General features: G+C 44.9%; 2 protein-coding genes, 1 long non-coding RNA gene and 1 other non-coding gene across 10 annotated transcripts; 3 read left to right on the top strand and 1 right to left on the bottom strand.

Annotated features, from left to right (window-relative positions):
• Nucleotides 1-24618: 24618 nt before the first annotated feature.
• FHL2 (four and a half LIM domains 2) lies at nucleotides 24619-93064 on the top strand. Of its 6 annotated transcripts, none has more exons than XM_055327875.1 (7): nucleotides 24734-24761; nucleotides 53630-53715; nucleotides 70933-71112; nucleotides 78613-78787; nucleotides 85538-85707; nucleotides 88551-88737; nucleotides 92445-93064. In XM_055327875.1, the coding sequence occupies exons 3-7, from the start codon at nucleotides 70957-70959 to the stop codon at nucleotides 92594-92596; spliced, it is 840 nt and encodes a 279-aa protein (XP_055183850.1). In that variant the 5' UTR covers nucleotides 24734-24761; nucleotides 53630-53715; nucleotides 70933-70956; the 3' UTR covers nucleotides 92597-93064. The 6 variants fall into 6 exon arrangements, with proteins under 6 accessions (XP_055183852.1, XP_055183854.1, XP_055183850.1 ...); XM_055327876.1 differs by lacking the exon at nucleotides 24734-24761 and adding an exon at nucleotides 53459-53476; XM_055327877.1 differs by lacking the exon at nucleotides 53630-53715 and having other exon boundaries at nucleotides 24619-24761.
• Nucleotides 87232-87339, top strand: LOC129512265 (U6 spliceosomal RNA). The gene has a single exon (XR_008665002.1). It is a non-coding gene; the product is annotated as a U6 spliceosomal RNA (small nuclear RNA).
• Nucleotides 93065-104736: 11672 nt separating the features above from the next.
• Nucleotides 104737-116379, bottom strand: CUNH2orf49 (chromosome unknown C2orf49 homolog). Of its 2 annotated transcripts, XM_055329237.1 has the most exons (5): nucleotides 116124-116377; nucleotides 113741-113907; nucleotides 110440-110566; nucleotides 110191-110313; nucleotides 104737-107858 (listed from the first exon to the last, which is right to left on the bottom strand). In XM_055329237.1, exons 1-5 carry the CDS (start codon nucleotides 116220-116222, stop codon nucleotides 107802-107804), a joined length of 573 nt encoding a protein of 190 aa, XP_055185212.1. In that variant the 5' UTR covers nucleotides 116223-116377; the 3' UTR covers nucleotides 104737-107801. The 2 variants fall into 2 exon arrangements, with proteins under 2 accessions (XP_055185212.1, XP_055185211.1); XM_055329236.1 differs by having other exon boundaries at nucleotides 110191-110566; nucleotides 116124-116379.
• A 214-nt stretch (nucleotides 116380-116593) lies between these two features.
• On the top strand, nucleotides 116594-119104 carry LOC129512014 (uncharacterized). The gene is made up of 2 exons (XR_008664957.1): nucleotides 116594-116834; nucleotides 118431-119104. It is a non-coding gene; the product is annotated as an uncharacterized LOC129512014 (long non-coding RNA).
• Nucleotides 119105-122202: the final 3098 nt, after the last annotated feature.

Raw genomic sequence — 122202 nt, forward strand, 5'->3', positions numbered from 1 at the left:
AATCATGCCAGGACTGGAGGCATTGGCTCCAGCAATGCTGGTCAAGATTTCCAGACAAAACTTTAGGCAGCATATTGCTTCACCAAATCAGATTACATCCACCAGCCTTTTGCTCAATTGTTTGCTCAATTCTTTTCCCCTTTTTCCCTCCCTCTTACATTTTTCCTTTCAGTTTAAGCAAAACAGACCTTGAGTTTCTTGTTTCTGGAATGTTACAGAAAACAGCTTACTCAGAAAAGCTTACTTTCCATAAATACACTGCTTTCCAAATGAGAGAAGATAACTGGAAAGCTGCAGACATTCCTAATTTGTTTTTCTTTGCTTGCTTGACTTTCTTGGGGACATGATCATCTAATGCACACATTCTTTTCATATCTGAACATTAGTTATACAGAAATGAGCAGAATTCCTTAAGCCAAAGGAGCTTGCAATCCACAATCCTTCCAGAGGCTAATGACAAAGGAAAGAAGAAAGATTATTATTCACATAAAGAACATGGAGTCAATGACACTCAGGATTAAAATTCCTCTTTTTGGTTATGTCTAAATAGGACAGAACAAGAGATTAAAGCAAGAAGAATGACTTATCTTGATACCTCACCTAACCATCTAAAATGTGCTAGCATGGTTGGAGAATAGAAAATTTCTAGAATAAAAAACTAATTGATAGAATTCACCAGTGAAAGCATATAGTCCTGGGGTTTTCTTGGTTGGGAAGTTTTTGATTATTGATTCAATCAATAATTGATTTTTTTTTAAATTCAATCATCAATCCCCACACTAGTTACAGATCTGTTCTGACTTTGTACTTCTTTTATGATTCAGTCTTGGTAGATTGTGTATTTCTGGGAATTTATCCATTTCTTCTAGCTTTCTAATTTGTTGGCATATACTTGTCTATAGTAGTCTTTTATGATCCTCTTTATCACTAACACTACTCTTCCAAAAAATTGAAGAGAAGGAAACATTTCCAAACTCATCTTACAAGGCCATCATTACCCTGACACCAAAGTCAGAGAAAAATATGCCACAAAAAAATCTAAAGGCCAATATCTCTGATGAATTTAAGTGCAAAAATTCTCAACAAAATATTAGCAAATCTAATTCAAGAGCATATTAAAAGGATCATACACCATGACAAAGTAGGATTTATCCCTGGAATGCAAGAATGGCTCAATAGATGAAAATCCATTAATGTGATACACCGCATTAAGTGAATAAGGATAAAAAACATATGATCATTTTAAAACATGCAAAAAGGCCACTTGACAAAATTCAATACATTTTTATGATTAAAAACTCTCAACAAATTAGAAATAAAAGGGAATATCTCAATAAAATGAAGGACATATTTAAAAGACTACTAACATCATACTTATTAGTGAAAACTGAGAGTTTGTCCTCTAAAATTAGGAATAAGGCAAGGATACCCCCTCTCACCATGTCTATTTGACATAGTACTGGAAGTCCTAGCCAGAGCAATTAGGCAAGAAAAAGGATCAAAAGGCATTTAAATCAGAAAAAAGAAATTAAAATTCTCCCTGTTTGCAGACAACATGATTTTATATATAGAAAATCCTAAAGATTCGATTTTAAAAAGCTGTCAGAAGTAATAAAAAAAATTTAGTAAGATTGCAGGATGCAAAATCAACATACAAAAACCAGTTGTTTTTCTATGGAGGTGGCCCCCAACAATCCTTCAATTTATGATTTTAAATTTTGTGATGATGTGAAAGTGATATGCATTCAGTAGAAACTGTACTTTGAATTTTGATATTTTCCCAAACTAGTGATACATGGTATGATTCTTTCTCATGCAGCTGGGCAGCAGCAGTGGCCAGCCACAACTCCCAGTCAGCCACACCATCACAGGGGTAAGTGATCAATACATTTACAACTATTCTGTATCCATATAACCATTCTCTTTTTCACTTCCAGTGCAGTGTTAAATAAATTACATGAGATATTCAACACTTTATTAAATATGGACTTTGTGTGAGATGGCTTTGCCCAATGTAGGCTAATGGAAGTGTTCTGAGTGCACTTAAGGTAGGCTAGATTAAATTATGATGTTCAGTAGTTTGGATGTATTAAATGCATTTTTGACTTACAACTTAACTACATTTGAACTTATTGGGACATAACTCCATTGGAAGTCAAGAAGGATCTGTACACTAATGATGAACTATCTGAAAAGGAAATTAGGAAAACAATTCCATTTAAAATAGCACCCACTCCCTGTGTCACTGCCTCTCTCTCTCTCTCTGTCTCTCATAAATAAATAAATAAATAAATAAATAATAATAATAATTTAAAATAGCACCCCAAAATGATAAACTATCTAGGAATAAACTTAACTGAGAAAATAAAAGACCCATATACCAAAAACTACAAAACATTGATGAAAGAAATTAAACAAGACATAAATAAATGGAAAGACATTGCATTTTCATAGATTGGAAGACTTAGTATTATTAAAATGTCCACACTATTCAAAGCAATCCACAGATTTAATGCAACCCCTATCAAAATCACAGCGTTTAAAAAAAATTAAAGCATTTTTTAAATAGAAAAAACAATTCAAAAATTTGTACAAAAGATAACAAATGGCCAAATCAACCTGGAGAAAGAAAACAAAGCTAGAGGTATCACATTTCTTGGTTTCAAACTATATTACAAAGCTAAAGTAATCAAAACAGTGTGGCACTGACATAAAACAGGCACATCAATCAATGGAACATAATTTAGAGCCCAGAAATAAACCCATGCATATATGGTCAACTAATATTGTACAAGGGAGTAAAAGTACTCAATGGAGAAAGGTAGTCTCCTCAATAAATAATATTGGGAAAACTGGATATTCACTTGCAGAAGGAAACTGGACACCTATTTTAACCACTCACAAAAAATGAATTCATAATGGTTTAAAGACTTAAATGCAAGATTTGAAATTGTGAAACTCCTAGAGGAAAACAAAGAAAAAGCTCCTTGGGGCTACATCAAACTAAAAGACATCTGTACAGGGGTACCCAGATGGCTCAGTTGATTAAGTGTCTGCCTTCTGCTCAGGTCAAGATCCCACAGTTCTGGGATCAAGCACCACGTGGGGCTCTGCTCAGTGGGGAAGCTGCTTTTCCCTCTTCCTCTGTGTCTTCTCTGGCTTGGACACACTCTCTCTCTCTCTCTCTCTCTCATAAATAAATAAATAAATAAATAAATAAATAAATAAATAAATTAAAAAAATCTTTAAAAATACAAATAAAAAGTAAATTAAAATAAAAGGCTTCTATACAGCAAAGGAAACCATCAATAAAGTGATAAGGCAACCTATAGAATGGGAGAAAATATTTACAGGTCATTGTTAAAAAACAAAATCTGACCACGTTTGAAGATCTAACCGGTTTTACTAAATGACTCACAAATCAGGCTGCATCTCCTCTAGAAAGTAGAGGGGAGCTCCAAGGAGCTATACACAATGGAAGGTTTTTAAAGGAAGAGAGGTGGCAGAGAAAAGGAATTTATTAGCAAGGAATGCATTGTTTCAGGCAAGGTTGCCTTCCTAAGGAGAATGGAAGGGGTCTCTTGGGGAATTGCCTTCTAGTGTTGACCAGGAAATTCCAGTTTGGCTGGTTAGAGATTATGTTCCTGGCTGAAGGGGGGTGGGGGTGCTGGCGGGGGTGGGGCGCAGGGTAAGGGAGGAGATTGAAACTGAAGTTATGTTAGGTAGTAAGTCTTGGTTTACTGCCATGGGACCTTAACATAAGTGACACCATTTGGGGACTGTGGCTTTCTTTTTAAATACCATATATTTAATGAGGGGTTCATTTTCAAAATATAAAAGAACTCTTGCAATTCGGTAGTAAACAAACAAAAGAACTGAATTAAAAAATAGGCCACAGACGGGTGCCTAGGTGGCTCAGTCAGTGAAGCAACCAATTCTTGGTTTCGGTTCATGTCATGATCTCAGGGTTATGAGGTCGAGCCCCAAGTCAGGCTCTGTGCTAAGCATGGAGCATACTTAAGATTCTCTCTCTCTCTCTGCCCCTCCCGCCCCCCCCTAAAAAAAAAAAAACGGGCTACAGACTTGAATAGATATTTTTTCCAAAGAAGATACACAAATAGCCAATAGGTATATGAAAAAACAATGTCACTACTCATGATGGAAACACAAACAAAACCATAATGAGATATCACCTCACATCTATCAGGATGGTTATTATTTTAAAAAGAGAGAGAAAGAGTGTTGACAAGAAATGTGGAGAAATTGGAATCCTTGAATACTGTTGGTAGATACAGCTCAAGAAAAACATCATGGAGGGTCCTCAAACAAAAATAGAATTACTGTGTGATGCAGCATTTCACTTCTCAGTATTTATTTAAAAGAATTAAAATCAGTAACTTGAAGAAATATCAGCTCTCCTCTATCTATTGCAATACTATTCACAATAGTCAATGCGTGGAAACAACCTAAATGTTCATCAACGGATGGATAAAGAAATTGTGAGATTTACACACACAGGAATATTATTCAGCCTTAATAAAAGAAGAGAATCCCGCCGTATGTGACAATGTAGATGAGCTTTGGAGACTCTATCCTAAGTGAAATAAGCCAGTCACAGAAACACAAATACTGCATGATTTTGCTTACATGAGGTAGCTAAAATAGTCAAATTCATAGAAACAATAAGTGGAATGGTGGTTGCCAGGGCCTGGGAGGAGGGGTTACTTACCAGCAGGCACAAACTTTCAGTCAAGCAAGATGAATAAGCTCTAGAATCTTCTGTACAACATTGTACCTACAGGCAACAATACTGTGTTGTACACTTAGAAATTTGTTAAGAGGGTGGGTCTCATGTTACATATTCTTACCACAATGAAATTAAAAAAAAAAAAAAGCCTAACTGAACATCCAGCTTATCATTGTAAGGTATATGACTTGATATCAAACAGGTAAAGCCTCACTTTTCTATGGATTAGCTGGCTTCTCCATCCTGGATTTTTTTTTTCTTTAAGATTTTAATTATTCGTGAGAGACACAGAGAGAAAGAGAGGCAGAGAGACACAGGCAGAGGGAGAAGCAGGCTCCATGCAGGGAGCTCGATGTGGGACTCGATCCTGAGACTCCAGGATCATGCCCTGGGCCAAAGGCAGCGCTAAACCGCTGAGCCCCCCGGGCTGCCCTCCATCCTGGATTTTAGAGCACACGGGAGTGACCCTCAGCAGCACTGCTCAACCTCTCCAACCACCGGCTGCCCGACCCTTTCCGCAGAAACTGGCTTTCGAAAGAAAGAAATGGGATGATTTCATCTTGTTGTTTTGCTTTTATCTGATTTCCTTCTTCTACATCCTGCCAACTGAAGGGTTTTAAAACCAATGAATTGCTTCACAACAGCAGACAAATTTTGACTCTTGCTCAAAGTCTTTCTGATTCCTGGCCAAAGTAAAAGAGTAATTTGGGATGCCTCTTTCCTCATGATTTTTTAGGATAAAAACTAGATGATGGTGGAAACACAGGGTAAAATGTGCATTTTTTTAATATTGTGCATTTTAAGAGTATGTGTGTCATTATAGATAGCTATCACTTGTTAAATTGCTGCCTGTTTTTCGACACAATACAAAATCTGTATGTCAAAAAACAAGGGCATGTGGAGAAAAGGAGACCTCTTGGGTTAGTTCTTTACCATCTCCTTAGTTAGAAAGGTTCACTATTTCCTTTATCTTTTTTGACTTTTTCTTTGAGAAGCAGCCTCATCTTCTCACCAGGTTAATGGTTGGGGAGTTTAATAGAATTTTCTTGATACATTTCATGTTGTGGCTGTCTTGTAAATCAGGAAAAGATGGCTCTGGTCTCACTTCCACCTGGCTGTGCATCTTTCATTGCTTTTTCTTATCCCCTCAGCTCCCTCCCTCTGTTCTCTCCCCATCCTCTTCCCCTGCATTCCCACTTCCTCCCTCACATCCTTTGCACTCCCCCCTCCACACTTCCTCTCCCCCTCTTAGACCTTAGCCTGCAGATCTCCTCCAGATGGTGGGGGTCCAGCCCAATGTGACTGCTAACCTCTTCTCACCACCCACTCCTCACTACCCTGGGTTAAGTATCAGCCCTCTGGGCCTCTGATAAAATGTCTTCGCTGCAGTACCAATTAAATGCTGAAGAGTCAGTCAATGCCAAAGTCACATCCTGTGTGTCTGGAGAGTTTCACTGGTGAATTTGTGTTGCTTTAAAACCTTCTATGTTTTCATAAATCACACTGATCCAGCACCATAAAGTGAGTTAGAGATTAAGGCCTCTTGTTTTACATAGATAAGAGGTTCAGTCCAAGGGGAAGTACACAAATATGGTAATATCTTGATTTTGTCAAATGTCACCAATTATTTTTCGACTATTTTAGTTGAACATCTCTCCCTTCCTAGACTTTTTAATTCATGTGTACTTTAGGTGAAATATAACCCCTATGTTTCTAGTACATTTATACTTAATACAAGCAACTGTGTTTTTTTTTAAATGTTCAACAGTTTCAGAGATTTTTTTTTTTTTTTAAGATTTTATTTATTCGGGATCCCTGGGTGGCACAGCGGTTTGGTGCCTGCCTTTGGCCCAGGGCGCGATCCTGAAGACCCGGGATCGAATCCCACGTCGGGCTCCCGGTGCATGGAGCCTGCTTCTCCCTCTGCCTGTGTCTCTGCCTCTCTCTCTCTCTGTGTGTGTGTGACTATCATAAATAATAAATAAAAATTTTTAAAAAAGGTTTTATTTATTCATCATAGACATAGAGAGAGAGAGGCAGAGACACAACACAGGCAGAGGGAGAAGCAGGCTCCATGCCAGGAGCCCGATGCAGGACTCGATCCCAGGTCTCCACGATCGCACCCTGGGCCAAGGGCAGGCGCCAAACCACTGAGCCATGCAGGGATCCCCACTTTCAGAGATTTTAATAAGCCTCTTTTAAAAGTCTTTCCTCCCCTCAGGCCCGCAAACAGGAAATTGTATTTTACTAAGGGCAAACAGATTTTATCATCTCCAAAGTTTAAGTGTGGCTTCACACAAAGCACCCAACATGATTCAAGAGGCTTCTGAATTTGACCAAATGTGCTCTGTTCCCTCTAGTTCAAAAGTGTGCATATGTGAAATTCCTAAACAAGTTTATAATTAGCTAGGTTATTTATTATACATTTATACATAATTACATCTTATATATACATAATAGGTACACACATACAGCATATAAATAATTGTATATGTAATATATACATTATAATCCTCTCTATATACATAAATATATTACATATATTAAATGATCAATATATTATACATAATATATGCTACTTGATGGGGACCACTTCTTTAGAGCTTGCATGCTGAGAGGCCTAATGATTCTAAAATTCTGTTAACATGTTAATATTACTCAAGACCCAGGAACCTAAAAACTCAAATTAACGATTTTCATGCATAGAAATACAAACCTTTGTCAAAAACCATCGACCCTCTCTTCGCCTTTCATGGTGTCTCTGAAGAATATAAAAAGCATAGCTAAAAAAAGCCAGGTGGATCATCAAACACACATACCTTAAGAAAATCCCTGTGGCATTCCATCAAGCCTATTTCCTAATGGCCCTTGGCTCCCTTAAATAACGTGATTGAATTGGAAATCTTTGTGCATCTAATCAAGTGGAGGTGGTTGTTGCCATGTACATGTACTCAAAGGCCTGAATCGAATCTTTACAGTCCTTTAACAATCCAGCTGACTGGCTAGCTCCTGCCTTTGCAGCTCATCCCTGAGCTAGGACAGGATACAGGATCCTCAGTTCAGCCCGGCTGGAAGGTGAGGCTCCTCCAGCAAAGGTATTTTTCTGACAGAATCCCTTGGCTGACAGGTTCATGGAAAGTGATTCTGGTCAAAATGCTCCCTTCTTATGTGTGCCAACAGCACACTTAGGAAAGAGTTCACACTTGGTTCCTGAACATTCCTTTGTACTCTGGAGGTGTGTGTGCTTAGACACACGTACACACCCATCATAAGCACATACACACACAAAGGTACGTGCATACACACGCAGCACATGGAACTTTTTCTATCCATTCCCACACGTCTGTGAACCCAACATGCCTTTCACTCCATCCCACGAAAGGGCCAAAAGCTGACTTCAAAATTTTAGCACAATTATTCCAATCTTAAGAAAGAGGAATGTCACTGTGTGACCTGGGGCCCAGGACTAACTCCTGGTAGTTTGAATTTAGTAATCCCAGATAGGATTTTGTTCTCCAGTCCTCCAAGAATCTAATTCTTGTCCTCTTATCTCCCCTTTCTGGTATGGGCTAGCAGCCAGATCTCTGTCCTCTGATGCAGTTATCAAAAAGGACAAGCGAGGCAAAGGTTGGAGAGGAGTGGTGTTTGTTCACTGATTCCAAGGAAAATCATTCACACTCATGCTTCATTATTGACATTTGTTTCCTGAAAATCCTGAGAGCCTTTTCCTGGTGTTTGGCAGCTTCCTACCTCCTATGTATCTTGCCCATGATGCCACCCTGAAGATACATACCTTTCTTGGAAATGGCAGGGATGGAAATATAAGAAGAGAGTGAATGGCCCTCGTGATAGTTGTCTGAGGATAGGAGAATAAAAATGAAGTGAAGAAATGCAACTTTTTTTATATTTATTTTGTATTCTACAGCTTGACTTCTTTATTATTTTGAACAGATTTTTGATGGAGTCTTTAGGGTTTTCCATAATATCATGGCATCTGCAAACAGAGACAATTTTATTTCTACCTCTGCAATTCAGATGCCTTTTATTTTTCTTGCCTAGGAAGTCCCAGGCAGACCAATTGGGCAAGAAAAATGTTGAGTTTCTATACACAAACTATCTGAAAAAGAAATAAAACAACACAATTTACATTAGTCAAAAACAATAAAATAATTCAAGATAGATTCAATCAAAGAAGTGAAGGATCCACATTGAAAACTTTATGACATTGATGAAAGAAATTAAAGACCGAAAATGGAGAGGTATCTTGTGGTCATGAATAGAAAGAATTGGTGTTGTTAAAATGTCCATACTACCCAAAGCTATCTATAAATTCAATGCAATCTCTATCAAAATCCTTATGGCATTTTTCACAGAAGTAGAAAAAACAACTGTAAAATTAGTATGAAACCACAAAAGACCTCAAATAGCCAAAGGGATAAAGTGAAAAAAGCTAGAAGCATCACACTTCCTGACTTCAAATTACATTACAAAGTGAAAGTAATCAAAATAGTATGGTACTAACATAAAAACAGAGCCATGGACCAACGAAATAGAATTGAGAGCCCAGAAATAAACCCATGCATATACAGTCAGTTCATATTTGATAAGGGATCTAAGAACACTCAATGGAGGAAGGGTAGTCTCTTCAATAGATGGTGCTCGGAGAACTGGATATGCTCATACAGAAGAATGAAAATGGACCCCTATCTGACACCACTCACAAAAATTATAATAGCTTCAAGACTTAGAAGTAAGACCTGAGGGGTTCCTGGGTGGTTCAGTCATTTAGGCACCAGACTCTTGGTTTGGGCTCAGGTCATCATCTTATGGGTCATGGGATCCAGCCCTGCATTGGGCTTCATGCTCAGTGGGGAGTCTGCTTGAGAGTCTCTGCCTCTGCCCATCCCCCCACTCTCATGTGCATGCTTTCTCTCTCTCTTTCTGTCATATTAATAAGTAAATCTTAAAAAAAAAAAAACTAAAGACCTAAAACTATAAAACTCTTAGAAAAAAGCACAGAAAAAAAAAAACTATTTGACATTGGTTATGGGATTTTTTTTTAACTAAAAGGCTCCCATACAACAAAGGAAATCATCAACAAAATGAAAAGGCAACCTGGGGAATGGGAGAAAATATTTGTAAGTCATATATCTGATAAGGAGTTAATATTCTAAATATATAAGGAATTCATACAACTCAATAGCAAGAAAACAAATAATCTGATTTTAAAATGGACAAGGAACTGAATAGACATTTTTCCAGAGAATACATAGATACAAATGTACACAAATATAAAGACAACATAAAAATGACCAACAGCTACATGACTAGGTGCTCAACATCTTTAATCATTAGGGAAATGCAAACCCAAACTACAGTGAGAGATCACATCTGCTAGAGTAGCATTATCAAAAAGAAAAGAAATAATGAATGTTGGTGAGAATGTGAAGAAAGGAGAACCCTCTTACACATTGGGGGGAATGCAAACTGGTGTAGCCACTGTGGAAAACAGTATGGAAGTTCCTCAAAAAACTAAAAGTAGAGGGGTGCCCGGGTGGCTTATTTTGCTAAACATCAGATTCTTGGTTTCTGCTCAGGTTACGATCTCATATGTCACAAGACTGAGGCCCATGTTGGGCTCCATGCACATCAGGGAGTCCGCTTGAAGATTTTCTCCTTCTGCCCCTCCCCTGACTCATGCTTGCTCTCTTTCTCTCTCTCAAATAAATAAATAAATCGTTAAAAAAAAAAAAAAACTAAACTAAACTAAAACCAAAGCTTCTAGACAATTCAGTGATCTCATTTATGGATATGTATCCCAAGGAAATGAAATCACTATCTCAAATTGCTATCTGCACCGCCATGTTCGCTGAAGCATTATTCACAATAGCCAACATATGGAAACAATCTAACTTTGATTTGCCCATCGATGAATGAATGGATAAAGAAAATCAGCACAAATGACCCTGAGGGCATTGTGCTAAACGGAATAGGTCAGACCAAAAAAGACGAATACTGTATGATCTCACTTATAAGTGAAATCTAAAAAAGCTAAACTCATAGAAACAAGAGTAGATAAATTGGTGGTTGACAGGGGCTGGAAGTGGGGGAAATGGGGGGATTCTGGTCAAAGGGTACAAACTTCCTGTCATAAGATGAATAAGTTCTGGGGATCTAATATCAACATGGCAACTATAGTTAACAATACTATATTTTATACTTGAAAACTGCTAATAGAATGGATTATAGGTATTCTTACCACACACAAAAAAGGCAATTATTTGAAGTGATGGATGGGTAACTGATCTTAACATGGTCATCATTTTGTAGTATATCAAATCATCACATTGTATACCTTAAACTTAGACAATGTATATATATATCAGTTATATCTCAATAAAGCTGGGGGCGAAGATGAAGTGTAGGTTCAAAATTTTAAAAAGAGGGGATCCCTGGGTGGCTCAGCGGTTTCGCATCTGCCTTTGGCCCAGGGCACGATCCTGGAGTCCCAGGATCGGGTCCCACGACAGGCTCCCAGCATGGGCCTGCTTATCCCTCCTCCTGTGTCTCTGCCTCTCTGTGTCTATCATGAATAAATAAATCTTAAAAAAAATTTTTTTTAAAGAGATGAGCAAAACAATAAACTGACATGGAATCATATGCTGAACAAATCAAGACAGACATTTCTTAATAGAAACTTCTTTATTCAATCCATAATCTTTGGGGTTGTTGGAGATCAGATGACACACAGTTCCAGGGTGATGGATCATAGATTCAATTGTCTTTAATAGGTTTTTGTGTGTCAGAACTTGAAACAAATATATTGTGTGTTTAGATTAGCGACTATAATTAGAGGAGTGGTTTCAAGTTTGCAATTAATGATCCAAGTTGCTGGGACCCATTTGACCTACACTCTCTGAAATACTGGTTCTACTTGACTAGATCCTCCATGGAGTACTCAGTGAGAAATCTGAATTAGAAATATAGTTTTCAGGGTGCCTAGGTGGAGCAGTGGATTAATCATCTGACTCTTTGTTTTAGCTCAGGTCCTGATCTTATGATTGAGCCCCACATCAGACTCTTTAGCGGAGTGTCTGCTTGGGATTCTTTCTCCCTGTCTCCCTCTGCCCCTCTCACTCATGCTCTTGCCTTCTCTCTCTCTCTCTCGTCTCTCTCTCAGATAAATAAAGTAAAAAAAAAAAAGTTGTCATTATTGAAATGCAGCTTGGTGACAGTACAATTATGACAGGAAGAGAGAAAACAGCATCCAAACACAAAATCAAGGCATACCACCTGGGTGTTCAAATATTGAAATTCCTTATCCATTGGTGGCAGCAACTTTTCTAGCTCCCCAAGTGTCCCCTACTGCCTTCAGAAGCCTAGGTGCTCCCCAGGAACCTCCTGACTGCCACATTATCCAGTCACCTGGGGACCCAGCATCTAGCATGGCAGGAGCCTCTGGACACACTCCTATCTTAGTTGAGCAGCCATTACCGTTAGCGGTGCAAGTCTTTGAGCATCATTCCCACACAAATGGTGGTGAATTCTGTCTTTGGGAATTGAAGCTGTTACAATTCAAAAAAGGCTCCTTAGAACTGGAATCAGACATGGCAAGGTTGCCACATGAAGCAGAATACAACAATTGAGAATTTTCATCAAGAGAGATAAAAAGTCATTAAAAAAAGATTGAGTTTTGGGACGCCTGGGTGGCTCAGCAGTTGAGTGTCTGCCTTCGGCTCAGGATGTGATCCTGGAGTTCCGGGATCGAGTCCCACATCGGGCTCCTGTGTGGAGCCTGCTTCTCCACCCTCTTCCTGTGTCTCTGCCTCTCTCTTTGCATGTCTCTCATGAATAAATAAACAAAATCTTAAAAAAAAAAAGATTGAGTTTTTAAAATACGGGCATCTGGAAGCTTGAACATGGATCATTAAGGGAAAACTGGATGCTGGGCAACATGATTGTAAACAGTTTTTTGGCTGATGTTGAGGATGATGGCCACACCCTCCCGTATTAGCTTGCTACTTCTGTGAAAACAGAGTTTTGAGCTGGAAATGAATGATGTGTACACTTGGATGGCACATGCCTTTTGTCATTGTCGTCATTGTTGACGTGGCCATGTTCAGAAGAGGATGGGAAGTTTTCCACAAACTGATGAAGAGGGACCCTGGCAACCATCCTATTTTTCAGCATGGGAGCCCCAGAAGTTTCTAGTGTACCATCCCTTGTCACCCACCATACTAACCACTCAGAGGCAGAACCTAAGATTTTGGATTATTGATGGAAGGTAAAGCAGCAGCACAAGAATGTGAGGGAAAGATTGGACAGAGAATCCAGGAAGTACAGTTTATGTTCTAGTTCAGCCACTGAATCTCTAAGAGGATTTATTTTATTAAAATAATTTTCCTTTTTTTCTGTTCAAAAATCATATGTGCTCTTTATGAAAAATCATAATGCAGGAAAGTATAAAGCATAAGATAAAAACTACCCAATTTTCCATCCATTACAGAAAACCCACTGGATTTAATGTTCACATTGTACTGGACCCATCTCTGGACAGCTGTCTCCACTGGACATGTGTAAACACACAGCACATAATGCTCTACCTCATATCAGAATCATGCTTTTCATGCTATTTTATAATATGCTTTCTTTTACTTAACATATGTTGTAGATATTTTGGTCAGTCAATATATATAGCTCTATTTCATCTTAAGAACTGAATTGTGTTCAAGGTGTTATAGTGTTAATGTGTAGTAACTCATTTTGGTAAAACTCTAGATGAGCTTTTAGGTTGTTCCATTTTTTATACTGTAGGTAAGTCTATGATGAAAATCCTTGCATCTAAATCTTTTCAAAATTATCAAACATCTCCTTAGAACACAGTTCTAGAAAAGTGGCATGCTTGTGTTAAATGTTAACATTGTTAAACTGCTTTCCAAAACTCTGACCTGATTTATACTCCCACACACAATGTGGAGAGGTTGTCATTTCATTGTGGTGTCATGGATGTTGAGTAATGCCAACATTTTTTTTTAAAGATTTTATTTTTAAGAAAAATATACCCAACACAGGGCTCGAACTCACAACCCTGACATTAAGAGTTGCATGCTCTACTGACTGAGCCAGTCAGGCACCCAGAGTAATGCCAACTTTGGATTTTTCCCATTCTGATAGAAAAATGTGACATCTCAATTGTAGTTGTATTTGCATTTCTTTTATGATGAGTGAGGTCAGGCACATTTTAATAATGCCAACGGCTCTTCCTTTGTTGTTGCGTGGTCAGTTACCAACCTTATGAAGTTGATCCGCTCTCTATTGGATTGTTAACCTTTATTATACTAATCTATACAAAATCTATTTTAAGGACATTAATACTTTATCATATCAATTGTAAATATTTCCTTCATTTTGTGCTTACCTTTCAACCTCTAGATATGGTATTTTCGGCCACTCAATGTTTTCTTTTACAGTCTCAATTTCTCATGTTTTCCCTTATCTCGATAGTATGAAGAATCCACTGGATGACTTTTAGCACCTGACAATTAATTGGACATCCAGCTTCCAAATTCAGAAATTGTGCTTTACTCGGTACCTCACCACCCATTCTATTCTTTGCTTCTTGAACCAATCTCTGCTCCGGTTCGTAAATTCTCTTCATAGTGCTAAGCAGATCAAAATAAACCTATTCCTCTTGCCATAGTTCTAGAAGCTCGCCATCAGCACTTGGCTGGGCCGGTGCCAGAGCCTGGGGTCACAGGTGCCAAGAGTGACTCCGACATGGTCACAGAAAATAAACACCAGTTATCACAGCGACAGCTGTTGAGTTGTGCTGCCAAGACTTCTTCCTCACTTGGGTCCACATGTCTTGAACTGTGCAAATGTGCTGAGCACAAGCTAATATCCGTGACGACAGTCTGAAAGGTTAGCCCTCCTGAGACTAAAGCTGCTAGCTTCAAGCTGTCTGTTTCTTCGTTAACAGCTTCAGCTACATGAGATAATAGTTTCCAAACAGTACCAGACTGAACTTTTAATTCTACTCCACCAAAACTAAAGAGTAAATAAAGATAAAATGAGGTGGTCAAAAGTCAACCAGAGGAGGTCAGGAATGAACCACTAGACATGGATTTCATCTGGAAATGTCTCCTTAATGTGGCAAAAAACAGAGGTTTTATAAACTAAGGAGAAGCCACTGTGTGAAATGAATACTGAGGGTGGTCATAACGTAGCTCCTTGCACTTACAAGGCAATCTGAACGGAATGCCGTTCAATGAATGAATGAATGAATGAATGACCAAAGGAACAAAACTCTCAAAGTACATTACTGTTAGATGGAGTAAGGCTTTAGTAATATACCTATGGCAGGTCAAGATAAAGGAACACAAGGAATTCTACTCTCGAGTTGTTTCTAAAGCGGGGATTATTTTAAATGCCTTTGAGAGTAGTTCTCAGGTGGAGAAGTCAGATGTGGAAGCAAAAATTCACCAGAACCACCTGAGTAGCTTTTTTCAATTAAACATACTCTTGCTCCATCCAGATACATGGTCCCATCTCCCCGTTCCTCCCTAATTTGAGATATATTTAGCTAATCCTGCCTGCAACATACTAGTAGTCCTGATTAGGGCTAAGGGAGGAACTGGCCTTCTGGAAGCATCTCTCTCCTGCTCTTGGAGGGCGGGGAGCTCACTTAAACAAGAAAAGATAAATTAGGTCAGCTCAGAGGACTGGGATACATTTTTAGTTAATTTATCCAGACATTTGTATATAATGAGACTTCAGTCAGCATAAAATCTGTGTCCTCCTAAAACCAGTTTAAAAGGTCTAACTAGGAAAACAGAATCTACATAGTTATTTCAGCAGAGGGAATGTAATGCAGAGGGCACCGGAGCAGCGGCGGCGACTGAAGGATGAGGAGGAGGAGGCCTCCGTGGGCCTCAGTGGGAGGCAGCACTCAGGGGCTGGGGACCCCAGGGGACCCGGGGACACCGAGCAAGAGCTGCAGCTGCTGCCTGAGACCTGCCATAGGCAGAGGGGAGACGTGCCCACCCTCCCTTCCCGCAGCCGGCTCCCCCACCCCCAGCCCAGCCCTGGAAGCCCCGACCCAGAGCCTGGAAAGGCCGCTGCAGAAGGCCCCTGCAGAGTGAGAGCATCGTGGCCCTGGTGCTGCAGAGCAGGGCGGGGGGTGCGGGGGGCACAGGGTGAGGAGCGGGCCTGGGGCATCCAGCCTCCCCACTCTGCCAGGCTGTGGCCCTGAGGCCCCTGCAAGCTCCCGCAGCGTGGGGCCAGTGCTCCTCCGGGCGCTGCCACTGGGCCGGCTAGGTTTCAACCCTCCGTGTCTGTGGGATTGAAAAACTCGTCTCCTCTCCCCTTACGGAGTGCTTACATAGGCCAGGTCTCAGAGGTAATTCCCCTCACGGTAGATCTGTCAACAAACTGGTTTACGTCCCCTGACTGGTCTTGGAGATCTTAAAGTAGAGAAATATTCAGTAAACACTAGCTCTTCTGACATTCGTCCTAACTGAGCTACAAAGGCCTGATTCTTAAATTATATTGAGACATGCTTATTCTAAAGCCTATGAGATCAGAGCACCTGAGTGGCTCAGTTAAGCACCTGCCTCTTTGTTTTGGCTCAGGTCACAATTTCAGGACCCTAAGATCAAGCTCCACAGCAGGTTCCATGCTCAGCAGGGAGTCTGCTTGAGATTCTCTCTCCCTCTCCCTCTCCTTCATAAATAAATAAATAAATAAATAAATAAATAAATAAATAAATAAATAAAGTATGAGATGACTTAATGAAGAAAGCAAATATTTACCTTGTGCCAGCCAAGTGTCCAGCCAAGTGTCCACCCAAGTATCCATCCACCAATGAGTGGGTAAACAAAAAGTCCTCTGCGCATACAATGAAATATTATTCAGCCTTAAGAAGAAGGACAAAGATGAACCTTGAAGACATTATGCTACACAAAACAAGCCAGTGTGTTTGTCCCCAGCTCTTTGTTTCCTAAAACCCTTGGAATTTCTAAGAAGTATGAGCAAAAGGAGCATCTTTTGTTATAATTGGTTTTCATCCTCAGTTCCTGAAATAGCTCCTCTGAAGCATCTTCTGTTATTCATAACCGCCCCTTTCAACCACACCTGAATTCAAGTTGAAGAGGTGGCTTTTGGAAAGTCCCTAAGGCTGGTGGAGGGGAACTTGTTGCCAGGGAAACCCACCATGGGTTTAGCCCCAATCCCCAACCTCTAAGGAGGAGAGAAGGAAGCTGGACCTAAGTCCCTATGGTCAGTGATTTAATCAGTTGTGTTTACATAACAAAGCCTCCAGAAAAGTCCCAAAAGGTTGGAGTTCGGAGAGCTTCTGGGTTGAGGTACACATGGAGGTACTTGGAGGGTGATGCCCCTGGAGCAGGAGCGCATGAAGATCTGTGCCCCTTGCCATATACTCTGCCCTACGCATCTCTCCCATCTGGCTGTTCCTGAGTTGAATCCTTTATAAGAAAAGTGTGAACATAACGTGTTTTCTTGAGTTCTGTGAGCTATTCTAGCAAATTGTAGGGCCCAAGGAGAAGTGCATAGGAATCTAATTTATAGCCTGTTGGTTGGAAGTCAGAAGGAAGGCCCAGCCTAGTGATTGGCATCTTACACAAGGACAATCTGGTGGGAATGAGCCCTTAACCTATGGGATCTGGCATTAACTCCAGGTGTACAGTGTCAGAACTGAATTGGATTGCGGCGCAGTTGTCACAATTGTTGGTGTCCCAGAGAATTGGAGAACTGGTTGGTGTGAAGAAAACCCCACACATTTGGTGTCAAAGTGAAGTGTTGTGAAGATATAAAGGAGAAAAAAAACCTTTCTTCCTTCTAGGCTGTCACAAGAGAACAAATCCTATAGTATTCTGTTTGCATAAGGTCCCAAGTGTCTTCAAATTCGAGACGGAAAGAACAGTAGTGGCCAGGGTTGGCAGGGGAGCACGGGGTGGGAGTGGGGTCACTACTCTGCAGGCACAGAGTTTCCAGTTTGGAAAGGCCAAAAGTTCCAGAGGTAAATGGTGGTGATGCCACCATTGTGTCTCTCACCATTGAGACACCAATTGGTGACATTGCACCAATGTCTCTCAACATTGTGAGAATTGTCCACATTTAAAATGGTTAAAATGGTAAATAAATTTCATGTTATGTATATTTTACTACATTAAAAATTAAGATAAAAATACATATTTACCATGTGGTTTTCTCTGCGGAACTTTACCCATAAGTCAGAGCATTGGGTACATATCAAAATAACCTTTGGAAGTCCAATATGAGTCAATATGAGTCAAAGCGTCATGAGGGTCATCACGCTATGAGTGACTCATAAAACAATCTTGCTTTACAATTGGTTGGACACTTGGGTCTTTGGAAATAAGGTGACATTACCTTGGATCCTAAGGAAATCAGGCCCAAGTCAGTGGATCTAGGCTGGGAGAGCTGGGCGCAGATAGGGTGACGGGCTGCATTAATACACTAATAGCACCTGAGTCACCTGGGAAAGGAACGAGGAAGGCCTCTCACCTGATGGTGTGGGAAACAAGAGAAATGATTCTCTTCCTCACTTCCTTCGTGCTGTTTAGTTTCCATTTTTACGAGTGAGCGCCCCTGAAGCGTAGTCTTGCTCAGTGGTGGGAGGTGTCCATCCTCAGAAGGGCAGGTTGGCTGACGGTCTGTTGTGTCTCCCATCTGCCTCTTCTGCCCACTCATCTGGCGTTAGGATGTCAGTGCCTGGAGGAAAGCACCGGCACTCAAGAAAACAGAACATTTCCAGCAACTTGTGTAGTGCCTGTGACCTGGCCAGCCTCCAGCTCTTGGAAGCCCCTGTCTTTGGGGACAAGCTGGATCTGCCTCCAGACTCTCAGACTCCCATAGCTTCAAGGTCCCCACCTCTGCCTCTGTAGGAAGAAGAATAAACAGAGCAGAATAACTGTGTAATAATAACATTGAACATTAACCCCAAGCTTTCCCAAAGAGTAGTTTACCACAAAAATTATGTCTGTTCCACATGTCCACCGAGAGAAAGGGACAGACAGCATGGCATTTGCAATCAGTAGATGTGGGTTTCAAGGCCATGTGTCACCTGCCTTGTTTCTATCACATGCCAGCTGCCATCCCCCCGCCCCAGATAGGGTCACACATCATAAGGGCTCAATAAATGGCAGGTGTGTTGTTATTAAAGCATGTGTGTATCTCAGTCTAGAAAGGCAGGTTACAGGAAATATTGCTTGAACTCCCTTAAAAACAGCTTCATTAGGATGCTGGGTACCCACTGTCACCAGCATGGAAGAAAGTTCCTCTCCTGGCATTACAGGGTTGTCTTCTGACCCTCATGACACCAGAATCTAGAGGGGATGTGACCATCCCATCATCCAAGGCAATCTCTCGACCACATTGGTGGCAGCAGCACAGAGGTTCCCTACCCCTCAGAGAACCGACACCCCTCCTTTTCATTCACGGCTCCGTTGGGTGTTGGGTGAGGGCTAGGGGTGGAATATGGAACCAATTCTCTGACTTTAAAGGCTTCCAAAGACCTTTGTTCTTAGTCAGAGCCTGGGCAGGACAGAGATGCTACCCCAACCCAGGTAACTGGAGGAGAGTCTTAACAAGAGAGTTATTTACAAAAGTATGAGCAGCACTTAGAGAACCAATGAGGGATGCACAGAACCCTGGGGCTGGCAACTTTAGGAAGTCATTATGCCCTTCATCTTTAGGTCAAGGAGAAGGAACTGCTACTAGAGCCCAGAGAGGGGGCCCTAACTGGTGCTATGGCCTTGCCCAGAGGGAGACCACTAACCTGCAGCCTCCCTACAGAAAAGATCCAAACACCAAGGACCTGGCCTCACTGTCCTGTCTTCTGATCTCTTGCTGATTCCTTCTATTGGCTAACCCCAAGCAAAAGCCATAGAACAAAGAAACCCTTTGATGCTTGTCCATATCAGCCACCTGGGCATGGAGCAAAGGGTCAGAGGACCAACAGAAGACGTCCCTTGGCATTACCCTTCTGGGGGTGGGACAAGGAGGGTAGGGTTTTTCCAATGGTTCCACCACATGGTACTTGTAAATGGTTCTAGAATTATAGGCTTGCTGACCAGATTATAGCCCATTATCTGCAGCAACAGATGGAACACATCTGGGAGTGGCTTCATGTGTGGATGCAGGGGCTAGGGAGGTACCCAAATTCTCCCTCCATTACTTCGAAGGAAGGCTCGACATGTCACTGGTTAAAGTTTTGTCCCTTTGATCGAAAATGTTGATTCCTATGGAGCACAAGGTACTTTAGGCAGAGTCACCAAGCTGTTACTAACAATGTGAACCATGGAATAAAGATTCCAAGAGCAGATCTGATAGGAATTTGAGGGAGAGAAAGAAAGTGCACAGCAACTGAAGGGCAGGGGCAATGCCAACCTGCTGGCATACTGTTATGCTGCATTTTTTGTGTATTTTTGTCATGTGTCTTGAAGCAGAGTGATGTGTTGGATCCAGGGGATCTTAGCTGAGGAAAACTCAGGCTGGTTCTAGGGCCCCCACGTGCTTTCTTCTTGCACATGTGCTAGCCAACAGGACCCTGAGACCCCGGTCATTACGGACTTAGCTTCCTGACTGGATAACTTGGTTTCTTTCAACACCCAAACTCATTCAGTGTAAGTCAAGTTCAGAAAAGAAGACAGGCCTGGAGTCTATCACACCAACAAATGGTGATGCTATTTTACAGGTTGAAACTTTCCAGAGCCGTTTGCAGACATATTTACACTATGGGACATTTCTTCAGCCCTTCTTGACTGTTTATGACTCGGGGAAGTGCAGAGGGAATGTTTATGTAGAGATTTCTGTGATAGCAAATGGAGTAGTTAGATCACAAAAGGTATTCATTTGAAAACAAGGACACGGAAGCAAGTATCAGGCTCGACGTCTCAGCTTCTGTGGATAAGCACTGCGGAGGCAGCACATGTCATAAAGCACTGTCTGGTGCACCCAGACACACACTGCGTCTGCATCTGAGGACTTCTCAGTACAGAAAAACAGGCTCCGCTTCCCCCTTGCTCTTCCCAGCCTGCAAGAGTTGATTCTGTTCTATCTTCCTTCTGGAAACTGTTCTCTCCAGATTTCTGGCCTCAGCACTCAGAGCTGATCTACTCCTGATCTACTCGTCCTTCTCTGGCTCCCTGAGTAGCTCATCTTCCGCTGTCACAGAATCTATTAATCCAACAGAGGAAAAAATTTGTGTGGGGTGAAAGAGACTAGCTCCCTCAGGCTAGGGGCAGGTGCAGAGACTCCCTGTGCCTTCCCATCCCAGGGAGGGTGGTAGGGGCCAAGAGTAGCAGAATCAGCTTCACAGAGAGATTAAGCTTGTCCAATGCAAAGCAAGAAGCACTGGTGACAGTGATGACTGTGAGGTGGCAATAGTAAACGGCATCTACAGTGACAAGGAGGGAAAGATGCTCCAGATTCAAGGTCAGGGGCTTAGGCTCGCACGATGTTGTGAGTACAACACACGATAGACTGTCAGCTCCTCGACGTGAGGTTCTTCTATTTTGTTCAGAGCTGAGGCTCCAGGATCTAGCCATGGTGTTTGCAACATGAAAGAACCTCAGCGAATTTTTTTTAAATGAATAATACTGATGGATGAATGAGATTTCATGACCCCATGGGCAAAAGCCTTGTGATGGGCCTGGGAGCTGAGATGCCGGCACTGGTGGGGTGCCCTCAACAAGGCTGGTGGCCACGGACGAGCTCCTAGAGCTCACAGGTTATCTGGGGGTTTCCATCTTCTTGCTATCCTGTGCCTACCAGTTTCTGGGTTCTGGGGTCAACTCAATGCCTATTTGATGAATTGAATTGAAATGTCTGTTCCAGACCTACATGTCCCTTGGGAAACAGGTTCAAGAAAACTTGTTAGCCTTTTCTCTGTGATATTGTGGAAGAGAAGCCAGTGCCACATCCACATCCCATACGGCATGTCACATCTAGTCCTGACCACAACCCGGATTGTGGGTCACAGCCCCCAAAGCAGATGCTGTTCCCTCCCACACATGCCTGCTCCAGGCGTGACTGTCAGCAGGCATGGTGCGTCATGTCCCACCCACCCCAAGGCTGTGTGCCTGCAGCGTGCCCCTCTGAAGCGGGGGTAGTGAGTCAGCGCGGAGGAGGGAGAACGGCACAGCGGATGCTTCCAACAGCTCTCACTGGAGTTCAAGACAGAGTCTCTGGGCTGCTGAGCCCATACACCAGCCTTGACTCCCGTGCCTTGCCCCAGGCGCGGCTTTCTCCAAGAGGAGGCCCTTCCAGCCCTTCCTGCACTGGCCTCTTCCCGTGTAGGGAACCTGTGCCCCATACAGGGGCTGACCCGAGGTGAAGCTACCCTTCTCACCAGATGTCTGCAGGACACATGCCAGCTGAGATCTGGTTAGAGCTAACACAGATGAGGCTTTAGGGAGACCATCCAAGAAAAGCTTTGGCACCCAAAGATCCAAAGAAGAGTCCAGAGCATTGCTCAGCCTCAGACTCCAGGCTCTGTCCCTGGGTGGTGTGTGATATAGAGCCTATTCCTGGAACAGCAACTCAACACAAAAGCTTTGAGATTACCCCACTGCGGGCTATCCACCAGGTCCTATTCATGGAGGGGACCCCCCTCTAGTGTTTACACGTGGAAGAGAAGCCATTAGAGCATTAGGGTCTTTCTGTACCTGTAACCCTGGGAGTCCAGTGGGAGGGGAGCCCCTCTTCCAATTACACATCTCAGTGGTGGGTGCTTCCCTATCACACGGTCAGGGGTGGAGGTCATTGCTCAAGTCAAATATAATCAAAAAGGAAGGCATCTTCAGGACATACGTATTCTTTAAATACACATAGAGCCTTTGTTATGTCCTGGCCAGAGTATAAATTAGGATATGTTAGGTTAGATAAAGGCGATCTGAGTCTATAGGCATTTTCTGTTGCCTCTAGTACATAAATTTTCTTAGTTTTGGACTCCTCTTTCTCTCTATGCATTTTTTTTTTCTCTCTTCCTGACTTACCTTTGCCTTGACAGGGGCCCTCAGGGACTCTATTAGCATTCTATGTCATATTGCTGGTACTGGCATGAAAAAAAAAAGGCTGCTGACTCCAACATAGGTCTTTCTAAAGTGAAGAGACCCCAAGGAATTCTGTGATCCTAAAACAAATTTGGGACCATTAATGCAGAAACACAGAAAACTCTCTTCTGATTTTCAGAAACTAAAGTTTTATTTATTTTTTATTTTTTTAAAGATTTTAAAAATTTATTTATTCACGAGAGACACACAGAGAGAGAGAGAAGTAGAGACACAGGCAGAGAGAGAAGTAGGGTCCCTGCAGGAGCCCGATGTGGGCTCTATCCCAGGAGCCTGGGATCATGACCTGAGCCAAAGACAGATGCTCAATCACTGAGTCACCCAGGCGCCCCCAGAAACTTAAGTTTTAAGTGAAATTAATGTTTTTATTATAAAAGCAAGAAAATATCATTGTGTACAATTTAGAGATATCATATAAGCCAAGGAAAAAACAGCCATAATCTCATCACCCTGCCATAAGCACATTTCCTCATTGGATGCCTATCCTTTCAGCATATGTGCAATAGTAACTTCTCGCACATACACCAAGTTTCCCTTAAAGTGACCTGCATTTTCACTACCAGCATGTCATCATATTGTTTCTATGTTATTAAATATTCTTCTATGACATTTCCAAAGGTTGCAGTGTTTCCTTCATGGCTATACTATTCCTCATTTTCCCAGTCTCGGTTGTTAGTCATTTTTGTTGTTTCCAACTTTCCTCAATTATTAAAAAACCTGCAAGAAATGTCCCTGGAGCTGTATCTCTGCTGACATCCATGATTCTTTCCTTAGGATAAATTCCCAGATGTGGAATGTCTGTCATATGGCAGACAGCAGCTGCCAAACAGCTGACCTCAGTTGTCCTTCACCTGACCCCCAGCCATGGCTGAAATGCCTCTCAGAAATAAGAAATTCAGGGGCGAATCAGGAATTATTGCTACCCCAAATTAGTCCTCTCTGACCTCTTCTAGCATATGGTTTTTTTAAAAGCCCTGGGTGGCTCAGTGGTTGGGTGCCTTTGGCTCAGGGCATGATCCTGGGATCCCAGACTGAGTCCCACGTTGGGCTCCCTACAGGGAGCCTGCTTCTCCCTCTGCTTGTGTCTCTGCCTCTCTTTCTGTGTCTCTCATGAATAAATAAATAAAATCTTAAAAAATAAAAAAGTTCCATAAGATTTCTGCATTAGCTCTATAAAGAAAATGATTTGTGGCCCAAGAATCCCCCCAGTCATGCATGAGTGGGGGGTGGGAATGGGGAGAGAGGGCCTTTGTAAAAAGACTGCATTCCCGGCGGCCTCCCAAGTGCCCAGCATGAAGCCGATCCCTTAGAATCTCCCCTAGAATCTTTTTCACCCAAATCAATACCCCTGAAGCCAGGGAAGAGGGTCCCTGTGCTCCTTGCAAGAGGCAGCGCTGACAACCCACAGCACACCCCAGGGCACCTTGTGGCCTGGATGACTTTCCTCCCCCTTCTGTACCACAGCGCCGGCCCTGATCTTGGGGGGTGGGGGTGGGGGTCTCCCAGCATCCGAGCCCCTGCAGCTCCCCCAGGGACTCCACCACTTGTCTGACCAAGTGAGATCCCTCCCAGCGCTTGGCTTTCCCCCTCACTCCTCCTTGGGTTGTTGGCCCAGGGTGCAAGGCCCAGGGTGTCCTTGAGGTGGGCAGGCCAAATGGGGAGCTGGCACCCCTTCCCATCTGGGGGCCGAGGCTCCTTTAATTTGGATACCTTAAAAGGCTCGCGGGAGCGAGGGGCTGGGTTCTTATCTCTCAGCTCTGGACAGCACCTTATTTATAGCCCTGCTGACACGAGGCGGCAGCTGGCCAGCAGCTGCACACACAGTTGCAGGAGCAGCCCACGAGCGTGGGCCCTGCCTCCCCGCTGGTCCCTGGGCTCGCCGAGGGCAGACGACAGGACAGGTAAGCTTCCTCCTCCCCGGGGCCCCTTCCTTCCCTGTGTCCTCCCAGGCTTCGCTGCCAGCTGTGCGGCCTCTGCCCCGGGAGGGAGCTCTCTGGCACTGTGCACCTGCAGACCCCAAACCCAGCCCCAGTGGCCTGGCAGCGGGCCCCCACCTGCAGCCAGCTCCTGCCCGGGGCTGCAGGGCTGTGGGGAAGGGACAGAACCTGGCAGCTGCTCCAAACCCACGACAGGTGCCTCCGGGAGTAGAAAGAACACAGAGGGAACCCTCCGTTCATCTTACCCTCTCAGACGGGGAAACAGGAACTACACAGGGTTTTGAACACCAGGAAGCTTTTTGTAAAAGAAAAAAAGAAGAAAAAAGTATAAAATAAACATTGGGAGGGGGGAAACCACAGTGCCCTGGAGCTTTTTCTCCTTGACAGAATTTCCGGATGGCCTGGGGTGAGGAGGCAAATTACTGAGGAGTCTGATTAGGCTGGGAAAGTATGTTTATACAAGATGACTTGTTACGGCTGACGGTTCCAAAGTACAGAGAGCTGTTGTGTGCTTAAAGGAAATGCATTCACATTTTACTAATTTACTAATTTCTAGAGCAGGATATGAGCAAATGCACAGTACTGAGTAATGCTTGGGCCAATTGTGTAATAATGTTAACACTGATAAGCTGGCATATTCTGATAATAGGTGTCATACATGTTAACATCCTCTAGTCATACTCCATGCAAGGCACCTTATTAGGTCTAATCTAATAAAAAGAGATATTACCAGGCCTTTTTTTAAATTAATAATTCTGAGGTCAAAAGATAGTATTACACTTGCGTTATTAGCTGATGTTATTTTATCATGGACTTGCTCTATATAGGTTTGTTCTGGTTTTATTTTATTTATTTGTTTCTTGAGGAATGCTATTTGAATTTTGTTTTATTGCTAGGTTTATAACATGATGTGCTGTAATCAAACCTATTACATTTTGAGATCCATTCAATCTTAGGAGAGTTTTTGTCTTTAAAGAAGTAGCCAACTACTCAACTCACACAATTACATTTTCGAGGCCTTTTCTGATATTAAGAAAATGCTTCAATGTATAACCTTCATGAAGAGTTGCATAGTTTCCCCTAAAATATTCCCTGACTGCTCACTCAATCTTGCCTGTTTTTGAATGCATTTTGCACTATTAGATTTCTTCATCCCACTTAGTGCTTCTGGAGTTCTCCATTGGTTCCAGATCCTGAGGCTAGGCCACGTCATATTTCTCTCTGTAATCTGATAGCTCTTAACACAGGGACCTACATAGTCTACTGGTGTCTAAAATACTTCAGATTTAAAATAGATGGCCAAGAAACTGAGTTTAAATTGTCCTCTCCCCATCATCAAAAAAATTTTTTTCAACCGAATAAATTATAAAGATCTTATTGGTTTTACTCAATGATTCATGAATTGGGCAGTATCCCACCCAGCAGACAGAAGGGGCTGTGCAGTGTGTACAAAATTGAAAACTTTTACAGACAGAAGGGAACAGGAACTAGGAAGGTACATGGGGCAAAAAAAGTGGACTGTTTATTCCAACGTTACTTTCCTTTAGAGGATGACAGGGCTCTATCAGGCAGATGACCTAACTAATGCTCATCAGGTGAGTTCTGACTGCTTTAAAATTCCATTACTGGAAGAGACCAAAATTGTACTTAGGTTAAGTGTGTTTGGTGACGTGGAGCTTAATATAAGTGACTCCATTTGGGGCCTGTTGTCCTGTTTTTAACACCACCAAAGAAAGAGGTGAAATTATATTCATAGTGTTTATATTTTCTTTCACTGTATCTTACTGTACAAATATATGCCAGAAAATACAGACCAGCAGAGAGAAGAAAATGAAAAATTATGTGTGGTCTTACTACATTTATTGTTTATCCTATTTCTTGATTCTAAGAGGTCTTTGATTTTGAGATGAGCCACTAATTTAACACTAGCTTTACAAGAGAGGGAGGAAAGAACGCCTGGGTGGCTCAGTGATTGAGCGTCTGCCTTTGGCTCAGGGTGTGATCCCAGGATCTGGGATCAAGTCCCACATTGCATGGAGCCTGCTTCTCCCTCTGCCTATATCCCTGCGTCTCTCTCTCTGTCTCTCATGAATAAATAAAATCTTAAAAAAAAAAAAAAGAGGGGGGTGGAATTCTCACTATATACCACTCCACATTGATGTATTTTAAGATGCATCTGAAAACAACAAATTATATGGAGAACTATAACTTCTAATTAAGAAAAAAATATATCATCAGGTCATTTGGTAATCTGATTTTTGTTAAATTTATGATCAATGTCCTTGTACCAAGCATTCAAACTTTAATTCTTTGAAATTAGTTATCTTTATATGACATTGTGATTTCTTTCATTTAGCCAGAATATTCAAATACTTATAATGATTGGGAATTAGAATGATGGAAACTTTAAAAAAAAAAAACATAAATTGAGCTTTAGATAAGCAATTTTATCAGGATATAGCTAGTTGGGTTTTTTAAGATTTTATTTATTTATTCATGAGAGACACAGAGAGGCAGAGACACAGGCAGAGGGAGAAGCAGCCTCCCTGCAGGAGCTAATGAGCAATATGCTAATTTCTACACTACTAATGCAACCCACTGAATAGTAAAAATACACACCATCTTGTGCCTTGATCTACATGACCCCTAAAAGCTTATTTGGCTGATTTCTTCCTCATTATCACTGATTCATCAGCCTTTTATCATTTAGTCTCCAATATACCAAATAAGGATGAAAAATAGAAAGGAACTAACATAAGTTCTGAGCAATTTGATATTTGACAGATATATTTCATAAATATCATTAATTATCTTAAGTGTAAGCTTGCAAAGATCAATTTTAACTTTGAGTACATTTTTATAGTTTGGGGCTTTGTTGAATTTAAAAGATAAATTTTGGATAGAGAGAAGAGGAATAAAAATTCATTTTAACAGAATACTTTTACAGTAAAAAGGAAATACTGAAAAGTTACACTGAAAGCAAACCATACCAAGCCAAAGACTCATAAAATACACTCCACGGGTTTCACTAAGAAGGCATGTATAATTAGATTTTAAGGGAAAGTGAGAATTTCGTTTTGGTCTTTAGGAAGTGAGCCTTCTTTTCCTGCCTGGGACCCGTCTAATCAGCAGGAAGGGGGTAGGGGTGTATGAAGAGGCAGGAGGAACTGATTATTTTAATGTGAAGCAAGAGGCACCAGAGCACTTTTTGCCTGGTCTCAGACTAATTTCAAGATGTCAGTCTATGGTTTAGCATGAACACAAAAAAAGAAAAATCCATGATGTTGATTATTCTACTTCTAATTCATATCCCTTGTAGTAAGACAAAGTGGATAGTATGAAAGCAGACAGGGCTATATGACAACATATATGTATCCATTAAAATGATTAGTGCAACTGCTCAAATACAGTATGGTTAAAAAAATTGTGATACAGCCATTGTATTAAATATATACAATAATTGAAAATAAAATTTGCAAAGAATTTTTTTTCTTTATTTATCTATGATAGTCACAGAGAGAGAGAGAGAGGCAGAGACATAGGCAGAGGGAGAAGCAGGCTCCATGCACCGGGAGCCCAGACGTGGGACTCGATCCCGGGTCTCCAGGATTACGCCCTGGGCCAAAGGCAGGCGCCAAACCACTGCGCCACCCAGGGATCCCCTGCAAAGAATTTTTAATTTTTAAACTCAAACCTATATTTATAAGATATGCTCTTAACTGTGTAATATACATCCTGAAAAAATATACTAAAATATACAAAGTTATTGTTTCTTGTAAGATTATTTGTAATTTTATATTTTCTCTACATTTTAAATAGCTTGCTAAATTCCTACACGGATACTAATCATGGGATTTTTTTTTAATTGCAAAATCCATGCAAAAATAAAGCACTTTAATTATTGCTGCTGATTACAAAAACTATAAATAACCAACCACTAGGGTCAGCTTTTCGAAAAACAATTGCTATAATTTATTGACTGAGCACTCTGTCTGGGAACTAGTATTAGTTCATATAACATTCCCAGCCACCCTACAGGCATTATTATTATTTATTATTATTATTCCTATTTTCAGGTAAGGAAACTGACTTAGAACAGTGTTATCCCCTGCAGAAGGTTCAACCAAGTTCAAACTGGCCTGGCTTCAAGGACCTTCTGGTTGGCATTAGAATAATAAAAAAAAAAAGCAAAAAAACAAAAAAAAATAAAAAAAGCAATATTCAGGCCATATGCAATGAATAGTGTGTTTGAATGGCACGCATGCATCCTGTAGGAATGGTGGGCGATATTCCTGTAGGAAAGACACGGATGGTTAAAGTTTACACCGACAAAGGTATGGAGCTGAAAGGAAGTAAGGAATTATGAAAGCACAGACAGGTGGGGAAGAATGTGAACGATACAGAGATGGGAGCAAATGGGATTCAACCGCAGACTGAAGGTGTGTCCTACAGGTACGAGATGAGCTAAATGTGTATGCATCGGGCAGGGAGGGGTAGCAGTAATAATCTAGGGACAATGCTGCTCTTTGTTCTCTTTGAACATTCCTATAAGCCCACATTTTGTAAGAGGAAATGAAGAGGTGTCCTGGCTCTCCAAAGTAAAAAAAAAAAAAAAAAAAAAAAAGGAAAAACAAACCTCTGTAAAGAATCTGAATTGGGACTAATTTCAATTCCAAATTTAGAATGGAATTTTAATTCCATTTGGAATTAAATGGAATTTCTTCTTAGAATGAAACTCTGGGCCAGAGAGGTCACCGTAGCTGATGTCTGAGCACTTGCCTGGGCCAGCACTGTAGTGAATACTACTCGTGTGTGCACACGTGCATACACATGCACATGCTCTTTCTTGTGATCCATGTAGCAGCTCTTTAAGGAGTGCTCCTGGTTTCCTGGCTTATAGATAAGGACAGCCAGGTGCTGAGAAGCGAAGTGCTCAGAACCAGCAGGTGGGGAAGCTGAACCCAGGCAGGACGGGGCCAGGGCTGCCAGGAATCTGATCAGAGATTGCTGGAAAAGTCTCCACCATTGAGAAAGAACCTCATCTTAAAACTGAGAGTAAAGGGGGTGCCTGAGTGGCTCAGTTATTAGGCGTCTGCCTTCAGCTCAGGTCATGATCCCAGGGTCCTGGGATCAAGTCCCACAACAAGCTCCCTACTCAGCGGGGACTCTGCCACTTCCTCTGCTGCTGTGCTCTCTCTCTTGCTCTCCTTTCTCTCAAATAAATAAATAAAATCCTTTTGAAAAATACAAGTGATTGCTTCCCACTTACCGTTTATTTTTCTTTTTAAAATTCTTCCCTTACTTCCAGCACCTTCTCAAGAGCATGGGCAAAGTGGTAACCTTCTTGATCATACCCTGAACATAAGCATGGTGCCTTGCACACAGCAGCTGCCTAAAAAATATTTCCTGGACTGAACTGGTGTGTTTAATTCAGGCATAAGAAATGTTAAGATGCTTAGGAAAGAGCCAGAAGTTTTCCTTGTTGATAGTACTTTTCCCTTCTGTGATACTGGCTTAGAAACAGGTTTAATAGTCCTTTTCTATCCTTGATATGTGGCATAGGGGCATAATTAATTATTGTAATAATTACTTTTTAAATGGGAGTTTCATTGGCAATAAGCACTAATATTTGATGGTAATATATCCTTAAGGAGTAAATTTTTGACTCGGAAGTTCTTATTCCCCACAGTCAGCGTGGTGTGTGTGTGTGTGTGTGTTCACGCGTGTGCATGTAAGTTTGGGAGGTGTGTGTTAAGGGAAGAGAAAGAGAGTTGGAGATGCTGAATAAATCCTAGACATGAGGTTCCTTCTTCAAAATCTCTCTAGCTTTGTTCAGAATCTCTTGATTTATTTATTAGGAAACAACAACAACAATTCTGTTTTCCTTAAATATAATTTAGTGAACAAAAAAACAGGCAAGAGAGAACAGTCTCCTTATTTCAGAGCCCTGACTTTAATTACACTGTGTAATGAAACAAATATTATTCGCTTCCAATTCCTACATCAAGACAGGTCAACAAGACTTTCCAGTGGGAGTCTGTGAAAAAAGAGTAACGTGCACACAATGTCAAGGAAACCAAGAGATTTTGAAAGTGCCTAAGACAAACTCCTGTTGAGGCGCCCTTCTCTCTAGTCCTGCAAATTGAAAATGTAAAAATTCAATGAACAGTTGTAAATGCATCGTCACTCAAACTCACCAGCCTGGCAATCTTCCAAGAGAGGGGAGAAATGTTCACAACCACAACGCCACGTCTAAAATACTCTCAGATGGAAAAACTCGGGGCAGCGAGGAGGGCAGACTGAGGATCTTCTATGCAAAATAGAATTCTCAATAGGCCAGAAGGTTTGGAAATTCAGTGGCATGTTTAACATCATTTAAATAATGAAATTTGGCTAGAAGTACTGATAAACCCTTCAGACACCATTATTAAGAAGCCACAGTAGCCAATCCTCCAGTCCGCTCTGAATTAGCTTTGGCAGGACCCTGGCACCCTGCCCTGGGCTGCTTCTACTTTCGTACAGGGCACTTCACTGTTTCCTGGGAAGCGTCTGCAAACCTCCGCCAGCCTCAGGCAGGGGCAGCTAAGGCAGCTCCTGAGGCCAACATGAGCTCATTGAACCACAAGTCTCTTTTTAAAACTTGTATTATCTTTTTTTGTAACTTAAATTAGACCATGTGTCTTGCCTGCTCAAAACCCTTAAATGGCTTCCCAAATCAAAATAAAATCCTAACGCTACATAGCCTACAGAGCCTGACATGATCCAGGCCCTGAAATCTGACCTCATCTCCTCCCTCTCTCCCCTTCAATGAGGATGCTCCAGTTACACTGCCTTTCCCCAACTGTGCCAAGCAGCTGCCCTGCCCCAGGGCCTTTGCACTTACTGGTGCCACCAAGGGATCAGGCTCTCTAAGAAAATCACATACCCCCTTCCCACCAATTCTAGCACCACCCTTGAACATCCCATCTAAAATTACAATGTCTGCCGCTCTCTAGCTCCTTGCCCTGATTTACTCCTTACTCTGATATTTTTTAAGACTTATCATCTCACACATATACACACCCATAAAGTGCCATGTATTGTGGTGTCTGTCTCTCCCCTAATAACATGTGAGCTCCTATTAAAGCAGAAGCTCTCTGTTTTGTTCACTGAGGTATCCCCATCACCTGCAACAGTAAGTGGTGGGTAGTAGGCACCATGTAAGTATGTGTTGGAGGATAGAAGTTCAATAACCCATTTTTAAGTACTTCATTTGAATTCTCAGAAACTCTTTCACTGTAATTCACATGTCATCAGCCATTGCAAAGTGCTCATGTTGGGGTCTCAGTCCAGTGTTCTGTGTCCACAGCTTGTGTCCTTGCAAAAACTCCCAGTACACCTGCAGTTTGTTAAGGGAGGAGAGCAGGCACTGGGGATCTGGGCTGCCTGTGCTTGGATTGTCATGCTGACACTTACAAGGAACTGAGGCAAGATTGCAACTTCCCAGGACCCCACCTGTAAAATGGGGCTAATAGCAGTAACTTCTTAAAGTACTTGTAAGGATTGAACAAGGCAATAAGAATAGTAAGAGTGATCATTAATTGAGCACTCATCATGTGCCAGGAAGCAGACTGTGCGTTTGACTTGCCTAACATTGTCCTGTCTTCACAACAGCCAACGTGGTGTAGGCACTAATATTACCCCAGTTTACAGAGGAGGAAACAAACTGAACTCCAGAAAAGTGCCTTAGCAGAGGAGAGTCAATCAATGTATGAGTTTCTCCTCGCTGCTGTAACGAATAAGTTTATTGTCTGAAAGCAACACAAATTTATGATCTCACAGTTCTGGAGGTCAAGTGTCTAACATGGGTCTCACTGGGCTAAAATCTGGGGTTGTGCAGGGCTGTATTCCTTCTGGAGGCCTGAGGGGAGGAATCTGTTCCTTGGCCTCTGCCAGCTTCTGGAGGCCTCCTATGTCCGTTGGCTCATGGTGCTTTGCTCCACCTTCAAAGCCAAAATTGTAACATCTTCAATCTCTCTTTGATTCTGACTCTCCTGCATCCTCTTCCCCTTATGAGGACCCTTATGATTACATTGGGCTCACCTGGATAAGCCAGGATAATCTCTTCATCTCAAAACCCTAAAGTTAATCACATCCTGGACAGTAAGACATGAACAGCTTTGGGAAGCTATGAGTCCACCTGGCAGTTACGAAGAGGCAGATTTGAGATCAGAGTCCCAGCTGACTTCCTGACCACTACACCTCTGTAGTACACAGCAAGGCCATGGGCAGGTAGCAAATCTTTCTCCTTTGCTGTAATGAAGGGAAAATTGAAAGCTTGGGGCCCAGATTCAGGTTTTGTATAGGACATTAAACAAGAAGGTTCACGGTGCAGCCTTCTACCCTGCTCTCCCATAACATAGGATGCCAAAGATCCACAGTTAACTATAAAAGTCATTTTATCTTCACAATAATCAGTCTCACCCCCTCCTCAAACATATTATTGACTTTCAAGAAACCACAAACATTCAATAAAAGTAGGTTGCAAAGTGGAAATGAAAGCCCTGCTTGGAGTCAGGGTGCCCCTCCCACGGGGGTGAAGGGTCCAGGCAGTCCAGGGCAGACCTGGAGCCAGGACACCCCACGGTAAGACAGCAGGTGATGAAGAGCCTATTGATGCCCCAGGGGTGCTTGGCCAGCCTGGGGTGACCTAGCTCAGGGTGCTCCAGTGGGGCACACATGGCCCGGTGACAAGGGTGACCTAGGACAGGAAGGGAGGTGGGCCAGGTCTCAACTACAAGGACTGTGGAAATGTCAGCCAGCAGCAGAGCAATCTCAGGCACCAGGAGCAAAGGGACTGACTCAGTGAGATCACATGTCAGCCACACAATGGGATGATGGGCAGGTCCCCAAATTACGCTGGTGGCCTATGATGGTTTCAACCTCTCTGGGTCTGGAAGGAGCTGGGAGGCAGTTCCATGGCCCAGCAGATGAGACAGTTCAGGACAGAGCCCTACTCCAGCAGGGAGGCAAGGACACAGGCAGAAGCCTCACATGGGTACAGAAGCAGCAGCATTACGGGAGACCAGAAGTAGGGGATGGATCGGAGGTTGGGAAAGATGAGGCATCCATAGCTCTGAAGGCCCTGACCCCCAAATCTGTGGTAGTTGAACTATGTCCAGACCTCACCTCGAGTGGCACGGGGCTGTCCCTAAATATACACATGTTCCCTCCTTCCCCTTGAGGATACCTCAGGAGCCATGGTAGACCCAGGGCTCAGTGCCTCCGGGTGTGCAGGACTAAGGAAAAGGCTACAAGCATGCTTCTGCATGACCTGCCATGCCCTTGAATTTTAGAAGTAGGTACCCATATGCATCATTCCGACACTTACCTTAAAGTCTACATCACAGGTTAGAAATTAGAGATGAATAAACACATAGGCTCATGTTTGTTTTTTTTTTTTTAGGCTCATGTTTTTGCAACAAAGCAATAATAATAATATAGACTGTGTGCTATAGACCTACTTTCCTTAGTTACCCATTTTTAAGGTTACCACAGAATTTACGGTCCACACTGGGGCACTCTGAAAGGGAAAGAGAGTGCTTTTACTAAGTACTTCAGGTCAACAGGCATAATAGGCAGATCCAGCCCCTGAGAACCAAGCTTCAGTCACAGATACCATGGTGGAGGTGCCTTTGCTGGAAACATCACCATCTAGAAGGATTATTCGATGCAGATAAGCTTCCTGAAACCTCAGACAATTTTACTCCTTTCTCCAGAAAGATAAGAAACTTCAAAGCAGGATTTCTTTTTCTTTTTCTTTTTTTTTTTTTTTTTTTTAAGATTTTATTTATTCATTTGAGGCACAGAGAGAGAAGAAGAGATAGTGAGAGAGGGGACAGGCAGGGGTGGAGAGGGAGAAGCAGGCTTCCTGCTGAGCAGGGAGCCCGATGTTGGCTCAATCCCAGGACTCTGAACTCATGACCTGAGCCGAAGGCAGAAGTCTAACCCAATGAGCCACTCAGGCGCCCCAGGATTTCTTATAAGGTACTAGGATGTGATGCTTATACACTGGCCACCAAGTTAAAGCCACTCGTGCTTCCTTCTCTAAGAGATGGTTGACACTTGAAAGCTGCAGGCCTCACCTCAAGTTCAACTTACCTTTGTGATGTTTTCTTAAATCAGGTGCCTATCTTCTCTGTTGTCACTCCACAAGTTCACACAGGAGCCATGAGTTCACAAGAAATTCTCCCTCGCCTGAGTCTGCCCCAAATGCAAGTTGTTCAAATGAGGGGTCCGTCTCATAATTTCATAGTGAGCCATGAGACCTGTGTAGTGGATTGTGTCTTGTGTATTTCTAACAATAAAATAACATTGACTTAGATTTTCTAAAAAAGAAAGAAAAGGAACAAAATGCATCTCACACCGTAAGGATAAGAATTATTTCATGACATATTTTGTCAGCACTGTGCGTGGGGCACTGTGATGTGGTTATGACTTAAAAATGCACTTCCTAGTGTGGGTTGCTACCAAACTCTTAGAGATTCACCGCCGTAAACCATATTTGCAGATTTCCTTTCTCCTTTCTCCTAAATCCTAACAGTGCCCAGGGCACTTCACTTCCTCCTACAAGCCCCTCAGACATCTTTCTCTCTCTGCAGATAGAGCTACTTGATCCCTTAGGCTAGAAACAATGAAATGGTTTCCTACTAGATCAGTTGTACAAATGCGAATCATTGTGAAAAATAAAAGAAAGATGAGGGGCGCCTGGGTGGCTCAGTCGGTTAAGCATCTGACTCTTGATTTTGGCTCAGGTCATGATCTCAGGGCTTTGAGATCGAACCCCGTTATCAGACTCCTCGCTGAGGAGGAGCAGATTATTCATGTAGTGTGGTCTAATCCACCTCCCTTCTGTGCCACAGAATATGGAAAAGGTATCACAGCCTGAGGACCTGGCCCCTTCTGCATTGTTTCAGGGTCTCTGCAGCAAGCACTGGGCTTCCAGCCTTGTCCTATAATTTGGCAGACATGCTGGGGGTGTTTAAGTAGTTATCCCCACATCAAAGGCTGCCTTTCATGACTCTGCCTAGGGAAAGGGGGAAAAGGGGATGTTGGTGCAGAGCAGAGGGGAGCCACTCTAGGCAGGATGTCTGCAAGGGGAGATAAAGCAAGTTGCAAAGGTATTTTAATAGAACTGCTGTTTCCATGCTTTAGCATGTGTTTGTCATTCTGTTTTCAGTTACTTTTAACTTGAATCCTGGAACTCTGTCTCTCGGTTAAGGTAACCACGATGCGGTTGCTTTAGTACATCACAAATGAATACGGACTCTTTTGGGTGGGGATGATGGTAAGTGGCCAAGACAGAAAACATGTTGCCTTTCAGAAAACTGGGAATGTTTTCCTTTCCTCTTCCTTAAGGGAGTGGAGAATATCAACTTCCAAGAGCCCGGAGCACCTAGCATCCCTATGCAAAGGCAGGCCCAAGGATAAAATGGTGTGGCCATGATACTGCCAAGGAGGGAGCAGATAGAGGGACCGGCCGCTGGTTACCAGTCTTCTTGCTATAGAAACAGAGTGGACTCCTCTGAGGTCTGAAGCAAGTACTTCCTCTCTTTGTACGGCAATCTCCTCTCCTCTAAAATGCAGATAATTATATTAGGAAAAAGGCTATTGTTAGAGGCTATTGCTTTGGAAATCTTCCAGTGGCTTCTAAATAACTGAAAGTCAGGTTCCACTTTCCCATCATTCAAAAGCTGCCCCTGGCCTTCGTTGGAGTCATGTTGCTCTGTTGGCCCTTCTCAACACCTGGGCACCACCGGAAGTGGTAAAATACAGAAGAGTCCTCATTCCTTTGTTGGCAGAGATCAGAGAGAGAAGGGGAAGAGAGCTCCCAGGACCACTTGACCTGGCTGCCTGAGTCTGGCCCATTGCAAAACCTCACCTTCTCCCCAATTTGGGGCAGCCTTCAGGGGGACTCTGCTGGTTTCTGGTGTCATCCAGGCTGCAGGAAAAGGCAGAGAGAGTAAAAAAAAAAATTAGTGCTCCGACATTGTTGATAAAACTTTTATTCTGGTTTCTAGTTGTCTGCGAGACATGGCTATCTACGGAGTGAGAAAAATCAGAATGAAAAAGAGTTCTTTGGCAACAGTTTTGGTATCTTACCCCTGGTCACCCATAGTCTAACTGATCCAGACAATTGTTTTCTCAATCAATCCATCAGTCGATCAAGTAAAGAGGGCACACACAGCAACCTAAAGATGGAATTTGGTGGCAACATCAAACAGCAGACTGTATTTAATTTCCTTGAGATTTCTTTCATCTGGAGCATGAGACTGTCAAAGATAAGTTGCATCCGTCGAGAGGGGAAAAAAAATTGGCAGAAAATGTATTTTAATAGTCCTGATGTTTTTAAGTGGCTTGTGGTTCAGTTTGTAGATTCATGACTACTCTAGAGTTACAGTCCTATAATAAAAAACTAAATCAAGCCATGAGGAAACTATAAATCAAAAAAAATTGCTTGTATATGACCCCTCGTTCCTATCATAGTATTCCTTCCTTGGTAGCTTTATCTTATCTGAAAAGCACCAACTATCCATCTACACTGGGCCCCACAATCCTTATGCAGTGGCCATACATGACCTTCATCTCCACATCCATCTGGCCACCAACTCAGGAAAGCCAGGAATTAGTGATAGCTCAGAGGACTTCTCGTTATTCCCACAGTGACACTGGTGTCTGAAAAACCCAAAGGAGAAAAAAAAAAGGCAAACAAGTCACAAACATGAGTGTACCAGCACAACTTTAAACCAAAACAGCCATTTCTTACTATGGCCTCTTTTTCGATCCTCCCCTCAGGCCTGGCTTACTGCTGGGCCAGCATGGGGCCGGAGGACTTGCATGTGTGCTGGGAAGAGCCGCACTGTCGTTCCGTGCTGGGGCAGGTCCTCTGGCTGACCCTCACTCAGCCACAGGACTCGGGTAGAAGCAGAAAGCCGATGGGAACAAGAAGATTGAGTACCTAACTCTGGTCCAAATATAAAAATAGTGAGGTGAGGAAATAGAAATGTATTTTCCATTAAATCAAAGAAACAAATCTGGAAAAGTAGATCCTAGCACGTTTGAGTCCCTGATGGCAGGGACTATGACTCATGAGGCCAGCAGAGAGCCGTGCCTTCCGCATGGTGGGTAAGTCTTGATTTAACACCACCGTGTCCATGTAATGAGGTGTGGATACATTCATCTCACTGCTCAGAGGCATTGGCTTTCTGTGAAGTTGCTGTGAGTATTCTCACCCTACACCCCACATCCAGTGACCAGGCATGCTGGCCACCTCATGGTGGTGTTCTGGGGAGCAGAACTACAGTCTGGGGAGCAGAACACCACCATGAAGGCCCAGATCACTAGCACCAATCAAATTTATGAGGACTCTGTCCTAGGCATTTCATGGGAAGCTGGCCATCGTTCCAAGCTGGTCACACGCTAATCACTCTGGGACAGGGACTATATTGATTCCCACTTGAGAGCCTTGACCACATGGGATGTAACCAGAATCCACAACTCTCCCATGAGTCTGACCTACATAGAACACAGGGCCACCAGGCCACTGGGCCACCATTGGCTCTGCCCAGCCCCAAGGGCCCCATACTTGGGTATGGATGAGCCTGTGCAGCTGGATGACTTGGTAGCTCTGGGAGAGACATGCCTTCCCCCTTTCTTCCAAACCTTGTCCCTCTATCTCCTCAGTCACCCCTCTTTCTGCCCATGTGCCTCCAATTCTTCCTCATGTTACTCTTAGTTATGAACAATTTGCTCCTATTATTAGTGAAGGTGTTATCAGTTGAAGGGTGTCCCTCCAGAATTCATATGTCAAAGTCCTAACTGCTGTCCCTTAGAATATGACCTTGTTTAGAAATACATTTGTTGTAGACGTGATTAGATAAGTTACGGGTGGGCCCTAATCCTGTATGACTGGTGTCCTTATGTAAAAAAAAAAAGGGGGGGGGATATTTGGACACAAACACATACACACAGAATGTCACGTGAGCACAAAGACAGAAATGAAGGCAATGTGTCTACAAACCAAGGAACACCAAAGATTGCCAGCAAAGCACCAGAAGTCAGGGGAGAGGTAAGGGACGGATTGTCCTTTAGAGCTCTCAGAAGGACCCCACCCTGCTAGCACCTTGATCCTGGACTTCCAGTCTCTAGAATTGTGAGACACTAAGTTTCTGTTGTTTAAGCCCCACCCCCAGTCCATGACACATGACACTATGTTCCTATGGTTCTAACAAAAGAATTCAGGGGGCATCTCTCTCAGAAGGTAAGGCATGTTCCTCTGGGAACCTGAACCAGTGCACCCCTGCCACCCTCCCCGGATACTCTCCCCTGGGGACCGTGTACGTCCAGGAAGTTGGACTCCGTAGCCTTCTTCAGGTCCACAAGTCGGGTATAGAAAAACCTGCTTTGTAGACATGCATTCAGCTAAAAAACAAAATACCCAGAGACGTGCACACCAGGGAACTACATGTGTAAATATACTTTTAGAAGGATGAGTCCTTAAAGAAGACACAGAGCTCTGTACATCGACACAAACCTTATCTGCAGTAATAGCCATAAACCTGGAAGTGCACAACTGCAAAGTGCATTCTAACTAAAATGAACAGATAATGGTATCTGGTCTTACGGGCCATTCTCTTGATACTTGCCACCCTGACCTACTTGATGATCAGATCATATTGCTCTCTTGCTTCTTGTTGGTGGTGCTTAAACCATGGATCTCTATGGCTTATTTCTAGTTTGGAAAAAATAGGTGATTTCTGTCAGGGGGATGTAACCCTATGGTCCAGGCAGCTCATTCAAGTGCTCACCTGCCTGGCTATCTCACCTTTTACACTAGAAGGCCAGGGATTCGAAAAGGTCAGCTCATTTAGCCCAACACCATCTCCATGATGAGCCTTGAGCAGCCCTCCTTGGCCAGTCACGGAGTGAAAAATGAGAACAGGCATGAGACACGAGCAATACATAACAACACAAGCTACACATCCCCACCATTCACTTGCATGAATGAAATGATTCTGCTCCCGCCTCTATGACAAAAAGTAACTGCCCAGCATATAGTAGCTTAATTCAGTGGTTCTCAATATGTGATCCCCGCACCCTGCATCCCTTTCAAAGGGTTTGCAAAGCCAAAACTACTTTCTTCACACTTGTTTACCGTGCAGGCAAGTATATTGGGCACAAAAGCAGTGGTGAGGGATCTCCTGTGCCTAAGCAGGAACTGAGGTGGTGACTCCTGCAAGGGAGAAAACTTTACCTCTACCCTTGTAGGATCTCCAGCTGTGCCTGAGAATGAAGTCGACATAAGACATTAACAGAGGAGAGGACATAGTTTCTTACATGCATGTGGGAGCCTCCATAGAACAATGAAGACACAAAAGCATGCTGGGCCTGTGTCTCTGTACCAGGTTGAACAAAGAGAGGCAATTGTGGAAAAGTAACAAAATATATGGGGAGCTTAAAGGGAGATAAGAGGCATGTAACACAGTATCTTTGAATAGACTTCTCTCCACCTTGACTCCCCATCTGGTGATGAGAGTGTTCCTTTCCTCCTGGCATAGGGAGAACACCTTTCACAAGGGGGTGCGTCTCCTGCTTTCAGGAAGAAAACAGATCAGAGCATTCTTCTCGCACTTGCTGTTTTTCAAGTGCCTTGGGTTTAAAATAATCCTTATGCCAAAGTGGCATATTTTGAGTGACTTATTCAGCCACTCGTCAGATATTAGGTCTAATCATGAAATGTGCCACCCCTATCCTCATCCAAAATCTAGGTATTTTGGCTGATGGTGAGAATGCACCATATACTGGAAGCTGGTTCAGTGCATATTTTGTACCCACAGGATAGCATCTCAAACTTGCAAGCTATTTTCTCCTTTCTGGGGTCAAAATTAAATCTTTACGTGAGAAGATGCTCAACATCACTAATCATCAGGGAAATGCAAATCAAACCCACAGTGAGATGATGCCTCACACCTTTTAGAATGGCTATTCTGAAAAAGATAAGCAATAAGTGTTGGTGAAGATGTGGATAAGGGGAATGCAAACTGTGCCACCACTATGGAAAATAGTAGGGCAGTTCCTCAAAAAATTAAAAACTGAATTACCCTACAATCCAGTAATTCTACTTCTGGGTATTTATCTGAAGCCAACAAAAACACTAATTCAAAAAGATATATTCACACCCGTGCTTATTGCAGGATTATTTACAATAGCCAAAATATGGAAACAACCTAAGTGTCCATTGATGGATGAGTGGATAAAAAACTAGAGTTTATATACACTACTGAATATTATGTATCCATAGAAAAGAAAGAAATTTTGACATTTGCAGCAACATGGATGAAATTTGAGGGCATAATACTAAGTGAAATAAGTCAGAGAAAGACAAATACCATATGATCTTTCCTATATGTGGCATATAAATATATATATTTATAATTACATACATACCAAGCTTATACATACAGAGAATAGACTGGTGGTTGTCAGAGGTGGGGAGTAAGAGAAATAGGTGAATTGCTTTGGGTTTTTTTTTCTAGTTTAAATAAATAGAATTTAAAAATCTTTGTGCATTTTGGTTTTATGTACAAAAAATATATACCAGTGCAGCCTTCAGGTATAAGGTATGTAATATGACATCGCTTGAACTACAGTTGTCTCATGGAAAATCATAAGCTACAGGTTACTGAGCACTTAAGAAGCTATAGTGAACAGCATTTAGCTAGTTGCTAACTGCTAGAGTAGCTCGAGGGAGACATGGTGTACTTCTTTTCTTTATAAAATGAGTGGAGGGATCCCTGGGTGGCGCAGCGGTTTGGCGCCTGCCTTTGGCCCAGGGCGCGATCCTGGAGACCCGGGATCGAATCCCACGTCGGGCTCCCGGTGCGTGGGGCCTGCTTCTCCCTCTGCCTGTGTCTCTGCCTCTCTCTCTCTCATTCTGTGTGACTATCATAAATAAATTAAAAAAAATTAAAAAAAATAAATAAAATGAGTGGAAATTTTTTAGAAAGACTGGAAAGTTTCCTTCTGACAAGGAATAAAATTCAGATTTTATGCTTCTTGATCTTGGAAAATTTCGGTCCATTTTTGTCAAAGGGTGAGGCAAGAGGGAGAGCCTGGAGAGAAGGGACAATGGAGAGGCTTTGCCTTTCACTTTTGAGAGTGTATTTCTTGTGCTAGTTGAAAAGGAGAGACTCGAAGGAGAGGCAGTGAGTGTTCAGAAACTGGTAAAGGCCAAATGACTTGCTTGGGAGGCAGCCACATGGAAGTGAGAGGACAGGCAGGCCTGAGTCAAACACGCCCCCAATCTGAAGGCTGGCTACACAATTACCTTGGACTTTGGGTACATTAATTAGCTTCTGGGCCTCAGTTTCCTCATCTGTGAAACCCACTGATGTTTTTTCCTTTAGTTCCATCAGGCTTCTTGACACTGACATCTCCACATCCTCAATGGCCACTGACTCAACTTACTAGCTTTCCTGTTACCCCCTGGAAATGGATTTCTGAAGTCACCAACAGCCTCCATATGGCCTCATCCGCTGGACCCCCAGCAGTCCCTAGCTTATTCAACACTACTGGCACTCCTCCTAGAATTATTTCAGTGTGCAGCCTACCCATCCTCTCAAGGACCACCACCCCCACCTCCCTATGAGCCTTTCTCAATCTTTTTTTTTCGTATATTTTTTATTGGGGTTCGATTTGCCAACATATAGTATAACATCCAGGGCCCATCCCGTCAAGTGCCCCCCAGTGCCCGTCACCCAGTCAGCCCATCCCACCCACCTCTCCCCTTCCACTACCCCTTGTTTGTTTCCCAGAGTTAGGAGTCTCTCATGCTTTGTCACCCTCTCTCAGTCTTTATAGACTTCTTCCTCTGCCTGCCCCTTAAACCAAGAGGCTGCGGGAACTTGACCTTCAACCCACTCCTCACAAGCCATAAGCCTTGAATGACTTACTCATTCTGCTTTGCTTGTTTGTTTGCTTTAAATGACCTTTTGACTCATGGTTCTTTGGTCCACATCTCCGGTTCTCCCCTTTCTTCTTGAATCTCATGTCCTTACAAGTTTGAAAAAACTCTTGGTATGGCTGTCCCCCAAGTGCTTCAGTTTCCATAGGTCAAAAAGGAATTCATCAAATTGACTTTTTCTATTTTCCTAAAGATGGTGGTAGCTTATAGTTGCCTAAGTCAGGAGGCTGAAATCATCGTAGGCTCATCCTATCTAATCTTCCATATTAATTTCTACTTGTTTTACATCTTTACAAAAATTCTTGAAACTGATTCCATCTCCCCATTCCTACTACTACCACCCTGCCTTCTTTTAACAGAACCAGCACAACAGCCTGCTGTCCTAGGTTGCATTTCCCAGGAGCAGAGTGAGGGAGGAAGTGGGAAAATGAGACAGGGATGGGGAAGAAGGGACAGAAGGACAAGGTATCAGGGCAAATGCCAGCCTCAGCCTGACCGTCACCACAGGGGTGCTTCTGAGTGTAGACTCTGCCTCGGGTTTGACCCAATCTGAGGAAGGGAGCTGGGCTTTCACATTCCCACACTAGTCAGTAGTTGCCAAGGACATACCAGCAGAAGGAATGAAGGAGCCCTACTAGCCCAAGGGCAGTCCACACAGAAACAGCAAAAGGGATCCAAAGGAACCTAACGGGGTCTATGCTGAACGCTGACAACATCTTCATATACCGCCTAAATGAGCCCGTGGTAGATTTCTATACTTCACCCAAATTTTTTCTTAAAGATTTCATTTATTTATTCATGAGAGACACAGGGAGAGGCAGAGACACAGGCAAAGGGAGAAGAAGGCTCCCTGCAGGGAGCCCGATGCAGGATTTGATCCTGGACCCTGGGATCACAACCTGAGCGGAAGACAGATGCTCACCACTGAGCCACCCAGGCGTCCCTACTTCAGCCAAATTTATCTACCAAAATCAACGAACTGGCCAGGTCAGTTTCCCACTTAAACCCTCTCAGTGACTTCCAGCTTCTCTGCAGCACTCTGTGGAAACTGGCTTTCTTTACTATCCTAATAGGTATCAGAATTAGACAGGGGGAGGGAGTCTTTGTTAAAATATAGTGTGGTCTCTTGAAGATTCATGCTACACATCAGCTCATTAAAGCCTCTAAAAAGTCTTTGCAGGAAAGAAACCTGTTCAGCTGGGGAATTCCTAGCCCTATCTGGCTTTAATTTGAGAGCTGGCTTGTGTGTGTCTTGTGGGAGGTACCTCCTACACACCTCTGTCTGCAGACCTGGGTGGGAAGTGCCGGCCTATAGGATAAAGTCCCTCGGGCGTAGCACAGAAGTCTCTCTGTGGGCTGGCCCCACCTCCTCTCAGCCTCATCCCGGGCTCTAGTAACGCCGAACTATCTTGACCTAGACCCTGACGTGTCACACGGGCCTCTGTGTCCCGTTTGTGCTGTACAATTGAGCTTTCTGACAAAGCTCGGGTCTGTTGAACTTCCCTTCCAGGAATCTTCCTAAGACCCTGTACCAGACTGGGTTCTATAGAGAAACCAAATCAGATTATGCAGACTGAAAAATCCCAAGTTCTGTAGGGTGAGCCGGCAAGCCAGACACTTAGGAGAGCCAATGTGTCAGTCTGAGTCCTAAAGCAGGAAAGAAAACCTGACATCCTAGCCTGAAGGTAAGGGGGCAGAAAAAAATCTTCTTAATCTGCAGAGAGTCAGCCTTTCCGTCCTCTGGAGGCTTTCAACCGATTGAATGGGGCCCATCCCATCAGGGATGACAATCTGCTTTACTCAATCTACTGACTCACATGTCAATCTTCAAAAACACCGTTACAAAAATGCCCAGAATAACGTCTGACCAACTGGGTGGGCACCCAGTGGCCCAGTCAACCTGAAATTAACCATCACATACCTAAGTGCATTTCTTATGTTCCCATCACTTTCTGCACATACAATATCTATGTCTTTCTTTTTTTACCATCCCAACAATTTTTTTAAAGATTATATTTATTCATTCATGAGAGACACAGAGAGAGGCAGAGACATAGGCAGAGGGAGAAGCAGGCTCCCTGCAGGGAGCCCGATGCAGGACTCGATCCCAGGACCCCGGATCATGACCGGAGCCAAAGGCAGACACTCAATCACTGAGCCACCCAAACACCCAAATGTTTGCCCCATCCCAAACATTTTTAAGTGTACAGTTCAATAATGTTAAGTGTATTGACATTGTTGTGCAACATCTCCAGAACATTTTCATCTTGCAAAACTGAAACCCTGGACTCATTCAACAATAACTCCCCACATTCCCTCTTCCATCTGCTCCCAGCCCTGGCAACATCCATTGTATTTTTATTTCCTCTGTGGATTCAATGACTCCAAGAACCTCATGTAGGTGAAATTATCTAGTATTTGCCTTCTGCGACTGGCTTATTTCCTGCAACTTTAATGTCTTCAAGTTTCATCCGTGTTGTAGGACATGTCCTCCTTTCTTTTTAAGGCTGAGTATTCCATATTGTGCATACACCACATTTTGTTTATCTGTTCATCCGCCGACGGACATGCAGGCTGCTTCCACATTTTGACTGTTATGAACAAAGCTGCTGTGAACATGCATGTGCAAACATTCCTTCGTGACGTGGTTTTCAATCCCTTTGGGTACTTACCCAGAATTGGGATATACTTTCCTTATCTTAACTCAGACCAGCTCTTATCGGACTCTCATCTCAACCAAGCTGGCACCCTCCCTTTCAGTCACACTGGACTTTAAGGTTTGGGAGGGAGGGGCCAAGCTTGATTCATGCTGGCAGCATCGTGAGGGTGAATCACACAGCAAACAGCAACTTCCTGCCCAGTGGTTTCCTTGCACTTACCCTCCTCAACCTGATGGCTCTGGGGTCGACATCGTGAGTTTTTAATGTCAAAATAAGCCCACGTTCCAGGGCCGTGCACGAATTCTCTGTTTCAAAAATTAGGATTCTGGGTGAGCTGGCAAAAAAAGATTCTAACTAAAACCATGAGTGAGAGACAGGGGCCATTAAGATGTGCTTGAAAAGAATTGAGGGGAAAAAATGTTTTCTTTAAAAAGTTGCTGCAAATGAGACAGCATTGATCTTTGATCATACTTTCTAAAGTTATATTTTTAGTTTTTTTAAAAAGATTTTATGTATTTATTTGAGAGCATGAGCATGAGAGAGAGCACGAATGGGGGAGGGGCAGAGGGAGAGGGAGAAGCAGACTCCCCGATAATCAGGGGGCCTCACTCTGGGCTCCATCCCAGGATCCCGGGATCATGACCTGAGCCGAAGGCAGACCTCAAGACCAAGACCAACTGAGTCATCCAGGCACCCCTATGTTTTTATTTTTAAAAGTTCCATCTGAAGGGGCACCTGGGTGGCTCAGTTGGTCTTGGGGTCTGCCTTCGGCTCAGATCATGATCTCGGGGTCCAGGGATGGAGCTCCGCATCAGGCTCCCTGCTCCGGGGAACCAGCTTCTCCCTCTCCCTCTGCCCCTCCCCACTCCTAGCCCTCTCACACACACTCCCCACCCCTGCTCATGAGCAATCTCTCTCTCATTCTCTCTCTCTGTCATAAATAAATAAAATCCTTAAATTCATCTCTGGGCTCTGCCTCCCGAATCACACACATGCAGCTCCCAGCTCCACCGGGGTGCATGTGGTCATCCTGGGGTCCCCACCGCAGCCCAGTAACCAGGCCAGGGATCCTGGTATTCCTCTTTCTCCATCTCTCTCTCACACAAACCCATAAATAAAGAAAACCTTAAAAAAAATAAAAGTTACATCTTAAGACTTTAACCCACAGACAGTCCCAGGAAACTATGCTGACGGCCTTTAATCTCGTCTCGGGTTTGGGATAAGATGGTTCAGCAGTCTGCCTTGATTGTGGGGTCAGTTGCTGTGACCAAAGTGAGAATGAATGAGTCTGAACCTCTGTGGTGATGATGCCAATGTGCACACCTGTGCTCACAAAGGTGCATTTGTAATTCTTTCACCGGACGCTCACCTCACTGACCTCCCTGCTTTAAATTTCATGAGGATTTCATCAAGACACAGGTTCAGGACCAAAACGGTGGACATTTTGGAAATGAAATGGAATCTGGAATAAAAATCTTCTTTGTGTGGTCTTGCAACATCTTACCTGAGGCTGGCTTACTATGTAGCGTGCCGCTTCCCAAGAGGACAGGGCATATTTCCATCGTGTCACTTCAAGGGCTGGAAGCTGTGGCTGTTGTGTCCTGTGCCGGGCTTTGAGCACGGTGGGTTTCTACCCCACAGCGTTATTCACTTCACTGCTCACTCCTGAGTGCTTCAGCGTGGCCTTCGTCCTGCGTGGACCCCTCGAGTTGCCAGCATCGCAGAAGCACAAGCTGTTACAAGAAGACCTGAGTGCCATAAACTTCCCTCTGCTTATCTGTGCCAAGGAATCCTTCTGGTCTGACAACCCAGCGTGTTGGTTGTAGACGCCAACATCATCTAGCAGTGTCATATGTGACATATTTCCCGGAGATGGGCAGTGAGAATAGACCGCAAAGGGCCTCGCCCTAATAAATCCGCTGGCAGGCACCTTCCCAGCATCCAGAGCACTAGCTGTTGATGGACTAGCCCTACACACTCACTTAGGCTGTGTGGCCCCCAGGCCTAGTTGGGGTTATTTTTCTCATCAAGGCACATGCCCCATTATCGTCAGGACCATGAAAGGAGGCGGACAGGCCAGGCTTCTAGAAGGTGGAGGAGTTGCCTGGATTTAAAACCCCTCAGGTCTCCTTCTAGCTGGCGAGCTGCTTCTGCCTGGGAGACAAAGCTCTTCCGCTGCCCTCCCACTTTCCTGTGTCCTAACCTTGGTGTGAGCTCTTGGTGGGCTCTGCCTCCCGAATCACACGTGGCTCCCGGCTCCACCGGGGTGCACATGGTCATCCCAAGGTCCCCCACCACAGCCTGGTATTAGGCCGGGGTTCCTGGTATTCCTCGTCCTCTGGAATGTCCCTCACTCTGGTTAACTTGGCTTTAAGCCAAGGAATGAGGCAGGAGTCGACTTGTTCTGCCCAGGAGGCTCCTGCCCAGCTGTAGCTTTGTTACCTGCTCCCATGGAAAAGTGCAGCTATGTGCTTTTCCAGACTGACTCACCAGGCAGCTCCGGGACACCAGAGGAGTCCACCAGGGACCAGAGGCAGCTCCGGGGTGACTCTGGCGTCCCCCTCTGCCTCCTCTCTCTGGGACCAGGAGGCTCGATAGGCATTTAAACAACAGCATTGGCACATCATAAATAGTGGCAGACCGAATGGTGACTTCTGCTGGTCCTACACACAATCACTTGAACAACTCTTGAACAAAATGTGCGATTTACCACTACCTCAGGAGCTGACCTAAGGAGCTGGTAAATGCCCTCTCCCTTCCCAGGTTTGCTCCCTTTCTGGGCTTATACTGCCGTGGCCTCACTTGGAACAGCTGAAGCTAAGTGTGCAGCTAGGTCATGGAGAGAGTTTTGGGGTAACTCTAGCTTCTTCCTCTGAAACCATTCCCAACTTCCAGGGAATAGTAGCCAGGTGCAGGCCCCTTACCTATTTCCCAGGTGGAAGGAAGCCTGCTTTACCATCTTTTTCTTCTTCTCTTCCTCATGTCTCTGTTTTCTTACAGACAGTGTCCCTTTGTTCTCATAGGGATGGTTCTTCCCAGCAGGCCTCTGGGGCCCCTTCTCTCTGTCCCAAAGCTTTGTAACATTGTCTTCTTTTGAGCCACAGTCTCCCTCTGCCCTCCCTGCCACCACCTCTCGCTGCCTCTGTGGCCCTCGGGGAGGTGCCCTGCATTACTGGGGGCTGCCACAGGCTCCCCCTGCCTCCCCTGCACCAGTGCTCTGTTCCCCTGCCACCAACACGACTCCCGCTAGAGTCTGAGACAGAAGAAATAAGTCTTCCAAAGACTACATCTAAATTCACATCCACCTCTTTCCTACACGAAAAAGTGCCACCATATCAGCAGTCAAAAAAAAAAAAAAAAAAAGAAAAGAAAGAAAAAAGAAGGAAAGAAAACATTTGTTGTAAGAATGATAATGAATGATAGCTTCTCTGAACTTTGCATTCCAGAGTCAGGGATGTCAAGTTTACATTCACTATCAGCCCAATTAGTTGTGCCCAGGCAAGGAGACTCAGTCCTCCCTCTGCCTACGCATGCCCCTTGCAAGGGAGCAAGAGAGACCTGTCCAAAGTAAAGGAGCCCTCACAGCAAGCCCAACTGGCCGTGTGAAAGGCTACTTCTCACAAGTGGAAGCCGTGATTCTGCAAGTACAGCATGCTGGTCCCCCCTCGGCTGGGAGGTGTCCAATCCTACTGCCCGGTGATGTGCAAGTCAAAGTTAGGGCCGCAGGACTTAGAAATCCGCATACTTGTCTCTGGGAGTGTGGATGGCAACAGTAAGAGGGGGACAGGCTTACAAATCTAGTCTACCTTTGGGAAGGATTATATATTGACGATACGAGCCAATGGGGGCAGTACACCAGTTTTTCTTTCTGAGTGACTTTTCCATGAGACAGTATGGTTAGAAAGCAATGAGCTGGGTGCTCCTATTTGGGCTCATTTCTGCAGCCTGCCAATCAAAAAGCCTGCTTCGGGGGTGAGGACGCCCCTCTTGAAAGCTACAGCAGAGTTGTTATCACTACATAGGCCACTGCAATTAGACCTGCTTGGACAAACGGCCTGCCCCACAAGCGCACACAGCCGCAGCAGACAGAACCATTTCCCATTCTGGGAAATTACCCATTTCCCTGGGAGACAGAACCCTTGTTTTGTCCATCCCTGTTTGTATAGACAGACTGCCTTAAAGCACTTCCTAGCCAATCAAGCATGCCCCAACCACAGTTTTAAGACAAGGATTCACTGCATTTCGTTGCTGAAAATGAAGGCTGTGCTTTCGTGTGCATGACCAGCTTAAGGTCATCCCTCAGAGAGCTGCTTTCTTCACGGTTGGGTAGGGCCCAGGCAGGAGGTGGCAGGGGCAGGTCAGGAGAAGCAGCCCCTTCCTCAGGAAGAGCCAGACACTTGGAGGCAGAAGGACCATCACAAAAGCGTCCACATGTTGACCCCCCACAGCCTGATTTCAGGGGCTCACAGTCCCCGTGGAAGATGCAGCTGGGGTTACTCCAGCGAATGCAGGGAGATCAGCTCCTGGCTCCCATCCACTGCTGCCCCAGAGGACAGGCCCTCCTCTTCGCTTTACTGCGAGTGCTCGAAAGTCAGATCCCCAAGCAAAGCTCAGATAATGGAACTACCCAAATGAGCAATGGGATTGATTTGTTTGGTTCAAGCAGGCCCAGATGAGCCCTTGTACAGCAGCCCTGCATTGGTTTAAGCATTTTCAGGATACCTGAATTGAATTCAGTAAATACTGCCCGAGTTGCAGAGAATACAAAAATGAATGCGTCCATCCCTTCCCATAGGGGCTCACCCTCTTTCCTTTGTTGTTATGAAGAAGGGAAAGATGAGACAGTATGGAATGGTCAAAAACGTGGATGGGAACCACATGCCACCTTTCCAGGGGAGATAGTCCCTCCGAGTTTCAGGAGTTTGTCAGCAAAACAGAGAGCAGAAAGCGGTCTTTTCCCAGGGGTGGAGGTGGAGCAGGTGGGAGCCAAGAGACAGGGTGGGAAGGGGTCTCAAGGACCTCCTGACATAGGCGGGAAGCCCCTGTTCTCCTGACTTGATGACTTTCAAAAAAACCTCTTCAAAATAGAAACCCTCCAAGCCTTTCCCTCGTCTGCTTTCAGCCTGACCTGGAAACTCAAGGGAGCGGTGACGATACAGGGAGATAGGCAGGCCACACAGGCAGGGTGGGAGACAAAGCCTCAAAGGGTAACAAGGTCAGGGAGCCAGCTGTGGTAAGGCGATCTGCAGAGGAAAGCGTAATTTCAGATTTTTGAAAGGAAAGTAGGAAAAGACAGGACGAGGACAGGAGGGAAGAAAGAAGGAAGGAGAGAGAGAACAGGAGAGAGGGACAGAAGCAGGGAGGAAGGAAGGGAAAGGAAGAGGCATTCACTGAGTTTAAGGACAGCTAACGACAGATTTGGGTATCTGACAGTGATTTGCCGCTGGAGCCCCTCCATCCCTGCAGGAGGCGATGACTAATCTGGAACTGTTTCAGAGTCATTCCTCGGCATCTCTAACTGTGCAGAAGTATCTAAAAATATTTGTGCGGTTAGGATGGCCCAGAATCTGAAAAGATTCTTTGGGGGGCAAATAGGAACTGCCAGGATCCTCCCAAGGTCAGACATTTTAGGAAATCTTTTCCTGGTTTTCCAGCAGGCAAGGACCATTGCAAAGATATAGGACAAAACCTGGCTGTCCCAGAAAGCCCCGTCGTGACTCCCAGGCCCAATGTTAAAGCACTCTCTGAAATAGGTGGAAGACAGCCCTCCAGCAACGTAAAACACAGCTCTCTGTCACACAAAAGTCACACAGCACGCTGCTCACAATCATTTCTGTCACACAGCACACTGCACAATCATTTCTGTGATAAGGGACGGTTTAGGGATCCCTGGGTGGCACAGTGGTTTGGCGCCTGCCTTTGGCCCAGGGCGCAATCCTGGAGACCCGGGATCGAATCCCACGTTGGGCTCCCGGTGCATGGAGCCTGCTTCTCCCTCTGCCTGTGTCTCTGCCTCTCTCTCTCTTGTGTGTGTGACTATCATAAATAAATAAAATTTTTTAAAAAAAAAGAGACGTTTTAGAAAATGCTCAGTGATTAACCGTAAAAATAACTTGAAGAAGGACTAAATAATTTCAAATAAGCCTTTAAGGTGAGAAGAGAGGTCATCCTTTGTTTCAGAGGCTAAGTAAAGAGGACACACCAAGGTCATGGGTGGCACACATCCAGCTCCAGTTCCACAGGAGCACCCGGGCTGGAGCCCAGTCCTTCCCTCCATTCCTGGCAGCCCAGGCTCCTCCTAGCTAGACCACTGGATTTTTTTGCTAATGATCCTGCTCAAAGTGGAAATAGTACATAAAGGACTTTGGTGGCAGGGAGAGCGGGCAGGGGATTTTAAAGTTCCAGCGTTGCCTCATAAAGTTAATTCACAAAAAATAATTGTGACTTCAGTGTGGTCCAAAATCAACATTCTGAGAAATAAGTGGGCACGAGATGCTCCCATTTCAGGGACTCCAGAAGAACTGTCAGAGGCCCCCCAGAAAAGCGCTTCAGAGAATTTAGGGAAGCAAACATGGTTCATTCAAAATGGGATTTTGCAACGTTTGCGCGGACCTTGGGCATTTACACTTCTTTTACATGCGTTTTGGTGAACGGATAGAGGAAAAAAGAATAAAACAGTCAGCAGAGAAGTGCTTCAGTTACTGCAGAAAAGGGCTGAAATCAGAGACAAAAAAGATCTCAAATAAGAAGCAAGCGTTTCCAGGGCCACATTAGAAATAGTTTTCATCCGAAACAGTCCAGCAACATTTCCTGATCCCCAACTGCCCTCTGAGCCTGACAGAAATGAACCGTAGTGTGAATGGTTTCATTTTATTGGCCATTAGGCTGCCAAATAGGATCTTTCTTAAATGACTTATCAAAGCCACAGTGGAAACTTGTATGAAATGCTCTGAATCAGCGTTAACCAATGATAGCAAACTCAGAAAATCATGGAGTTGTTTGTGGATTTGGCCTGAAGTCAGACATGTTTTGAGGTTTTGAACACTGACTACTTGCATCCCTTAAATCAGTTTGCAAAAAAAGAGAGAACAAAGAAATAGGATACGGAAACCTCAGTCTTAAGGAAGAGCCAAGCCCCCCCCCCCCCCCAACCAGAGCATGGCAGGGTGGGAAGGGAGGGAAAAGAGTTTGCCTCTTCTGAAGTGCTGGGCTTTCCTTGAAATCCTTTTTTTTTTTTTTTTTTTTTTAGATTTTATTTATTTATTCATGAGAGACACAGAGAGAGGCAGAGACACAGGCAGAGGGCTAAGCAGGCTCCCTGTGAGGGGCCTGATGTGGGACTCGATCCCAGGACCAGGGATCATGACCTGAGCCAAAGGCTGATGCTCAGCCACTGAGCCACCCAGGCATCCCTTCCTTGAAAGTCTTAACAGGCAATGTTTGGGGGCCTACAAGAAGGAAGCTGTAACCAGACCAAATTCCTCTGGTTTGCTCCAGGGGACATGGGTACCAAGCTCAGGGGTACAGGCAGGTGAGCACCCTGCCTGCGTGGTCATCTTTGATAGAAGTATTCCTGCTCCATCCAGGCACATTGTGTTTTTAGAAAAAGTGAGCCCAGGAGTCTGAGCCAGTGTACTCAGGTGGTGCTGTGTCATGGGGAGGCATGCCCAGACCTGCGCCCCACCCCGCTCCCTTCCCCCGGAACATAGCAAGAGCTCAGGGCTTAAGGCCAGCTTTTATGATCTTAGACACTCACCCTCCAACCATCCGAGGAAATTAAGAATGATTACCTCTGAATCAAGGGCAAATCATCCAACAGCTTCCTGCCCAGGGTTTGAGAGGGCAGACTGCCCAGGAGAAGTCCTGCTTCTGAAATGGGAGGAGTGCTATAAAAATCCTCATGGAAATGGTCAGTTAGGGTAAGGGACCTAGGGAGGTCTGAGCTTCCGCCCATGTTTTCACGTGTTCCTTTCTTCCCCATGCTGGTGAGGTCTCCTAGCACCTTCGAGGTGGCCCAGGTAAGGAGGAAACCCCGCCTGCTCCCCCTTACCGGGTCTACAGGCCTGACCACACTTCCAGAAGCTGTGCCTTCCTCTCTTGGCCTCTGGGAGGAGAGAATTAGGTTTCAGCATTTCTTTTTTTTTTTTTTTTTTTTTTTTTTTTGGTTTCAGCATTTCTATCACTGAGACACAGGCTGTGAGCAGTTGCCTTCTAAGTTTTCTACTTTGTGCTTCCCTCCCATGAAGTACATGACAGAGTAAGTACTGCTTGTGATTGGATTGGAGAGTTCCAGAGCCCAGTCTGTGTTTAGAGTATCTGTTTCCACTCCCCCCCACCCCCCGAAACTAACATCTGGGTTTCTGGTAAATTACTGAGTCCAGAGTTGGAATCCCCAGGGAGTATTTCACCTTAAGGCACTGTTAGTCATCAGAATCACCTGGAGGGCTTGTTAAAACGGGATGTTTTACTTCTAATCAGGTTCTGAGTGATCCCGGCGCTGCTGGTCCCAGATCATACTTTGGGACCACCGGCCACTGGGCGCAGCCTTCCCTTTCTTTCCCCGCTTCCTAGCTACCCCATCCCTGAAACTGCCCCCCATGAGAGAAGTCAGAGTGAGGATACTGGCTGGTGGGGGAATTACAGAATCTTAATTAACAAGAGAAGCTTGAATTATTTGAATTACCTATCAGAGTTGCCTCTATGCCTTTCCCAGGAAATGTAATTCCTTAATTTCTTTTCTTCCACGAATTAAACTTTTATCCATAGCAGAGCATTTTTCTGTCAAAAAGACAATCTTTTATCTTTACAATAACAACCTCAACTTCCTTCCTTCCTTCCTTCTGGTGAGAATTAAGTCTGTTTTCCTTCTTTTTCTATTGAGATATAATGGACATATAATATTATGTTAGTTTCAGATGCACAGCATGATGATTTGATAATTGTAGACACTGCTAAATGATCACCACAGTAAGTCTAGCTAACATCTACCACAGTTAACATTTTTTTTTCTCGTGATGAGAGCTTTTCCGATCCACTCTCTTAGTAACTTTCAAATATACAATACAATATCATTAGCTATAGTCACCATGCTGTCTATTACCTCCCCGGGACTCATTTATTTTATAACTGGAAAATTGTACCTTTTCACCACCTTCGCATTTTCCTCTTATTCTCGATTCATCTTCCCTTTACCGTCAAATAAAATACCATGAAATAAATGTCCATTTTTACTGAGGACCTACTATGTGCCAAGGACTGCACTAATACTGCTTAGTGATTTATAGGAGTCATCTCAAAGGATCTCCCCAACAATTTAGCAAAGTAATCTGTTATTCACCCATTTTACATATGAGTAGGTTGAGGGTTAGGGAGGTTTGGTGGTTGCCCAAGGCCACAGAACCTCAGTAAGTCCTAGGTAGGACAGGGATTCAAATCCAGACCTTGATCCAGAGATCAAGTTATATTGTCATAGCATTCTATTTTCTATAATATTCTATCTGCTATACTATAAAATAATCAGTTACAAAATGAAAGACTTGCCACATATTAAACAAGTCTTCTGTGATCCATCCATCCTTTCGATATGTTTTAATTAAGGCACATACTGTGTGCAATGCCCTATAGTTAGGCCCTGCAAATACAATCGTAGAAAAGATAGAACCTTTCAAAAAACATTTTACCAGACTGTCTAATAAAAATTTATTTTATTATTTTTTTAAGATTTTATTTATTTATTTGAAAGAGTAAGCACGATCAGGGAAAGGAGCAGAGTGAGAGGGAGAGAGAGAATACTGGAGCAGATTCCCTGCTGAGAAACCCCATACAAAGTTTATCCCAGGACACCAAGATCATGACCTGAGCCGAAGGCAGACAACCAATTGAGCCACCCAGGCACCCCCAAAATTTATTTTTAAAATAGTTCGTCCGTTGATTAAAATTGTTCCAGAAAGTGCATACCATTCAACTCAGAATTATATTCCTCCTGCCTCTATTTCTAGCAAACCTCCTTGATTTTCTATAGTTAAACAAGTTTGTCTCGTGTTTGTCTTAAAGGAGCATGTGTTGCTTTAATTTTTAAAATATTTTTATTTTTTGAATGAATAATATATTTTTATAGCACAAAATTTAAAAGAAACACAAGTATATAGAGTAAAACTTAAGCTCCCTTCTATTCCTGGCCCTCACCTCCCCAGATCTCCCCAGAGGCAACCACTATTACATGCATACATTGTCTTCCTCCCTTTATTTCTTAGCACAAATGGTTGCTTAATATCCACTTTTCTTTCCATGGACATAACTTGGAGATCATGCCAAATCAATAAATATAGCTACCTTGTTCTTTTCAACAGCTATATATAGAAATGACTCTACCATGTACCATACAATATTTAACTAGTCCCTGTTGATGAACATATGACATGGTCCAATATCTTACTATTATGAAGAGTTCCACAAGGAGTACTGCTCTATGTGTATCAGTTTACACATGAGCAAGTCTATCTGTAAGATAATTTCCTGTAAGGGGAAACGTTGGGTCAAAGTCAAATGGTATGTGCATTTGTAATTTAAAAAAATGTTCCATTACAGAATTTTTCAAGCATTACAAAAGGAAAGAGACTAGTATAATGAACCCCACACACCCATCACCCAACTTCCAGTTATTAATCCATGGCTGATACTATTTCATATATATATTGGCCGTATTCATTCCCACCGCAAATTATTTTGCAACGATTTCGGACATAATGTTATTTCACTGGTAAATATTCTGGCGCTATTTCTGAAAGCTAAGGGCCTTAAGAATCTCTCTCTGTGTGTATCGTTTCAGTATCACACCTAAAATAAATTAATAATAATCTATTTATGTCATCCACTATCTTGTTAGTGTCACACTTCCCCAAATTGGCTCATGAGAATTTATTTTTGAAATAGTGTATTCTTTGTTTCAAAATCATTCAAACCCATCTTATTCATTGCAGCTAGTTAAGTCTTTTCATTTCCCCCTCATCTTTCCCTCTCTCTCTCTCTCTGGGAGATGATTCTGTAACTTGCAACTCTACAGACAACACATCTAAATAACTGTCAGTGGGGAAGAGGCTTGTCTGCACACACTTCTCTCAAGATACTGGCCCGCTTTGCCTATCAGCGGGAATGCAGGTCTGGAACGAAAGCTTCTGTTCTGGGGAGAACCTGTCAGGTTCAGGGAGGAGTGGGGGAAGGCAGGCTGGCCTCACTGATGTGGCCAGTCTCAGCCCTCTGGAAGCCTGGTGGGAACAGGGGCATTTCCTGTCTGCAAGCTACTTGCAGGGCTCTGCCATCTGACAGACTCTAGGTCAAATCTCAGCTGGCATGATTATTCTCAGGAGGCCTGGAGCAAATCTCTCTGAGCTGAAATTTCCTCCCCATCAAACTGGGGTATTAATCCTTATCTTCAAGGGGTGAGGATCAAACGATAGAACACGCAGAGCTAGTGCACAGTAAGGGTAGCTAATAGGACTCTCCAGCTCTGTGATTGCTCGATGGAGACCCACGGAGAGTCTGAAACAGCCGCAGACATGGAGCGTCAACCGGGAGAAGAGAATCCAGCAGCTCTTCCTTCTCGGAGGCCCACTGCCGGTTAAATAGAACAAGCCTGCCCACGGGACCCTGCTCTCCCTCTGCCGTGCTCCCATCAGCTCCTCTTCCCTCGGCTGCACGGCGGTTGGCCACCCCCTCCAGAGCAAACCCTTCCACCGTGACGCCCTTCCTGCAGGTTGAGGGGTGCCGGCCGTCCCCGGGACAGGGCTGGGCTCTCGGGGCGGGCGGCGCTCTCTCCAGCTCACCTTTGTTTCCTCGCCCCGGAGGAGCAGCGGAGCGTCCCTCCAGCCCCTCGCCCCCGCCTAGCGGAACAAAGAACCTGGCGCTACCCGTCCCGGCCCTCTGCTAGGCTCCCCCGACGCGGGGACCGGTCTGCGCCAGAAGCCCAGGACGCCCCAGGTGCGAGTACACCCCAGGCTGGCCCCCTGCGGGCGACCCCGACCCGTGGCCCCGTCCGCACCCCGCACCCCCCTTCTCGGGCTCCGGCTGCCGTCGCGTTCCCCGGACCGGGCGGGGAGGGCGCGGGTGGGGAGGCCCCTGCCTCTGCGCCCCGAAGGCGGAGACCCGAGCGCGGCCCTGCCCCCCCCCCCCCCCGGCCCTTTGAGCCTGCCCCGGAGCGCCGGCGACCCCCGCGCGCTAGAGACCGGCGATCGCGGGCCGAAGCACACAAAGAGAGTCGGGGTCCGCGCGCCCCGGGCCGCGGGAGGCCGCCGGGAGCCCCCCCGCCCCGCGCCCCCGCGCCCCCGCGCAGCTCCCGCGCGCAGAGCCCGCGTGGCCGGCGCCCGGGAGGCGTGCGTCTCCTTATATGGTCAAATGACACGGCGGGGTTCTCTCGGGCGGGAGCCGCTCGCTCCACCCGGTCGGCCGCCCGCCGCAGCCCGGGACTCCGCCGCCGCCGCCCCCGCCGCCCGCCGCGTCCCCAGAGCCCGCGCCGCGGTGAGTGCGCTCCGCCCGTGCCGCCGGCGGCGACCCCACACCTCGGGGCCGGGGGGCGGAGACCTGGGGGGACACCCGGCGAGGGGGCGCAGATGCGGGGGAGACCCCGGAGAGGGGGAGAACCGTGGGGATACCCGGGAGGGGGAGCCGGGCATCGGGCCTCGGACGTGCGAGACGGGAGACAGATGCGGGGCAGACCCGGGACGCAGAGGCTGAACCTTGGGGATCGGGCGGGAAGAGGGGGGAGTAGCTGCGGGGTGACCCCGGGGACAGGGGGGCAGAAGCCTGGGCAGCCCCGGGGAGAGGGGAAAGTAGCTGCGAGGTGACCCCGGGGAGAGGGGGGCAGAAGCCTGGGCAGCCCCGGGGAGAGGGGGGGTGAGCTAAGGGGTGACCCCGGGGACAGGGGGGCAGAAGCCTGGGCAGCCCCGGGGAGAGGGGGGGTGAGCTAAGGGGTGACCCCGGGGAGAGGGGGGCAGAAGCCTGGGCAGCCCCGGGGAGAGGGGGGAGTAGCTGCGGGGTGACCCCGGGACTGGCAGACTAAAGGGGAGCAGAACTATGAGGACACCTGAGCGAGGGAGGGGAGCCGAGCCTTGGGGGACCCGGGCAGAGGGGCGCCGAACGGTGAGGAGAGCGGGGCTGGGGTGCGCTGTAGGCGCGGGAGGGAAGCCCGCAGGCGTCGGAGCCCTGGCCAGGGTCGCCGCGGGTGGGAGCAGGGCCACCGCCACCCACGGGAGAGCCCGGCACTGCGAGCCACTCGTCCAGCGGGCGGGCGCGCTGCCTGCCACCCGCCGGTGGGGGTGTCCCGGGCACTTCCCTTCAGTCCAAAGACGTGGAGCTCGGGAGGTGGCCTCAGGCATTGACTTGTGTGGAACTTAAAAGACTGAACTATCAGATTTTTAAATCTGGGCTTATTTTAAACTAGAAAAAATCTGATCTTAAGCTATACTCACATGATATTTTAGCGTACCTGAAATTTTGGAAAGAAAGTGTTGTATGTCCTTTCGTATTTAAATCAAGAATCAATCAGGCTTATTTTCAGATCCCAGTCTGGGTTTCCATTGGAGCTAGCCTAACCCAGGCTAAATGAAATGCATCCGCTGCCTACATGATGTGCTCCTATGGTGTGCACTCCCCTGCATTTATTTCCGGAGGTAGTAAATCAGGGCTGGGGCTTATAATCAAAAGAACTGTGTTGGGAACACAAGGCCATATACTTCTTGAAGCTTTGGCTCTAGCTCTGCTTACCTGTGTTTTCTAATAATATGTTAGGGGCGGGGGAAGCTCTGATATCCTGAAGGTGATTTACACCAAACAACATTTGAGGCAAGTCTTAGAAATACAGGGATTTCTAGCCTGACATTTAAACTTCCATAGAATCAGACTCAAGGGAGAACATTTCATTGTACATTTATGTAAAAAAATTTTTTCATAGTGTTTTCCTCTGAATTCGTTCACTCTGAATTTTTAAAGAGTATCAGTTAATACATTTGACACTGGAATGACGTGGAGGTTAGGGGTGCAGCCCCCCCACCACGCAGTTGAATATCCAAATATAACTTTTTACTCCCCAGAAATTAAATTACTGTTGACTGGAAGCCTTACTGATTGCATAAAGTTAATCAAGACATATTTCGTATGTATCATACACTGTATTTTTACAATAAAGTAAGGTAGAGAAAACATTTAGAAAATCATAAGAGAAAATACATTCACGGTGCTGTATTTATGCAAAAAAAATCTACATATAGAGCATGGTTCAAACCCATGTTGTTCAAGGGCCAAGTATATACAGAATTGGATTTATTAGCATGCCATCCTTTAAAATGTTTTTACACAGTAGCATATTAATAAGGCCTAAATTGGCTTATTATAGATCAGGCTTTGTTCTAGGCACTGCCATTTAGTCTCATTTAATCTTCACAAATATGCTGTATGACAGGTGTGAAAGGGCAGCCCAGTGGCATAGCAGTTTAGTGCCACCTTTGGCCCAGGGTGTGTTCCTGGAGTCCCAGGATCCAGTCCCATGTTGCACTCCCTGCATGTAGCCTGCTTCTTCTCCCTCTGCCTGTGTCTCTGCCTCTCTCTCTCTCTCTCTCTCTGTCTCTCATGAATAATTAAATAAAATCTTAAAAAAAAAAAAAAGACAGGTGTGAGAGACCTGTGGGCATGCCTGGCTAGAGCAAGGCTGCCTTACATCACACTCCTCAACTTGAGGTGTGCAATCTCCACTAAGTCACCTCATCTCTGAGTACCCCAGTTTCTTCAGCTGGGAGACAGGGAGGTGATCATGGCCTGATTGAAGGGCTGTTATCAAGCCTGCACATCATAAGTAGTATCCATATTGATACCATCCTTGACTTGGCAGAGAAACTAAAGCACAGTGAGATCAAAATAATTTTTATTCCAGATGTTCCAGCCAGTAAATGGTGACCCTTTGATCTGACCTCAGGCAGCTCAACTGTAGAGCCTGAGTTCTAATCACTAAAGTGCTGGGGTCATACCTGAATGTTTCCATGAGGCCTTCTGCTGCCTCGTTTGACTCACTATTGCTTGTGAAACCACTTCCGGTACTGAAAGAAATCTGAGTGGTGGACAAACAAAGCCCTATAGGTATTGAAAAATAATTAGGCTAGGCATCAGGAGGCCCGGGTTGTTGTTGTTGTTGTTGTTCTTCTTCTTCTTCTTCAGATTTATTTATTTATTTATTTATTTATTTATTTATTTATTTATTTGAGAGAGAGAGAAAGAATGTGCAGGAGGAGGGGCAAAGAGAAAAAGGGAGAGAATCTTAAGCAGTCTCCCCACTGAGCAAGGACGTGGGGTTGATCTCGTGACCCATGAGATCATGACCTGAGACAAAATCAGGATGCTTAACAGATTGAGCCACCTGGGTGCCCTAGGAGGCCTGGGTTCTGTTCCTGTTCTGCACCTAAGGATGCATTACCCAGCCTCTGAGGCTAGGGCTGCTTCATTTGTCGACAAGGGGGCTGGAGTAGGTAAGCTTCTCTTTGCCGCAGATGCCAGGAGATACAAAGTTCCTTGAGCTTGAGTGAACAAAAAGAGATATTGAATATTTCCTGTGTCGTTTTATTATGAGAATTCTATCAAAGCCCATTTATCATGTGGACTTCTACTGAGAAGCCACTTCCTGAACATGACCACCTAGATCAAAATGCCCAGGCTCTTCTCTAGAAGACCAAGAGCTTGGTCTTCCAGGAGAACAAGCTGGCATTGTGACTTTGGGGTGAATCACCAGGTGCCTCTGTTGTCCTGAATTGTGGACTTTTACTTTGGCCCCTATGCTGGCTGATTCTTTGTCAGCTTGACTGGGCCACAGGATGTCTAGATAATTGTTCAGACATTACTTCTGGGTATATCTGTGAGGGTGTTTCTGAATGAGACTAATATTTGAATCTGTAGACTGAGTGAAGCAGATTGCTCATCCCAATATGGGTGGGCCTCATCCAATCAGTTGAAGACCTGAACATAAAGGCTAAGTAGGAATTCCTCTCGCCTTACTTTTGGCCTGGGATATCAGTCTTTTACAGTCTTCAGACCCAGACTGAAGAGAAGACTAAGTAAAAGAGCACTCTACCTGCCTGACTGCAGAGCTGGGACATTGGTCCTTTTCAGCCTTTAAGCTCAAACTCAGCTCTCCTTGAGTCTTTGGCCCAATGACTCTTTTTTTTAAGATTTTATTTATTTATTCATGAGAGACACACAGAGAGAGGGGGGGGTAGAGACACAGGCAGAGGGTGAAGCACGCTCCATGCAGGGAGCCCGATGTGGGACTCAATCCCGGGGCCCCAAGATCCTCTGCCCTGGGCCAAAGGCAGGTGCTAAAGTGCTGAGCCCCCCAGGGATCCCCAGGCCCAATGACTTTTGAACTGTAATTTACACCATTGACTCCCCTGGTTCTCAGACCTTCTACAGATCTTGGGACTTCTTAGCTTCCATAATAGTGTGAACCAGTGCCTCGTAACAAATCTCTTTACATATATGGTGTATACATGTATATTATAGACATATAATAAGTATGTGTGTATATATATGTGTATATATCCTGTTGGTTTTGTTTCTCTGGAGAACCTAATACAACTCTTTAATAACTTTGCTTCAAAATTCTTCCACCAGTGAGGCACCCGAGTGGCTCAGTCAGGTGTCTGACTCTTGGTTTCAATTCAGGTCATGATCTCAGGGTCATGAGATCAAGTCCCATGTCAGGCTCCACATTCAGTGGGGAGTCTGCTTGAGATTCTCTGCCTCTGCCCCTCCCCTGACTCGTTTGCTCTCTTGCTCTCTCTTTCTCTCTTAAATAAATAAATAAATAAATAAATAAATAAATAAATAAAATCTTTAAAAAAAAATCTCCCATAAGCCACACTCATGTTGTTTAAAAATTCCATGACTACCTTGCTACTACTGGTGGTGTGAATTTTCTTTTTGCTGTAAAATGTGGCCCCCCTCCTGGAGATCTAAGGAAAGATCTGGGGCAGGATCTGGTGTCTCAACCTTTAGTTCAGTTCTCCTGAGTTATTTGCACACCTAGTCTGAACTTGGACATCATGTGTCATCACACTTGTCCTCGGCCTTTGTAATTCATATGTTCACAACCCTGGGTTAGTCTGTGGCTTAAAGATCTTTAGGCTTATGGTACTGAGTGAGGCAAGTGATTTCTGTGCCAGTAAGAGAAGCAGCTGTCCATTTTTTATGGGTAATAAAATGAATATCACAGGGCATCCTCGGAGTCTGGACATATTTAGGTTCTCAGTCAAAAAGAAAATGGATCTGTCTGTGTGTGTTGATACAACTTTTGGAACCAATAAGAATTAGTCAGCCCATGAAGAAGGGAGCAGAAGATGTGCAAGCCTGTCCTGACAGGATCCCACTGCAGTGTGCTAAAGAAACACCATGAAGAAAGAGGACCTGGAGAAGGAAGAGACCAGTTGGGGCTCATAGCAGATGGAAGGCTGGGTAGACGGAAAGTAAACAATGGGCTGCCTTTTGGAGATTGGGGGAGACTGATGAGAGAGAGTAAGTGGATTTCCTTGTGTTCCTGTGGGAACAAAGCCTAAATAATGTGTTCACATGTTCCCAGGAAGGTGGTGACAGAACCATAGGGTGGGGCCTCCCCAGAGCCCCCACACAGGGCTGATTTATGAGCCTGAGTCAGCCCGCCATTCTAGCTGACCTAATTATACTTGTCTTGCGTTGACTGAACTGACATGTTTTCAGATTAAATGACAAGATAGTATCTTCAAGGTGATTTAAATTCTTTGGAGCTAGAACTATTCTGGAACTCTTTAGTGATCATGTGTTTTTTTCCCCAGTCTCTCAAATGCCTAAAACAGTACGTGGAGAAAAGTGGTTACTCAAGATATTCTTATTGACTGGTCTTAAAAGCCTGTAGAACATCAAACCAGTCTCACCACTCTTATATTCAGACTTAAAGTCAGAAACTTGGTATTTGTCATTTTCTCATTTCTTTTCTTTATTCAGTATTGCAAAGATAACCCAGAAGATAGCGGTTTACCTTAGTCAAGCATTGTCTATCACATAAAACATTTCCTTTCTTTTTTTCCCAAAGATCAATTTATTTATTTCAGAAAGCTGCAGGGCAGGGGGTGGAGGGCTGGATGCTTGAGCAGGGGAGGTGCAGAAGGAGAGGGAGAGAGAATCCCCAGTCAGACTCCCTGCTGAGTGCAGAACCCTGACATGGGCCTCAGTCCCAGGACCCAGAGATCATGACCTCAGGTGAAATCAAGAGCTAGCTACCCAATAGACTGAGCCGCCCAGGCACCCGTAACACAAAATGTTTTCTTAAAATTATCAGAGAAAAATCAAGATTTTTTTTTTAAGTTTTTGAAAGTTACCTGTTTCTGTACCAAATTATAAAACATCCCTGACCCCTGCCCATGTACTCGGTAAAGTCTCATTAAATTAATCCAGACCTATATCACATAGTGATAGGCCTAGTCAATCTTATACCTTACCAACCCTCTAAAAATCAATTTCAGGGGCACCTGGGCAGCTCAGTCAGTTAAGCATCTGCCTTTGGCTCAGGTCATGATCTCGGGGCCTGGGATCAAGCCCCACATTGGGCTCTCTACTCAGCAGGGAGTCTGCTTTTTCCTCTCCATCTGTCCCTCCCCCCACTCATGCTCTCTCTTGCTGTCTCTCAATAAATAGATAAAATTTTGAAAAATGAACTTCAAATTGATTCTAAATTCATAATTATGTTCTTTCAAATAGCAAACTCCTTGAACTTGGATCTCTCTTTTTTTCCTCAGAATTCTTATTTAAAAGAAACAGTTCAGCTAGATTAGTAGAGTGTTAGAAGTGAGCCATATTTGTGTGTCAATACTTCTGTCCATAGGAAGGCATACTGGTGCGGGATGTTCTCTAGCTATTGTTGGAGGTGTGAGAGCTGCTGCTCTTGGACAAAGGATCTTGGATTTATAGGCAAGCTGCATCTGTGGAGAACATCCAGGGCCTTTCCCTGGTGTCTGGAGCCTATAGCAGGGGATCTAGCGCATTCTTCACAGAGATGCTGGAAAGTGTCTCCTGGTTGGTTTTTGCTTCTTGACCTGTCCTGGGCTGTGCAGCTGTGTGTTCACATGAGTGTAGAGTCCAAACACAATAAGTAAAATTCTACCCGCTGTGGAAGCAGCAGTTTATCTGGAAGGGGGAGAGAGGCCAGAGACAGAGGAGAAAGAATGAAGCCCGTGGTCTGTTACATTAGAAATTTTAATAGCATCAGATGCCAAACCACATTACATTTTGGGTTTGGTATGCAAAGGGAATTGTTCACACAAAACATTCCTCATTTTCATTCTTGATTTTTGCTCACATGTTTGTACTCTCCATCCATTTGTTCATTCATTCCACAAGTATTAATCAAGCGGCTGACTGTGTTTATCACCTGGGGGTGAGGCCACAGCAATAGGCTTACCTTCACTGGTTTGGTGGGGGACACAGGTGGTCACAGTGTTGCATGGTGTCATGAAAACAGTGCATTTTAAAATACATTCTTTGAAAAGAGCCTACATACAACAGACTGATTTTCTGAATTCTGTCCAAAAAGACTGTTGATAAGCAATGGAATTTTCCACCTGGGTCATTTAAAAACAGACATGGTTTCAGCAGAGGCTAACTTGCAGACCCAGCTGCTCGTGTTCTGGGAAGGATTTGGGAATATTAGCAGATTTCTCTTTAAGAACTGATGACATCCGAAAAGTCTTATAAAGCAGGGTTGATACAGAGAAATAATTGGGTCTTGAGGAAGAGGGATATGGCACCTCTGGGGCGGATTGAAGTTGGTAGCTGAATAAGGGGAGCTTTGGAGACCATGCTTGAGGGAGACCTCTTTTTGCAAATCTGGCCTTTTTTAGGCAAGCCCCTGTGGCCCAGAAGGTGCCCCTCTGGGAAGGACAGGCCCAGTACCTGGCACTCTTGGGCTGGGCAGCTCGCCAGCCTCCTCCCCGTATTCCCAAAACATCACTCCCGTTAAAAAAAAAAAAAAAAAAAAGTGCATGAGCTACCTGGCTCTTTGTGTCCTTGTGTCTTTTTACCTTCTTCCTTTTTCTTTTCTTTTCTTTTTTAAGATTTTATTTATTCATGAGAGACAGAGAGAGAGAGGCAGAGACAGGCAGAGGGAGAAGCAGGTTCCATGCAGGAAGCCCGATGCGGGACTCGATCCCAGGACCCCACAATCACGACCTAAGCTGAAGACAGATGCTCAACCACTGAGCCACCCAAGTGTCCCTCTTTCTACCATTTTTCTTGGTAGAAAAATGCCTCTTCCCATCTCTCTACTTCTCTTTCCTTGCCTCTTCCCATCTCTTGCCTCTTCCCATCGCTATACTTCTCTTTCCTCTCTCTGTCCCTCTCCCCTTCTCTGTGTTTCTCTTCTGTGTTCCCAGCTCTGACACTGGCCGCCCTGCCAAACTTTGTTTCCCAGTTTTAAAATCTGCAGAGATAAAAATACCGCACATTTATAAGCATGGGGACTTTTAAAATAATAGTAAGGTTTTTGGTAAGGGAGCCTGTGCATCACTGCTCCCCTGCTCTTGGAGCCTTGGTTTTTTTCCACCCGCCCCAAAGCTGGGCCCGTGGGAGACCCCCAGGGCCAGGTGCCTCCCCACCTGCAGCCAGGCCTGCGGTGCCCCCGGGGCCCTCTTCACTCAGAGCAATTAGCTGGCCAAGCCACACCTGTCCCCTGCCAGCCAGCTTTTCCAAATATCCTGCTTGCTCAGAGCTGAAGAGGGAATGACGTCAGAGGATGAGTTGCCCCTGGCAAGGGGCGAGAACTCCAGGACGCTGTAATTTGGAGTTGGTTCAATGAAATAGCAAGTCAGCAGCCACACCTCTGCTCGGGCGCCTCCTTGCAGGCTGCTGCTAACCCCTCTCAGCAGGTCTGTGTCCCCGGACGGGGCAGGAGCCTGGTCTAAGCCGTCAGGACGATGCGGAGCTTTAGACACAGGAGGCAATAGTACCATGTAGGTTGAAAGAATCCTTATAGACCCAAGATCGTCCTATTTTTATTCAGAGGAATGACTCCGAAGTAGACCCGAACACCCTGGAAACATTTTTAAACAGTCAGTGCCAGTGGGGTTTGTCTTCATCATCCCCCACCCCCACCACCAGTGGCAAGGTCGGGCCTTCACAGGGTAAGCTCTCGGCTGGGCCCCGTGAAGCCGTTGCCTACAAGGCGAAGCCAAGTTCATGGTCAAGACTACAGGCCTTCCTTCCTTTGAACTTTGACTACCTTCTCAGTTCCTGTGCTCGTCCTCCCCTCTACACATCACGCCTCAGCCCTGCCATCCACCCCCTGCCCTGCAGTACCACCTGGTTTACCCTTTTCCAGCGCGAAGAGACATCTCCAGGAAGCCTGCCCTGCCTTCCCATAGTACCCGCTGTGTCTCCCCATCACTGTCCTGAGCGTGGAGCTTGGTAATCTGTTTGATGCACAGTAGACTGTTGAGCAACAGGGTTTGAGCTGCACGGGGCCACTTTTACAGATTTTTTTCCATTAAACACTGTACACTACAGTAAATCTATTTTCTTTTCCTTGTGATTTGCTAAATAATATTTCTTTTTTTAAAGATTTTATTTATTTATTCATAAGAGAGACGGGGGGGAGGGGGGGCAGAGACATAGGCAGAGGGAGAAGCAGGCTCCATGCAGGGAGCCTGACATGGGACTCGATCCAGGGTCTCCAGGATCACGCCTTGGGCTGAGGGCGGCACTAAACTGCTGAGCCACCCGGGCTTCCCAATATTTTTCTTTTTTTTTTTAAGAGATTTAATATATTTATTCATGAGAGAGAGATAGAGACACAGACAGAGGGAGAAGCAGGCTTTGTGTGGGGAGCACCATGTGGGACTCCATCCCAGGACCCTGGGGATCACACCGTGAGCCAAATGAAGATGCTAGAGCACTGAGCCACCCAGGTGCCCCACTAAGTGACATTTTCTTTAGCTTACTTCATTGTAAAAATACAGTATGTGTAATTCATATAATATACAAATACATGTTACTTGACTGCTGGCATTATTGGCAAGGCTGTTAGTAGTTAGGGTTTGGAGGGGGTCAACAGTTACACGTGGATTTCTGATGCTTCAGGTTGTTGGTGTCCCAACCACCACATTGTTCAAGGGTCAACTGGATATCTGTTTTCCTCCTAGGCTGCACGTACCTTCAGGGAATGCCCGTATCGTATTCATCTCTGTATCTCCAGCACTTTGTATACCTCTGACAACAGTTCCAGCTCAGCTGATGCTTTTGGAAAGAATAAATAATCAGAGGATGTATAGGATTAAAAAATGCAAAGTTATGGGGACATTTTAATGTAGGTCTATAGATACATGTTTCCCATTAAAAGGAAGCTTAAGATTGGTAGTGTAGGTTTAAATACTCACTCTTTAATGTATTTTATTTTATTTTTAATGATTTTATTTATTTATTTGGTAGAGAGAGAGCGGCAGAGGGAGAGGGAGAAGCAGAGTCCCCGATGAGCAGAGCCCCAGCATGGGGCTTGATCCCGGGACCCTGGGATTATGACCTGAGCTGAAGGCAGACACTTAATCAACTGAGCCACTAAAGTGCCCAATACACACTTTTTTAAAAAGAATATTCTATCTGGTAGTGTCTAATTAAGGGAGACCTGGAATTAAATACTTGGTAATAGAAGTCTTTGGTTTTATCATTAGCTTGTGGTCTACTTACTTTGACTCCCAGGGTCTGTGCTTCCTATCATTCTCTGGGAACCCATAAGGGGACCTTCTCAGACTGAGTGTATCGTGCTCTGTCCCTCATCGGTGACGGGTGCTCATTTTATGCCTTAACCCACTGGTTTGACAGAAGTGCTTTCCTAATCCCTAAAACTGCAGCGACTTCATAGCAAAGATAAGGAACAAGGTGGGAGATAGAGCCACCGTCATGAGAATCCCTCTCAGCCCCTCTGGGCAGGTGGCAGCCGCTCTGCTAGTCCTGCTGGGAGTAGGCGTCAGTGTTGGTGACACTTGTCTCCTGAGAGCCTTGGTCCTGCTTTGAGCAGAGGCAGGGCCTCACGTGTCCTCAGAGTTTACTCCGGTAGATTATTTCTGTCCCGGGCCCGTGGAACTGGAGGAGGTGAAACACATATGCCAGGTACATGAGCAACATCATGATCATTACGCTGATGGAAAAAGTTCATCCCTTTCATTGGCTTGAGAGCGTCGAAACGGCCTCTGGGGAGATGACCAGTACAGCCCGTATCCTTACCCTAGCAGGATCCCACTGTGTTTCGTCCCAGCCCATGTGGAACCACTTTTTGATTTAGATTGCGAGTTTGTGTTTTCTAACACAGGTGGCTTTTTTGGGAAGAAAAGCCCATGTGAATCCTCCTTTTTCACTACTATTCCTGGGCTCTGGTTTCTCCGTCCATACAATGAGGTAGTTGTCACAGATAATCTCGGGAATTGTGTCCAGCTTTTAAAATTCTACTTTATAGTTCTGTCTCCTTTTGTTGTTCGTATTTCAAATCCTCAAATCATTACTCTTATATTTTTGTGAGAAGAACAGGCAATCAGCCTTTAATTCCCCACAGGTAAATGGCAACCTTTATGGGAAAAATATATACGTTGAAAAGACAGCTCTCGATTGTGATGACATAAACGATTGCCATTTTCAAGGGCCGATAACTAAGAAATTACAGGAAAGCATTGAATCTTCTGCCAATATTGCTGCCGCAACCTGAGAAGGCCTGAGTACAGAGGATATTTATACATTGGGTTTCAGAAGAATAATTCAAATGCACAAGAGCCTCATCTTGTAATGTTATCACAAGAATGTCCAGACAATGTTTTCTTTAACTCCGGGAAGAGCAATTTAGAAGGCTGGATTCTGCCACATGGGTCCAGCTGCATGTTTAATACTCTTGGAAAAAAAATGTTCTATAAACACAGAAATCACCAAGCATGGATGCTTGAAGGATATTTCTTTCTTTGCTTACCGTTGTCAGGACCATGTATACACAAGAGCACAAAATTAATAAACACGATCAAATTTACTGTTATTATAAACCAGGCAGCAATATTTTATTTGCACCACAGGCTTTTCTGGAATTTCACTCTTCAATGGTTCAAAGCACTGGACATCGAACCAAGCGTAATTAGAGTTCTCGAAACGTGGCTCAGAGTTACATAGTCAGTCTGCCTAGGTAACAATTTGTAAAACTTGGGGATCCCTGGGTGGCGCAGCGGTTTGGCGCCTGCCTTTGGCCCAGGGCACGATCCTGGAGACCCGGGATCGAATCCCACATCGGGCTCCCGGTGCATGGAGCCTGCTTCTCCCTCTGCCTTTGTCTCTGCCTCTCTCTCTCTCCCTCTGTGACTATCATAAATAAATAAAAATAAATAAATAAATAAAATTAAAAAAAAACAATTTGTAAAACTTTTCACTTTTAGCCAGTGAAATACTGCCACATGGGAAAATATTCCTAAAGGCGACTGAGTCTGTGTTTTTAATGCCCAGGAGCACATCTCTGCACCACCCATGCCCACAGTGGCTTGAGAAGCTCCTCCCCCCTCCCTCTGCCCGGTCTTGTCCCCCCTCTGCCCCTGCACACTCTCTGCTCACCCTGGAAAAAAATGCAGGGTGACTGGCACGGAGCTGCATTCCTGTTCCTCTCTGAAGGTCTCAAGGTATTGTCTGGAGAGCCACTGACTGCATTTCCCACTGTGTGATCATCTCTGTTCTTGGAAGCCAGCCTCCCCCTTTACCCTGCTGTCTGGATACCTGGGCAGCCCAAGGGTAACCTTTTCATAGGGGAGAAGTGACTCGCCCCCCGGAACACATGATAGTTTTTCTAGTGCAATGACAGGTTGTGCTTCCCAGTGTCACATCACGGTCAAGGGTAATGCTCCTTTGGCACCTCAGGTTTATCAGCTCCCATCCCCCCTCCCTCTGGACACTGTGGTTTCTTACTCTTCAAATTTATGCATTAGCAAGGGGAGCTCATGGAAAATACTTTTATAGAAATGAACATATTGTTTCTATCCCGGCCTTTCTATTTTGGGGGTAGGGAGAAAGGGAGGATGTAAGGCCGCGTCGCACGTTTGAAGCACACAGCCAGCCTTGCCAGGGTGAGAGCTCTGATGCTGGCTCTCCCTGTGTCCAAAGTTGACATAGCTTTTTGTGACACTATCAACAATGGTGGGGACTTTTAAGTAGTGGAATGCGTTCAAACAACAGAACTGCCCCCAGGCTCTCGCTCTCTCTCTCTCTCTCTCTCTCTCTCTCTCTCTCTCTCTCTGTGTGTGTGTGTGTGTGTGTATCACTGAAAATCACAACTGTTGAAAGGCTGAGTTTCAGTTCTTTACCCGGAGGGGATCCCATCCCTTGGTCAAAGATGACAAGAGACAGCAGGACGGCATCGTGACTGTGCTCACAGGGACCTGTACTCTCTCCTTTCTGATAGGTTGCTGAAGAGCCAGGAGTCACCATGACCGAGCGCTTTGACTGTCACCATTGCGAAAAATCCCTCTTTGGCAAGAAGTACATCCTGAGGGAGGAGAGCCCCTACTGTGTGGCATGCTTTGAGGCCCTCTATGCCAGCACTTGCGAGGAGTGTGGGAAGCCCATCGGCTGTGACTGCAAGGTACCCCTGGGTCTCCCCAATCCCCGGCAGCGCCCACACTACTCTTGGATCCCTCGAAGCTCCCCAGAAACCATGGGCTTCTGTGGGGTTCGTGCTGGAGCTCTGAACCTTAGTGCCTATTGAAATTCTGTCTCTTGAGCCCCCTCTGATGGGCTCGTTCCCTCCAGGCAGCCTTTCCGAGCCTCCTCCCTGCGGCTGGTCTGTGCCCACACCTAACTCACCTGGCTCATCCGGGGCAGAATGCAGAGGGCTCTGTGCCGTGCTCAGCCTAGCCTTAGTCCAGCCTGGACCACCGAGAAGTGCCCCTGGAGGTCCCCCCTGGTGGCTGGGATCTCTGATAGCTTCACCTGCTTATCAGTTGCTAAAACCCACTTGACAGTACTATAAGTGATTGTCCTCCTTGGAGCCACAGAACTGGTACAGAATGGGGGCACTTGGGGAGCTCCCAAGGAATCCCCAGCTTCATGGACTTCAGGGTCATTCGTGGCATCTTGGTGTCTCTTTTCTGCTCTCCCCCCTTGTACCCCGCAAGGGCCCCTCTCCTCCATGGTCATGAACGTCAGGACGTAGCTGCTGCCTGATTGGGTCAGGCCGGGTCTGCAGCTGGGCAGCTCCAGCCGAGCCAGTGCACGTTCCTGATGTTTCTGTCCTCTAGCATGTCATTCCCAGGAAAGGCAGGAAGCAGAGGGCCGCACCATCACTTTCTGCTGCTGGGTATTTGGTGACGGTTGGGAAACAGCTCCCATCCTGTGTGGAGAGAAGCCTTTGCCCCAACAGAGATGAAGGCTCTGCAGCCTGGGCCACTTGAAACCAGGCCACAGCCACGTAACTTCTGGCTAGGGACAGGGGAGCCCTGCATAAAAGAAACCAAACAGCAGAAGTCCTGCATAAACTTCAAAATGTGCAGAGGGTGGGCTGCCGTGAGCAAAAAAGTGGCTGATCTTGCTAGTCTGAAAAGCTAGATAGCATCCTGTCTGCAGTGTTGTCTCATGTATGTCTCGTTCTCCCTCGTGGGTTCTTAGAAGGCTTTATTCTTTATTGACCAGGCCAGACATAAATATAAACTGCCCAGTTCCAGTCCTGGCTCTGTCTAACTATCTGTGTGAGCTTGGGCTGATTTCTTGATCCTTTTGTGCCTGTCTTCCCCTTTATGAAATGCAGATAAAACAGGTGCCAACTTGGTGGGGTTACTACAGCATGTGGCTACGAAGCCTCAGCACCCCAAATAGCAGTTCATGGTTTTGTAAACTCCATCTAACTACTTACTCATTACTCTTCCTGCAATGCAGTCCCTCCACGCACCCTCTGGAAGCTTCGCCCTCTCTCTCTTGATCCATTTCCAGAGTAGAAACATCAATAAAAATGTCCAGTAGGAGGAAGAACTAAGAGAGAGAGAAAAAAATAATTCTTTTATAAAAATTTAATAGGCTTAAGTAGGTGAGAGGTTCAAATATTTTGACAGAAAACAACTCTGGTTTAGAGGAAACGTTTTGGATATTTGGGACTAGTCATCCTTGACCGGAGGCTAAAGTAAAAACAAAACAAAAGTCCCCTCTCAGTTCTCCAACATGATTTAGTGCAAAGACCCTTAAAACTAGTTTCCCTTCGGCACATACTTGATGCGCAGATAAACAAGAATCCCCCAAATGGGGCCAAAATCAACAAGACTGCTGCAAAGCCAGGAGTTAATCATGCTGAACTTTTCAACCCAGATTCACGGTTTATAATACATGGAGTTCCGCCGTGTGGTTGTCTACATTTTGGAAGGAAAAAGGATGCCTACTTGAAGTTTGACTTGGCTATTTGGGGCTCTTGAATATTTGGAATTGTTTGCTTGACTTTCAGAAGTAATTATGTAGTTGACTTTGTGGAGGAAGCAATGATAGGAAAAACATTCCTGTTATTTCAGGAAGTAGACCCGAAAGTCCTGGCTTGATAGAGCCACTGAGCTCACAGATGTGGGGGCTCTTCCCTTTTCTTAAAACAGCAGAGTCACCAGGAGCCCCACTCACCTCCTCCTCTGAAGGACACACTTGCACGTGTATATAGATTTGAAATACTGGCACACCGATGGGTGTTGAGTGACTTTTATGTGATATAGATGAGATTTCAGGACCTGTCTCCGTAGGTAGCTCCCATACGTTTGAAAACGTTTCTGTGCGCTTACTCAGATGTATTTGCTATTTAGGTTTAGTTGCTCTGAGGAAATGGTGCGCTCTCCAAGGAGAGAAATCATTCACTTCAGGACCAGGGGAATAGGTGAGAGCGGGTAATGCAAACAAAATTTCATGATCCTCTAACATTACCCTGTTCCTGAAATTTTTCTTGGACATCTGTGGATACTAGCAAAAAAAAGTTTTTTGGCCTGATTACAGATATTTTTGGATGGATCTCCTTAGATTCGGAGCTTCAAAAAAATCAAGAAACTAAGGAAAACGTAGGCGGGGCCCGTAACTCTAGAGACAGCTGCCAGTGCTGGGCACTTCACAAATCAGGGACTTGAACGACCTCTGGGCCACATGGCTAGCTCAGTTTGTTTCTAGAACACACTTTCTAGCTTCTGAGTAATTAGGTGGGAAACACCAAATTGATAATCAATTTGGCGCAAGTCCACCCACCAAACTGTTTCTCAGCGAACATCTGGAAAGCTTTTAAGGATCAGAAAGTCTCTGGGGTCCTTGGGCAGAAAGCAGCCAGGCAGCTGAACCGGGAGGCGGAGGCTCTTACCTGTCCACGTGAAATCTCGATGTCTCTGCCATGCTTCCAGAAGGCTCCTGACCACGGCTGGTGTAGGAGGCATGAGGTCAGATTGGAAACGCCCGTTCTTCCCGCCCTGGAGCAGGACTCAGGCCTCCCTCCGCCCGCCCTCCTGGGCCTTTGTGGGAAAGGCTACTATTCCAGACACGTTCCAGACACGTCCTCACCGTCCAACTCCCACACGCAGCACTTTTTTATTTGTTGAGGTGATTTTTAAGTGCTTGGTGAGTGAATCATCTTTTTAGAGTTTCCATGTAATTTGTCCGCAAAGGTTGTCATGAGCGGTGAAACTATGCTGATTTATTTAGACATCCTCCCGTCAGGGAAAAATCTGTTTCTAAGGGGAAATGAACGAAGCAGGATCCTCAGAGCCGGGAACGAGGCTGACCAGGTGGGGAACCTCTCAGGCCCCGAGAAACCAGAGGGGCCCCTGGCAGGCAGGCCACCAAAGGCACACCACGTTCGGCGGTGACGTCCCCCCCGGGGGCCTCGAGCCTCCGTGCCTGGGTTCCCTGCAGCCAGTGGACGTGTGGGGACATAGGTTGCCCAGGAGCCTCCGTGTCCACATCTGAAAACGGGCTGCCCGCCTCACAACTGTCACGGGAACTAAGTTCGCTGCCACGGCCGGGACCCCTGCGACGGCCACGCAGAGCCAGTGCTGTCCTTTCTGCCACCGTCTGTGCTCCAGGACCTTTGTTCTTAAGTATTTGGAGGCACATGCAGTTAGAAATGTGATGCCCTGACAGTCTCAAAGCATAGGACATCTTTCCAAAGTGCAGAGCGTGAAGGACTCTGAGAATCTGTCAAGTGAAATCGTGTGGATTTGAGGCAGGATGGGTTTGGGAAAACCTCGTCTGAACCCCACCCCCCCCGCCCCATCCAGGCAGAAGGGGGTGAGGGAGGGGTGTTGCCAGCAGTAGCCTGGGTTTGGAGCGACCCTGTTGCCTGGGGCCACCTTGGGCCAGCGGAGGGGCCACCGTCCTGCCTGGCCACCTGCCGGTCCCCTGGTTCAGCTGGTGTCTCAACCAGGGCAAGTTCCAGAGCCAGGCAACGAATGCTTCCCATATTAGGAATGATTCTGAAGTGGAAAAATATGAAATCTGAAAGGAAGCGTTTGGGTCTAATCTTACATTGTTTATCAACATTTTACTGCACTTTGTGACATTTCCGTAAGCACAAAATTAGCCTTGGTATTTTTTTCTGGGACGTGTAAAAGATCTTTCTTCCTTCTTTTCTTCTTTTCTTTTCTTTTCTTTTCTTTTCTTTTCTTTTCTTTTCTTTTCTTTTCTTCTTTTCTTTTCTTTCTTTCCTTTCCTTTCCTTTCCTTTTTCTTTTCTTTTCTTTTCTTTTCTTGTTTCTTTCTTTTCTCTCTCTCCCCTTCTCTCTCTCTCCTTTCCTTTTCTTTCACCCTCTCTAAAGGACTTTAAAACTATGATAGTTCCAGGACATTTTGATGTTCTTCAAAGTCAGTGAGTCTGTACCTCTTAACCTTGTACCTCCAGCATCTAAACCATGCCTTTTGGGGACTTCACGGTGTACTTGATTCGTAACAGAATCAAGCTGGATGGACTAGGTCAGTCCTAAGAACGAAAACTAACCATCTTTTTGTAGCTGCAGGTGCAAGAAAGGAGAGGGCCTCCAGGTACCAAGACTTTGAGAGAAGGACTCAGGGTGTGACATGAAGCGCGGGTCCAGGCACACAGGTGTGGTCCATTGTAACAGCTTCTGGGCCCTTGGGTCGTAGGTTCCAGCCCATCGCTCGGCTCTGGGGAATCCTGTGCCAAAAATCCTGCCCCATGCCGAGACTAATGTCATCTTGGCCAGAAGCCTCAGTGTGCCCTCAGAAAGCGAAGCTGGCGGTGTCTCATTACCTTTCTCTTGCCATAAAGTCTTTTCTCACTTCCTATGCATTGTGGGCTTTCTTAAGAAGTGAGTCCAAGAGGAAGCTGTGACATAAATTTATTAGCTTCACCCAACTTCCAAAGAGAGCACGCAGAAAGAGAATTACAGGGAAGCCTGGTAGCATAATGACTTAGATAAGGGCTTCCATGCAGGGTTTGGAGAAAGATGTTGACATGGCTCGCTGCCGTGGCGTGGTAGCTGGGGGCGGTGCACGACTTCCCTCTGGTCGGGGCAGCTCCCAGAGCAGGTGGCCTGCCAGCTGGGCCTCGCAGCTGAGCTGGATTCTGCTCGTTGAAGAGGAGGCGAAGGGCCTCCCAAGGCAAAGCATGGCATGGGCCGGGGCACAGAGGTGTGATAGGCCGGGACCTGGGCTTTGGAAAGTCTAGAAGCCTTGTGTTGATGCCCAAGTCCAGTCAAGTTGCATAGATGATATCCCAAGCAGGAAGGAGCACTTTCTAGGGCCTAAGGTCTGCTGGCACATCGGCTTAACCTGTAGCTGCTGTGTTTTCAGGTTAACTGTGTGTAAAATGGGTTTCTGCAGTGCTCCTGACCCACGGGAGCATTTAAACAAACTTTTCCAGGACTGTCCATGCATATCGGCCCCTCCGCTGCTCTTTCCTCCTGTCTGGGGGCTCCCTCAGCAGGGAGGAGACTGTAGGGGGCATCTGGTGGCTTTGTTGTCCCGTTTCACAGAGAGGTTCCTCCCTCGGTTTTTTGAAGATCAGCCCTGAAAGGCAAGTTTCCTCGAACCCAAATTTCCTTTCCCTCTTGTTTCACTAATAAGCTGTGTGGCCCGGCCATTGAGGCTGATGTTCTGGGCAGAGCTCGCGCGAGCGCTGGGCCTGGGCCTGCCTCCCCTCCGCCCTCCTGCATTCGTGCGTGCAGCCAACGTCCAGGACTCTTCATCTTGGAAAATTTGAAACTGTGTCCCCGTGAAACATTAACTCCCAGTCCCCTCCCTGCCCATCAGCCCCTGGCTCTCCACACTCTACGTCCTGTCCCTGCATTTGACTATTGGGGACATTATCTAAGCGGAATCATATTTGCCCTTTGGCATCTGGCTTATTTGCTGAGCATAATGTCCTCAGGGCTCCTCTGCGTTGTAGCATGCATCAGAATTTCCTTTCCTTTTTGAGGCTGAATAATAGTCCCTGGTGCAAATGAACCACATTTTTCTTCTTCATGCATCTGTTGATGGACTCTTGAGTGGCTTCCACTTTCTGGTGACAGGGAATAATGCTGCTATGGATACAGGTCTACAAATTCCTGTTTTTGATTCTTTATGTATATACCCAGATGCATAATTGCTGTATCACATGGTAATCCTATTTTTGATTTTTTTGAGGAACTGCCAATACTGATTTCCATAACAACAACAACAACAACAAAAAACGTTAAATGCATTTATTCCATAGTCAGCATTTGCATAGTGATAATGATTAAAAACTCCCAACTCTTCTTAAATTAGGCTGACTCCCATTCGTAGTGGACAGGGCTGTAATGGCTTGTTTGATGTTATTCAAAATCTCAACAAAGGCAGTGCTGAGCTGTATTCATTCGTGTACAAAATATGGCATTATTTGTGAATGTTTTCAGTGGATACATACGGATCTCATCAAAGAAAGCAAAGAGTAACACAGGCTCTACCAGGAGTTTACCTGGGATGGTTCACTGCAAATAGCTTTCGAATCAGAGGGACATGAGCTTGAACCGTGCTTGGCTCTGCTGTGTGACTGTGAGCTCTGCTCACATAGCTGCTCTGAGCTTCTGTAATAATATTTACCTTGCAGGGATGCATGGTGCCTGAGCTCACCACCTGGCAATGAGCATCATTGACTGGTGTCCCGGGAAAAGAAAAATAATGATTTCTTCCTGGAAAAATACGGGCTTCACAATTTATAATGAGTTTGCCTATTTGGCCGTCGACTCAAATTATAGCAGTTTATACTTTGTTTCATTTGTCCAAATAACCAGTAGAGCACCCTCTCATTTAACGGTTTCCCCTCTTATTTAAATGGTTTATCCCCTCTCCAATGCCTTCAGGAGCATCTTTTTTTTTTTTTTCCTTCAGGAGCATCTTAACCTCTGTGCAGAATTTAAAGGGCCCCCCTACCCACCTCTGTCTCGCCTCTGCTATGCTTATGAACTGTCTCTGCCTGAAAGCCCCTCTCTAACCCCCTCTGCCCATGTCCCACTGTCCACTGGTCATCCACACTCAGCTGGTGGCACCTGCACCAGACATCTCTCTGTCCCCCTTCCCTCCAAGTGAAACCAGAGCCCTGTCCTTGTGGCTGCTTCTCTGAAACTCCCTATACCCGGGCTTCTCTATCCCATCCGGTGTCCCTGTGATCCCACCATCACACGCAGGCCCACATCTCTGTCCCATGTCCCTGTGATCCTGATGTCACATGTGATTTTGCTGAGCTCCCTCAGAGCTAAGGGCTATGCTGTGTCTCACTAGTTGTCAGTGAGAAGCAGTGATGAGTTCCATGCTCTCTGCTCCTCTTCCCTGCAGACGATATATAAGGGAAATCCATGTGTTTTGGGAAAGCATCTCTTTCTCACACACAGACATACCCTGTGAGCACGCGCGCGCGTGCGCACACACACACACACACACACACACACACACACACAGTTGCCCTGAAATGCAACAGGAGGAAAGTAGCCCCGCTCTCCCGGTTTCACCAGCAAGGTCATGGTCCAGGAACACGTACAGGCATCTGCCCCTCTTCACTCTCCATCTGCCCCGGGATGTGGATGGCTCTCCCGGGCTGTGGTTGGGGCAGAGCAGCCCGGACCCCCTGACCTCTCACTGTGTCACATGCTCTGGGTCTGCAGGACTTGTCCTACAAGGACCGACACTGGCATGAGGCCTGTTTCCACTGCTCGCGGTGCAAGAGCTCCCTGGTGGACAAGCCCTTCGCTGCCAAGGAGGACCAGCTGCTCTGCACGGACTGCTATTCCCATGAGTACTCCTCCAAGTGCCAGGAATGCAAGAAGACCATCATGCCAGGTCAGGAGCACGCCCTTCACCCTCGCAATGCCGCAGAGCGTGCTTGCACTTTTCTTGCCTTCCCGTTGCTGACTTCATCCACAAGAGCATTGTACCCTGCTGTGTGCCAGGCGCTGGCCTGGTTGCTGGGTGCTCATGGAGTAGTGAGTCGAGAGGCATACCCCATCCTCTGTCCTCCCCGCATGCTCAACAGACGTTCGTTCTCAGTAGACTCAGACTTGATCACAGCTGGGTCAAGGGTTAAGAGTAATAAGGTGACTTGTCTGTTATGAGGAGGATGGGACTGTGTACCCTGTTTCTTGGGGAATGTTGCTTTGCTTTGTGGAACAGAGGAAGCTTTTATCTTAAAACCTTGAATGTATAGAATTCTTAAATACAGAACCAAAAAAGTCTTGATAGACACATACAGAAGGAGAGTAGCCACAAGGGGGAAGAGCCTGAGATGTGGACCCTGGGTGAGTGAAAGGCACACCTGTCGGCTGGGGCTAGCTCACAAGCCACGTGCCACCTGTGGTGTCATCTGCATGACCAGTAAATGTTACCAGAGGGTAGATTTGGTGGGATCAGCAAATAAAAATACAGATTCCTGGTTCAGTCTGAGTTGTAGGTAATTTTTTAGTATCTGACCCATTTGGGACATCTTTTTAAAAAACTTTTACTTATTTATTCATGAGACACAGAGAGAGAGAGAGAGGCAGAGACACAGGCAGAGGGAGAAGGAGAAGCAGGCTCCTGCAGGGAGCCCCATGAGGAACTCAATCCCAGGATCCCGGGATCACGTCCTGAGCTAAAGACAGATGCTCAACCACCGAGTCATCTAGGAGCCCCCCATTTGGGCCATCTTGAAACTGGCATCCCTACCAGGGAGTCCCAGGAACCCAGGAGAGAGCTCTGTGCTCTGAATGTCTGCTGGAGGTGTGGCCCCCATGGAAGGACTAGCGTGAAGCAGCGGCTAGGCCCCTGGAATCCAGTCAAGTGGAGGAGCTCACTGGCTGGGGACCCAGCCTGCCGTGAGCCATGGAAGTTTTGGAGAGATGTAGCCCTGAGGCCTCCTGTTGGCAGAGCTCCTCTTAAATCAGGCTTAGGGTGGCAGGAAGGGTGCCGGTCCTGCTGAGAATCTCCAGCCAGCTGTCCCTTGCACCCACATTGCCTGGGGTGTGCCCACCCTCAAGACAGCCTCTGAAGCGGGTATACATCTTTTATCCCAGGGAAGTTAGGATTAATGGCAGAGGTAAAAATAAAAAAAAATCTAACCCACCATAATGTATTCAATCTGATAAAGTAGGTGTGAAGTTTCCAAAAAATGTGGTCTAAAGAGGAAATTAAAGTGTATAACTGAATATATGATTTAGGCTCGTGGTTTCAAATTGGAATTTTCTTAATTTATCCCCTGTTGTGACGTTCAAGGTGTTTTATGATTCATCATGTTTAGAAGCCTAATTCATTTCAACAACAATCACTTAACTTGAGGTTGGGTTTGTTGGTTGAGGTTCTTAAAAGGGATGCTGTATGTGTGAAACTCTCAAGTGTAGTTTTAGAGGAGTTGAGGTCTAGGAGCACCTGGGTGGCTCAGTTGATTAAATGTCCAACTTTTAATTTTGGCTCAGGTCATGATTTCAGCCCCATGTGTCTCTGCACGCTGCTTGAGATTCTCTCTCTCTCCCCTCTCCCTCTGCCCCTCCGCTGCTTGTGTGGGCGCATGGGCTCTCTCTGTCTTTAAAAAAATAAGATAAGGGGCTGCTGGGTGGCTCAGTTGGTTAAGCATCTGCCTTCAACTCAGGTCGTGATCCCAGGGTCCTGGGATCGAGTCCCGCACTGGACTCCCTGATCAGGGGGGAGTCTGCTTCTCCCTCTGCCTCTGCCCCTGCTTGTGCTCTCTTGCTCTCTGACTCAAATAAATAAATCAAATCTTAAAAAAAAAAAAAAAAGAGTTGAGGTCTGTACCTTAATAAATAGAAGTAAACACAAAGGTCCCTTAGAAGTAATTTTTAAAAATTCACCATATTCATTAATGCTGTGATAAGATGTGTCCGATGAATGGAGGTCAAAGGTTTTGAGTTGGTTGCATCAACAGATTGTTAATTTTCAAAAACCCAGTAGCCTGCTGAGTCACAGGATGTCACACAGGAGCTGGGTTCACTCTGACGTGTGATGGGAATTAGGGCCCCCACGTTCATTTAGAGCCAGACTCTTCGGTGGAAGACTGCTTGCTGTGGTGCAGAGTTTTCCTTTTTATTTTTGGTTTGCTTTGTTTTTGGCAACAAAGAGCTACTGAAGAGTGAGCGAGAGACTGACGTGCGGAAAGTGTTATTTTAGGGAGACAGATCGGATAAGAAGGAATACATTTTAAAAAGGCAACGGCATAATCAGGCCTTCGGTGAGATGGTTTCTTATGGCTGCTACATTTCTCTGGTTAATACATCTTAAAAATAACTGACTCCGTGCTATTAGAAGGAACAAAACCCCCAGAGCAAGGCCGCTTCCAGAGCTGCGTCAGCACGGCAGATGTGGGAGCAGGGCCCAGCATGGGGGCTGTGAAACGAAGACTGAAGCCCACATAAGGCTGGGCCGACCCACAGGGAACTCCTGTCCCACAGGGGGTCACACATGGAGACAGCGGTCCCGGCACGGTGGCAACCACGAAATTTAATGAGAAACAAATGAAATCTTTACTGAGTGTTCTTGACAAGAGCCCATGGAAGTTTCCATTCTGCCTGACAGCGAGTGGACTGTCGCCATCCCCTTCCCCACCCCGCTGCCCGCCCCCGCCCCAGCTGCGGAGACTCCTGCTCCCCTACAGCGGGCTCTGGGGAGCCCACGTTCTTCTTGTTCATCATGCGCACCATTTGTTTGCTTTGCTTTGCTTGCTTGTTTGCTCCTCCTCAGCAGAACTCCTGCTGGCCTGACTGGGACAGGCTCCTGCCGCACCAGGGCTTAGGGTGCCATGTGAGGTCACACGGACACCTGGCACCTACGGCTGGCCACGGACCCTTCAGACAGCCGAGGGAGTTTACCGTTAGGATAGTGCCCTGTGTGGGTGCTAGAGAACCCCCCCCCACGACCCAGCTCAGGCACTTGCACTGAGAGGCAGCTCCGTCCCACGATAGGGAATTGTGAGGGCATTGACACGCTAAAATGACCTGAAGGTGCACCTGGCCTTGTCTCCCAGCGAAGAGAGCAGAAGTTCCAGTGGCGTGCCCCCGGCTGTGGTCAGCCTGGATCAGGACTTTGTGTGGGGCTCTGGCCTCAGAGCTCTGATCTCCCTGTCGGCAAGATTGGAGGGTGGCCCGGAGCCCGCAGGTGTGGACGACCGCTGACTTCCTGCCACCTGGGCAGCGGTGGCTAATGCAGAAGGTGGAGGGACAGAGGACATGTAGGAGAAAACTGCCCGGAATGGGGTGCTTACCGCCCGGCTAGAAGGAAGGCAAAACAGCAGCATCGGCCTCCTCTCCGATTCAGGGCCTTGGCATAGTCCATGTGCGTTGGGCGCAGGGCCGGAACCGGGGGCAGGGGTCCCTGCTTGGCTGCGCAGGAGCAGGTGGTCCTAGCGCCTTGCAGCGAGGGGGACCCTTGGTCTCCCTGGCCCCACGACTGCCACTCGGAGTCACTTTAAATTCTCAAGCAGTCCTGCCAGTGTCCTTGGCCCACCATAGTGTCTGTCCCAGCTTCCCCCTAGCTTTGGGGCTCCTTCCCCAAACTGTCGGTCCTCAGGGCAAATCTAGAAACTGCCAGGTTTGGGTTTCAGCCTCCCTGCTCTCCGGCTCTGACTTTGCACAGGTCAGTGCCCCTCACCGAGACGTCACTAGGGCAGCTGGGCTCTTCCAGGGCAGCATGGGGAAGGGGCCCCGGGGAGGTCACACTAGAGCATCAAAGGGTGAGCTGGGTTTCACCTGCTAGAGGCGTCCCAAAAGGGCACTTGTGGCAGAGGACATGGGCTCAGCGCCAGAGGCCGAGTGTCCAGAAGAAGCTTGGTGAGACAGACTGAGAAAGAGAGAGAGAGGAGAGGGCCAGGGGAGGGATGGGAAAGAAGAAAGGGAAGGGAAAGAAAAAAAAAGTGCTAAATCCTAGCATGTACTTCCTTTCTGCGGTCTGATTTTTGAACGTGCTACAACTAAATCCAGATGAATGGGAGCGCGGTTCATCCGAGTAGCTCTGGCAGTGAATTTAGGGTTTTAGAACAGGAGGCTGGTACTGGCTCACAAACGCGCCCCTTGGCCCCCTACCTGACACAGGTCCCACCCCCGAAGTAGTCAGGAAACCAGGAGTCCACTCGCCCGATGCCCCCGGCCTGACGCCCCCGCTCTGCAGCTCTTCAGTTGCAAGCCGGCCTCCGCCTGCAGAGCAGTCGTGCAGATGCACTGCTTCCTCCGAGCAGCCTCCCAGGCACTGGCCCTTCACCACCTTTCCGGATCCTCACTTATTCCTTTCAATCAGAAAGAGACACCCCTTCCTCGGGACCCCAATCCACCTGCGGGAGAAGCCGCGGTGGTTAGAAGGCCCCTTGCTGCCACCTGCTGGCAGTGCGTCCAGCACACGACGCAGCCCGAGAAGCTGCGGCTAACGGTGAGGCTCATAGGCGCCCCCCACTCTGTGGGCTGCAGGTGCCCCTGGGCTCCCCACCAGAGACCAGGCAGGTCTCTGACCCTGGCCTGGCTGTTAGAGGGCGGCTCCCGCACACCGGGAACGCACGGAGCCCAGCCTGCGTGTGGTCTTCAGGGAGCAAGCTGTTGCCCTGTGTGTATTTGAGCTGCTCTATGAGCAGAAGGCCAGAGATTAAAAGAGCCAGTGGCAAAAACACACGTGGAAGGATGAACCCCTGGAGGCAGAATCATTCCAGATGTAGATCCCAATTCTCCCACTACTTTTATCCGAAGTTCGGGTGCTCGGTGTATTCTCCTAGTATAAGGTTTCGGGAGCCCACGAAGATCATCAGGTGCCCCACCTTGAATTTCCTCACACGCCTCCCCACCTTGCAGCACCTACACTCACCCTGAGTGTTTTACGTACTTATGGGAGGTGGTGCCACATGTCCTGTCTTGGACGTACAGGAAGCTGACACATTAACCCGAAAATGACCTTGAATAAGATAATCTTGCTGCAATTCTCCGCACATCTCCTAATTTCTTCGGAGATGGAGATCTCCCTGTCACGTCAACCTTGCAGGCAGTCCGCATGCAGCCCTCAGCCTGTCATTTTGGCCATATTAGCTTTGGATGGGAGTTTCCAGATGCTTGCATCTCGCGGCCCGCGTGATGCCAGCATGCAGCCACCCTGGACCAAAGTGGGAGCCCCTGCTCGCTGCTTAATAACCACCCCGGATCCTGCTTTGAAGTCTAACTGGTGTGTCCTTCATGCCACAGCCCCTGGATGCCCAGTGAGCCCCCGGGCTGCCTAACATGTTTCCAGAAAAAAACCAGACCACTACCTGGGGCCTTGAAGGCCGCGGGGTCTGTCTCAGCAACCCTTTCCTGCCAATGTAGTGTGAACGCAGCCGCAGACCATTGAAGGAAGTGAGCAGGTGCGGCTGAGCTCCAGGAAAAGCCCAGCTGCAAAACGGGGGCGGCACAGACTGTGCACAGCCACAGCACCCCCCACCCCCACCCCCCGGCTGGCTCAGGTATCCAGAGCACGTTTCTTTTTTTTCACTTCTTACCCTCCTTTCCCCGCAAAATGTACCTTGTTGCTGCCTGCAAAGCGTACTTGCATACGCACATCTGTCACCTCTTTCTGTAAAATACACGTACTTTTATTCTCTTGGAAAAGTATTGGAAAATGTCCACAAATCCTGAGCATTTGCTGTGACTCCGGCTCAGGGGCGGGTTCAAGGGTGGGTGGGGGTGGGGGTGGGGTAAATCAAACAGCATTTCCGTTCTCTAGGACTTCTTCATCTACTTGAAGAAATCACATAAACATAGCACACGATAACAGTTATTCGAAAGGAAATGCAATGTCACAAGATTAGAATCAGAAAATTGCTAAATTGGCCATCCGGGCATCACTTGTAGCTTTTAACAGCTGCATTCAGTGCTGCAGGGGAGAGCGTGGAGACCCGGCCCAGCTTGGTTTACACCTCGGGTCATATAAGGTGATCGGTCGGTGTGGAGGCTCCTCATGGGATCAGGCTTGACACTCTAGGTTCATGTACAGCACCACCACTTTCCATCTGGTGTTTTTTTTTTTTTTAAGATTTTATTTATCTTCATGAGAGACACAGAGAGAGAGGCAGAGATGCAGGCAGAGGGAGAAGCAGAAGCAGGCTTCCTGCAGGGAGCCCAGTGCAGGACTCGATCCCAGGACCCTGGGGTCCAACCTGAGCCAAAGGCAGATGCTCAACCACTGAGCCACCCAGGTGTCCCTCATCCTGTGCTCATTAACTGGCTGCAGGGCTGTGTCCCACTCCCTTGGGACTGGTCTGAGCTAGGCCAGCTTGCTCTTTCTGCTTTGCCTACTGAGACATGGAGAGACAGATCCTTTTCCCACCTAACGTTCATAACCTCCCTGCTGGACAAATAAACCTCGAGAATGCACAGAGACTGTTCTGGGAGCGGGGTGTACAGCAGTGAGCCCCCCAAAATACATAATCCCTGCCCACTCCCAAACAGTCCCGTTTGGAGGCCAGCCTCTGAGAGCCACAGTGACGCCACAGTCACAAAACTAGGTGGTGGCAGGTTCTTGACGAGGGGCACTGGGAGTGCAAGCCTGTCATGTCGTCAGCTCTGCTCTTTGCCGTCTTCTTGCCCCTTGTGCCAGGTACCCGCAAGATGGAGTACAAAGACAGCAGCTGGCACGAGACCTGCTTCACCTGCCACCGCTGCCAGCAGCCCATCGGTACCAAGAGCTTCATCCCTAAGGACAACCAGAACTTCTGTGTGCCCTGCTATGAGAAACAGTACGCCTTGCAGTGTGTTCAGTGTAAAAAGGTAGCTCTCACCTCCCACTGGGACCTCATATATTCCATCCAGTCTGTTTGCCTTGGTTGTCAGCCCCCTTTCCCCGGGGACAACACCCTTGGTACTGGAATGGCACAAGAGTCTCACCTGTCCGGCCCCGCATCCCAAAATTCTCACGTGCACATGTGGATTTTATCCACTGGAAGGACCCCCATCCTAGGCCTTCTTTTGACCGCCCAAGGGCCACTGGGACCTGAGATGGGAGCCTGTAGCCCTCCCTCCTAGAGCACTGCCGAATTTTTGCTCCTATTCATGACATAATGTTAAAGGGGAGGAAAACTTACTATCCCAGAGCTCCTGTTATAGTGTCCTCCATCAGTAGACAAGAAACGAGCTGCTGAACCTCATGGGAGGGAGGGATGTGAGAAGCAAAGGAAAGTTGTGGCTGGGACAGGGGACAGGTCACTAGTTGCACCCAGCCCGCTCATCACGTGCCGTGCTGTCACGGCCATTAGGTCAAAGACAGAAAAGGAGCCCCACGCCTGCCGTCCTTTGCCCTGGCAGGGCCTGCTGGGGAGCGATCACAGAGCCTGTTTGGCTCCAGCCTGTTCACTGATGCTGCTGTTGGGCCTCCGTCTGCGGAAGAGCCCGGCTGCTGTTCCCTGCTGGTCGCCCTGACCTCGAATGCCCGACCCGCCCGCCGGCGCCTTTCCAAAGGGCAGAGTATTCCTCATCGCCTTCATGCTCTCTCGTCTCCCTCAGCCTTGTGTCCGTCTCATTTTTTAAACTACGATTTTAAATTCCACTTCTTCCAACTTCTACTCGTAAGATTATATTACTTTTCTGCTGTTTTTTATTTCCTCCTTAGATGAATCGCTCCTTCCTGTGTTTATATCAGGAAGCCTCTTTCTTCTCTGCTCACTCCCTTTTTGTTTGGTTTGCTCTTTCTCATCAAGATCCACGGAAAGTTCACGTCATTTGCTTTTCTTGCATTATTTTCCTCCCAACCTTATTGCTACTGTGTTCGGTGGCAGAAGTGAAGGTAATGCATCCTCCGGGAAGCACAGCCCTGTGGGTGTTCATCAGGACTCGTGGAAGCATTCACACCAGTAACATCCACCCTCCCGCAGTGCAGGAGGCGCTCGGGGCTACTAGGGCCTGGGGGGAAACACACTTTGGTGGCAAACGTTCAAGTGCTTATTGACAAGCGTGCTTTGGAGGAAAACAGTCGTAACAGAGCGTACACAGGGGCCAGCTGAACCGGTCGGAGGAGTGGGAGCCAAGCTGGTGTTTAAGGATGGCTGCTCCGGGACAGTGACACCCACGAGCATGTCTGAGCCAGCTGGGCCATGCGGGGTGCGGGTGGGAATGCAGAATCCGGGTGCAGAGAGGACAAGAGTGTGGATTCCACGTAGAGCAAACCTCTTACTACACCCACCTTCTCTGTCCACACAGACAACTTGCCACTGAATGTATTTTGCATAAATTCTGTTCCAAGGCAGGAATTTATAGGAAGATCATTAATACGTTACAGTTTAATGAAAAGAATATACGGTGCTCACTTCGGCAGCACATATACTAAAATTGGAACAACACAGAGAAGATTAGCGTGGCTCCCGCACAAGGATGACAGGCAAATTTGTGAAGCTGTTCCATATTTTTTATGTTGGCAAATTGAATTTAAATTCTAAAAAAATTAAAAATAAATAAATAAAAAGAAAAGAATATATGATAGACTCCTGAACCCTGGTACCTGCTTTGTCTTTAACTAGCAAAGAATTCTCAGGCAAGTCCCTTAATTTCTCTGGGTCTCAGTTTACTCGCTTGTAAAATGGATATAATGTCTGTAGTATGTAAGGGCCTTTATATAGTCGAACTTTGAACAACACAGAGTTGAGAGGGACCAACCCCCCTGCACAGTTGAAAAACCACATAGAACTTTTGAGTCCCTAAAAACTTACCTAGTAGCCTGCTGTTGACCAGAAGCCTTCCCAGTGGCATAAATAATCGATGCACACAGCTGTTGTATGTTATACGTATCCTAAACTGTATTCCTACAATAAAGTAAGTAGAGCAAAAAAAAAAAAAATTATTCAGAAAGTTATAAGAAAAAAAGCATTGACAGTATGGTACTGGGTTAATTGAAAGAAGCCCACGTACAAGTGGGCCTGCGCGGTTCAAACCCATGTTGTTCAAGGGCCAGAGCTGTGCTTTCTGTAAGGACTAGAGGCAGCGCTGGATGCCAGGGCGGGGTGACAGACGGGTCTGTCGAGCTGAGACTCACCGTCCTTCATCCACTATTGAAGTATATATATGAAAAGAGAAACATGATAAAGTTGAGGTATCGATGGCCAGTTCTGTCCCATCTGGCTCCCCGCTCCCCAGGCCTGGGGGGCACCAGGCCCAGGGGGCCAGGCCTCCTCCTTCTACCACTAGGAACTGAGTTGTAAGCGGGGTTCTCCAGTTTAGCACTCGGAGGGAGGCACGGGGATTGTCACGCGTGACCCGTGCACAGCCCACGGCTGGTTCGCAGTAGGGTTGGCATTCACCTCCGGGTCTCCCTGACGCGGCACCATCTTCACCCGCCCTGCACCATGGGGAAGCAGGCTGCCACTGGACATTTGCACTTGCAGATGCCTCAACATCCCGAGGGGCCGAGGACACACGTTGTGGTGCCGAGGTCACGGCTGGGAAAGCCAGGGTCCACGGCAGGGCCCTGAGCAGAGATGGGGACTCAAAGGGACTGACAGCTTGGGGAAGCCGTTTCTCGGTGACTTTTAACAAACATGGGACGTGTTCCGGATGGGGATCTGGCGTCGTCCAGAGGCCACCCTGCCTCGGGAAACTGAGCCTGGCCCTCTTGCCTCCTCCAGCCCATCACCACCGGGGGCGTCACGTACCGGGAGCAGCCCTGGCACCGGGAGTGCTTCGTGTGCACCGCCTGCAAGAAGCCGCTGTCGGGGCAGCGCTTCACATCCCGGGATGAGTTCGCCTACTGCCTGAGCTGCTTCTGCGACTTGTACGCCAAGAAGTGCGCCGGCTGCACCAACCCCATCAGTGGTGAGTGTCCCGAGGGGCCCCCTGAGCACTCCATGGCCACCCCGAGGTTAGATGAGGTACAGGACCTCAGCCCTTGGAATTGTTTCTGTGCCGAGACTCTGGGCCTCACCAAGGTTCCGAACAGAGCCGGTGTCTCTGCCTCTGTGCTTCCTGCCCTTGTTACACAGGGAACATGTCAGCAGGTGACACTTCCCCTCTAACTCGCTGATCCCTGAAAACCACATGGCCTGTTCTCAGGGGTCTGTGCTTTCTGCTTTCGGTGGGGTCATCCCCAAAGCCGCAGTCCGTGAGTGTGTGGCATGCGGAGCAGCACAGTCAAACTGGCATTTCCAGGCTGAGCCACTGCACTGTTTTTAAAGGTGCTCCCCAAGGGCACCTGGGTGGTGCAGTTGGTGAATGTCTGACACTTGGTTTTGACTCGAGTCATGAGATCAAGCCCCACGTCAGGCTCCGCGCTCAGCGTGGAGTCTGCTTGTGATTCTCTCTCCCTCTCCTGCTCATGCTCCCTCTCTAAATAATGAATTAGTTAGTTAAAAATTAATAATAAAGGTGCTCCCTAGCATTCTAGAGGGACTTACCTACCACAAGGCCCTGACTACGTGAGGGCAGAGGACAACGTTTTAGGTGGTTCTTTCTTATTCCCCGAAGGCTCTGGCAGTGTAAAGCCCAAAGCCTGGTTGGCTGTAGACTGGCATTGCACTAAACTATTAGATATGCCAAGAAATTGAGTGTGGAGGACAGATGGCTGTCCTCAAGTCCTGCACATGTGCACCACGCATCACCACACAAACCTGTGACTGGGCTGGAGGGAAAAGAGAATTCTGTAGTGACGGGAAAAGTTCTGGGATGTGGGATTCCCAGTTCTGCCACATTCAGGTGACTCATCATCGGCAGATGGTAGGCATGTGTGACATAAACATAGTGGCCTGGCCAAGTGCCATCCCTGTGTAATGTTGCAGTGTAATCGCACGGATGTTTATAACCTCTGTGTGCTTGTCCGTGACTTTCTTTACCCTTAGATCTAGAACTGAGTGCACCTAACTCAACCAACTCACCTTATGTAGGAAGCCCAGGTCACTAAAATAATCCTTTCATGTGTAATCCAGAGCTCATATTTCCATATAAAACTAATATATGGGGAAAAGAAGCACAGCACTTAAAATTTTCTGTTAACCTACAGATTGGAATCATTAGAGGGAGGAAATGCAGTCTTCCCTCTAACATATTAATCTTGAATGCCGTTCTCATGGTAACTTCTATGGAAGTAAATGTTTATAAAACTAAACTTTACAAAGCAATATAATCTAGATAAAAGCATTTGTAAATGTAAAGTATCAGATATGTGTTGTTATTCTCATGGTAGCGCTAGAAAAAGGAAAACAACACTAGGAAAGCAACGGATACTTTCCTCCAAAAGAGGAGGATTACTTCTCTGAAATGCAAAGACTAATGTTCTGGAACCTACAAAGGAATTTTGAAATTGCAGCTAAAATGTACTCGAGGTCAAATCCCCATTTATAAGAAATTGTGACTTAAAAAAAAATTGTGACTTTAGATTTGATGTTTAATAGATCCTTACTTGGCACTTTTTCTCTTTAGCAAAATTTATGTGATTTTTGTCAAAAAAAAATCTTAAGTCTTACTTTCCAGTGTTGTGGCCAGTGATACAAAATGTACACATAAATACAGTCAGTCCTCATTATTCAGAGCCCATATCTGCAAGTTCGCCCACTCACTGACATTTCTTTGTAACTCCAAAATCAACACTCAAGTTGCTTTCATGATCATTCCCAGACACCCAGAGAGAGGTGAAACATTGGAATCATCTGACAGGTACACTCCTGGTGGAGGTGGGATGAGGTGACACTGCCTCCTTGTTTCAATTCTTATCTTATAACCAAGGTTCCTTTTCATGGTCTGGTAGTGCCATATTGTTTGCATTTTTGTGCATCTTTTTGGCAATTTCACTGCTAAAAATGGCTCTCCAGGGGCAGTGCAGACATGCGCGCTGTGTTCCTATGCACAGGCAGGCTGTGAGGTGCCCTGTGGAGAAGATGCATGTTAGATGAGCTCTGTTCAGGCTGGAGTTCTGGTGCTGTGGGCTGTAAACCTCAAAGAACAATAATTGACTGCCTCTCGCCTTAGGAGGATTCATCCTCCTTAGCCTTCTTTTGGCTCTCATTTCTGGAACTTGCCCCATTGGTTGGCATTTCAAAGAAACTGAAGTTTCTAAAAGGAGGTGGTCCCCTGGGACAGTACCTGACACAGCACCTTCCCCGACATCCTTCTTCATCCTCTTCCTTCAAGTGCTTCTTCTGGCCCCAGATCTCCAGTACAGCAGGACTTATCAGAGGTGAGAGAGAGGAGAAACACAGTAATGGCGGAAACTCGGGGGCATCCCAGCAGCTTCTTGCGGCTTTTCAGTTGGCTCAGTGCTGGGAGAAAAACCACTACCTCTCAACTGTTTGGCTTTCCCTGCTCCTAAATCAAATGTTGCCTAAACCTCTGGTTTTCAAACTTGGCTACACATTGGAAACACCTGGGAAGCTTAAAAATTGACTGCTACCTGGGTCATGACTTACTTGGTAGGGGCCACAACCTGGGTGATCGTTGAAGTTTGAAAAGCTTTGGTCTCTAACTAGCTGAAGGGGATTAGCTAGAAGGTCTCCCCCTGCTGAAAGACTTAATGCCCCACATCAGCCTAGCCAATTCAGTTACAGAAGGAATGAGCTCTTCTCATGCTAGTCCGAGACTTCAAGCCATTATAAATGGGATGGTCAGTGTGGTTACTTTCTTTTGACTGTGGTAGATCTAACCATTATTTCTGGAAAGAACACTTTGTAATTGGAATTCATGATTCAGATTTCACCAGAATAACCGTGTGTATTTGATTTCAATTTATTTCAGGTGGCTCAATGGCAGGACAAAGCAACCATATTGTAATAGGCAGCCAAGGTACCTTAAACATTTGATAAGAATTAGTCACCAAACAAGAGTCAGGCACTGAATCTAGTTACTACTTTTCTTTTTCTTTTTTTTTTTTTTAGTTACTACTTTTCTTATTTAAAATATAAAATGGCCTTCTCTGCTGCCCATGCATCATAACGCATTCCTGCCCACCTTAGCAGCCTGCCTTTCCCGCTCACACCTATGTTCATGCTTCTGTAGCTTATTTTGATATTCCCTCTGCAAGAATGCAAGAATGCAAGAATGTGCATACCCCCACCCCCCACATTCACATGCCATTTCTTTGGTGAGGCCTTTCTTGGCCATTCTGGAGAATATTTGTATTTTCCTTTTCCCCCCTCCCTTCAGCACCTTATTCATTAAATCATGACATATTCGAGCACCAGATGTGAGTCACCCAGTGAAGGAATAAGAGAAATCAGCTCCATTTCTCCTGGAGTTTCATTCTGGGGGAACGAACAAATAGACCCTCTCATCCCTCCATAATGGTAGCACTGATCATGAGATTGGGAGCCAGTGATATATGTGTTCCTGCGGACACTTATGAACTCCTCACTGCAGTCCAGGGAATCTGATTTACAGGCAGATCCCCAGAACCCAGCCATTGGAAACTCACACTCTCCAGGCCACACAGTCTAGCTTGGAAATGGATCAACCTGCTTCAGTCCTGGGGGTCTGGTTCTAAGTAGTTGTGCTCCCTTTCTCTCTCTACCTCGGTGTCTTTTTTTCTCTGTTAACAGGACTTGGTGGCACAAAGTACATCTCCTTTGAGGAACGGCAGTGGCATAATGATTGTTTTAATTGTAAGAAGTGCTCCCTCTCCCTGGTGGGGCGAGGCTTCCTCACAGAAAGGGATGACATCCTGTGCCCTGACTGTGGGAAAGACATCTGAAGCCCACACAGCTGCTTGCAACACACATGGATTTATACACTCTCGTTGTCAACCAGGCAGTATTGTGTCTGGTCTCCACCGGCCACGTTGAGACTTTCTTCTTGTGCTTCTCAGTGATACTCACGTTTGTTTAAACCCTTGAATCCTTTGTACTAGTTCAATCCCAGGGAAGGAGGAAACCCTTATGTAAACCCTCAGTGGGAAGATGGTTTTGAATTTTTGTAATCAAGCAAGGCAAATCCAAGTGTAAAAATCCCCTTTGAATGACATCTTTATAAATGTATCTTTCTTTTGCTGCGTATTTAATTTTTAAGTGCAATTAACATGTCGCGAACTCGAGTTTTTTAAACTACATGAGATAATGAAGAGTGGGCATTTACAACTATGTAACTTCCTGTCATGTAAGACCTGGAGCAAGATTATATAGCTTGCAATAAAGTTATCCAGAACAAAATCCTTGGCCACACACAGCGTGCTAAGTAATGATTAAACACTGAAGTTCTGCGCATTGTGGTAAAAAGCACTTTATCGTATGTTCCACTGATCACTGTATGAAGTGCAAGTTCAGACGGGCTGGGTCGGCATTCACGGAGGTCCACCACACCTTTTCTTTCAAAGAAAGCCTTCTGTCAGCACCACAACTTCTTCCTTGCTTTTCATTCCTCTCTCCCAAACCCTCTTTTTCTCTCAATGCTCTGCATTGGATGCAGTGACATAGGCTCCAGAATATGAGCAGCAGAATATGAACTAATGACAGTGAGGACAGTTGTGGGTGTCACTTTTCTTAATATTGCTCGACGCTTTCCCCTTACCATGCGTCCTTACCCTACCCTGACCTGCCTTCTCATCCATAAAGTGAAGGACCGCAAAAGAATACAAGCACCTCAAGGCCAGAGATGACCTTTTGTTCGTCTGTGTGTGCTCAATACCCTAGCAATTTAGGGCATGCTTTGGAAGCCTTCAGTCTTTCTGAAAGGAGAGAAAGGAAAGAGAAAATACAGCTATAAAGATGTGAGCTCCTAGTTTGGCATTGGTCTGCCAAACCATCTGTGAAAGCATATACGATTGGAAAGCACTGAGCCAATTTATGCCCTAGGGCATTGCATATTTCTCTTTTCAGAATGCTAACAATAGTGACTTCTGTCCTTAGTTTTCTAAGTGCAGTACCAAAAGCGATAGGCCGTGCAGCAGAAGAATCTGGTGGACATCAGGTCTCACCCATGCTGAGCACGCTTGAAATCAGTTTCTCAATCTGAGTACTGGACCATATGACAGGTGTCTGACGATGTCTGAGACGGGCCTTCTGAAAACTCCATGGCTCATTAGTTGTTTTGCCTTGTCCTACTTTGTATTATAAAAGTGAAAGCATTCAAAACAAAAAGGTAAACACTTTGTAAATTTCACTGTGGAACACCTTACCTGTTCTCGTTAGATCCTCAGATACACTGGATGCACCCAACCTTAAATTAATAGTAGGGGGAGTTCCACTTCTAGTAACCAGCTCCTACTGGACTCCAGTAACCTTCTGGACAAAATATTTTTAAAACTTTTGAAAACACTGGAGCATGACCCAAAGCAGGAATATTTGGGGGGGGGGAGTAGGCTTCCCATTTTTATTGCTTTTACACAAGGGCAGGCCCTAAAAAGGGAGCTAAAACTCTATTACAAAGCCTGCAGTCTGGGGGCACCTGGTGGTTGAGTGTCTGCCTTTGGCTCAGGTCATGATCCCGGGGCCCTGGAATGGAGTACCACATCGGGTTCCTGGCAGGGAGGCTGCCTCTGTCTCTCATGAATAAATAAATAAAATCTTTATTTAAAAAAAAAAAAAAGGAAAGAAAGAAAATCTGCAATCTTCCTGGCTTGAAGAACCAGAGGCCAGAGCTTGGAACAAATAACCTTTGGAAAGTTAAGAGGGAAAATTGTATGAAAAAGAACCCCAAGGGGGATCCCTGGGTGGCTCAGCGGTTTGGTGCCTGCCTTCGGCCCAGGGCGTGATCCTGGCATCCCAGGATGGAGTCCCATGTCAGGCTCCCTGCATGGAGCCTGCTTCTCCCTCTGCCTGTGTCTCTGCCCCTCTATCTCTCTGTGTCTCTCATGAATAAATAAAATCTTAAAAAAGAAAAAGAAAAAGAACCCCAAGTTCTTTGTATGAAAGCCCTACCAATCCCTGGCTGACAACTTAACCACACACACAGAGGCTAGACTCCAAGCAGTCCAGCCAAGGCTCACAAAACAGTGGGTGGGACTTCGGGATGGAGGTGTGCAGAGCTCAGTGACTGTCTTCCCAGTGTGACAACCATTTAACTGGGAAAATTGTGTGTGTGTGTGTGTGTGTGTGTGTAGACATACCAAATAAATACCTTCAAATCTTGGAAACTTACCCTAAAGGCATGCAGCAAATGGAGAAACATTCAGGAAAATCCACATGTTAATAAGAAGAATGACAGTCTGTAGCCCTTGAGCCATGGACCTCCAGTTTCAGGGGACAGAAGCTCTACTCTGGCAAGTGCAGTCAAGAAGGAAAGACCTACTGGTCTAGGGCTGTGCCCCAGGCATGACAGTCTGAAAATTCGGGGGCTCTGATCACTCCTGTTCCAGCCTGCCCATAGGGAGGAGGCTCCACATAAAGAGGGCAATCTGAGAAGACTAGAGGCTACCATGCTCCCAGGAATAGGCCTGTGTGAAAACATTTATTAGAATATTGGCACACTCTGCTGAGAAGAATCCCAGTCTTCCCTATCCAGCACCTATTTATAGAGGAGGGCTCCTCCAGGGGAAGTAGGACATTGACCAGCGCCCAGGTGTGGGTGGGAGTGGCAGCTCTGAACTAATACATCAGCAGCTCTCCAGGAAGGGACTGTTTGGTACCAAGAATGGAGGAATCTGTGCCTAAGGGGATTATCAGAAATAATTGAGATCTTGGTGGCAAGCAGTTGAGAGGGGGCTGCTAGCTATGTGATACTAGCAGCAAAAAGCAAAATGACAGACTAGTCCAAAGCTTCACAGAGAGAACCAGGTGAAGAGATGGCTAGGAGGAGCCCCCTGGGGGTCCGGGAGACTGTGGGTATGGACTGGACTACACCCGCTCAGAAGTAAACAGAGAGGGACATGGAGTGGACTTGAAAGCATTGTCTAGGCCGCACACACACCATCAGCAAAGGGCAGAAGTCTTATTAGCTCAAAGTGCTTAAGCAGAACCTCTCACCACACACTGGCCAAACATATAAACATCTTCAAGGAATTTTTTTTTTCTTCAAGGAATTAAAGGAACACGTATGATAGTAATTCTCATCAAATAGAGAACACCAATAGAGGGATAAATGTTATAAAAGAATCAGATGGAAATTCTGGAATTTAAAAGTATAATCACCAAAATGGCAAATTCACTGGAGAGGATCAATAGTACAATTGAGAGAAGAAAAAAAAATCAGTTCACAAAAAAATCAGTGAACATTATTTCAACACAGAAATTATGAGATTTGAAAAACGAGGAAAAGAAAAATTAACAACCTTAGAGCACTGTGAGATGCTGTTAAGTGAATCAACATATGCCTAATGGGAACATCAGGAGAGGAGACAGAAAAGGGACAGAAAAAATTATTTTTTAAGAATGTCTGAAAACTTCCAATTTGATGAAAATTTTTTGTAATTTAAAAACACATCCCAAGACCACCTGGGTGGCTCAGTGAGTTAAGCATCTGCCTTCAGTCCTGGGAGGTTCCCTGATGAGCCAGATACCTGCTTCTCCCTCTCCTTTTGCCACTCCACCTTCATGCTCTCTCTCAAATAAATAGAAATCTTAAACACACAAACATCCAAGAAACTGGACAAGCTTGGAGAAGAGAGTTTGAAGTTTGAGTCCAACCACACACAAAAGCCTAGTCTTATCTCCAGCCTGGCCCTACTCCTACTCAGCTCTCTATCAGTCGGGAATCATGACACTGCATGGTATTTCTGACTGGCTGTATGACAATCGTTTTTATTAAGCAAGACTTTTTATTAAATTGCGAAATAAAACATACATAGAAGCTCATAATAAAAGGTGTTAGCAGGTAAAACTATAGAGATAGAAGTCAGAATAGTCGTTACCTCTCTAGGAAGGGACATGAGAGAAGCTTCTGGAATGCTGGAAATAGTCTGTACTGTGGTTGGTAAACTATGGTCCGTGGCCAAAACCTGCACACCGCCTATTTTCCTAAACAGTTTTATTGGAACACGGCCATCCATGCCTATTCATTTACCCATCATGTGGCCAAAAGAAGCATCTTACTATCTGGGCTTTTTTTTTTTTTTTTGTTTTAAAATTAATTTGTATTGGTGTTCTAATTTACCAAAACATACAGATTATCTCCCATGTGTCATCCCGTCAAGTGTACCCCCCAGTGCGTTCACCCATTCACCCCACCCCCCACCCTCCTCCCCTCCACCACCCCTAGTTCATTTCCAGAGAGTTAGAAGTCTTTATGTTCTGTCTCCATTTCTGATATTTCTACCACTTTTCTTCTCCCTCTCCTTATATTCCCTTTCGCTATTATTCTATTCCCAATGAATGAGAAACATACACTGTTTGTCCTTCTACGTGTACTGTGGGCCAAGTCAAAAGGTGTTGCCTGAGATTCTCCTCTGGGTATTTTGATGGAATCTTGTCTCACTATAGATCTGCACCCTTGCTCTATTTCTTGGTTGGGATAGTGGTTACATATTTAGGCATATAGATTTTTAAAACTTTACAGTATTTTATGATACCTCAATAAAAATTAAAATATGTATGTTATGTAGTGTTGTGCATTGGAGAGTTATTTTAAAACTTACCTTTTTCTTGAAACAAAGCAAACTTGCTTGCTCTTTATGTGGCTATTCTAATACATGAAAGCTCTGAGGGTCCGTTTGTACCACCTGATGTTTCTATTGACCGTCATGCTTGGTACCATGTTTCCTTGGATGGTTGGATAATTTTAACTAGTGCTAGTCACTGACTCTGACAAATGATCTGTGGGGGTTTCCTCAGGCTCAGGATGAGCCTGTCTTCCCTCAAGATGATTTCTACCTGCCCCTGCCACATGCCTTCTCCAGGAACAACTTCCAGGTCACTTCCTGTGTGTCTCTCACCATCCTGGGATATCAAATGTGGCCATGAATCTGAGAGCCGGCTCGCATATTTCTAGCCTCCACCACATCTCTTCCTATTTTCCTGTCCTTTCTTCTTTTCCTTTCCTCTTGTCTTCCCTCCCTCAGCAGGGCAGGTTTACTTCTAACTTACCTTGACCACATGGGATTGCTCTTTGGGTAAATCTAATAGCTCTGACCCCAAACAAAGCAAATAAAATAAACATTGTTAATTCCTGTCTTGGAAACACAGTCTACAATACTGAGACTTATATTGATCTTACCTCCTACTTTAGTACCTTGGAGCTTTGATTTAAAATGCCTACCTATCTTGTAGAACAGATTATATATTTATTAGAATTATATACTTAAACTTTACAGTAATAATATTTAGGATATTATAAAAAATTTTTTTTAAAGATTCATGAGATACACAGAGAGAGAGGCAGAGACACAGGCAGAGGGAGAAGCAGGCTCCATGCCGGGAGCCTGATGTGGGACTCAGTCCTGGAACTCCAGGATCACACCCTGGGCTGAAGGCAGGCACTAAACCACTGAACCGCCCAGGCGTCCCAGGATATTGTAAAACTCATAATAAACTAGTCTACCTTCAACACAAACCATAAAAACCCAGTCACCACAGTAACTGAAAGCAAACAGTTTTCCTTATGAGGCAGTCACCTGTTGGGGGAAGTCATCAAAAACAAGGGACTGCCAATTGACACAGGAGCTGGACCCAGGCACTTGGAGGCTCCTCACCCTCTCCTCTGTCCCTGGAATGTGGAAAACAGCTGGCCTTCCCGTGCCTGGAGGCTGCTCCAAGGACACAGCCTTGAGCTAGTGAGGTGGTTGAGAACACCTACACGTTGTATGTGAATGAACCCAGTTAAGGCCTCTTTATGAACTTTTAAGGTTTGGAGGGTGGGTACAGGGATCCATTTATCCTGCTGCCACCCAAAAGAAGCCTCATATGTAACTAAAACTGCCACCTCCAAACCTGGAGTGGCCTGCCTCTCCTCAGGCTCTCCCAACCGTTCTGTAAGGGAGACGGTTTCAGATTACACTCGGGCAGCTCCCACTCCCACACTCTTGAGATGGTTACGACTCATATCACCTCGCATTGGCCTTGAACTTCACAAGCAGCTCAGTCAATGTATCTGCTCTGATACAACGAGCCCAGGAACAAGGCTGATTACAGTAGCATCTCAACATTGTCCTTAGTGACAGCTTAATCTCTGGGAAAACCTCAAAGAAGTGTCTGTGAAAGGCCTCAGTGCTGTTGGTAAAGCAGAACTCAGGAGACTTGGGAGCAGAGAGAGCCTTGATGTCAACACAGGTGAAGCCAGAATATATTTAGAACACATTACTGACTCCCCACAAATGGACGCCACCCAATCTGTCAGCAGACAGCTGCCCTCAAGTCACAAATCAGCCTAATAAATAAGCCCTCATTCCCTTTGAGATTTTTTTTTTAATTAGCTACACTAAAGCAGAATAAAAGTGAAATTAACTTGTGCCTCAGTGAATCATATTCCTTTGGGAACTGGAAATATATAAAATACTAAATCAATTCTCAATCATCACTAGTGATGCCCATTCACACTTGAGGGCACCTCTTCTCTGCCACCTGGCCCACTGACAGACCAAGGGTTCCGGGATCAGTAGAAGGTAGAAATAGAGGGAAATCCAATCTGGAAGAGACCTGAGGGTCAGAGAGAAATCTGCCTCCTGACAGAGGAGGAAATAGGAGTGCAGAAAGAATAAAGCTTACTCAAGACTACACAGAGGCCAATCTGCTAGAACCCAGGTCTCGACTCATAGCTCACTGTCATTTCTGATGGCAGCAAAAAAACAGCTGCCACACATTTTTATAATACTTCCATCTCTTCTTTCCAGCAGCCAAGTTGACTGCACTTTTGAATAACTGCTTTTCTAAAAGCTGGCACTGTTGTACACTTTATTCCCAGGACGGGGTGGGAGGTGGCTTCCAGAAAGGGACCTACCTCTGATTTCATGCAGAAGAGCAAGAGATCTAGGTTTCAGTTGCTGTTCTACCACCGACAAACTGCATACCTTTAGAGGAGTCACTCTTCCTACAGGCCTCAGCTTCCTCTTTTGTAAAATCAGAATGTTGGATTAGATTGTATTTACAGCTGAATAACCTCCGCTAGAGAAGAATTAGAAAAATCTGTAATAGGATTTACTTGATGAATTTCAGGGAGGGCATTCTATCTAAAATAAAACAGAAATTATTTTCTTACATGTAGAGATGATTATGGGGGAAATGCCACCTCTGAATACATGTTTTTTTCTGAAACACTGAGGAAATGTCCAGGTAACGCATATGCCAAAATGTACATAAACTAAGAAACTGACCTTTTTAAGAGTGGCAAAGAAACAAATAAAAGCCTTTCACAAAAATAAAAGCAGTGTAACTTCATCCCCAGACACCTATTAGCAGTTACACAATTAGAAGCAGATGAATAAAAAAATTTCCAAGGACCAAAACAAACGGACAAACAGCGACAACAAAAAAACATAAACAGGCTCATAGATACAGAGAATAGATAGTTGCCAGTGGGGAGATGGGGAAAACAGGTGAAGGGGACTAAGAGGTACAAACTTAGTCCATCACGCAGGTGTAATTACAGCACAGGGAATATGGTCAATAATATATTGTGGTAATGTTGTATGGTGACTATACTCACTGTGAGCATCTCCTAATATACATAATTTCTTAGCACTGCTGTACACTTGAAACTAATTTAGGTCAACTATTTGAAAAGAAACAAAACCCGAGCCTCTCTTGCTTCTGCCCTACTTTCTCCTCCCCATCAGAGGTAGCAGGGAGGTCAGGAGACAGGAGAGGCTCCTGCTCAGGCACCCCCCACCATGCAAGGCCACATCCACACATGTGAGGCCTTCAACTACCCAATCCAACACCACCCTGTTTTGATTTGTTTCAAATAAACAGAGGTTGTGTTAAATATTTTTTTTTTAAGATTTTATTTATTTATTCGTGAGAGACACAGAGAGAGAGAGGGAGAGGCAGAGACACAGGCAGAGGGAGAAGCAGGCTCCACACAGGGAGCCCGGCGTGGGCTTTGATCCCGGGTCTCCAGGATCAGGCCCTGGGCTAAAGGCGGCGCTAAAACACTGAGCCACCGGGCTGCCCCATGTTAAATAATTCTTTAAAAAAAAAAATCCAAGGGGATCTTCTAAGAGAAAAATCCATTCTGTTTTGAGCAGGCTTCTTCAGGTTTCAAGGAATTAAAAACATTAACGAGCAAACTAGTACACAGATTACTGTTGACTTTAATTATTAAATGTTCTTCAGATTCCTTCTCAAGTTACTTGAATATTTAGACTGAAATAATTGGGATTATTAAAAGGATAAAGCCCCTTGAGAGCAGGGACCATGTCTTATTCCGACTCCTTGAGTGTGAAAATACAGTACACACCTACTGAATGAATGATATGTTTTTCCAGGGAGTTTATTTCGTTTGTGATTTAAAAAACAGAGAAGTTACCTTGACATTCTCTTTTTCATTAAAATGGTAAAACTGCAAACATATTTTTTAAGCCAGATGACTTAAATGACACTAGAAATGAGAGGAATCTGTAAGAATAAAGGCGAAAAGAATGACACATATAAGTACTGCACTCTAGTTGATCAAAGCGGTTTTGTGCCCAGGTCCAGGTTAACGACTCTGCAGCTGCTATACGTATGTCCTGGAATTGGACAATGAAATAAATGGACAGTGGGAGCCAGATTTGTCACTGTTGGGGTGGGAAGTTACAGACAAGCAAAGGAAGTCTAGAATGACCCACAGGGCAATGGATTCAAGTTGGAGACACTAGTATGAACTCACATTTGGTTTACTGTCAACAGTTATATATAGAAATATTTATAGACCTGTATATACAGGGTTAGTATACACACATACATATTTCCTTGCTCTGTCACCCCACTTGCTTTCTAATACCATTCTTTAGTAAAAGGAACCAAGGCTCCGTGGAGAAGTGGCTGCGTTTAGACTGGGGCAGGAAACACACAGGATGAACCTAGAGCACCTGGAAGTGTAGAAAGTAAGGAAGTGCTCAGAAGAAACCACAATGACGAGGGACATAGGAGCCAAATGGAAGTTTCCCATGGCCAAAGCTGGAACAATATATGAGAAAAAGGCATTGGATTATAAATAACCCAAAGAATAAATTCTGAGTCCACACTGACATAAATTATTAAATAAATAAAGAACAAATATGCACAGAATTACACGTAATTTATGTAGCTACCTAGCCCATAAGGTGGAGCCTAATTCCCTACTCAAGTCTTCCTTCCAAAGAGTACAGTGTGAGAGGAGGAAAAAGAGTAGCTCTATGTTAACCTGACTGACATACAGTATGTCAGCCAGGTGACCAAGAATAACCTCAAAAGCAGTAAGTCATGTTGATAGTATATACCCTTCATATGGGATGAAAGTTGCACTTCACCTCTGTGAGGTTCTCTCCAAAATCCATAACCCCAGTCTGATCATTAGAAAAACGTAAGTCAAATTCAAACTGATATCTAACCAGCATGCCTAGATTTGAGATATCTAACCAGTATGCCTCAGAACTGCTAAGGTCATCAAAAATTCAAGGGGAGTCTGGGAAACTGTCACAGCCAAGAGGAGTCCAGAGTACTAAAATATAAGCTGGTGTCCTGGATGGCGTCATGGGATAGGAAAAGCAACATTACGTAAAAACTAAGCAAATATGAGTAAAGTTATGGACGCAACCGACAAAAATGTGCCAGTATGATTCACTTCCATGAACGTACCATACCAGTGTGTATCAGTAATGGGGTTAACCCAGTGTGTGGTATATGGGAACTCTATATACTATCTTCCTTTAAATAAATTGTCTATTTTTAGTTTATTTTTAAAAATTATATAGCAGGACACAACAAAGTTTAGCCAGATGCGGTTATTTTTATAGTTATTATTTTGATTATATGAAAATATTTTCATGTTATTTTATGAAAAGTATCTTTTGCCATGATTGGCATTTTAGTCTCCTAACATTTGTTAGTCAAAGAAATATAAATATTTTAGTTAAAATAAACTGAAAAACAAAAAAAACTTGGATAATTTTACCAGAAGAAGAACAATTCAGAGCTATTCTATATTACTTAGCTAGTCTTGTTTTTTGGTTAAACTAAATGCTTGGTTAAGTCTGAACATAGTTAACATAGTTAACAGCTTCCAACTGGTTGCAGAATCAAATCAAAAGTCCTTACCATGGCCCAGGTAAGATCCTACATAATCTGGGCTGCTGCCTACCTGCTTTGGCCTCATTTAATATACACTTCCCTGCTCTATTCACTGATCGGAGCCGTACGTTTTTTCTGGTCTAAAATCCTCTTAAGCTCAGGGCTTTCACTCTGCTCTAGTCTGGTGTGTTAGCTAATGCTGGGTAGCAAACCATCCCCAACACTTAATGTGGCTTAATGCAATTCCTATTCTGTTCAGTGAGGATTTCCTGAGTCAGTTATTTAGGCTGGTCTCACCGGGGACACTCATGGAGCTGTGGTCTGCTGGCAGCTGGAACAGGAATGGGGGGCTAAGTCCTATCTGGAGGTTAGAGCTGCTTGCTGGATGGTTTTCTAGCAGGCTTTTTCAGGTGGCTGCAGCAGCGGTCCCACAGTGAGAGCATTTGATGAAAGCAAATTACAAGGCCAGTCCATATTCAAGCAGTGGGAAAGAGACTCCATCTCTGATGGAAGGAGCAACGAAGAACATGTAGACATTTAACATCTACCATATGTAAGATGCTTTTCCTGAAAGCTTTCCGAAACTATCTCCCCTTAAAAATCATCTTTTCACAGAGGCCGTTCCTAACCACTATTACATTTAAGGTAGCTGTTCAACCTCCATTCCCCCCCATCTCTCATTATTTCATTTCTTGGTTTGATTTTCTGTCATTACAATTATCCATTATTTCATTGAGCAGAAACGTAATTGACTCACACCTTTATTTTTTCTGCCACAATAGGATAGACAACTAGGTTTAAGAACTGAAGAGCAGGGCAGCCCAGATGGCTGTGGTTTAGCACCACCTTCAGCCCAGGGTGTGATCCTGGAGACCTGGGATCAAGTCCCACAAGGGCTCCCTGCATGGAGCCTGCTTCTCCCTCTGCCTGTGTCTCTTTCTCTCTCTCTCTCTCTCTCTGTGTCTCTCATGAATAGAGCAAATCTTTAAAAAACAAAACCAAACAAAAAACTGAAGAGCAAAGCACTTCAGTAAAAAGCACTTTAGTAAAAACAATGTCAATGAAAATATATTTTGTCTCTTCTGTCCAAATGGCTTTTTTTTTTAAGATTTTATTCATTTACCCATGAGAAACACACACAGAGAGAGAGGCAGGGACATAGGCAGAAGGAGAAGCAAGCTCTTTGCAAGGAGCATGATAAGGGGCTCAATCCCCAGACCTGGGATCACGCCCTGAGCCGAAGGCAGGCGCTCAACTGCTGAGGCACCCAGGTGTCCCCGTTTTTTTTTTTTGTTTGTTTTGTTTTTAAATTCAACGTAGAAAGTAACCTGAAATATTTCCAACTGTTAGAGTTTCAGTCTCCAAAATTAACATACCAGTTTAGAAGTTTACTTTTTAAGGACCAGCTCAGATATGAATAAATAATCCTTTAACTGATCCTCTGGTATGTTCCAGTTTATAGGAAAGCTTACTCGGGATAAAGTTTGAGGGACTTGTTTCCATGCATCAAAGCATAGTGGCAGTCAGTCAGCGTGTCAGTCCCTGTGGCATCAGGATATCCCAAATACTGGGCCACTCTGGTCCACCACCACTTCAAAGGGGCACCCTGAGATGTGGCCGGACAACTGGCATCAAGCCTGATCCCAATCAATCCTGGTACAGAAGGTTTTACTATAAAGCATGACACTTTCCCACCATATAGTTTGTTCAAATAAAAAGAGATCAAGTCATTACAGAATGTTTTTCCACTTTATTTTTTTATGAATGACAGACCTACTCAGTAATTTTATTCCGTTTATTAAATAAGGATAAAGCTACTTAAAAGACCTTTTACATACAAAAATGTACATTACAAGGTTAAACTTTCTGTACTGAATTACAAAACCTGCACAAGCATTTTAATAAAAGAGCACACTTAAAAACATTTTGACCATTTTGTAGCCTCTAAAAATTACTGAAGTGGCACAGTAGTAAATAGAGGAAGCTCTTACATACATATGATTTAATCTACTGGCAGTTTTACTTAATGTAAGTTTTTAAAAAGGTCATTGCTATTCAATGAGTCTCTACACCAGTTTTAGAATCCTCTCTCAAAACTTAAGTCAACCAAAATATTATTTCAAATAATAATTACAATTCTGAAGAATTTCAATACTAGCAAAAATATTATGGCCTCATAGTAGTAGTTGAACAACTTTCCAAAGTGCCTGGTAGCTGTCTAGATTAATAAAGCTATTTTGGTAAACTGTACTGCCTTTACAGCCACTGGGAAGCAATTTAGGGCCCTTGGTGCTGCAGGGGCTTGAGATTTCCAGAATTCACGCAGCAGTCTATGATCCCTCAAATACAGGACTGGGGGTCATCCTATCTTCACTCCTCAATGAATGCATAGGGCCAAGCATTATGAGATGCAAACCTAAGCCTGACGCTTAGGGTCTGCAGAAAGGAGGATGGAAAATGGAAGCAAAGAGTTAAAATGGGAAAGGAGAGTAAGAAAAAGGAAAACCGGACAAAGAAGAAGGGGAAGAAAACAACAGGACCACCTGCCAATGGCAGGAAGTGGTAAAGTGCCTGTAACTACACCTCAGAAGCCAGTCACTGACTCAACCATTCATTTGCCTACCCCAATAATAATAATAATAATAAAAGGGTGGCTCTGTTGAAATATGAAATCAATAGAAACAATACTAACCCATGTAAGTGAGTCAAGGGTATTCCAAAGTTGTTTGCCATTCAAATCAAGTCCTAAACTTTAAAGGACACCAAAGCAACCCTTCAAAACCTAAGATTCCCGACGTGCTTCAGATTCCCATCTTTCGGTAGGCTTCAGTGCTTGGAGGAAGACATTTCAAGACAAGCTATATCTATACACCTTGAGAAGGCACAGTGCTCTAAGATGTTGCTATTATGTAATACACAGTACATGGTTTAGCACTTCTCCACATTTCAAACTCAAAATAGCTCAATAATATGCTTCTATATGAGCATTGATTCTGAATGTTCATAATATAAACTTCAATTTGAAGCAACAATGTTACACAGTTCAGCTGTTATTACCAACCTACTCTGTAAGTTAAATATACAAATTAAAACTTAATTTTATTGAGTAACTAGAAAGTTTCCATTGACTTAAAACTGTCAAATGGCTAACTCTCTCCTAACTAAGAGAGAAATGCAGGTGGAAGCAGAAGGGACAACTGAATTATCAAATATAATTTGTCATTCTACCCTAAAATCTGTACTTTGAAAATCTCCTCTAACATACAGTAATGTAGAAGGTGACAGCTGTCCTTCAACAGTATTACAGGTATCAGCCCTGCAGATAACTATGTATTCACTACTTTGCCATAACGTCAATAGCTTATGCAACACATACTGTATTCAATTTTGTCTTATCTGTACAGATTTATAGTCTGGATATAGGCAGAATGGCTAGAAACTGTAGGGTTCTAGTTTTAGTACAGTACTTACCTGCCAGGCTGAATGAATTTTTTCTAAGGCTATTTAATAGCTGAACTAAAATACTTGTTTTAACAAACCAAAAGAAGAATGAGACTGCTGTAAAAAGTTAATGAAAAGGTGAACCCCCAATTTGAAGATCAGTCATATAAGGAGAAAAGTATGAAGTATCTATCCTCTGTACTTGCTTAGAAATACAAGGCAAAAAAGTGGACAGAGGAATGCATGGGTATAAGGTATACCCTATGTTCCCATGGATTTCCATCATACAATTGGGATGGTAACACTGCTTTAACACGAACACAAAACCTCAGTGGATAATGTGCGTGTGACAGCCCTGTGGGAAGCTGCCCGTTAGCCCAGCAGGGAGCCCTGTCCGGCTGATACTCGCCTCCTACACTGTCACTTTGTGGTGACTTCTGGCTTTGCCATCTTCTCTTCTGTTTACACCAGGTCATATTAAGCTTCCAGCCTCAGCACTATCCCTCCTGGACTCTCTGAAGTGCTGGAATTTCATCCCCCCCCCCCCCCCCTTATTCTCTAAACCTTCTGCCATCAGGTACCACATTGAATAGGACTATGTCACCTGAAGATCTTAAAGTTTCTTTTAAGATCTTTTTGAAAGGATGAAGCTCCCAAGAAGGAGTGACACCTGAGCTCCCAGAGATCACAGACTGCTCATGATAATAGTGAGGACTGCTGCATGACAAGGACATCTAAAGGGTGGACCAGCTCTGAGACTAACCAGTCAACTCCTAACAGACCAATTCTGTTATGACTTCAAGGGAAGGAGCAGCAGCAAGCACTGAGTTCTCTTTTGATGTTTATGGGAAAGAGTAATGTAAGCACTTAAGAACAGCAATTTCATCTGTATATTCTGAATAGTTTATTGGCAGCACTACAAATATGCTTTTCTTGGTGAACCTTGAGGAGGAGTTTGGCAGTATTTACTAAAATATTGGGATAAACTGTTAAATTCTTTTGCTAGGGAAAAGAAATAAAAATTGTGAACTTCTAAAATATTTTGAATTTAAACAAAATCTCAAATTTCCCCAAACACTGAAACAGAGTAATGAAAATAATTCCTAAAATTCATCAGATGCTTTATATCAGACTTGCAGCTAATGACTGACTAGGATCAATATAAATGACTTACACTAAGCCATCTGTTTAAAAAGAAATTCTTTCCTAACAGGGCACAAAAGGCAAAAATTTTAAGAAGGAAAAAAAAAAAAAAAGGAAGGAGAAAGGAAGACTTTTCCAACCTAATTTTAAACCTCTTAAGAAAATTCCACAATAATCAGGATCTCTGTAAATACTGTGAATATACGTGAACTTGCTTGAAAAACTACAGTTAGTTATATTTACATTTTTGGAAACTTTCCTTCAGGGCCATGTAACATGCTGTATCTTCCTCTTTGCTTCTGGAGGCTTCAGGTTATTCTGAAAAGACATAAATAGAAATCAGTTTAAATCTGCAGAAATGCCAGAGGATAGCTTGAAATGAGCACTTAAAACCACCAGTTTATTACTAATATACAAATGGTATATCACTGCTGCCATCTGGTGGGAGAAGATCATTAGGAGATTAAGGAAAAAAAGCAAGTCTCCCTTGCCACCCATTTTTTTTCAGCTGTGGTTCTCAAACATTTGCATATTAGGATCACCCACAGTACTTACAAACATGCCCAGACCTGGGCCTTATCCCAGAACCAATTAAGTCAGAATCCACAGAAGGTGGCAGGGATGAGGCTCTGACTTCTGTCTGGGTTTTGTGGAAGCTCTTCCAGGTAATCCTAAAATGTATTCAGAATTGAAAACCACTGACGGCTCCAGACTTGCTTCCTCCTCCCTGCCTACTCCACTGCCTTCCTCAAAATCTCACAGTCCAAGATCTTAATACTAGTAAATTTAGAGATAAAATAAAATCACATCTCTGAAAGAGTAAATTTTTTCTGAGTAGAAAGATGTATTTTAAGAGAAAAAGATCCTTGAGACTAACTCTTTATTATTATTATTTGAGGTCTAAGTTCTTTTTCCTACTTTTTTTTTTTTCTGTCCTTCTCATTCTTATCTGACACCCTCCTTGTTTTTCCCACAAAAGTAACTGAAATAAGTAGGCAGCTCGGTGTCTTTAGAAGTTCATGCACTGAGGTCAAACAGGCCTATATTCTGCAGCCTGGCCACTTACTCCTGAACCCTGGACAAGTTCATTTAAACTGAGCTTCTGGGGTGCCTGGGTGGCTCAGTTGGTAGAGTGTCTGCCTTCGGCTCAGGTCATGATCTCGGAGTCCTGGGATCAAACCCCACATGAGGCTCCCTGCTCAGCGGGGAGTCTGCTTCTCCCTCTCCCTTTTCCCCCCACCCTTGTGCTCACTCTTTCATACAAACATACATGTGTGCGTGTGCGCGCACCTAAATCAATAAATAAAATCTTCAAAAAATTTAAAGTGAATTTCTATTTCCTCATCTGTTCAACAAGAAAAAGAACTGTGCTATGTCACAGGATGGCTGAAGCAATGAACTAATGTAAGAACTAACAACTGGTCATATTTACACTAGTTATCTTCTTTCTACTACTATTTTAGAATGTTTGACCTACTCTGAGTTTTCACCCCTTTGACACACAATTCAAAGAGGATAATAAAGACAAATGTGTGTGTCTGAATGTGTAGGTGCCCTCAAAATTCTTATGTTGAAACCTAATTCCCAACATGTATTCTAGAATTAAGGGGAAGGGCCTCTGGCAGGTGCTTAAGACACAAAGGAGGCACTCTCATGAGTGGGCCCTTAAAAGAGACCTCAGACAGCTTACTTGCCCTTCTGCTACATGAAAAAAACAGTGGGAAACAGCCAACTGTGAACCAGGACATGGGCCCTCATCGGACACTGAACCTGCCAGCACCTTGATTCTGGACTTCCCAGCCTCCAAAACTGTGAGAAATACATGTCTGTTGTGTAAGTCATCTAGTCAGTATTATTTTTTTGTTATAGCAGTCTAAATAGACTAAGACAAATAGACTAAGACAAGAAATAAAACCTGTAAAACTGCTGGATGTTTAGAAATAATTTTCTGAGGAGCCTAGGGAAGAATCAAGTGTGTGTGTATACCATCTCATAAATTAAACTCTAAAATAATATATTACCAATCTGTACCAAATTTGCCAGTATATGAAATCGAAGCATCCAAATGCTTAATTAAAATACAGACCAACACAGTGGATTCCCCTAAACTTCCTATATCCCTCTAAGGATACGTACATTTGAGGAAAAGGGGGGGGGGGGCACTATAAATCCTGAACACTGTAGTGTGGTTTTAAGTTAAGTGCAAAACAGACACACTGAACGACAAGCTCTCAAATGCTACTTAATATGTGACTTTGGACAAATCACTTAACATTTTGAGCTCTACTAATAAAGGAATATATTTCTCTTTTAGTTCCAAAATGGTTAAAGGATTGAAATGAAAAAAATCTAGGAAAAGTGCCTAACAGACTTGCTTTATACATTTTATTTATTTATTTTTCTTTGCTTTATACATTTTAAACAGAAATAAATTGAGTAGACTTGAAAAAGCATTAGCTTATCTTCATGGATTTTAGGATTTCAGGAGTCAACATGAGAAAGGACATGGAAGAGTCAGACCATTTCAGAGTTCAAGAACTGCCTATGGCCTGGCTTGCCCGGCCTGCCCCGCCCACCCTGGCTACAGGAGGCCCACGCACTTAGAACCTTCATCCCGCTCTTAATAGCACAGAAGCCGCCCCACACTTACCACAGCCTCAGCTTCTTCTTTAGGGGCCACTCGCTTTAACTTCACGGGAGTAGCTCCAACAGGGGACAAAGGTGGGGACTTCATAGGACCCAAAGGACTTTTCCTATGCGTTAAGTCATGGTTCTGTTTAGTGTCATTATTATTGTGTTCCATTTTATTGTTCATAGGCAAATTGGAAGACAGAATTAGGGGTGAAACATTTGAAGAGGAATTTGACAATTTTCGAAAGGCATTACTGGTAAAGCTTGCCTGAGGAGGAGGCCTGAGTCGGTCATTATCTCCATTCTCTGTCTTTCTCACTTTGATGCTTGTACTTGTTGAACTTCCATCAAACACAATAAGAGGTCTTTTCCTTAACCCATCTACAGTGCTAGTCCTGAAATCAAAGAGACATATTCTTGAAAAATACCATCTGCAATGGCAAACCAGTTTGCAGGAACTCAAAGCTAAAACAACGACCAAAAATATTTATTGGTAAGACTAATCTATTTTAAGTAGGACCCCTGGGAATGAAGTTTTCTATTATCACCCTAAATGAAATGATCAATTTTCTAATGCTTGAAAGTTTACAATATTTATTGACAAGAAACATAAGTTAGCTGTAATGTACACACAAGATACAGGTATTTTTAAAACATCAACCAACCACTTCACCCTAGAACTTAAAAGAAGATTCCCTGGTAATTAAAAAAAAAAAAAATTCAGTTTTAAAAATCACCCTACCCTACCTAATTGATAGGATTATCTTGACTATGTAATAATTATTATTTAAAAACAATAATGAACTATAAAATTACAGCAAGAGTACCTCAGTAGCTGTCTACAGTGAGAACATTCTATTTATCAAAGGTTTCTAAAGCCAAGACACTTTCTAAATTATAACTATGTGTAATTTTGATTTTAAAATTTGGCAAATCTTCATGTTTAGCTTCTGAAAACCTAATTTCCACTCTGAATGATAAAGATTAAGTAATAAAAGCATTCATTTGTCCATTATCCACTATATCTCAAGTGAAAACAAATTTATGGGGAAAAAAACCCTTTTAATTAAACATGTAAAAGAACTTAAGCAGCTAGTTATTAGGAAGAACACTTCCACCTTGCTACTCAAAGTGTGGTGGATGGACCAAGAGCATAAGCATCACCTTGGGAGCCTGTTAAGAAATGCAGAATCTGGGGCCTTAACCTGTACTGATCTGAATCTGAATTTTAACCAGATTCCAGGTGATTGGCTAAATTCACTAATTCTTAGGTCACCAATGAATCATCTGTTTGAGTTCCTACATAGAGAACTCAAAGTAAGTTTCCTGCAAATCCACTGCTGCTGGAGAATGGAAACAGAGGGCTCATCAGCTTGTGAGAGTTCAACTGAAGATCCCAGAGGCATGCTGAAGTTTGAGAAGCACTGCACTGCTGATCTGGGCCTAGCTCTGTGTGACCTGAGGAACATCACAACAATTTACTGGAGCTCATTTCCTCCACAGAAAAATAAGCAATTCAACAATACCTGGATCTCTTAGATCCTTCCAGCTTTAATGTTCTGATGATTCAAGAGTCAAATCTGTAACTTTTTTACAAAGTCACAATCCCTTCCAAAAGGACATTGAGGGGCTTAAAGGGATCATCATTTGAAGTAACAGTATTGAAAGCTTTGCTTAGGACAATATGCCTGAATGTGCAGATCAAGAAAAAAATACTTTCTTATTAAGAATCAACAAAAATAAGAGGTGCCTGGCGCCAACTCATGATTTCGGCTCAGGTCATGATCTCAGGATCCTGGGACAGAGCCCTATAGTGGGCTCTGGGCTCTGCACTCAGCACAGGGTCTGCTTCAGGATTCTCTCCCTCTCTCTCCCTCTCCTCCTCCCACTTACTCATGCTCTCTGAAATAAATAAATCTTTTCCCAAAAAAATGACTCAACAAAAGTAAATTGAAGATATATTTGGCCTAATCTATAGATTTACAAAAGCTAACACTAATATTTAGCCTGTACCAACATATAACCATCAAGCTAAAATGAAACTCAACCTGAATTGAATGTGTTCCTGATCAAAAGAAAGACTATTCCTTTTCCAAAAAACTAAGAGCACACATGTTATATTCTTCAACTGTTTTCACATACTTGGAGAATACTCTATCAATAATGACTCTTTGTAACTAGAGATTAACACCCCTCATCAACTCAGAGCTAGCATTCTCCTTCACCCTCAGCCCTCATTCCACCTTCTCCCACAATCACTGCCGATGACAGTACCTTACAAAGAGAAAGCTCTAAAAATGAATTCAGTAATTAATCCATAGCACCCACTTGTGATAAAATAGACATAGGAAAAGAAATAACTCATTTTGTCCTCATTAAACTATCACTATCAAAGAAGTGTAACCTTTTATTTTTTTTTTTTTTTAAGATTTTATTTATTTATTCCTGAGAGACACACAGAGAGAGAGGCAGAGACACAGGCAGAGGGAGAAGCAGGCTCCATACAGGGAGCCTGACGCAGGACTCGATCCCGGGTCTCCAGGATCACGCCCTGGGCTGAAGGCAGCGCTAAACCGCTGAGCCACCCGCGCTGCCCTGTAACCTTCTTTTAAAAAGAAAATTCATTTGCTTGTGGTTTTATGAAAAACTTCTTGAAATTTAAAAATTTCAGTGTCCTTGAAGCAATACCACAGCTCCTTCATTTCTGTATTATTCAAAGACCTTAAAATCTTATTTGACTCCACTTTTTTCTCACAACTCAGCAAATCTTGGCTCTACCTCCAAAATACATCCAAGACTCCAACCACTTCTTATGAAGTTCACGACTTCAGTCGAAGTCACCATCTATGAAGTTACCATATCCATTGCCTGGATCACAGTATAGCCTCCTGACTGATTTCCCTGTTCCCCTCCCCACATCTTAAATCACTTCTCAGTACAGCAGCCAGAGTGATGCTGTGAAAATGCATATCAGATGGTGTCATCACTCTGCTCAAAATCCTTCAATGGCTTCTTATCTCAGAGCAAAGCCAAAGTTCTTACAACTTACAAAGCTTTACACGATCTAACCAACAAGCTCCCCTACTTACCTCCAATAAGCCTCTTTACTCTCCCCTTGATTCTCTCTACTTTAGCCTTGATGGCCTCTTTATTGTTCTTGGTTTATGATGGGCACACTCCTGACCCAGACTCTCATAGTCTGTTTCGAATGCTAGCTTGCACTCTACCTTCTACAGGTTTCTCTCCTGACATGTCATTTATCAGTGAGGTTGCTCCTGGCCACTGTACCTAAAACGGTACTCTCTCTCCATTTTACTTTTCTCCTTAGCACTTGTCACTATGTAACACAGCATATGTTCTACCTAATTTTTTAAATTGTTTCTCCCAATTAAAATAAGAGCAGGGAATTCTGTCAGTTTCACTCATGCTATAAGCACAGTGCCTAGTGCTTAATAGTTATTGAGTAAACAAATGTTTCTTACCTAAGTTTACCTGGAGGAAAAAAAAAAAAAAAGAAAAGCGAAGTTGTTAAGTCATGTAAGATAAAGACCAGAACCGCTAAGAAGTACCTTCTAGTCTCGTTTTTCATCTCATGTTGCTCTCTTTTCTTTTCCATCATTTTTCCCCATCTATTCTTTGGCAACTCTCTCTGAGGCAACGGTATTGCGTGCTGAACATAAAGATCAGTGAGATTGTCTTTGTTTATTCTTACGTCATTTTCGACAGCTATGTTCTTCTGTGGAAAAGAAAACAAAAGTAATTTCAAAATAACATTCTTCATGGTAATTACTACCTACCTAACAGGGTAGAACATTTCTGCTTAAGTAACAAACTTCATGAAGTTTAATAATGATGTAATTTGCAATTTATTTACCATCATAAAATTTAAGCTGTGTAACTTATTTACTTAGGATTTATAACACAAGATTATAATACGTAAAGTTTAATGTAACACAAGTCATAATTTATAATTTTACAATTATTACATAATCACTATAATTATAGAATTTGTTATTTAAGCCTGTTATTTAAGTCATACAGGTACTTTTTTTTTTTTAAGATTTTATTTATTCATGAGAGACACACAGAGAGAGAGAGACAGACACAGGGAGCGGGAGGAGCAGGCTCCACGCAGGGAGCCTGACGTGGGGCTTGATCCCAGGTCTCCAGGATCTATGCAGATCCACAGAGTATACTGTAAGTATTATAGTTATGCTCTGCAAATATTAGGCTCAGCCTCATCTTAAAAGACAATGGTCACATGATCCCAGTGTGACAAGGACTGCAGTCCACCACAGGTCAGTCAGCATACCAGGCATGGAGACCATTTACAGTAGCATCGTCTTAGTCTATGAAGTAAACTGAAGATGGGAGACTGCCTGGAGAAATCAACACCGCACCCCCCCCACCCCGCCCCGCCCGCTGACAACAATCACTACACTCTGAGTTACACAGTGTGTTACTATCATGATCAAAGTAGTGGGCTGCAGGTCTCACCCTGTATTTTGTTTCCTATGTCTCCCTAAAAATGCTTCTTAAATTGGAGTCAACGACCAAGATTCCAAGTGGCCCTACAGATGGACACTGCAGTCCCCTTACTGATGCCTGTTTTGGTAACAGTGCATCATGTTGTCACCAGTCCTTTCAAGTAGCTTCCAGTCACTGTCCAACCACCCATCTAAACTGCCTCATTCTCCCTCACTTTTCAATTTCCTCTCAACATCATGGAAAATGTGGCAAAAGGAAAAGGAGTAGTTATGGATAGAGAGTTTGGATTTAGGAAGAAAAAATGAGGATACACTTATTCTTCATCTGCAATTCAGAAAGGCCTGGGAACATTTGTGTTCAGTATAAATGGCAAAACAAGCCCAATCTGTGTCCTCTGATAACCTTACCCCGATTACTTTTTTCTTCAATATTTAAAAGCACAAATATTACTTTTCTCTCTTATACCTGACTACCCTTTGCTATCAGTTTTCACCCTCTACTCACTCAGAGATACGGAAAAACCCAGGAGACTGCCTTGGATAACATTCCCAGAGGATTCCCTGGCACCTTAGTTTGGGCAGCACTGCTCCAGGGGAGGTGCTCAAGCTACGGGCCCCAGGCTAACAGCAGGAACTTGCTGAAAATGTCCACTCTTAGGACACACCCCGGACCTCCCGAATCCGACACTGTGGGGCTGGAGCCCGGTAATCCGTGTTCTAACAGGCCCTGGCCGGAGGGGGGGGGGGGGGATGCACCTAAAAAGCGTGAGAACCGTGTTTGAAAGGTTAAGTCCCGTCAATAAACACACTCAACAGGGCTTGAGGAAATCTGAGTACTGAGGGGCAAACAGGGAAAGCAACAAAACGTGGTATTTCAAGCCACAGAGGAACTTTCAGCAATTCTCTACCACTTTAAACCATATTCATCACTTTTCTGGTCCTATTTTTTGTTGACTTATCTGAGGCCGTATTATATTAGCTCGAAAAGAAGAAATGCTGCCCTGGGAGCCAGGGGTCCCGAGTTCTCCTGCCTGCACCACGTAGCGACCTTTGAAATAAGTCGCTTCACTTCTCCGAGGCTGAGTTTCGTCTTTAACGAGGTGAGAGATGAACAAAGGGCGATTCCAGCCCTGACAGGCCCTGACCACCGCCCTTCATTTCTACTTCGATTCCCCCCTCAGCCCCCGCTGGGGGCCGCAGGGGTCGCCTACGGTTCCTCCGTCGGAGCCATCAAAGACCCAAAAAGGTAAGTCCTCCTTCCGAGGAATTCCTGATATTCCAAGCACGTGTCTTCCCGGACCGGGGTGTGAGGAGACCCGGTCAGTCCGCGTGGAGTAGTCAGTGACACACACGGGGCGGGAGAGGCGCCGGCGGCGGGCGTGTCCGCTCCCCCCGAGGGTTACCCGGGCCGGCTCAAGTCCGGACCCCGCTCCCAAACAGGCCCACCCCGACCTGCGCACCCGACCTGCTCCAGGGTGAGGAGAAGAAACTCCTGAGACAGCAGCTCCGGGTGCAGCAGCAGCTCCGAATCCGTGCAGCTGCGACCGCCCACATCCCCCGCCATCGTCGTCGCCAGGAGACCCCGGCCGGCTACCCACAAGGCTCCACGAAGGAAGCGTCCCGGAAGTGACGTAACGCTCGGGGCCTTGCATGTGACGTCATCCCGGGTGCGCCGCGCGCCCCGCTCCGCCTGTGGTGGCTTGCAGGGGTGCTGGGAGAGATCTGGCGGAGGGGAGACTCCCGGGGCCGAAAGAAGTGGAAGGGACTTCTGCAGAGGAAATGACTGGCGTTTGACGTCTTGCAAGAAGGGACGGGAAAAACGAAGTTCCCGGAGCGTGGGGCCACGGTTGGTCGCGCTTCCTGTGACGTCCAATGGCAGAGGCCAAAGGGATTCCTAAAAACAGTCTCGCGGGAAAGCGGCGGGGCGGCCGGGAGTCCGTTGACCTAAATATGGCGTCGCTCGTGGCTGCCGTTGTTTTGGTTCTTTTTCAACCTACTTCTCTTAAACCTTTTTCAGTAGGATGATGTAAGACCAGATACCTTAATTCCTTGTAAGCCCATGGCTCCGCACATCGTAGGTGCTCAAGAATTCTCTGAAGTAATACTCCTAACAAACTTGCTCACGTGTGAAAATAATAATAAAACCGCCGGTGAAACAGTGGTGATCCAATCCCTGGTAATTCCCCAAGAAGTCTCTTCTACTTGTTTTTCATCTTTTGTGCAAGGCAGATAACATCCCAAAACATTAAGCACATCTAAAACTTGCGGAAGTGTTCTAAGTGCTGTTTGCATCTTCTATGATGTATCATTTTATGGGAAATTATTGCTTTAAGGCACAGGAATGACTCTGAGGATGCTAAAAGATAAACCTTGAAAAAAAAAAAGTGGAAAATAAGTGAGATGCCAAATCAGAAAGATAAAGGAAAGCTGAGGGGTGTTTTTGCAATTTTTCTTCATCATTTATGTAGACGACACTTTATCTAGAAATTGAATTTCAGAGCTGGGCAGAAACTTAAGTTAGGCCACTTCTTTCGTTTTAGTGTTGAGGAGGTTGACCTGAAGGACATTTGAATGACTTGCCCGAACTAGGACAGAGTTTTAGAGCCTAGCCGAGGCAGGTATTTGGATGTTCTGATCTGGGGTTAAGTGTATTAACTTCATGGTATTAGGATGGTAGTATTTTATATCTAGAGTCTGATTACATTTTCATAACAATAGTGAAATTAGTATTCTCATTTCCTTTGCCGGAAGGCACGTTGTTTTAATGGTAAAAGCAGTTCTCTTGGAAGAAGCCTGGGCTTGAAAACTAGACCGGCTGCAAAACAAGACCTTGAGTCCCTCAGCCTCAATCTTATCGGAAAAAAATGCTGTGCTAACATCTGTGAAGAATTATCAAAGGAGTACAGATTATATAACTTGCTTGGCACAGAGCAGATGCTTATTAACCGGTAGCTGGTTTTTAGAAAGCATTCAACTATAATTATGAGGCAGCCTAGAGAAGTGCAGAAAGCGCAGGCTTTGGGTGGCTCCAGCACTCACCTAGCACAAATATTTCATGTCTCCCCACTGCAGTGTGCTCAGTTGTGAAGTGGACATTGTAGGGCCATCCCACAGTGTTGTGAGGTTGGAACTAGAGTTTGTAAAGTGTCTCCTCTGTTGCCACTACCTGGAGATAGTGACAGGTAGTCAGTGACAGCCTCCTGACTGTCATCAAAGGAGGCAAGTGGCAGGATGGTGGTGTGGGTGGGGAAAAATGAGTTTAAGACTCTGAAAGTATGATTATACATCCTTGCTGTCTGATCTTTTTCCTTGTGGTTTTCTAGACCAATCACCTCACCTAAAGCCCCAAGCTTTTTATCAGCAAAAATGTTTTGTGACAGGTAAGCCCTGTCTAGTTTTCTTAATTTCCCAGAAGTACTCCTCTGCTTTAAAACTAAATCCATTAAGATATTTCCAGTTGCCTCTGAACCAAAAATCTGTAGATGGAGCGTTCCCTGGGGCAGGAAAAAGACATCAAGATTCAGAGAAGAGGCAGTAGAATGAGATTGTAATACTCCGCAAAGGAGAGACTATTTGGTAAAGCCTGCCCCTGCTCCATCCTGGACAGAGCCTGGGAGAGTGGAGGCTCAGAGAATTTGTGGTCAGGTGATTGGCTTTAATCAGAGTCCTGGTGTAGGAAGTTGGATTGGGGGAGAATTTGCATTTCTAACAAATTCTGAGGTGATGTTTCAAATATATCTCACATCTCACAGAGATTCTGTCCCCATCACAGGGCAAGGAAGACAGACATTCCCCGACCCTCAAGCCAGGCTGTCACCTTGATTGAAAGAACCAGGCCTCTCAGCACCAAAACCATGAGACAGAACACCAAACACCAGAGTGGACAAGGAACATCTCCAAACCCTTGTGGGGGACCAGTGATGCTAGGACCTGAATCTCCTGCTTCCCATCTTGGCTCTTCAGAAATTCCCCGACCTAATTAATACAGCCCTGGGGAAGAGACGGGGCTTCCATTGGTGAGATTATTGTCACTGCAGCTGGGTGGAGGCTTGAAAAAGAAATAACTCATAACAGAGAAATAACTTTTTCTCAGTTATAGAAAAAATTCTTTTTGTTAACACATTTCAGTTTGTAGACAGAAGTTCATTCCTGCTACGCTGTTCTCTGTGAGCATTCTATAGTAACCCACAATTTTTAAGATCATGAGGTTTCATTCTTTAACATTTTTATTTGGTGTCTATCGTTGACAAAAACAAACTGAGGTGTACCAACAAACACTGCCATGCCTGGCATCATTACCTCACAGGGTTGTGAGTTCCTGTAGGACGGGGTCCGTACATTCCTTTTGACTCTCCCACCTGGTCTGTAGCACACACGATGCTTACATTTAGTAAGTACTCAATAAATGTTGAATGAATGAATCACGAATGAAATACGTACCAAAAACTTTAAGTGTTGATTCTTCTTATTGGTAGCATGATATTTAAGATACTTGTTCAAATATTTTTGTATTTGGAACCACTGTTCAGCTTTGAGTTCCAAATAACTACTTTTAGTACCACCATAGTAATTAATGGTGATATTTTTATTGTCCTTTCTTATTCCTTTCATAATCAGATCATAATAAAGATGCATTCAGAGACTTCAACTACTCATCCCATAGATCACCCCTTCATGAGCTCCTTGAAACAGTGTTTAGTCTTTGGTTTCTCGGCACCCAGTGCAGGGCCTTGCACACAGTATAAGACCAATAATGCACTGAATTAATAGGAGCAAAAAGCTTTCCAAATTCTCAGGCACTTCCTAACTGAGCTTTCCTATGACCAAACTTCTAGAGCATGTTATTTTTTTTTTTTTTGCCTTAGTGTCTGATTAGGTGGGTCGGTATTTCTTCCACATATTACACTAAATCAGGGGTTCTCAAAATCGAGTATTAGAGTCACATGGAGAACTTATGAAAAACTTTGCTGGGCCCCACCCCACAGTTTCTGATTTAGGAAGTTTGGAGTAGGGACATGGGAATTTGCATTTGCAGGTTCTGAGCTGATGTTGATACTGTTGATTACTGACCATACTTTATAAAGCACTGCACTAAATTAAGCTGTTTGAGGGGGAGCTGTGTCTTTCTCATTTCAGGATCCCCAGCAGCTTCTGCCATAGTACCTGGTACATAGGAGTAGCTACTGGATCTAGATTGCAGGTAAATAAATATATGTACATATATAGTTAAATGAGCTAATACACATGAAAGCTCTTAAAACATGGCATATAGTGAGTTAAATTTGCTTTAAAAAAAATTACAAATGTTGGGATCCCTGGATGGTGCAGCAGTTTGGCGCCTGCATTTGGCCCAGGGTGCGATCCTGGAGACCCGGGATCGAATCCCACGTCGGGCTCCCGGTGCATGGAGCCTGTTTCTCCCTCTGCCTCTCTCTCTCTCTCTGTGACTATCATAAATTAAAAAAAAATTACAAATGTAACGTTTCTTTGCTTAACTTCACCTTCTAAAATGATATCCAAACATTCAAAAGGTATCTTAACAAGGATAATATATATCCTTGAGAGGATTATAATCCTTGAAAGTTTATAAATGAGAGTAACAAATCTTAGCATTAAAAACCTGTTTTAAAGATGACCTAGTTTATTAATATTGAGCATCAGGAATTTTCAAAATTGGTTGTGTGCTTCCTAAATGCAGATAGACACCACAAGAACATGGTAGACACACTCGTTGCCCTCAGGAGCTTATAGCCAGTGAGGAAGGAAGGAGCCAGAGGAAGTGTGAGGAGGTGGAAGTAGAGGAAATTGAGTTTGGGGAACAGTTAGCAACTATGAAAGGATTCACTGGTATCAATTCAACTCCTAATCATCATTAATCTGTTAGAACTCATCTTTTGCACATTCTTTAAAATACTCTTAAAATGTTTAGTATGGGCCCAAGGGATATTTACTAAATAGTAATAAATGAAGTTAAAAATGTCTTTGAAAAACATGACTTTGATAGTTCTTCTTCAATGTAACCAAATAAAACAACAGGAGGGATTTAGAATTAGCCTGATGCAGATATTTGCATGTTTATGGAATAGTTACTTACATCCAGGTGTCATATGTGATACAGGCTTCTCAGAAAGTTCCAGGAAGAAAAAAATGTTTCTAGGTGGAATAGTGTGTACATATGCAACTTGCCATTCTAAGAATCCTATGGTAAATCCTTTCACAAAGGAATAATTATTTCTGAATTGCCCCTTTCCCCTCTTTTTAGTTAATATACATTTTTTACTTCTAGATTGTTTAAAGCAGAACACAAATGCTCTATCAATTAAATTCACTGTGCTGAATTCTGTATTCTTATTCCTGCTCTATTCTTACCACCATGGATTTGGGGACAAATCATTCAGTTTTCTTTGCCTCAGTCAGCTCACCTATAAAATGGAGACATTACTAATGTCCACTTCATAAGGATATGGTAAGGCTCGAATGAGATCATTTCTGTAAGCCCAATGTTGGGCATTTAGGAGATCGTCACCTCTGCAAGCAGTTTTGTGCAGCTCTCCATCTGATGATACAGTAGAGCACTAAAATGAAAGACCACAAATTCTAGGCCCAGCTCTGTCAGTGATTAGCTGATGACTACTCACATGTTCTCCCTGAGCCTGGGCAAAATGAGACTGGGCTGGATTTGCTTGTGTGCCTTTCTGCTCCTTGGCTCCGCTGGCTGCTGGCCTCCTTAGACTTGAGTCCTTTCACTGAGCTAGGCCTTGAAGTGCAACTGCTAGTCATAGCTCTCTACACTTCGGGAAACCAGTTCCCAGTCAGAGGTTAAGCTGGTTCCACTGGGCAGAACTGAAGCACTGTTTGGGGGTAGGTCATGTGTGTGGCCATGAACTCACGGGGTGGGGGGGGGTTGGGGGAGTGAAGGACAAGCCACACAAGAAGATTGCTTCTTGATGGTTATTTCATTCATTTACCTTTGTCGTAGTGGTGGGGGTGTCACTTGTCCTCCCTTTGAAACAAGACCACAGAGTAGAATGCAGTGTGTTTGCCTCCTGGTTCAGGATAATATCTTTGTTTTACAGTCCCTGCGGGGCCAGAAGAAAGCTGAGGCCATCGGTCACTGGTGGATTCTAAAGTCAGGAAAAACCATTGAGAAAAATGTGCCTTTTCTATGCTAATAATTGAATGCTGACAACGATGGAGGGAGCTTCCTAATTGTTTCATCTCAACATTGGATTTGGACTATATATTGAAGAGACAGGTTCATGGATTTCTGGTACCCCAGGATTCTTCACTGTGGCTGGTGACACAGAGGAACAGGTACTGATAGGCTTTAGTAAAAAGAGTGGGTAAGATAGACCCAGGACTCCCTTTTAAAATAAACACGTCATTCAAATATACAGCTCTCTCTGGGGATTCCTTTGCGGATTCGCTGGGCCAGCGGTGGGCCTGGGGCTGGTGGGCCTGGGGCCGGTGGGCCCGGGGCTGGTGGGCGGCGGCCGCCCCACCGGACCTTTCAGCCCCACCGTGAACACCACGAGCGCGTCAAC

Source organism: Nyctereutes procyonoides, unplaced genomic scaffold, assembly GCF_905146905.1.
Source record: "Nyctereutes procyonoides isolate TBG_1078 unplaced genomic scaffold, NYPRO_anot_genome, whole genome shotgun sequence".
Lineage (NCBI taxonomy): Eukaryota > Metazoa > Chordata > Mammalia > Carnivora > Canidae > Nyctereutes > Nyctereutes procyonoides.

Bases quoted from the DNA above. Each gene is read 5' to 3' on its own strand.
- FHL2 (XM_055327877.1), top strand. From the start codon at position 70,957: ATGACCGAGCGCTTTGACTGTCACCATTGCGAAAAATCCCTCTTTGGC. The intron at 71,113-78,612 runs GTACCCCTGGGT...CTGGGTCTGCAG, and splicing joins CCATCGGCTGTGACTGCAAG to GACTTGTCCTACAAGGACCG. The intron at 78,788-85,537 runs GTCAGGAGCACG...CCCTTGTGCCAG, and splicing joins CAAGAAGACCATCATGCCAG to GTACCCGCAAGATGGAGTAC.
- CUNH2orf49 (XM_055329236.1), bottom strand. From the start codon at position 116,222: ATGGCGGGGGATGTGGGCGGTCGCAGCTGCACGGATTCGGAGCTGCTG. The intron at 113,908-116,123 runs GTCGGGTGCGCA...TCTTTTCCACAG, and splicing joins TTCTCCTCACCCTGGAGCAG to AAGAACATAGCTGTCGAAAA. The intron at 110,567-113,740 runs GTACTTCTTAGC...CTTTGATTTCAG, and splicing joins ATGAAAAACGAGACTAGAAG to GACTAGCACTGTAGATGGGT.